At 40.9% G+C, this 136,612-nt stretch overlaps 19 protein-coding genes and 1 long non-coding RNA gene across 29 annotated transcripts in view; 9 read left to right on the forward strand and 11 right to left on the reverse strand.

The window, feature by feature from the left end:
* The first annotated feature begins 11,187 nt into the window (after window positions 1-11,187).
* LOC128254438 (uncharacterized) lies at window positions 11,188-43,227 on the forward strand. Of its 4 annotated transcripts, XM_052983551.1 has the most exons (10): window positions 11,190-11,899; window positions 22,892-23,036; window positions 28,939-29,096; window positions 36,084-36,156; window positions 36,705-36,872; window positions 37,010-37,208; window positions 37,487-37,800; window positions 38,918-39,002; window positions 39,728-40,084; window positions 42,496-43,227. In XM_052983551.1, the coding sequence occupies exons 2-10, from the start codon at window positions 22,920-22,922 to the stop codon at window positions 42,603-42,605; spliced, it is 1,581 nt and encodes a 526-aa protein (XP_052839511.1). In that variant the 5' UTR covers window positions 11,190-11,899; window positions 22,892-22,919; the 3' UTR covers window positions 42,606-43,227. The 4 variants fall into 4 exon arrangements, with proteins under 4 accessions (XP_052839508.1, XP_052839509.1, XP_052839510.1 ...); XM_052983548.1 differs by lacking the exon at window positions 42,496-43,227 and having other exon boundaries at window positions 11,188-11,899; window positions 22,894-23,036; window positions 39,728-42,487; XM_052983549.1 differs by lacking the exon at window positions 42,496-43,227 and having other exon boundaries at window positions 11,188-11,883; window positions 39,728-42,487.
* Window positions 42,983-46,281, reverse strand: LOC128254452 (proteasome inhibitor PI31 subunit). The gene is made up of 5 exons (XM_052983576.1): window positions 46,201-46,281; window positions 44,793-44,857; window positions 44,529-44,738; window positions 44,081-44,469; window positions 42,983-43,576 (listed from the first exon to the last, which is right to left on the reverse strand). The coding sequence occupies exons 3-5, from the start codon at window positions 44,694-44,696 to the stop codon at window positions 43,324-43,326; spliced, it is 810 nt and encodes a 269-aa protein (XP_052839536.1). The 5' UTR covers window positions 44,697-44,738; window positions 44,793-44,857; window positions 46,201-46,281; the 3' UTR covers window positions 42,983-43,323.
* A 567-nt stretch (window positions 46,282-46,848) lies between these two features.
* On the forward strand, window positions 46,849-55,836 carry LOC128254436 (xin actin-binding repeat-containing protein 2). 2 transcript variants are annotated; one of them, XM_052983547.1, is made up of 5 exons: window positions 46,849-47,322; window positions 47,390-47,858; window positions 48,806-50,118; window positions 51,143-52,114; window positions 52,179-52,878. In XM_052983547.1, the coding sequence occupies exons 1-5, from the start codon at window positions 47,238-47,240 to the stop codon at window positions 52,724-52,726; spliced, it is 3,387 nt and encodes a 1,128-aa protein (XP_052839507.1). In that variant the 5' UTR covers window positions 46,849-47,237; the 3' UTR covers window positions 52,727-52,878. The 2 variants fall into 2 exon arrangements, with proteins under 2 accessions (XP_052839507.1, XP_052839506.1); XM_052983546.1 differs by lacking the exons at window positions 51,143-52,114; window positions 52,179-52,878 and adding an exon at window positions 53,040-55,836 and having other exon boundaries at window positions 46,852-47,322.
* On the reverse strand, window positions 55,797-57,254 carry LOC128254446 (beta-1,3-galactosyltransferase 1). Its single transcript, XM_052983573.1, has 2 exons — window positions 57,028-57,254; window positions 55,797-56,965 (listed from the first exon to the last, which is right to left on the reverse strand). Exons 1-2 carry the CDS (start codon window positions 57,167-57,169, stop codon window positions 55,863-55,865), a joined length of 1,245 nt encoding a protein of 414 aa, XP_052839533.1. The 5' UTR covers window positions 57,170-57,254; the 3' UTR covers window positions 55,797-55,862.
* Window positions 57,255-57,749: 495 nt separating this feature from the next.
* LOC128253841 (beta-1,3-galactosyltransferase 1) lies at window positions 57,750-59,527 on the reverse strand. The gene is made up of 2 exons (XM_052982525.1): window positions 58,937-59,527; window positions 57,750-58,876 (listed from the first exon to the last, which is right to left on the reverse strand). The coding sequence occupies exons 1-2, from the start codon at window positions 59,103-59,105 to the stop codon at window positions 57,768-57,770; spliced, it is 1,278 nt and encodes a 425-aa protein (XP_052838485.1). The 5' UTR covers window positions 59,106-59,527; the 3' UTR covers window positions 57,750-57,767.
* A 141-nt stretch (window positions 59,528-59,668) lies between these two features.
* On the reverse strand, window positions 59,669-61,630 carry LOC128253840 (beta-1,3-galactosyltransferase 1). Its single transcript, XM_052982524.1, has 2 exons — window positions 61,177-61,630; window positions 59,669-61,105 (listed from the first exon to the last, which is right to left on the reverse strand). Exons 1-2 carry the CDS (start codon window positions 61,448-61,450, stop codon window positions 59,994-59,996), a joined length of 1,386 nt encoding a protein of 461 aa, XP_052838484.1. The 5' UTR covers window positions 61,451-61,630; the 3' UTR covers window positions 59,669-59,993.
* Window positions 61,631-61,950: 320 nt separating this feature from the next.
* Window positions 61,951-64,553, reverse strand: LOC128253842 (ribonucleoside-diphosphate reductase subunit M2). Its single transcript, XM_052982526.1, has 3 exons — window positions 64,319-64,553; window positions 63,909-64,157; window positions 61,951-63,131 (listed from the first exon to the last, which is right to left on the reverse strand). Exons 1-3 carry the CDS (start codon window positions 64,367-64,369, stop codon window positions 62,250-62,252), a joined length of 1,182 nt encoding a protein of 393 aa, XP_052838486.1. The 5' UTR covers window positions 64,370-64,553; the 3' UTR covers window positions 61,951-62,249.
* A 715-nt stretch (window positions 64,554-65,268) lies between these two features.
* LOC128254121 (RNA-binding protein 48) lies at window positions 65,269-65,970 on the forward strand. Its single transcript, XM_052982952.1, has 3 exons — window positions 65,269-65,440; window positions 65,498-65,642; window positions 65,694-65,970. Exons 1-3 carry the CDS (start codon window positions 65,348-65,350, stop codon window positions 65,945-65,947), a joined length of 492 nt encoding a protein of 163 aa, XP_052838912.1. The 5' UTR covers window positions 65,269-65,347; the 3' UTR covers window positions 65,948-65,970.
* On the reverse strand, window positions 65,948-68,110 carry LOC128254120 (presenilins-associated rhomboid-like protein, mitochondrial). 2 transcript variants are annotated; one of them, XM_052982950.1, is made up of 6 exons: window positions 67,948-68,110; window positions 67,687-67,882; window positions 67,330-67,624; window positions 66,510-66,730; window positions 66,255-66,454; window positions 65,948-66,196 (listed from the first exon to the last, which is right to left on the reverse strand). In XM_052982950.1, the coding sequence occupies exons 1-6, from the start codon at window positions 67,992-67,994 to the stop codon at window positions 66,106-66,108; spliced, it is 1,050 nt and encodes a 349-aa protein (XP_052838910.1). In that variant the 5' UTR covers window positions 67,995-68,110; the 3' UTR covers window positions 65,948-66,105. The 2 variants fall into 2 exon arrangements, with proteins under 2 accessions (XP_052838910.1, XP_052838911.1); XM_052982951.1 differs by having other exon boundaries at window positions 67,944-68,098.
* A 544-nt stretch (window positions 68,111-68,654) lies between these two features.
* Window positions 68,655-71,961, forward strand: LOC128254083 (glycerol kinase). The gene is made up of 4 exons (XM_052982896.1): window positions 68,655-68,891; window positions 68,949-69,077; window positions 69,137-70,502; window positions 70,656-71,961. Exons 1-4 carry the CDS (start codon window positions 68,814-68,816, stop codon window positions 70,871-70,873), a joined length of 1,791 nt encoding a protein of 596 aa, XP_052838856.1. The 5' UTR covers window positions 68,655-68,813; the 3' UTR covers window positions 70,874-71,961.
* An 11,163-nt stretch (window positions 71,962-83,124) lies between these two features.
* Window positions 83,125-105,073, reverse strand: LOC128253990 (tyrosine-protein kinase-like otk). The gene is made up of 7 exons (XM_052982746.1): window positions 104,045-105,073; window positions 98,462-98,596; window positions 98,210-98,371; window positions 87,839-88,731; window positions 85,009-86,447; window positions 84,361-84,697; window positions 83,125-83,770 (listed from the first exon to the last, which is right to left on the reverse strand). The coding sequence occupies exons 1-7, from the start codon at window positions 104,094-104,096 to the stop codon at window positions 83,678-83,680; spliced, it is 3,111 nt and encodes a 1,036-aa protein (XP_052838706.1). The 5' UTR covers window positions 104,097-105,073; the 3' UTR covers window positions 83,125-83,677.
* Window positions 105,074-109,106: 4,033 nt separating this feature from the next.
* On the reverse strand, window positions 109,107-111,849 carry LOC128254226 (tyrosine-protein kinase-like otk). The gene is given in 4 exon segments (XM_052983123.1): window positions 109,107-110,127; window positions 110,799-110,881; window positions 110,884-111,291; window positions 111,367-111,849. Coding segments are annotated over 4 exon segments (1,302 nt in total). The 5' UTR covers window positions 111,437-111,849; the 3' UTR covers window positions 109,107-109,386.
* Window positions 111,850-112,576: 727 nt separating this feature from the next.
* On the reverse strand, window positions 112,577-114,785 carry LOC128254228 (metallophosphoesterase 1). Of its 4 annotated transcripts, none has more exons than XM_052983125.1 (6): window positions 114,610-114,785; window positions 114,292-114,547; window positions 114,108-114,223; window positions 113,788-114,050; window positions 113,111-113,618; window positions 112,577-113,047 (listed from the first exon to the last, which is right to left on the reverse strand). In XM_052983125.1, exons 2-6 carry the CDS (start codon window positions 114,315-114,317, stop codon window positions 112,860-112,862), a joined length of 1,101 nt encoding a protein of 366 aa, XP_052839085.1. In that variant the 5' UTR covers window positions 114,318-114,547; window positions 114,610-114,785; the 3' UTR covers window positions 112,577-112,859. The 4 variants fall into 4 exon arrangements, with proteins under 4 accessions (XP_052839085.1, XP_052839086.1, XP_052839089.1 ...); XM_052983126.1 differs by having other exon boundaries at window positions 114,108-114,217; window positions 114,610-114,784; XM_052983129.1 differs by having other exon boundaries at window positions 113,111-113,591; window positions 114,108-114,217; window positions 114,610-114,783.
* Window positions 114,786-115,052: 267 nt separating this feature from the next.
* On the forward strand, window positions 115,053-120,800 carry LOC128254224 (sister chromatid cohesion protein PDS5 homolog A). The gene is made up of 14 exons (XM_052983120.1): window positions 115,053-115,319; window positions 115,612-115,722; window positions 115,785-116,170; window positions 116,238-116,445; window positions 116,504-116,672; window positions 116,739-117,480; window positions 117,539-117,802; window positions 117,862-117,955; window positions 118,025-118,870; window positions 118,935-119,071; window positions 119,133-119,212; window positions 119,272-119,537; window positions 119,610-119,900; window positions 119,960-120,800. The coding sequence occupies exons 2-14, from the start codon at window positions 115,642-115,644 to the stop codon at window positions 120,050-120,052; spliced, it is 3,657 nt and encodes a 1,218-aa protein (XP_052839080.1). The 5' UTR covers window positions 115,053-115,319; window positions 115,612-115,641; the 3' UTR covers window positions 120,053-120,800.
* Window positions 120,801-121,158: 358 nt separating this feature from the next.
* Window positions 121,159-123,435, forward strand: LOC128254231 (uncharacterized). Its single transcript, XM_052983132.1, has 3 exons — window positions 121,159-121,649; window positions 122,662-122,884; window positions 122,948-123,435. The coding sequence occupies exons 1-3, from the start codon at window positions 121,346-121,348 to the stop codon at window positions 123,048-123,050; spliced, it is 630 nt and encodes a 209-aa protein (XP_052839092.1). The 5' UTR covers window positions 121,159-121,345; the 3' UTR covers window positions 123,051-123,435.
* Window positions 123,400-124,592, reverse strand: LOC128254233 (uncharacterized). The gene is made up of 4 exons (XM_052983136.1): window positions 124,457-124,592; window positions 123,980-124,399; window positions 123,617-123,745; window positions 123,400-123,559 (listed from the first exon to the last, which is right to left on the reverse strand). The coding sequence occupies exons 1-4, from the start codon at window positions 124,467-124,469 to the stop codon at window positions 123,405-123,407; spliced, it is 717 nt and encodes a 238-aa protein (XP_052839096.1). The 5' UTR covers window positions 124,470-124,592; the 3' UTR covers window positions 123,400-123,404.
* On the forward strand, window positions 124,584-126,132 carry LOC128254227 (GTP-binding protein 128up). Its single transcript, XM_052983124.1, has 4 exons — window positions 124,584-124,753; window positions 124,885-125,005; window positions 125,059-125,899; window positions 125,957-126,132. Exons 1-4 carry the CDS (start codon window positions 124,712-124,714, stop codon window positions 126,057-126,059), a joined length of 1,107 nt encoding a protein of 368 aa, XP_052839084.1. The 5' UTR covers window positions 124,584-124,711; the 3' UTR covers window positions 126,060-126,132.
* A 278-nt stretch (window positions 126,133-126,410) lies between these two features.
* Window positions 126,411-131,691, forward strand: LOC128254225 (DNA-directed RNA polymerase III subunit RPC2). 2 transcript variants are annotated; one of them, XM_052983122.1, is made up of 3 exons: window positions 126,411-127,381; window positions 127,438-130,011; window positions 131,438-131,691. In XM_052983122.1, the coding sequence occupies exons 1-2, from the start codon at window positions 126,499-126,501 to the stop codon at window positions 129,966-129,968; spliced, it is 3,414 nt and encodes a 1,137-aa protein (XP_052839082.1). In that variant the 5' UTR covers window positions 126,411-126,498; the 3' UTR covers window positions 129,969-130,011; window positions 131,438-131,691. The 2 variants fall into 2 exon arrangements, with proteins under 2 accessions (XP_052839082.1, XP_052839081.1); XM_052983121.1 differs by lacking the exon at window positions 131,438-131,691 and having other exon boundaries at window positions 127,438-131,012.
* Window positions 131,225-131,821, reverse strand: LOC128254234 (uncharacterized). Its single transcript, XR_008267529.1, has 3 exons — window positions 131,685-131,821; window positions 131,401-131,551; window positions 131,225-131,326 (listed from the first exon to the last, which is right to left on the reverse strand). It is a non-coding gene; the product is annotated as an uncharacterized LOC128254234 (long non-coding RNA).
* Window positions 131,822-132,463: 642 nt separating this feature from the next.
* Window positions 132,464-136,612, forward strand: part of LOC128254229 (DNA fragmentation factor subunit alpha) — a 5,962-nt gene continuing 1,813 nt past the window's right edge. Inside the window, exons 1-3 of the mRNA XM_052983130.1 lie at window positions 132,464-132,765; window positions 135,840-136,055; window positions 136,522-136,612. The exon at window positions 136,522-136,612 is cut by the window's right edge and continues 181 nt beyond it. Of these exons, the coding sequence (XP_052839090.1) occupies window positions 132,721-132,765; window positions 135,840-136,055; window positions 136,522-136,612 (352 nt within the window). The 5' untranslated portion in view covers window positions 132,464-132,720. The remainder of the gene's footprint in view (window positions 132,766-135,839; window positions 136,056-136,521) is intronic.

Consider the following 136,612-nt stretch of genomic DNA (forward strand, 5'->3'; position numbering starts at 1 on the left):
GCTTTAAAGTATTATTATTAATTCAATACTAAACAATATAGCCACTATATTTTTTTGTTTCATTCCTATGTCGAAGAGCCTAAAACTGTACATTAAGGTCTTATTTTAAACCACATGAGTTTTATTTTGATACTTTTGTGGTAATAATTTAATACTCATCTTATTAAAGAATTTTTCATACCCAATAGTTTAAAATAAAATATTCAAGTAAACAACAAGCCTCCTTTAAAGCCAAATTTGTATTTAAAATTAAAAATAATCATTTAATAAGAGTTTGCAAGTAAGATTTAAGAGTTTTGTAATTTTGTGTAGTTTTAAGGAAATTGTTCAAAAAACACGATAGCTAATTGTTAAATTTATAAATTTAATTGCATTTAATTTGGGCCAATTAATTTGCACTAACCCGAAAAAGAAAAAGCATTTGAATTGAACTTATATTTCTTAGCTTACCTTAAATTAGGCACCGCCCAAAACTATGCAACGTTAAATGCCCAACCGATCCAAAAACAGTTAATTTTGAATGCAGCAATTAAGAAAAATTTACACACAAACTGTGCAGCTGAAGAGAGCCAAAGCTCAGGTAGCCACTAAATGGTGTGCGATTTAGAGAGTCGAAGAGTCAGAAATCGTGGGTACCAAGAGAGCTTTGGCTTTATGATCAAAGCTTAAGTTCCCGTTGACGCTCTAGTCTAGTAAAACTTCACTTTGCAGCTTGTTTTACCTGTTTGGGTTTTCTGCTTTGGGCCTTAACATTATCGATTTGATATTAATTTGTTCGTTTTTTTCGCCTTTTAATACGCTATTTTATGTTTGCTATTTTGCAATGCACATGCCAGCGGCGGAGACAACGAAACCGAGACCAAGTTGGCCAAGAATTTACATGCGGTGTAATTTCGCCCGGCTAATCGCTAATTAAATGCCAAAACAAAGGCGAGTGCAGCGATTAATTGCCGCCCCGAGTTTAAAGATTATAGCGTTGTCGCTGCCACCAAGATATGCAGATTGTAGTCCGCCGATTATGCATCGCTGGCTGGGGTTTCAGCACCGATTGATATGCCTTGAACTTAGCCACAGCTATGGTTTATGGGGCTTCGAGCCAGTTCCACTCGAAGGTTTGCACCTTATTTTTATTTAATCGTCTGTTTTGTTTTGAGATTTTATGATAAAACGGTTCAACATTTTTCTTAGAAATATTCGCTTTTTAATGAATTTGGATTAAAATTTTTATTTCCACAAATGTTTGCTTTGAAAATTTGTTATACTCTTGTTATTTTACTTCCTTAATTTTTTGTTGATACTCTAAATTTAATTATTTGCAACAAACTTTAACATTTGTAATTTTCCTTAGAAGTGATTTTATTTAAATAGGAATTATTTCCTCATAAAATTGTATTTATTTCTTCAACTGTTTTATGATGATGGCTTACTCTTAATTAAAAATTCACATATTGTATTGATATTAATATATTGTATTTTATTATGTCTTCATATAAAATTACTTATAATATTAGATCAATTAACAAAGACCTTTAAACCTATTAAAACTAAGCAAATTAGCCTTAACTTAGGATGTCGATATATTGTTTAATTAAATGATAAATAAAGTAACAATGTTTAATTCAAGTTATTTTAAATGCTTTTATATTTTGAAGTTAATTTGTAACTTTCCGTTTTCAATTACAATCTTTCACTTTAGATTAAATGTATAACATGCAGGTTTCACTTCTTTATATCAGCTTACAATTAGAAGGAACTAGTTCCATTACCGCATCGAGTATCCAGCTCGAATGCAGCTTGATCGCCGTCAAATCCGGTGGACAGGGGTTGACATGGGCTGACAGATCGACGGGGCACCAGCGATTGTGTTGTGACTCGCTGGCCACATCCAATTGACGTCCATTGATGATGGCAGGTCATGATGATGACGATGATGATGATGTTGGAGACAGCCCACGCTTATTGTTGCCTTTAATCTCCATCCCCTCAAGAAATTACCGGTAGCTGAATGCATCTGAAACTGGCCACGTCGGTGGCTTTATATGAATCTGACATTAGCGGGCGATTAATCAAGCCGGAAAGGTACAATGAAATTCCTGGGAAGTTCCCCAGGACTCAGACTCTCTCGGCCAAAAGAGATTCCGATGCCAAGGTCATCCCTGCGGTGATTTATGAGCCAAGTGACACATGCAAACTGGTTTCCACCTCCCCGACACTGCAGGTTCGCCGCAATCTCATATCTTTACTCTTCATTTGGCTTTCGGTTTCGACGGCGACCCGTTTATCGGCATTAATTAAACTTGTATACACGGACTTGATAAATTCCAAATAGCAACTAGCTAATCAACCATTTATCTTCATTAGGACCCTGGACTGAGGCCATGTGCATCCAAAACAAATGGCGAAGCGTGCTGCAAGTCGATCTAATTAGTTAATTTGCTCGCTCAACAAAACAAAAGACTTAGGCAGCGAACTTGCTCCAAAAACAAAAGACTTAGACAGCGAACTTGTCCGACGGAGATGGGGCCAAAAATGCAAATATGTGATCACTCTTTTTTAATCCGTAGCATCCATCAAGCTGTGTGAAATGAACACATCAATGGCCATTTTGGGCCGATCTCTGATGAGCCGGCCTGAAAGTCACACAGAGCGAACAAAATAAGAAAAATAAAAAAACCTTGAACCGGACGGCATAAATTTGTCGGGGCTGCGAACGCATTTCTATGCGGCAAATTTTCACATGCCACGATTACGCAATCCCCCTACATAAATTAGGTGACTATTTAGCTCAGATCTAAGCAAACCCGTCCGGTCCAAGCCTAATCAGAGCCGAAATCAAGCGTGGCAAATTGGAGCAGACACAAGTGCCGATCGATCGCTGTTAACCAGCCACCAGTTACCAAGTTGCCAAGTAACCAGTAACCACTAAAAAGACAGCCAAACCGCCAAGACAGCAGTTAGCTTTTAGAAGCGAAAGCAAAAGTTTATTTTTTTTTTTTTTTGATTTTAGGCAGGCAGGCACCGCCGATGAAACCGCAGGAAGGTGCGGGGTAGGGCAAAATAAAACCGCCAGCTGCCGGACAACTTTTGCACATGCTTTTTGTGTCTCTTTAAAGGGGGCTATAATTGCGCAAAAATAACTGAACAAGGCGATCGCCAGCACATTATATAGACCAGTCAGCCAGCCAGCCAGTCCCGCTCTTGCTAAAACGAACTGGACGCAACCGAACCCCCGATCAACAATCAATTCAATTCGCCATAACCATTTCTGGGGGCCACACAATAGAGTGGAGCCCCAAAAAAAAGAAAAATAGTTTAAAGAGCACGCTTATGAGGATCGATATTGGAAATACACTTGCCTATTAATAAGTCCTAAAAAGCCTTTGGATTCTGTAGGCAACTTTTATTGGTTATCAATAATCACTAAATATTTGCCATTCACCCTTTAAAGGTTTTTAATTCTTGGTGGACTATGTAAATAGTAAACTAGTTATTAGCCATTTAAGTGGTCAAGATTAATTTAAGTACCTTTATGACCAATTATTGTCTATTTAATTATATCAGTAAAGAGTTAAGTGACATAAATATTGGATTGAATTTGTATTATGTATTTATATTCATTACAATCATTATTAAATATATTAGAAGTGTTTTTAGCTAACATTTTAAAAGTCTTCGGTTATATTTAGTTTAAATTAATATCCGTCTTTAATTGTTTTTATATTCTTTTGAAGTTGATTCCATTTAAAGTGGTCGTTTAATATTTGAAGATCCATAATTACCTATTTAATGGCTTAAAAATGTAATCTGAAAATTTAAATACCCAATGCAAGGGCATACAAAAGAGTTTCCGAGTTGATTAAACAAAATTGTTTGACTTTGGGGCTTTGAACCGCCGGTTCACTGGGGTCAGCGGGTTAAATTCGATATAAATTGATTGTCCGAGGAGGCGGAAAGTCGACACTAAGGTCATCCATAACCATGTGGATTTACTTTCTAATTACTGGCGAACTGATAAACTGGCGCAGTTACGATTTGGCAGTTTTTGCGGCTGGCTAATTTACGGCACGTCCAAAGTGCCCGAAAATAAGTCGGGGCAGCTGCCCAGCTCAGCCAAACAGCCAACTCAATTTCAAATTAAATTTGTATTCAAATAGACCGCAGACTGCAGACTGCAGACGGCTGCCGTTTGGTGCTACAAAGGTGCTGGCGAGGTGCTGGCGTGGTGCTATTTCTGCTGCTCAGCCACTCAACTGGGCAATGACAAGCAAATTAACCGCAACTGCTGCCACCGCCACCGCCACCGCCTGCCGCTCGATGTTGCACCATCGCACTCCGTCGGACAATCAGCAAACTGTCGGCTCCCACTGCTTACCGATCCCCCAATTTCAAGCCCATTCCGCATCTCCATCCCAGTCGCAGTCCCAATCCCCTAAGCTTCTGGTGCCCCGCTGCTACGATTTGCCGGCTAACTACTTCTCGCGCCCAACCCAACTTCTGATCGCTGCTGTGGCATATAATTTTCCACACTAACCTTGAGCAAAAAGAAAAATACATGGCTGCTAAGAAACAGCTTCAAATGAATATATCAGCACTTGGCTGGTCTTTTTGTATTCGGATTAGTTTGTGTAAATGTATCACAAGTGGCTGTACAGTGGAGCCTGAAATAGTAGACAGCTGATTAGATTATAAGGTCTACTTGGTATTTGGTTTCACAAAAAAATGCCACAATTCTACTAGTTCAGTTCCTTATCAAAATTTATTTTCTAAAATAAATAATACAAAAAAAATTAACTAAATCAAAATCAGTTGCTTTTCCTCCTAAATTTTGAATACAAAATTATTGTTCAGAAAATGTAACTTCATTTTCAAGCCCGTTTATACAAAACCATTAAACTAAAATCATTATTTTGCTGCATAAACTGATTAAGTGAGAGCCACACTTTGCAACCGCTTTCATATGCCAACTTGTTTTTTTTACAAAAAAAAAACAAGCATGAAATATTCTTTTTGAGGGTACTTAAATCAATCGAAGGCTAGAATAATGAGAGCCTCCTTGAACATAAATATTCAATCGAGTTCGGACTGTAATTACATCGATAAAACTTCAATTACCGCCCCTTCTGCTTTGCTCCATTCACCTGCTGGTACATCTAATGAGTTTCTTTTCCAGCTCGCAATTGGCGCTGCATAATTATTATTAAAAGCCATATTTGGTCGATTATGGGCAAATTAATTGGCTTCGAAATTGGAGCGCGAACTGCAGCTGCAGTTGGCCATTGTCCGTTTGGTATTGTATTTATATTTCTTGTGGCCTACGTGGCACCCGCACAAATGTTAAATTCCAATAACAATTTGTAGAGTAGCCAGTTTTTTTATTTTTTTTTTGGGTTTTTTCTTGTGGCGAGTGCCCGAGTTATTTCCCCCCCTGGATTTCGTAATGGCCACGGCCGAGAGTCGCCTTTCACTACAAGCAGGCAACAAAAGGCAGCAGCCGACTCATTTGGGCCGTAATTTATTTGTATATGCCATAGAAATTAGTTCACCCCAGAAAAAGGCCAAGTAATTCACGCCCACTGCCAAAATGTAAGTGCCAGCACTTGACTCTCGGGTTGGGGGTCTCAGATCCCCCTTTCCCTTTCCCTTCCCTTTCCCCTGTTCCCCCAAAAATTGTGCAACAATTAGTGCAGCCGCAACGAGAAACTGCAGGTGAAAGGCTGTTGGCCAAAATCAATTCGGCTCACATTCCATTCGCTCTGAAAAACAAATCCTGGCTTAAAAGCACGCGCTATGGAGCTATACAATACTCACCCGGCAAATATTGCGGCTTAAATCTATTGAATATCACTTAACAAGGCGCAGCTGTCAGCGGTTACCATAATGAATTGTTCACGGCACATTGTCTCAAATTACATGATATCATTCCCCAAACGCAGTTCCACAAAATCCCACAACCCACAGCCCACAGCCGCTGCACGTGACACAGCTTAGATCAGATAGTGCTATAATAATGTACTGTACATATGGAGATCTATCCACCGCTTATAGGGTCAAACCATTGCTGTTTCTGTTTTCGGCTGCCTTGTCCAAAAATCAGTAGTCGCGAACCAGGAACTGAAGTCGTTAGATTATCGTGCACACACATTTTCGGTTAACCAGTAGCCAGAGATCTGGAGATCGGTTGTGACTGGGCAAAAGTCATGGGGAAGTGGACAATCAAATTTGTGACATTAAAATGGTTGCATGACTATAATGCCAAGGCTTTGAAAACACATCTGGACTGCTTTTCTGTTTAAAGTCACGGAGTGATCTTCAAATTCTTCATGTAAGCCAAGGCATTGAATAGACAACTGGGATGTTATATTGGTCAAAGTCTTGGTACGATATAATACATTCTTTGGCTTAAATGACACAAATGCTTGAAAAGCAGATGAAAACCTAAGATTAGGGCAAAATGAAACATCAATTAAAGTCACGAAAGCAAAGAAAGTATTTCTGCAATCAGAGAAATAATTAAACGTTAAGTGAGCAGGTAGAAACAGAAAAGAAACTGAAATAAACAGCGATTTACAGGCAAACGACAACTTTTAAGTGAAGAAAGTGAAACTTACAAAAATTTCTTTTAAGGAAAAAATAAATACAATTAAATTTATATATTGTTTTAATAAGTACAACTTTTTGCTAGTATACATAAATAAATATTTAAATTTATGTACATAAGGGTTGTATTTTGACTTTTAACAAAACAAATGGATTATTCGTTAAAAAAATTTAAAAATATATATATTTAAACTTATTTTGAAATAGAAAGCATTTCTTAATGCACATAAATAAATATATAAGCTAAAGAAATCTTTAAGAAATTTATTTAAATTTATTGTTTATTACTATATTTCTATACACAATTGAAATTTATTAAAATGTATCTTTTCTTATTACGTTTTGTAATAATTTAATTTTTAAAGAAGTTTAACTTAAAAAAAACAATGAAAGCTTTCTATCGCAGACTTTAATCAGCTTATAAATTTGGCTTATAATTAGAGGTGCTTAATTATGCGACTCTCTAAACAAAGAGATGTGTTTTTTATCACGCAAAAAATTCTCTTAAGCCTCTTAGTCAGACCATCTATGTTTGTTTGTTGCCCCAAGTGGCACTTACTTGTCAAAGGTCGCGGCAAGCGAAAGTGACTTTGTGCGTCCCCTGTTTTCAGGTTTTCTGTGTGTTTCTTTTATGGCCTTTTTTTGCAGTTGGCCAAACCCGTTTCCTGCGGTTGCGGCATGCCACAAGCAGGCTGAAATCAGAAATCAGCTGCACCGGGAGAAAGAAAGGGAAAAACTGACCTACATCCTCCATCGACGGCAACTCCCAGTTCCAGGTTGCGCAATCCCCGCGAGCAGTCATAAAAAGGCACTCAGAGCTAACCTTCGCACTGGAGTTTCTGTCGGCGGGAGAGCCAATGAGCCAATGAACCAAATGACATGGGGCACAAAATAGCGCACAATCATTTCGTTAAATGATTTAATTAAGCTAAACAGTTGAACAACATTTGTCCAATCCCCGAAACCCATTCCACAATTGCGACCATAGCAAGCCATTCGCTTTGATTCGGCACTCGAGGCTTTTCAAGTGTGTGACACATTGGCGTCAAGTTCATAATTCACAATTTATATTACTCCGATTCCGGACAAAAGGCGACCAAGTGGCGCTGATCGGGCGACATTGATTGCGATGATCTGGAGCCGAGGGACTTATGGCCGTAAAAGAACTCCACGGTCGATTCAATCGCAGATCTTGGCCCAATCGATTCTGCAGAGCTGGTCTATTCCATGGCTTCCATTGCGGAGTGTTTCCGTTTTGTTTCTCAAGTTTTTTGTTTGTTTTGCTCTAAAGAATAAAGGAATTTTTTGCCAATTGAATGATTATGCCAAGCCGGGCTTGAATGGCCAGTGAATGAGTCAACAATTGCTGGGGCGTGTGTTTTCTAAAGACCAAGGGGATACCCCTTTTCCACATGTTGCCCTAACAATGGCTCTTTTATTACTCCCTATTGAAAACTTAGAATTATAATTTCTTGGTTCTCGACGACAAAGATATTTTACTTTGAAAGCACTTTTATTTAGAACAGAATTTGTATGTCAACATAACAAACAACGAATTGAGTTTTGAAAAGTTTTCATGGCCCGCTTTAAATATGGTATTTCCGTATTAATTATTTTGTGGTATGTGCTTTATTATTTGATTTTTTTTAAGGCGGGTACAATTCTCATCAGCTTTATATATACACTAAAGTTGATTTAACAAAGAAAACATTAAAATTTACAACTGTCTTTTAATTAAAGCAACGTCATTAATAACACATATATTTTTTGCACTTCTTATTTTGCAATATACAACATTGAAAAAAAAAAAAAAACCAAATCTGCAAACAAATATTTGATGTCTGTATTGATTCAATCTGTAACTTATTTTCGAGTCAATTCAGGTTCTTTAAATAATCTAATACTTTAACAAAAATATTTTAATGATTGTGCTTGAATGTATAGTACAAAACATTTAAATACTGCCTTTGTGTGAGCTCTCAAACACCAGCGATTATTTTGCCCTGCAGTTATACATGCTGTTTGTTTGCATTTTTTTGTTTGGCTCTTCCCCATGACTTTGTGTTCCGAATCTTCATTTGCCACTAGTTGGACTTGAACTTTGTGCGTGTGTTTTGGTTTTCTCATCGTTTTGTTTACGAGTTTTCGACTTCGAGCCGCTTGTTTGTCAAGGCTCTGGCTTAGCCCAGTAAATAATAACTAATAACGAGTGTGACTACAGTGGGGCCCAAGCGGGTATGTCGCGGCACCCCCATATGGAGCGAGAAATTACAAAAATGTTGACCCCAAGGCGTTTTATTTCGGGGCTTGCAAATTGGCAACGCTCAATTGGAGGCCCAAACAATTTTTAATTACCCGAGGTGCGGCCATTTGAACTTGACTTTAATTGGCTCTCAATAAAATAATAACGATAACAGCACCTGTGGGTTCTCTCCCATATTTTTTCGACTGTCTTTCACTTTGGTCTTTCACTTTTCATTAACGCGACCAATTGATTTTGGGCGGTGTGTGCGGAATGTTATGTAACCGCGACATGCCACAATTTCCGATGCCAGAGTTGTCCCATGGCAATTGAATATGGATTACCAAAGTGTAACAAGTGCAAAAGAGCTCGCGGGCTGCATATTAAGATGTATGAAATGAACAATAACGAGGGAAACTACTTCGCAGGCATTAACAGCCAATGCATAACGACAGGTACGCCCCCACTTTGCAGTTTCATCAGCTTTTATGATGCCATCCGCATGACTTCTCCTGAAAATGCTCATAATTTGATAATGGCGTCAATTAAACTTGATTGCTGGCCGAATCTCTATGTTGGCCCCCATTGTTGTTGGCCGTAATTAGCACCCAAGCGAAATGTTTATACGCCAGTAGTCAAAACTTCTTATTGCTTCGCTGTGCAAACGGTGTCATTAGCTGGGAATGAGTTATGCGAACCGAAATGTTTTTCTTTTTTTTTTTGCCTTTTTGACACGAAATGAAGTCATATTTGCTTAGACAAATTAAATGGCAAACTCTTGTGCGCTTCTTATCGATAAACAAACACAAGAAGATGAAGCAGCTCGCAGTCGAATCAAAACAAAAGACTTAGGCAACGAACTTCGGTTTGCGTCGACATGAATTTATAATTTTACGCGCTGCGGATTTCTAGACAGCATTCCCAGCATTGTTGCTGGGGCCGTCGTCCATCATCATCAGCAGCTTCGCGATCTTCATTTCGGGATACACTTGCAGGCCATAATTTAAACACGATTTTGAGGCAATAAACAAGGAATTAGTGGTCATATAAAGTTTTTAAACCGTCTTTTGCTTATTATAATTTAAAGCTGTTCAGTACACTGCTTGCTTGATTTATTCAAATTAGTTCTTTGTGTTATAAACTGTCATAAAATGGGTTAAAAAATAAAGATTAATGTCTTATACTTTACTCCCCAATTTACTTGTACAAATGTGTTTAATTAATAGTTTTATCGTTGCAAAGCCAAAGAAAATTAAAAAAATATTTAAACCGAACCGATAAATTTTGTAGTTTTTAAACTTACATGCCTTTAAGAATTCTAGACATTATTAAAACCGTACGTGACTACGACTGTATAACTCTAAAAGCAAAAACTCATAAATAATCTTACTTTTTAATAAAGTTCTATATAAAATTTAATGTTCAACTAATTAATGTCAAGTAAATGGTAAAATTTATTATATTCATTTGTTATGTTTGTTAAAATTTAATGAAAGAATTTAGTTTAATAATAATTGCATTTACCATAAATAATAAAGTTTAAAGATTATACAAAATATCAATCATCAAAAACAGACCTGTTTTCTTGCATTTACAGACCAATCCATTTCAATGTGATGGAACTGGTGCATTTGCCTCGTGTCACATTTGGTTGCGCCTTATGATTTTGCAATTTAATTGGTGCCCGCAAAACGGGTTGAGCAAAAGACTCGGCCAACTCAGACAAGTTCTTGGCTCATGCACTTGTTGCAGCGCTGTTATTTATATAATGCAGATTTTTAATTGCCTGTCACATAAATTCCAGAGAACTGCGGGCGTAGTAAGACCGCAGGTAGTTTGACATTTCGATTGACCTTCAAAAAGCCATTAGAATAAACAGCGCATCGCCCATAAAAAATACATAAAAAATCCAGAACCGTTAGGCCTGCCAAAAAAATTTCGGCTAAAAAGCTTTTAAGTAACCAAATGATAAATAAAAATAAATTAATTTTTGGAGAGAAAATAAAACCAAAAGACATATATGCTGATGATGTAATTAAGGCGTAGAAAGCAGAGAGATGAGATTGATGGTCACCAATTATGGCTGGGAATTTAAGAAAAAATGCAGCTATAAAGAGCTGTTTAAGAGAGCATGCTCTTCGGTTAACTTCAAGAAACTCTTACCAAAAAGCTCTGGCCAAGCTTTGGACACACTAAATGCTATTAAGCCAACTTAGCCATGAAGCGACAAGGTAAGAAAAAACAGGTAAAAGAAATACCGAAGCGAGCGGCAACGTAACCGAACTTACGGTACGAAAAGGTAAGGTAAGGCCGCCAGGTAAGCTCGACTCTGCCGCCGCGAAAGCCCAGCTCTGCCTTCAATTCTTCAGTCGAGTCGCGAAAGTCGTCGAGTGCGTTTGGTTCGCTGGCTCGTCGGCAGTCCAGCTAAAAAGCAAAAAAACAGCAAATCCAAGCCACTAAAAAATTTTTAAAGGAAAAAAAAAGAAAACAAAACAACAAACTGGGAAAGAGAAAGAAGCTGAACAAACAAACAGAAGATCATCATCATCGTTTCACGATTTTTTGTGCGCGCAGTCTTCGCCGTTATGCAATTGAAGTGCGTTCATAAAATGCCGAGATAGCAACAATTTCGATTTAATTAATTTTGTCTGGGTAAATTAGAAATTTGTTCGCGCGAGTTTAAAAGACGCATAAAATACCGCTCGATGTCCAAAATTAAATGCCAAATTAAATATTAAAATTTATGGCAAACTCGTTTAGCACAGCAACAACAAAAAGTGAAATTAATAAAGTGAAAAGCAAGCAGCAATTGAAGCCAAGCCAAGGCAATTACAAAATCAATATAATCAATAATAGAAAATCATTGTTGCAGCATTAAAAAGTACGTAAAGAAATAACAACAGTTAGGGGCAAACACTTTTCCTCGTCGTCGCTCTGCGAATACGTAATCATTGGGAAAATATCAGCAATTTTGCAACAGTTTCGACACAACAACAACAACAACAGCAGCAGCAGCAACACCAACGACTGCAGCAAAAACAAAAGTAATTGAGCAGAAAGGTGAGTTGGGGAGGCCAAGAGACACGCATGCAAAGCAGGAAAAAAGCAAGAAAAAAGCAAGAAAAAAGCATGGAAAAATCAAGAGAAACCCTAGCCCTAGCACCTGTTGCCTTCCTGGAAAAAGATATAAGAAAAAGAAACCCTCAGCTTCCATTCATAATCGCACCTTTTTTTCTCTAACTGTTTTGCCTTTGCACTGGACTTCCTGCTTACGCGCTTTTTGTTTGTTGTTTGTTGTTTGTTTTACTTTTTCTGTTTGCTACTCTCCTCCAGTTTCAGTTTCATTTTCATTTAAATGCGAACAGAAAACGCAACTTTAACTACAAGCCGCTCTCAAGGTTGACAACAACGCTCTTTGTAGCTGTGCCTTTTGGTTTCTTGCTCGGATTGCGTATTCACATTTGAATATTATACAATTTTGGGCAGTTTCGGTTTCGTAAATAGTTCCTTTTTTGCCATCAATTCAAACGATTAGTGCTGAATTAGCAGCACAATGTCAAGTTAATTTGAGTTCAGCAACTCTTTCTGCCTCTCAATCGTCATCTTTCTGGCTCTTTTCGCTGTTATATGAACACTGAGAAAATTCTAGTTTAGTTGCCCCTGTTTTGTCGTAAAAATAATAAGAATATAACAAGTGTTATTTGATCTTATTATATTTTATATATAATAACAATTTAAATATATTAACACATCCCTCGAAATAAACATTAATAAATTTAAAATTCAACAATATGCCTAACAAATTTTGTTGACCTTTCAGCAATTATTTAATAATTTATGTCACTTAAAACAAGTACATTTCAACACTTTTATTTGGATGCCATGAGCTATAAATTAGCACTGTCAAAATATATATTTGTAAGTTAAAATATTAGGTTTCAATTAATTTTAAAACACGTTGCGTGCTTTGAAGGCTAAATTTGATGATTTGCTTTTGGGATAAGACTTTATAAAGGTCTAGTTTTGGTTTCCTAGATTGTTTTTGACTTAAAAGCGATTTTTCTCAGTTCACATATGGCCCTGACTGAGACAGATGGATGAGATTCAGACTGCCAACACGCCTTCGAAAACAAATGCATTTAACAACGAAACGAGGCGGCCCGAAAAAAAGCTGAAATTAAAATGTGCAGTAGGTGTTGCCATTCCGAATCCAATTCCGATTCCGATTGCGATTGCGACAATTGCCCTGAACCGAAACTTGCCCATATATATATATATATATATATATATATATATATAGTATAGTATGGTATATATATCCCAGAGAAGAGTCTGATGAAGAGTACAAGGGGCAAAGAAAGGAAGTCGATGTCGGCATGAGTTTGCAGTTTCATTGGGCTTTGGTTTCAGCCTCGTCGACGCCACTCCATCGAATCCAAATCCAACTTCTCAGCCCCATCATCTTTGCAGCGGTTTGTGGGAGTCAATTAGTGGGCAAAATTTAAATACTATACAACAAGGAGGGGGGAAAACTGCATGGCACCCAATTATGCATCCATAAATGTAAACAATCGTCGAAAAGACCCTGTAAAGTGCGGTTCTTCTTCTGCTGAATCAAGTACCAAGCACCAAGCACCAAGCAATAAGAATTGCTGAAATCCGGCTGGGCAAAAGTTCAGCAGAACCTGCAGACAATAACGTGGCCGAAAGAGTTAATGGGAAATGTCAGTCAGTCGGCAGACAACGTTGACTTCATTTACATTTTACCAAAACAACAAATGAGTCTGCACCAAGACCCCCGCCCTCCCAAAGCAAAAGGGGGAAAAAAAGGTCGCGCAATAAATTTGGTTTTGTAACTCTCTACCTTTTAGACGAAAACTATTTTCGATTTGGCCAAATTCCAGGAGAATTTGCATTTGACCGCTTAACCGTTCTTTCACTCTCTTTGTGCTTCTGGCCATTTCTTTTCACGCTGCGCGCATATTTCATGAGCTGTCGATGGTTTGTGTCTATTTAGGTTTATTGGCAGCCATTCCCCCGCCAAATGGGCACCGTTCATTAGCGGAAAAATGGGTTAATCTCATTCAGTGGACTCCCATACAGTTGCGGTCAAAATAATGGCACTGAGAACTAGCGATATTTTTTATTTTATTAAGTGCCTAACGATTTGGGTATCTAACTATTATTTAACAAGCAATAAGTGGCAATATACTCTAAGTAATGAACTCCTAATAACTCCATTGTCTCATTAAAGCTCAATAAATATTATATTCAATTAATGTACACGTAATGAAGATTTTTTATTTACCATTGATTTTTAATTTCTTTTTTGTGAGATATAATATCTTAGCTTTATTAGTGACTTGTATTTACCCACTATTGTTTGTGGCAATATAATCTGGGTAATGAACTCGTAATTGTTTTGTCTTCTTATTGAGTATACATCTTATGAATATTCCTTATTGGTTTGTAACATCTTATTTGTAAGATACAATATCTTTACTTTCACTACTAAAACCCTTTAAAGTCCCAATAGAAATGCATTTTTGAGTGCGTGCATTCATAGATTAGAAGGCTAATTAGAGCTCTGATGATGTGGCGCCATCAAGGTGTGAAACAGACATTAAGTCTGATAGTGGGGCACGTGTTGTTGGTTGTCGGCGATTAGCCAGATATAAAGATACAAGCGGATAGATATTTATTGAGGCTGGGATGATGGCCTTTAACGCCTCGCCGCCAGACAAAGGCATCTTTATTAAAACATTATTTCGCCTGCTATTGTTGGGTCGGCGTATAAATTGCATTTTAAATACAATTTTTTCTGTTTTTGTTGTGGGCAGAGCTACCAATAGCTGACTCAATCAGCCGAACAAAGCGCTTCAACACAAATATTATGATCTTTCTGATTGTTACGCGCCAACTTCCGCTGCCCCGCTTCATGATCATCATCATTATCATTATGATCCGTAGCCGTACGAACTGAGAAAGTGAAAACTTGGACGATTTTTTGATTGCAAACATTTGATAAGCACTAAACGAAGGAAAGAGTGAGAGAAATTTTGTCATCTATTGAGCCAACTAATGGTGTTCAACGTAACACTAGTGCAGAGGGAAAAACATGAATAATAAAAAAATATTGTGGTACAATGTGTTTTTTTAAAACTTTATATATTTTATGGCAATCGATGACTTAAAAAATGTTGGACGTTTTTTAAAATATTCTCTTTTTTCATTTCATTTTTTATTAATTAGAACAAGTTTTTTTACGCTATTGATGATTCAAAAATTGTTTGCCAAAACGTTTTAAAAATATTCTGTCTAATCATTTCCTTTCTTATTAACTAGAACGGGTTTTTTTAAACAAGAAAATATATCAATGTATCATTCTTAAAATTCGTTTTGGTTTTTTGGCGAATTTCCGGTTTGAAACCGGAGGTTGCAAGTACTTTTTCTTGGTGTAAATCGTATCTACCTCTCTCTGTATATATATTTCTTTTCACCGACTGCTAAAAGAAAAAGTTTCGGTTTCAGTTTCGTTTACAGTTTTGGTTTCGGTTTCAAACTCAGTCGGTTGTGGAAAATTTAGTGCAACGGCGCTGTCATAGCTTCGCTTCAAATTGCTTCGTTTACCCAGCTCCCCAGACTATACCCGTCTCTTTCGCTTGGACGCTGCCCCTCTCTTTCGCTCCTCCTGGGAGCGTTTTGGAGCAGTTGAAGCGTGCAGGCGAAAACGAAAGCAGAAGTTGCAGTCGCCTGGCGTCTTCTTTTTTTTTCCCGTGCTGTTCATTTGCTGAAATTCGTGTTTTTATTTTGTGTTTTTCTGCTTTTCACTCTAGTTGAAGTTGTAGCCTGTTTTTTGTTTTTGCTCTTTTTGGCCAGCAAATTGTTGCACGGACCTCGCTTTTGGTCAGGGCAACTTGGAACGTAACGCAGAAATGCGGAAAAAATTCACTTCAATTTAATGAAAGTGTCAACTCGTTTTTCGTGGGGCTTTTCGTTAATCAAAGGCAAAACAAATCTGTGAGATTGGAAATGAATTTGTGGCAAAAACAGCGGGAAATTCCACTTTTTGTCTATTTCATATAGAGTCTTAACCATTTTAGTGACTGGTTTATAGTTATAATATTTCAGTTTATTTATGGAGTTGTAAATAATCAAAACCAAACAAATTTGTGATGCTGAAATTAAAACATCAGGAAAACTAGTTTCTGCTTTATTTTTTGTATGGTTTTCCAATAAATTTAGCGAAAACCAATAAAAGATATTACAAATATTATTATGTTACAACAATATAATCAATTCATAGAGCATTTAAAATCAAGCTTAGTTTATGAATTTTTAATTATCTAAATAAAACTTTCATCTTCCTTTTAAAAAAAAAAATATTGTTTTTATACCAAAATGTAAGCATCTTTTTTTTACGCTATTAATACGTGGTACATTCGATTTTAGCTTTTTCTACTTCTGGGCATTTTCATTTTAACATAAAATACAAAAAAGTTATGTTTAAATCATGTAATTTTTTTTTGCTTCATTTATAGGCTTTTTTCGTAATCCTTTTGTTTTGTTTTATATTGATGGTTTATTACTATTTGGTGTACCTCTGTTGCTCTACAATTTCCTTGGTTTCGGTTTTCCATGTTAACTCAAATCATTTGATTTAATGCCCCAAGAGGTTTCTAAAAGGTGTCAAGCAATTGATAAATTTGAATTTTGAAAGTGCTGCATCGGCGGTCGCTGCATTAGCAACGAAAATCAATCAAAAAGCTAGGCTAAGAGACATTCGAAGATCTTCAAAAATTGAAATGTTAATTTCTGGGGCTTTTCGTCTCCATCCATCTATCCATCTATCTGTGCATCTATCTATCCATCCGCCAGATTCGTTCGTTTGTCTTGTGGTATTGCGCAAAGCGCTGACAGTTACATGACTTTGAAAAGTATCTTATAGATGCGCACACAAATATTCATTTATACAGATATGATTTAACATATTTTGGGGCTTAATAATTGCTGGAATGGTGAGCTCCGAACGCCAGATGTGCGTGATGGGAAATACGAGTGTTATTTGCGAAATCAAAATGCACAACCTGTCGGTATCGGTTGGTATGGGTTTTTTTTTTTTGTTTTTATATATATATTTTACCAGTTACTGTTACTGTTACCGTTGATGAGGCCATGATGCGCCGCTGATGCGCTCAGGTGTTAAATGCCTGGCAGCCAGCTAGTTCCGCAATACGATTCGATGTTAAATGCTTCGGATTTCGCATTATTAGCTTCCCGATGTGAGCAATTTTGCATAATTTGCACCGCGCACTGCCGCACATAATGAAAACCTTAACCCCAAACGAGGAACTGAACCATGGCAAATGCGAATGCGACTGCGAATAAGACTACTACTACACGCCACTTTCACGCTATGCAAATTGAATCATTTGCAGACAATGCCGACCGCAGACAAGTGTTAAGAAAATATGATCGGCAACGGCACCCCACACTAGTTTTATTATATCGTTTCAAGGGTTCAAGTTTTTGGTGGGCGGCAAAGGGAAAGTCACAGGAACTCAAAGTAAGGAAGGAAAGTCACAAACTCAATACCAAAAATAACTTACAAATCTTCTCTTATGGTTACAAAAAAATATAACTTGAAAAGAAAAACATTTTATAATAGGCAATAATTTGACCATTTTTGGCATCAAGATACAAATTACAAAGCATCAACAAAATACAAAATTATTCCGTAATTAGTTTCACAACAAAAAGAAAATAGTATATTTCTTTGTATGGATATCCAATTGAAAATAACAATAATGGAAATGAGGTAAATAAATGTCATGTTTCCGAAAGATAAATTGACAAAAACCACTAAAAATCTAAAATGTTTATAACAACAATTTCGGTTAAGGATACAAAATCTGTTTACTACCGCATTATTCACACCTTTAAATTAGGCAACCAGTTAAGCTGATACGTTCCAACAAATCGACAAATTTGTCTATCGACCTGCAAACATTTTCAATACAGAATTAAACGGATTACGAGACCATGTTGAGATCTTCTCAGCACGCCCATTATTTCAACAACACTATAAACACTGGCCGGCTCTTTCTTTTCTCTCCTTTCCACAAGTCAATGACTGCTTAATATAATTTGGCCACAAATCAATAGCCACATGTATCGTCTCCCTTTGCCTATTTTGTTTTATTTTCGGGAACATTTCGCTTGACCCCTGTGAAAGCAATTTCGTTATGGGCTGTTCTGATCTTTTCGGCCAATCAATCATGTGGCCATCCAGCATTCTTGGCTCACATATCTTCTTCGCGGCTGCGAAAGTATCGAATGTTTCTCCGACATCCCATTTTTCGACGCTTCATTAGGTCTACAGGCAACTTTCATGTGGTCTCTGGTTACATAATGAATCCATTAGGGGTGCCAAAAATACTTTCTAGCCAAAATGCGCGGGCAAAAAGCAAATAAAAACGAACTGATCTCAGGTTTGACCTTAGCATTTTGCCGGACAGCAGAGTTTGGCAAATGAGTTGGCTTAAATGTATGCCTCCCCACAGCGGAAAGCTGTTTATATTCCGATGATTTTCAGCTAACAAGACACCTCTAATCTTTGCCATCTCGTGACGCACTCAAACAATGCAATCTCTTGGTGGCGGGTAAACGAACTGCAAGCTATTTGCACTCCTCAGACGTCGACGGCTGGGGCACAGTGAAGCACGTCTGCTAACGACCTCTTGACTAGGCACAGTGATACCCCCACTCCACTTCAGGTTTGAGGTGCAATTGCATTAGAATCATTCATTTACATTCACCGATTCGTATTAATATGCAACTAGTGTTGTCAGCGCGATTGTCATCATCAAAATTCTTTATTGATTGCCTATAGTCGACACGACTCGTCGCTCTTTCCACTCGTAAAACTACAATAATTCATGACGTTGACTTTCATTCATAAAGTGTCTGGTAGTTGAATATGCAGCGAATGTTGTCATTAAATTATGCATAGTATATAGTCACACCCCGAGGCGGAGGAAAGTTCTGTAGAAAGTTAAGAGAAACGGGTTTTCCGCTTGTCAATCATAAACTTTGAAGCTCATCGTTATTGTGCTATATGAGGTAGGAAATTCCAAGAAGAAATTCTCACATAAAAAGAAATGTTAAATGTTACTTTAGCATGGCTAAAATTATGCTTTAGCTACAGCTATAATGAAAATGAATTTCGTGGAAGTATTTGTGCTGCCAATAATCAATATATATATATATGCCTTAAAACATTCAATATATATATATATAAGACATATACATATATATATATATTTATATATATATATATATTATATGTATATATATTTCTAAGCGAAATAAAAAATTATAAATTATTTTTAAATTCTATTACCCCACAAATTTTGTGTTATTTTGTCTTACCTCAAAACATTCTCTTATCTACTAGACATTTACCTATTTTTAACCTACATGAAAAATACAATATATATACCCACCATCTATGAGAAACAACGACTTAAGTCATATGGCGTCATCTTTCAGAATAATCCCATGTGGGCAGCGTCAATGTCAGCTGTTAGAAAAAAAAAACAACTCAAAAAAGAAGCCACCTTTGTTGTGGGAATTTAAAAATCTAATAGAGTTAAGAAATGACAGCAGCATAATGAATAAACTCTTTAATAAGTAAACAAACCAATTTGTAATTTTCGACACATTTTTTCCAAACCAATATTTGCACCAAAAATTATTGTACATTTTGCTTTCGATTCCGTTTCGCCGGGCAGAGTTATTGAACCCATCGGAAAATGTCTGCTTATAGTATAATTTAATATCATTTCGTTGGACAATTGTGAAAGTTCAACGAATTTGAAATTTAAATCCGAGTTCGATTGGTGTGGCTTGAACTTGGATGATGATACGGCAGATTGCAGTGAATTAAGAAATAATCGTCAATTGGCATTATTTAAATGATTTTAAATAGCTGTTGTTGTGTTTTTTTTGAAGCCTTAGCTGATGTGTTTTTTTTTGTGAAAGTTGCTGCACATTTTTGCGTGTACAAATGAAAAATTTATTATTTTCAAGCGAAAAGTGAATGCTGATGGCTGAAAAATTGCCAGCCAAATGGACGCACACATTTTCCCAATTCCTGAGCTTCAAGATTCGTAACTGTAAAAGATCAGGGAAATTATCATGCAGCCAAATCAGCAAAGTCAACACGCACACAGAGTTGGATACAAAAAAAAAAATGGGAAGAGAAATGAAATGCAAGGCTGTGATGACTTTATTTTATGGCATCAAGTGGCATCCACAGTTGTTCTGTTTACAAAAGTCCAGTAACGAAAACAGGCTATCCGCTAAAAAGGCTGTGAGTGTGCAGGATATTCGAGCACCACTTGGCCACCACTCAACTCCACTTTACGCCACGCCGCCAGCTGCAGCTTGTGGGCCGTTAATTGTCCATCGTATTCCATACTTTATATGTATGGGGTAGGAAGAAAAAGAAACTTTCTGATATGTCAGCGTTATTTGGCCAGAATTGTTCCGAGAACACAGGCAGATGCCGTTTAAGTGTTTTAATTTGACGTGCCCCACAAAGAATGCGGGGAAATTAAAGCTGCTTTTTGCCGATGCCTCTTCTTTTTTTTTTTGGATAATTGATTAAAAGCATATTTGTGTAATAATGGAGATTTTATATGGTTTTGAATATAAAATACGAAAATGTTGAGTTTATTGATGTGTATCATAAATTGATTATTTACTTATCTCTAAAGAAAAAAAACTTAATTTGTCCAATAAAAAAGATATAGAAATATAGACTTAAATACATATTTTGAATATATTGCTATAATATTTTAAAGAAAATTTATTGTATCAAGCTTTTCTTAGTTTTCTTGACTATTTTATATAAGTGATCATTTTGACAAATAACCTTATTATTTATTTGACTTTTGCTGCCTTAAACATTCAACATTCTGTCTTTTGCCACCTAAAATTGTTTTAATCCTCCATTTTATCCTTTATTAAATGGCACCAAAAACCGAATCGTAGACAAGCATATCCGTGTGGATCATCCAGTAAATCTCCTCGCCCATAAATGACACTTAGAATGCAATTCACGTAATTACTCGAGACGAGAGCCAAACTAGAACACGTCTGTTTTGTACGTGCTGAGCCTGAGGAACTTTTGTGTCCGACTATATGGTACATATGTTCTATATACTCGTACACCGATTTCTGATTTCTGGGTTTTCGTTTTTGTGCCGCAGACACAGTGGCCCTTTGTTGACCATAAATAACAATACTTTGGGGCCGAGTGTGTGCACAAAAGAAAATGCAGCTCAATAAAGCGGCAACAAATGGCACTGAGACACCGGCGAGACTTGTACAATTTAACGGCTTTTGTTGCATAAATCGGGCTGCAACTGCAACAGCGACAAGATTTGTTATGCGATTGCAATCTATACATAGCCGGCAAAAAATGGCGTCAATCGTTGACAATATGGTCGGTAGAGCTAGAGAGCTTGAGCTAGAGTCAAGATTGTGCAAAAGGCGATGAATATTTATGGGCAACCCTTGCAGCATCCGAACTGTCGGTTCGGCAAAAGCCGTCGATCACTCGATCACACAGTTTCTGCAAAAAGAAAGCCAACAAAAAAAAACAAAGCACACACATCACAATTATAGACACTAATAACAAAGACAGCTAAATATATGACAACAGGTTAGCGAACCTCGCCGATTTGCATGCCCCCTTCGCAAGACAGAGAGAGAGAGAGAGATGGGGAGTGTTTCGAAGAAAGAGAGGGCACTTTCTTGCCGCTACACGCTTCGCAAAACCCCGAAGCCCCAAGCCCCCATAGATGTTTATTATGCAATGAACGTTTTCCATCAACTTGACAAACAGAGCCCTGAAAAAACAAAAGACTTCAATCGAAATACTCTAACAGCTGAGGGTAAGCAAGTTAAATATTTGTTTAAACTTTTACGTTGATGGAAAAAAAAAAGGTGTTAAAAAATAACCAAGATTTTCTTTAGATTTTTAAATTTAAATTACAATTTTCTTAATGTTCGCTTTATGAACTAACAAGATTTTGTTTGATTTGCTTAATTTAATAATTATTTCATTAAAATTTATTAAATAAAAAAAAAGCCCTTTAAGCCATATTTGGCCTTAGGTTTTCTATAAATTTGCGATAGAATAAGATGTTTAGAGACATCAATTTATTTCACAATTAGAAATAGCTTTAATAAAATTTTTTACAGCACAAATAAATGCTAAAAAATATTCAAAAGTCGTAGAAAACCAGTTACATTTACAAAATCGATTTTATAATGTACTTAGAGGTTTTAAAAATATAAAGTACTTTAAAGGGCATTTGCCATTTTACCATTGAACAATTATTTTTCCCTTAAGCTCACAGGTGATTTCTACTTTATTTACTTTTATTGTGGCTGTTGTCAACGTGCCTTGGATGGTATCTCACCTGCTCTGTCTGATTCACAGACCCCAAATCGCAGTTGGGATCTCAATTCCGAATCTGCGATGCGTAGCTCGCACAACATGATCGTCATAACAAGCTATTTCAATAAAAATTGCATGTTTTACACATAAATTCTTGGGCTCGAAAGAAACATTAGCTTGGGAACATAGAAACGGAGAGCAGAATGGCGGGAAAAAACAGGAAGGCAAATTGCATTGGTATTGTGGATATTTCGGGGCATGCTCTCTGCATGCGGGATGACTTGTAAAAAGGGAGTCCAGGTCATAAACAATATGTATATCCCGGTCCCAGGTACGTTGAACTCTACCTGAGGGATGCCAAAATTCTGTTTGCTAAGAGTCAAACTTTTGTTTTGTTTTGTTTGGCTTTTTTGTGCGAACTGTCAGCGTAAAATGAGGAAATTTTGATGTGTTTGCCTTTTTTATGTACCGTTATGCGGCGGCCTTCCTTATGATCTCCCTGGCCATATTATGTATTTGGTTTATGGCTTATAACGCGAATATTCACACAACCCTTTACGACTTTATTTCAATCTTTGCAGAGGACAGAGACCCCAGAAGTCACACAAGATGGTGTCGCGTCGAAAAATTCTATCACGTTCACGCGACGATCTTAATCTCGACCAGACATTCACCCAACAGGAGGAGGAAGAGGATATCTGGTTCCAGAAGGATAAACTATACAAGGTAAGTCAAAATTATTTAAAGTTTGTGGCTCACTTGTCCAACAAAAAGCAATAGAACAAAAAATTTAACCAACACATGATATCTAACATTATTGATATATATAAGAAACTTCATTGTTATATTATTATAGGACTTTTCAGTTAACAAAATACGTTTCGAATATTTTTGTGTTTTAATTGTGCATTTGAGAAAGTTTTAAAGTTGTGTAATCTTTAATATTTAGATTTCCAATCTTATAACTTATAATTTAGCAAATTACCCTAAAGAGATTTCCGAGTGAACTCCAAAAAAGATCTACTAAGATCGAGGAGTAGCGTGGAGAACTGGCCGTGGCCCATCGACCAAGTCGACTTCCGCTTAACTTGGACAGTCGGCTTCTATGATTTGTGGCTATTTTCCTGTCGCTCATTCTCAACACGTGCGCTAAACGCGGAGTCGAGTCCACCGCATTGAGGTCACCAATGAGACGCACTAACGCCGACATTTTGGTTTCTGTTTTTCCGTTTAATTTCATTGTTTTTTCTTCTTTTTTTTCGTTGGCTTAGGTTTCTGGTGTTTGTTGTATTGACCAATTGCATTAATTACCGTTAGGCCATCATCGCATTGCGTTGTGCATTTTTAATTTGCCTACGAGCCAAGGCAGTAAAGCAGTTGTTGAGTCGGCCAAAAGCGTACTGCAAATGGCCAACGGCTAAAAAAAAAACCAAAAAAAAACAGCAGTAAGCCATAAAAACGACGTAGGTAACCCTAATGTTTGGACAAGCCCAGCACGAGCCCGCCGATCGGTTTTCATTCGCCCATCTTCGATTACGATATATTATGTTTTTGGGGCCGTTTCTCTTTATAACGTACTATACTAGTACATATATATGCGCGTTGTTTATGTGTGGGATTTCCATTGACGAAGCTGTTGTTAACTGCTAAACCTTTTGGCTATTTATCAAGGAGTGTTAGTTGGCCCAACAGTACAAGCAATAGAAGTGTGTGTGGGCCTTTTTATGGCCAAATATAATGCAAGTTAGCTGCGTTTGAGCTCTTTTAACTGTGGTTTTAGGGTAATTTCAACCTTTGAACCCTGCGAAGCGCTTAGCATTTATGGGTATGGTCTTAAACGCTATCGGGTATTGTTTCGCAAGCCAGAAACTACCAAAACAGTAAAGTAAATTGGAAAAGCCTTCAGCTAAAATCCATGAACATGTAAAAAGTTTATAAGATCAATATAAATAACATGCTTTAAAAATAATGCTTTTTTAATTTATAATTGCATAAGCTTTGTAATAAACCTAAGACGTTTGTTGTTTTCAAAATTTATAGAGCTTCATAAAAAAAGATGAAGGTGGTTGTAAGATGTATTATCCATAAGTTCTCTTACTTACTTAATATATTTTTTATATTTTATTTAGGTTGTGAAAGCATTTTAAGGTTTTTATGTTTTTAATTCCGGCTATAGCCCTATGACCATTTTAGCCTTATTTTTGGCCATTAGCCCGCTGGTCGCGTACCTCTATTGACTTTTTCGGTTCACTTTTGGCAGGCGGTGCTGCCCACACACACAACTGGGTTAACGTTAACTGCAATTCATTCGGCAGCAACACCCTAAGAAAGAAAAAGGCATCAAAACGCTTGGCCATTAAATTGATGTTTTATTTCTAATGGAGATTTGCATAAATTTCGTTTACATCAGCGATTCAGCGAGTCAGCGAGTCAGCGATTCAGAGATTCAGGGGACCAAAAGCCTCACCCAAAGTGAAAAGCGTGCAGCAGTCGCTGGATTTGTGTATATCTGTGTGTATTTGTCTTTTTCCGTCTATGGGTATGTTGCAATTAGCGTGAGCGTGGCATCTATATAATTCCGTTTAGTCTGGCCCCACACAAAGGCGTCCACAAAAACTGTATTTCCCATGATGGAAACGGCCGCAAATGATGTCTGAATTTTCCTTTTGTCGTCGAGGGTTGTTAGTTTGTTTTTGGCCCTTTTGATTCGACTTGACTGGCTGCTCGGGGCGCCTATTGAGCAATTTCGGTTGCTCTGGCTGCCGTTGCGCTATTTTCAATATTGTTTACAAATTTATTATCTGGGAACGGAGCAGCAGCAGTGGCAAAAACAAAAACGAAACAAAAATTGACTTGAAAACAAAAGACTTAGGCAACGAACTTGCATGCATCGAACCAGAATTCTAGCGTAAGAAAAGGAAACACAAAACGACAAAGACTTTTCGCAGTCGTTTTCGTGAAAATGAAAGTTTTTCTAGTTGATCTGCAGAGTTTTCGCTTTTTTTTTCTTCTTGTTTTCCACTTCCATGCGCAGGCATTTCCATTGCATTTTCCTTTGTTTTCCTTTTCGTCGGGATTTTGTTGTCTGGCGACGGCTGTTTTGGCACCCGTTCACCTGGTTTCGGCCTCGCTTTTGGCCCGGCCCGAGCAACAGGATTTTGGTGTTGGCGCAAAATAAGCTAAGTAAGCTGGAAAAACCACTAAAACGAGACAGACACACAGCACATATCATGTGGGCTGGCTTTTAAGCCCAAAAATTATACGACAAATTCAATGGAAATTTCTGTTGCGTTTGCCACTTCATCAACGTCGCAGGATCAATTGAGTTTCCTGCTCGTTGCTTGATTGATTTACCAGATGGCGGAAGAGCTGCTCTGGGCTATTATTAACATATGTCAGCCTCAAATTTGCATAAATTATACATCTACATTTTCGCCATTCGACTGAGCCCAGTGATCAGCCGAAAAGCAAATTGAAAATGAACATATCAATGAACTTTGGACACCAACTAGTGCCTGTGCAACCTGTCACAAGATGAATTTATCAAGACCGTAATAATTTGCGGTGATTGTATCTATTGACCTGGCAGACACAAAGAGATTCGCCGACGTTGCCGTTGCCGCCGCCGTCGGATACCAAATAAAAATCATTTTATTAAATGTCAACTCGGAGCGTTGCGAGCATCTGTTGCTTCCTTTGCAAGTCGTGACTGCAAAAGTTCAACAGCATTTTACACGAAAAAGTGCAACCAGCACTGGAGATTCTTCGCCGTCTCATCTTCTTAGTGGTTGGTGCTTGGTGCACGTGTTGCAAGCTATGCTTAACCCACTGAGGGTCCATTACGGATCTTGCAACAGAATAAATGGACTTTAATTGCGCCCACAAAAATGCGGTTTGTCGCCGCCTGACGTCACTCACACACACATCTCGTCTGGCCAAAATTGAAAAAAATTTGTATATTTCATGTTTCTGATTTAATGTTGTTCGTATGCTAATGCTAATCGAAACCCGTTCCGTTCCGAAACTCGTTCAAAGCGAACTAATTTAATGCACAAATCAGATTACGTATACGCCGGGGAGAACACGCGCTTGTTGTGTGGTGTGGTGTATGGACTTTTGCTGTTGCTGCAGCCGCTTCTGTGTTGCAACTCGAGGGACTAATTAAAATTCAGCCACCCAAAAAAACAACAAAATCAACCACTTGGTGAACTTCGGCATTTTGAGGTCGTCTCCTCTGCACGGCCTAGAAATATGAGAAACAACTACAGGTTGTAACCAGTTTTTAACTCTCGAGCAACTCGAGCCTACAAGATTCTTTTTTTTTTTGCCAAGTGAAACCTGAAGTGAATCTGCCCAAAGAATCCGACATCCGAATCTGAAAACGAATCCAACGAAATGAAAACAAAAGTGCTTCCAAACTCCCATCCCAGCAGACTCTCGATCTCGCGGGCCGAGTGCGCAAACGCAAAGCATCTGAAAAGGTTAACAAGTTTTACTACATGATTTATTTGCATTTTTAATGTGTGTGCCAGCCGCTGAATGAGCTGAGCTGAGCTTGCCTAGACGAGTTTTGGCCAAATTGTAGAATTGTGGCCAAAGCCAAGCCAAGCCAGCATTTGATGTTTGCTGGTTGCTCACTTTTTGTTGCTCATATTTTTCATATTTCACTTTTATTATAACCCCAAAAAAGTGGCTCAAATTGTGGGCATGTTGGTTACTGGGCTAATGGCTTTGTTTATGACGTTCTTTGTTCGGGTTAATTGAGCCAGCCAGGTACGAAGGGAAAACAGACCAGCTGTTGAGTCTTTGGGGTTTTCTTTGAATGTGCAATGCATTTATGAAAACAAATAAAGTTGACTTAATAAATAGAAACCATGAAAATTAAGCATCTGAAGTTTGAAAGCTTATAAATGGTTTTAAAAAACTGTTTATGTCGAGGTAACTATTATTATTTCTTTTATTATTTTAAACTTAGAGAGTTATGTTGCGATAAATGGGTTATCGTTCAAAATATATAATTAAAAGTAATCACTTAAGATAAATACCCATTTATTTAAGGTAAAGCCATTAAAAATGGTTATATATTTGCAATAAAATTGTTGCCTGTTGATCTACTTTTTCTCTGCATTTAAAGCTACCTGCAACTATTTCTTGATACGCTGATCTAGTAATCGATTAATAGCCCTGGAATTCAGTAACAGAAATCGTATATGTTTTATACTAGTCCACTTTATGTGCAAGCCGGTTTATATAAAGCAGAAATGTTAAATATTTTCAGAGTGCACTTAGGCATGACGCAAGTCGAGAGCAGAGCAGTGCAAACCTCCCAGGCAAAGCTGCAATCAAAAGCCTTGCAGCACTTCAAATATCTATGCATATACGTATATTGTTAGATATAAAAAAGACTTCAAGCAGAGCAACACAAATGCTCAGGCTGCAAAAGCAATGGCAAAGGCAAAGGCAACACCACCGACAGCAACGATATCGTTGTCTATAATTTTATATGTCTCACTGCACCACGAACCGAGCCGAAAACCCCTGAAAACGCCACAGAAAAACCCGGGGTCTGGTCTTTTCTCGTCTGGCTGTGTTCGTGTCAGCATTTGCTCCGATTTGATTTTAACTTTTATTTAACAAACTGCAAAACAACACACAAACGCAAACACAGACTGACGCTTGTAATGGCAGCCAGGCAACAAAAAGCCAACACAAATAAGTAAAAGTAAAATGAGTGAAAAAAAATAAAAAACAAAAAACTTAAAACGCAAGCGCCCAACAAGGCCGTTCACTTTGGCACAAACACTCAAGCACGATGGAAAGTGAAAATTGCTAGCATTAGCCGCAGTCGCAGTCTTTATGTTTTTCATTCGTTTTTTTTTTTTCCAGATGCCCCAAAACAAGTTCCGAATCTTTTAGGATCATATCGATTGATTTTCGGCGAATTTTTCCCCTATTTCGTTGGCTTGCAGTATAATGGGTTTTGAAAGGATCGTTAAGTTTGTTGGGTAACTAAAATGATAGGATCAGGGTTCCTTATTACTCCAATTAAAACCATGCACTCTTATTAATTGTGCTTAATTTGTGCAGCTCTTGCATTTTGTTACTTTGAAAATGTCATAAACTGGTTGCCCCTTTGCTTTTTATTTCGGTTTACTTTTATTGACTTTAGCTTGTAGATAATTAACATTAACTACAAATTAAGAATATTTAAGATTGAACCATTTGGTTATTGCATAAATTGCTTAGTCAATTTGGTAGTAAAGTTATAGTATTCTGTTGACTGGTTACTATTTATACAGGCATCAATCTGCTCTACACATTTTTAACTGATACGATTTTTACACATTATTATTTAATTTATTTTGTATGACTATAAAAGCATATCTGCAATGTAAGCAATATTTATATCTTAAACACCTTTATCTCGTGGGAAATTAGTTTTATTTAGAAAACGCAATTTTAAAACGTGCAAAATCTGAATTTTTGAAAATACAATACAATAACTACAACCGAAGGTGCCAGTCAATAATGGTTTTTATTTGACTTAAAGACAAGATACAACTCTTTGTTTTTTTGATTGACTTAACATCAATCATCTCTTTATTTACACCCATTTTGTACCTTTCAGGAACACATTCAGGAAGTGCTGGACAAATGGACCCAAATCGACGACGAGATCTGGGCCAAAGTGATCGTCTTCGAGCGTAATCGTCGCGTGGCCAAGGCATACGCACGTGCCCCGGTGCTGACCATTAATGGATCCGACGATGGCTTCGACGGCATGAGGTGAGTAGTGTTTATACAGTTGTCTACTAGCATACCATCCCTTCACCCTCCATAATTAACGGTCATCGCAAAGCGAAGGCAGTTAAATAAACAGAGGGACCGAGGCGAAAAAAAGCCCAGCAAAACACATTAAACATGGGCAAACAATGCCTTTGAACTTTGCTAAAAACAAAACAAAATGAGACACAAAAAAACATAAATATTAATGTCAGTTGGGGCATGAGCACTAGCAAAATAATGTGCCCTTGACCCACTGGCAAAGAAAATACCCAGCAGGAGCTGCTCTTCGGCGTATTTCTCCCAATGCGAATTGAAAACTCAATGGGGTATCGTCAAATTGATGGACAGTTTGCTGTGAGCAAAATTATCATTGGCTTAGCCGATAAATGGAGGCTACTTTAACTCAAGTGCTTATATAATTATGTGTTTAATTATCTTGTATTAGTTGGTGATTGATTTTTAATTTATATCATAGAGGTTTATAAAAAAATAAAAAAAGATTTTTACAAAATGATTTTGTATTAAGAAATGTTGTTTTTTTCAGTTAAACAAAATTTTAATCCAAAGTGTAATATATAGTAAACTTCTAAACTTTTCTAAACAGATATCAATAATTAAATTTAAATAAATAATTTTTGGCGAACATTTTTAATAAGTTTTTAATAATGCACTCCAAGTGCTTAAATCTATATTCAGAAAAAAAAAGTTATTCTTAATTCTTAGAAAAATAAATTTGAAATTTAATAATGTAAAAAATTAAAAGGTTAATAGTTTCAACAATTTTTCAATCAAATTTCATGTATTTTTATTTAACTTAATAGATTCTCAGATTCTTCGAACCGATTTCAAAGTCTTTTGTTATATCCAAAACGTACCTGTAATTTTCCCTGACAAGTGTATCGCCAACTTCGATGCGAAAGGCTGTAACCTTCAGCTGGCTGTCTTGGTTTTTTCGCTGTAATAATAAACGCCTGCTGATGTGCTCTCGAATGGGCAATGAATGAAACGCCCATCAAATTGATGGGCATGCCATTAAAATTTAATTCCCCCGATGAACTTCACTACGCAAGAGTTGTAAGTGATGAAGAACCTTCGGCCGGGGGCATTGCAAAACGCTGACCTTAGTGGAAACAATTTGTAGCATGTGAAAAGCTACAGGCTGAACAAGAAAAAAAAAAAAAAGAACCAAAAAGCGAGTGAAAATGCTTTAATAATTGCGCTTATTTCTATGAAATGAGCGATTTCCGTTTTGGCAAAGCAATTTGAGTCAAGAATTCGGCTTGTCTTATTTTTGTTAGTTTTTTTTTTCTTTTTTTTTGGAGGTCTCTTGAGCGGTTCTTGGTATTTTTGGGTGGCTGCAATTGCAGCGAGTGCCTAATTAACATATTCCGCCTCAAAAATATTGCTGTTGCGTGCCAGAAATTGCCAAATGCCAAGTACTTTACGCCCAATTGCTATGGCAATTTGCTAGATTCAAAATGTCAAGAAGTATCTTTTATTCCAGTTGAACAAAAAAAGAAAAGGATTCAATGGATCTATGCATAATGCATTAGGCTAAGTACATGTGCCGATTATTCAGTGCAAATATTGAAATCCACGGCCACAAGGAGATGGCCAAAAAAGGGCATCAAGTGCAGTGCAGATCGTGTGGCAGCGGCTTCCTTTGTAAATGGCCGCAAATAAAGTTGCTGCCAGCCAAATGTCAACAGCGAAAACACAAATAAATTGCCAGCAGGCCGAAGACAATGAAGATGGAGAGGAAAACAAATGAAATTGAAAATAATAACGAAAGTCATTCATTCAATTCGTTTTCATTCGTGACGAGGTCATCACAGATTGGCCATGCAAATTGCTCTTGTCATGGCAAGTCTTTCTCTGCAATTTTTCCCTCTATCGCCCCCCTTTTTCCCTCAAAATGTTTGGTTTCTTCGACTACTTGTTTATGTCAACTGGGGGTTAAATACAGCATCGGAAAAAAGAGAAGAAAAATACGGAAAAAGTGCCTTTGCATGCCGAGAGTGTCAAGTTAATCAATTGCCAATTGCCGCCGACTTCAAACATGCACACCAAAGGAAAGATAATTTATGGCCATGTTGTTGCCCCTTGTTTATGAGTCTGAGTGTGGTCCAAAGACCCTTGTACTTGTCACTGCCATTGTCTTTTTGTCTTTGGGCTGCCTGTTTTTTTTTTTGTTTTTCTATTTTTATTTTCCTTTTTTTTATCGCCGTCTAGGGCCAGCAGCTTGTTTGTTTAATTAGCCGCTGTCAGCGCTTGTTAGCCGCTGCTATCTTTCGGGCTAACCGAATTGCATTTGAATGTGCCAACTGCCAAAGCGGAGACATCAGCGCATACGTGCATACTGAATGCCATTTCACACGCAATGCTTTTCATTGGAAATCTGGCCAGTATGCAAATATATGGAGCTGCAGCAGCGATGTGAACTATGATAGGTGTTTATATATACACATAAAGTATGTGTGGCTGTAACAATAACTATAAATTTGAGAACCACCACTTAAAGCTTTGTTGTTTAAATTAATTTTTATAGCCTGCACTTTTTATTTTATGCATACCTATAACATTTGAATAATGAAAATACAATTAAACTAAATACAAATGTATTTAAGTTCTGTTAAGTTAATTTTATGATATATTTTAATAGTTAAATAATTAAATTCTAACTCCCTTGTCATCTCCTTAGTTATCAGCCAGCTAAATAAACAACATTTACAATCTCATAACTATTACTTCAGCTGACATTTTATTTATTTTATTTTAAAATTAAATGTTATTTTAAGATCTGTATATTTTACCCTTCTGCTGTTTTGTATTTTACATTAGCTTAGTAAAGTAATTTAAATTCATGAGCCATCGCTGAGATTGAAGTTTATTCAGAGTCAGAGCATTTAAGCATCGGTTTAGTTGAGTGTGCAAACTCCCATTTTTGTGGGTTGCATGCATAGACAAATTTCCATTTGTGGAGTCTGCTGCCAGCTGCTGCATGTAAATTAATTAATTAGACTGACGCTGATGTTGCTGGCGTGAATGTGGCTAGTTGCTGGTTGCTGGTGTGGGCGCAACACTCAAAAGGAGGACCACACGCATACATTTTGTACAGCCGGCTGCGATCAATGATCTTCAAGACACACTGGGTTTCAACAATCGCGATTAATTAGTGGCCAATCCCTGGGCACTTATTGTGGTCCGGCAATTATACCCCCTCAATTCACTTTAAACTCCAAGATCAGTTGAAATGGCGCCAATATACATTCTGCAGTTTATGACAGTTTGCGAAACACTTCGTTGCGTGGGCGTGGGCCAATCGAATTTGCATGTGGCTGGGAACAAATGAAATGGAAATCAAATAATAAAATCAAGCTGTGCTCCGATTGCAACACACAATATGGGGGTATGCACGGTGTTTATTTTTACTTTTTAGCATGTTTCGTGCGGAAAAAACTAAGGCAAGGGGCGCGCCAAGGTTGAGATTTGCGAGAGCCGCCTTTGGCCAGACAAAAGACATTTATTTTCTATTTTTTTTGTTCGAGAGGGGTATTGCTGAGTAACCGCAGTAGTTGCAAAAGCAACACTGTCATTGTTGCTGCCACCGCTGCACACGTGCCACATTTGTTAGGGCAAGAACAATAGTTAAATTACTACGGCCTTCGGGTCGCAATTTAAGGTGCGACCCCAAAAACTGGAGCGGGAAATGCTTTGGCTGTAACTGTGGCTGTGGCTGTGGCTGAACAAACGCTGCCTATAATTAGCCATAATCTAATTAAAGGCAAATCAAGCAAAACTAGTTCGCCTGATCAGGGTTCGTTTCCTAAGTCTTTCGTTTGGCGACTTTTACTTAAAGCATATAAACCGAACACATACATGGCCACATGTAGCATTTATATATATACATATAAATATATATCGTATATCGCATATATATCGGTATCTTTGCTATGGTATTTTTAACTGAACCGGTTGGACATTGTTTTTGCCCACTGGCCGCAGGTCAAAAGTTGCTCCCAACCACCGTTCGAAACCAGTTGCCGTTAACTGCAACTTTTTTACGGTTGCAACGATGCTTGGCGATGGCGATGGTCTGGTTGTTTTGGATGTGGAAGTGGCTTCCTCGAAGAAGCCACTTAGCTGGTTCGTCCTCGCAAGTGCAGCCTGACCCACTGCACACGTTTAACTTGAACTCCAAAATCGCAGCGGTTTCCAGTTTTTTGCAGAGCAAGTTGGTCTGGTCGTTGGTCGATGGTTCGACTCTCGCTTTCAGCTGGGCCTTTCGTATTTCCAGCACATTTAGGCGTGTCAATTCGAGTCCAGTCCTGAGACCAGACGACCTTGCAACCAATCTACGTATGTACTTGCTATATAGATATCGTACATAAGTGCGATAATGCCTGGGCCACGACGAAGTGAATGTCCACAAGACATGCTACGAATAAGTATGTATTAAACTGTCAGTGGGTTGGGCTGCTGGTTTTTGAATTTAGCTTAATGGCCCAACACGTATTCTATCGTACAGTAGGACTTCTTTAATATAAGATGTTCTGCATCGGTTTCCTTTGTGAAAAATAGTGGTATACAAGAGAAAAGTATTAGGTTTAAACTATGAGAAAATGTTTGAGCAAATCCGGTAAATGATTACTATTTTTATGTTGAGCTAAATAAAAAAGACAAGATAGCATAGTATAATTTAAATTAAATTGATCGAAAAGGTGCCTAAGCCAATTATTAATTTTTAATTCTTATATTTTTGAAAAATCTGTGTTGAAAATTATATAATTATGTCCAAATACTTTTTTCTTTGTATATGAACTAAAACCAAACCGGATGTGAGACTACCTATACAACATTTTAAATTAAAAAAGGATTCTGAATTAAAAATAAAACTAATTATGTTGAAAATTAAAAATGCGATAGCTTTATTTGTACTATTTGAGCACAGTCATAAAATTCTAAATACTTAAGTTGTATGATTAAGATAATATAGAACATTATACGTAGCCAAGTTGAACTGTACTTCTTACACCCATCTGCTCCCAGCTGTTGGCATTCAGGTTTAATAACATTTCGCTTTTGATGGCTCGAATTTAACGAAGCATTTACCGAACAAAGAACTGCAAATCCGCTTTCGGCAGCCAGGCGTTCAACCTTGAGGGGCACACATCGCATTGGAGCAAAAGTGGCAGCAGCAGCACCACACCACAGCCCGTCCATGTCGATTTCATTTCATGGAAAACTTTGACACACATTTCAACGGTTTTTACAAGCATTTAGCCAATAAATCAGCTCCGCCGAGCGGCAGACGTTACGCGCAGAACTAAGGCACATGGCCAAATGCCAAAGTGATGCTAACGGCGATTGTTGCCAGTTGCAAGTTGCTGGTGCTGCTGGTGTTGCTGGTGCTGCCGTTGTTGCTGTTGTTCTTGTTCTTGGCTGCTGTTGCGCTTTGCTGCACTGGCAGCGCTTCATTATCCAAATTAACATAAAACATAATAGTGACAGAGCGGCATCAGGTGAAGAATCTCCATCGGCAGGAGCAACACCATCACCATCACCAACTCCGTCTCCAGCTCCATCTCCATCCACTTCCACTGCCAACGGCAACCCAGCAGCATCATCATCATCATCGTCTTCATCTTCATCTTCATCTTCAGCTTCAGCCTCTTGCCGTGGCCTTTTATTTTTATGCAAACGACAATTACAATTAGCTTGGCTTCATTGTCTTTTGGCTCTGCGGCTTCCTCTTGCCGCTTCTTGTTAGCATTTTAGCCGACATTTTCGGCGACCTTAGAGCGGCAAAGGAAAGACCAAAAAATCAAAAATGAAAAAAAAACGAACATTCATCATTCAGTTAAGGCTGAGCTGCAGTTTCTGTGGATTGGTTAGGCCCAACTATGGTTAGCCAGATTTACTATAAGCTTAGGAAATAAACCCTTTTTTGGTAAACTCAAACTTAAATCACTAGTTAACAAATTAGAAACCACGGAATGTTAACGTAAAATATTCAAGAAATTACTATGTTAAATAGGGAATAATTTGAACAAATTTTATTTGACCTTTGGGCCTTACATTTTTTACATAACCATAATTATAATATCGAACTTCAACTAAAACAGAACAAAGAAAAATACATTAATTATATTTTTATATTCAGGAGTTCAAATAATTATAATAAGAAAAACTAAAATAATTTTTATGGAACTCTTTTATAATTTATAAGCTTAAAGATAAATATAATTCAATATTAATCAAATTGATATATTTCTTATGCCAAGCTATATTGTTTTAAATTTGTTAATTTTATTAAATTTGAATTTAAGCCCATTTGAATATTCTATAAATAACATTTAAATTGAAAACGAATTGAATTAAATTATAAAATTGAATTTTATACAATACCAGGAGTAATATTTTTACTATTTATTATTCTTGTCCCCGCAAATCCTAGAGTATTTTATCAACTAGTCAAAGTCTAGCCTGCTAATGACTCAGCCATTGGGTTTAAACAATTAAGACAAAAAATTAAGGCCTTGGCGCCGAAATATGACATGTTTACTTAATAAATTTGGGGCTGCAGCTGCCACACTGCCGCAGCATGTGGTATAAATCACTGTCAGTGCGCATTTGAGCCAGTCGATTGAACAGTTCTCTTGGGCTTAAAAGCCAAAACTTAAAACGCAAAAATCCATGGCCCAAGCGCCGAAATCCCAGACCCATGTTTTGTCAAACGTTTAGTATAACAAAATGCGGCACACGGGCCAAGAAACCCAATGTGACTCACCCATTTGCGAGGCAGCAACCTCGATTCCGATTCCAGAAAGTGAATGGCGCCAAGTGGCAAATCATTTTGGCAACATTTTCGTGGGCCTGCTGCTTTATCGATTTTAAATGCGGCAGCTGATTGATTTGCAATTAATAAAACGCTCATTATTACACTCTCTAACGATTGCCCAACACATTGTCTACCTTCGTTTGCAGAATTGGGCTTTGCGGCTTCGACAATCCGATGAGGGATCAGAAGACCGACGAGATGAAGCGCGTCATCGGACAGGTAAGTTTCCAATTTATGGCACACTCAAAGCGACAACGTTTTAATTAGCTTGGACAATAAACCCCGAAAATTGACGAGAAATCTCCATTAGCGGGGTAGATGGCGTGCAGATTATGGGCTTTTTTAAAGCTTTTCTCTAATGCGAAAAGTAATTTAAATTATCTTATGTTGTATGCGAAACACTCTATTTTAAATTGATATTTTGTGTACCATTGAATCAATTGATTTTAATTTAATGAATCGTTAAAAAAAATCTTAAGATATTTGCTTAGATATCTTTTAATTATCTTGCTTAACTTCAAAAAAAATTGACCAAAGAAAAAAAAACATATTTTTTAAACATTTAAAGAAAAAGTCAAATAAGAAGAACAAATATATAGCAAAGAAAAACAAATATATATGGGTTTTCTTTATTATAAAAATTAAAATTTAAACACATTGATTTTTAATATTAGCATTACATCTTATTTTAATGATCTTACTTAAAATTAATGTCTTAAAATTAGGCCTTTATAATTTTGTTATATATATTTTTGTTCAATTTTCAGGGTGTTAAAATCAAAATGGACGATGCTGGTAATATACTGATCCGGCGTTACGCCAAGAGCAATGTCTATGTGAAGAGCACAGCCAGCAGTCCCAACGAGGAGACCTCCATCGGTGCCGAGATCTTAAAGCTGCCCAATCAGGCGCTCGAATCCGAAAAAATAGTCAAGGTGAGTGGGACTTACATGGTTGCAGTTGCAGTTGCTGTTTCTGTTTCTGTGCCGTTTACCATTTTATCGCGATATGTATCCCACATTCAAATGCACTCCAAATGCTAATAAGCGTTGCATTGTTCTTTCGCCGCCAGCTCTTCGACATGAAGAAGTTCCAGTCGAATGTGAATCGCGAATTGCGACGCGCCTATCCGGATCGCCGGCGCTTGGAGACGCAGTGCCTCTCCGCGGTGGCGTTTGTCAAGTCGGAGAACGACGTCTTGGAGTGCCCCATCTGGGTGCTCATCGTCAATGTGGTGGCCATGGACATGCTGAAGAGCAAACTGCCGCCAGGTGAGTTGAACGTAGCTATGCCATATACTATTTAGGCTTTGGAACTCTTTAAACGTAATATACATCGGAGAACCACAAAAATCCATTGGGCGGAGTGTATTCTTTAGGAAAACATCCATTGAACTTTCGGATTAAAAATATATTCTTGCCTTCTTTTAAACACCTTTATAATTGATTTCAAAACTTCAGTTTTTTCAAACTCGACAATTTTGTTTTTTATGCAAAATATATATATACTTAACAAATATTCTATATTTATTTATATTCTTCCTAAACAGTGCAACGCCCCATTGTGGACATCAAGAACCGCCCGCGTATTCCGATTCCCGACGAGGATCCCTACAGCGTCGCTGGCAATGGAAGCGGTGGTAGCTCCGGCAGTTCCGGATTCGGCAGTGGCCACCAGGCGCAACTGCATCCACAGCAGCAGCAGCAGCTGGGCAAGCACCTCAATGGCAACGGAGGAGGACATGTGGCCGCCACCCGGGAACAGTTGCTGCTCCAGACGCAACAATTGGCGCACAAGCGCAGCGAGAAGCCTCCTAAACTACCGCCCAGGGACAATATCTATTCGCACGATCTGATTCCAAAGGTAAGAGAAATATTATAGAATTGTCATAAAAAACCAAAACCATTTCTATTTAGATATTATTTAAATAAAATGCTTATTGGACCATTTTTTATTTATTTAACAATTTTAAATGTTTTTGTTTTGTTAATGGAAGTGTTTTTAATTTATATACATATAGAGATTTTTTAACTGCATACAAAATTCAACTAGTACATAGTACAAAGATTTACTATAATGTTATCAAAAACATAAAAATTAACAGAAACGATAATAATTAAATATATATTTTTTAAAATACTTAATACTTAATATATTTATCAAAATGTGAGTAAACTAATTTCTAATTATTTGCTATAAAAACATAACATAGAATTATTCACAAGATAAAAACTTTAGATAAATTACAAATTATTTTCAAATGGGATACACAATAGTATTAATAACAAATTGACTCCACCACATATAGTTTTGAGCTTTGAGCATGTGGTATGTATATTTTATGGACTGCTGGGGAGCAAGCCAAGTGTGGGGGATTGCCCAAGTGCAGTTCATTTGCTGGCAAGGTGTCGGAACAAATTTGGCAGCGCTAAAACACGAGTAAGACAAGCCACGCCGGCGCAGAAGAAGTGTGGCAATGGCTTACAACCTGTTGGGTTGAGTTACTTTACATTACTTTATTTTACCTATGGGTGCTCCGTGCAGCTAGTTGGCTAGTTAGTTTGCCTGCCCATGCTTGGTCACATGCGCAATGCGGTCACTTGCAAAATTCAGAAATGGGTCTCCCTCCGTGGAAGATTTCGCCGTTGGGCCTCACTGAGCCGTTGGCATTGCATTGCATTGCATTGCATTCAATAATATTCGAATTTCAGCAGCGACCGGTCCGCAAATAACTGCAAACGAATCGCGTGTAATTAATATGCGCGGAATGCCGCTGGATTGCTTTGCTTTGCTTTGCAGCTCGATTGCCAATTGGGCCCAACGACCGAGTCAGTGCCTCTTATTTTTGAAGAACTGGGGGGTCCGATGTGCCAAACTGGTGGGCACACCTTGCGCAACGGCAGTTGGCCAGTGGAAAATTATGATCGAAAATGCCACTACTTTCCTTCTAATTCCGCTTTGCATCTTTCACTCATTTCAGCCGGATTACGATGACATTGATTTGGAAACTCGCATCAAACTGTCGCGTGGCAAATCGGACAAGGGCAAAGATAACAAGAAATATGGTAAGATCAAGATCACACAATTTACACAACGGTGTCTCGGAAATCTCTTTGACCCAAATACATGCTAAGTAGGAATTTATGGGGCATCGCCATCTCTTTGGAACACTTTTAAATCTCACACTTTTGTTAAGTCATTGAGAGAACGTATGGTATAACAATGCTGCAGATGAAATCCAATAGAATTTTAATTTTTAAGATATGCCAAATAACTTAGATTTAGAGTTAGTTGGCCCAAATAACATAATTTAATTTAAATAAATTTTTATTTTGCAATCTGAAACAATTTAGCAACAATGTTTTTTACAATTTTAGTTTAAAATTAATTCTTACTAATTATCTTTTACTATTTTCCTTACATACTAACTTACTACCACTTAAGTATAAATTTTAATACCACCCTTTTATATAAAAGATATTGGTGCAAAAAAAAAATATAATTAATATGCAAGTAATTTTAAATTAAGTCTATGGCCTTGCGCAATGGTCTCAAATTACTCATACGGCACGTAAGCCAAGTTTGCGAACATTTTATATGAAATTTTTAAGTGTACTTAAACATTTTTTGCCCACTGTACACTGTACTGTTCTTTTGTGTTGGGAAAATCGGAACAGAACATCATTTGAAAATAAATATAATTTTTAAATGTTGTATATATATTAATTAACATACTTAAAAACATACGCATTTTTGATATTCCCTGCCAATAATAATATTTCTTCCCCAGATGACCCCTACTACTGCGGCCTACGGGCCCGAGTGCCGAACTTTGTGAAGTCGGGCAAGCCAATCTCCGGCCAGGTGGCCAAGGATCAGCGGGACGGGAATGCCAACAATATCGGCATGGGCAATGGCAACGGCAACGGTGGCATCAGCACGCTCAGCCAGAAGAAGACTTCGATGATCCACAACCACCTGGGGGGCATGCATCCGCACCACATCCAGCAGCAGCAGCAGCAGCAGCAGCAGCTGATGGCCGCGGCGGCGGCTGCGCATGCGCATGCGGCACAGCACCACCACAATGCGGGCCACCAGCAGCAGCACCACCAGATCTGGCAGACTCGCAGCTATGAGAGCGGCATAGGTATTTATAAACAGGGTGGGCAAAGCACCGCCACCAACGCCCACCACCACCACCAACCAACACACAAATCGCACGCACTGCAAATGCAAATGCATCAGCAACTGCAACTGCAACATCAACAACAACATCAACTACAACAACAACAACAACAACTACTACAACAACAACCACAGTCACTGCCAACGGACCTAACAGCAATTACTGCAACAGCAACCACTGCAACAAGCAAGACACAAAGCACAGCTAACAAAGCACGTAGCCACCAGCCACATCCGCACTCGTATCCGCACGCACATCCGCACCACAGACACCACCACCGGCATGGTCACCACTGCGAAAGGCACGCCCACCTGCAGCAGCTGCAGCAGCAGCAGCAACAACACTCTGCACCGCAGCAACAACACTCTGTGCCGCAGCAACCGTACTACGACAATCTTGAGGATTCAGTGGGTCGCCAGGTGAAGCGTCGCCTGTCCACCCGTCGTTCTGCTCCGGAGGACAGCTCCTCCTGCAACTGCGTGAGCTGCTATGCGCTGGCTCCGCTCTGCGGAGCAGTGCCGCCGCCACGTCCGCAAAGGAGCTTGAGTCAGCAGCAATTGCGGCGACACCAGCGACTGAGTGGCAGTCAACTGGAGCCCGAAACCCGGCCGGGAGTGGTCAAGTGGTGCAGCGAGAGCGATGTGTCAGTGCTGGAGCTGGAGCCAATGGCAAACGAACGATATGACGACTGTTACGAGTACGACGACTTCGACATGGAATTCGACCTGGACGATGACCTGGGCTTGACCGAGAATATACGACGACGCAAGGGACCGGAGACGGTGGACATGTACGTGGACCGGTCGCATCTCCGCCAGCTGCAGACGCCGGCCGTGCTGCGGACCAAGTCACAGTCCACCGAGAGCTTCTTCGAGCAGCCCAACGAGGAGGGCTCGCTGTACATGTACGGCGGCAGGAAGCGGATCGCGGTGAAGGCGGCGCCGTCGGCGGCCAACATCTATGACCGCGTGCGCGGCTCCATCGATTCCACGGGCAGGGGACGCAGTGTGGCAGGACCGAGTAGGGCCCAGGGGCAGGGGCAGAGTGGACGCAAGCCACAGCTGCCAGCGCCCAAATGGCGAGGCGGCAGGCAGGCTCAAAACGCTGACAAAAGGCAAAGATATGACAATGCCACCAATAGCAACAGCAACAGCAACAGCAACTGCAACAGCAGCAACAACAACAGCCAGCACAAAAGACAGCTAACGAACGCCAAGCAAGACAATGACGACATGTTGAAAAACAAAAATTATTTCAATAGTAAAAACAAAAGTATAGCAACAGCAGCAGCAACAGTAACAGCAGCGAAAGCGACAGCAACATCAGCCAGCACAGCAGCAACATCTGGAGGTGGAGCGGGAACGGGAGCGGGAACGGGAACGGGAGCAACAGGAGTTGCTGGTGGAAAAGCCAGAGGAGGAGCAGGCGGCGGTCCAACAATGTCGCCAACATTGGGCACTGGCCCGGCGGCAGCCACGAACAATACCCCGGTCAATGGACCAACTCATCCTCCTGCTGCCAACGGACGAACCGGGCGCAGTGCCAGCCGCCTTGACATCAGCGACATGGAGTCCATTTATGGCTACCTGAAGCCCCGCAAGCCGCGCAGCCTCAGCCTGAAGAAAATCCAAATACTCGACTACTGAATCGGACACCTGAATTTGTATGGGGTTGCTCTAAATCGAAACGAGGTTATATGGCTATGGCCCAGACATCCCATCGATATTAGTTATGGTTTTTTGTTGGCTTACCCCTTTTTTGGGTCGAAGGAACTGGGTGCTGTACATACTATACCCAGAAAATGGTTACCTCTTTTACCCGGTGAACTGAACCACTAAACTGTACGATATACCTACTAACTTAGCACCTTGGACTCCTTGGACAGTCACGAAACGCAATTGTACATACACAAACTACAAGTGGGTTGATTTGTATAAGAAAGTAGTTAAATGTCTAAGGAGTGGGGAGTAATCTTAAACGAAAATCATGTCTTCCTCTTGAACATATTTTAAATCATTATAGTTAAAATTCTTACAGAAAAACTGTATATTTGCTATATCATTTAAAAGACTCATTACATTTTGGACACTTTATAAAAAAATGTATTACAATGCTCAAGCATCAAAATATTTTATTTAAATTCCCACGGAATAACTGTATATTTTTTATATATTAACTCTTGAAAAGAAAAATGCTCAAGAATTCGCGTATATAATAATTACACTGTAAACTTTTGCCAAAGATTACTTTACACCCTGCTTAGGTCGACACTACTGAAATCAAACCACTCCACCAGTCATATTCTCATTCATTATACCAAAAATATATCCCCGCACCCAGTGTGTAACACTCAATCTCTGTGCTTCTTGTAGATTCGGAGCTTGTTGAATCACCTTACAATCACATCTACGGACGCCATTTACCGCTGCCAACGCGCGGCTACGTGCCCACACCACGCATGTTCATCGGGGAATGGGACTGAGCCGAGATCACACCGCACTTGGGCGGGCTTTTAGCCGGACTTTGAGCGGCCAAGGCACAAAACACACCACTTTCGCACATCCCGGCGGGAGGGAACGCTGCCCGTGCAGAGCTAATTTAAGTCAACCGGCTGCACACAGCTTCAAATATTATTTACATTATATTAATTTAGCAAAATATTATGGTAAAATAATATTAGGCTAGGCATAAGCAAAAAAAACAAAAAAAAACAGCAACCATTCTAATATTTAGTGGTACGACAATGAATATTTCGCGCTTTTCCCCTAGCAGTTTTGAGATTACGCACTCGAGACAATTTTGTTTACCCTGTTGTACGAGTTGAATGAATAGCCATTACATTACGAGTTCAGTTAGGTCTTAAGTTTTTGTAAATTTTTCTTGGCCAGCCGACGAACCAACAACAGGCCTGTTCGGGTATTTACTTTCACAGATCATGTTTATCTCTGAGATCAACGATTTCAAACTGCAGAAAATCGATGGTGTGGTGAAGACTCGAACAGGCCTGCTTATTTCTAAATGGTCGGACAGGCTGCTTTTTATTTTATATCGAAATATTCTGTATTGTGTATGAAAATTAATAAAATTATCTTTCAAAAAATTAACTCAATTTCGTTCTGCTGAATCGAAAACAATGTTTCCTCCGTTTATAATTACAAACTAAAGATTTTTGGGCGTTGCGTCATGAGCACTCCTGGTAATCACATGTAGTAATCGGGGTCCCAGTTTGGGGGTCGCATGTGATCCGGGTTGGGTCCACCACCCTGACCAGGCCTATTCGGATTGATGGGGCCGAAGGGATCGAAGCGTGGCAAAGGTCCGGGTCCCATATTCGGGTGTGATGGAAAGGTAAACAGGTTGCCAGGACCACCGCGTCCCAGCGGATCCAGGTCCCCGCGTCCGATGTCCGGAAAGCCAAAAGGGCGCGGCTCGAAGCCACCTGGGATGAAGGATCTAAAGGACGAATGTGACTTTTGATAAGCTTAGCAAGATGCTTTGAGGAGAAGCTAACAATAAAAACAATCCTACACTTAATAGTAGTTCTCTTTGACTGGCTTTATAAAAAAAAATTTAGTTCTTGTACATAAGTAATCTTTAAAATACGGAGTTCCGGTCTATCATTACCGTCTGCTCATATACATTAAACCTTATCAATTTTAATTTATAGTTTAGCTGTCTTATTTTCTGAAAGTAATTTACGTAATTTGGCAGGTCACCAAAAAAACAGGATTTTCTTTTTGTGAGTTAACTTAGATTAGCCCCTATCATATTCAATCCCAACTGAGCAAGTCTGTTAAAGTTTGTATAATTTATATTATAGATTTTAGCTAGAGATTTCAGTTAAAAAAAAATAAGGATCTTGTCCCAAACAAACTTCATAAATAAACTTCTTAACCATACCTATACGAGCAACAGAGCAAATTTAACTTAGAAATAAAAGGAAATTAAATGCCTTACCCGCCACGTCTGGGTTCACCAATGCGCAGGGGATCCGATCCGCTGGGACGTGTTGAGGTGGTCGTCTGGGTGGTCACCTCGCGCGAGTTGCCCGTGAAGACTGGATCCAGCAGCTCCTTGCGATAGCGATCGACAATCTCCGAGGCGCTTGGCATCAAGGTAGAAATGCCTCCTTTGACGGCGGCCACCAGGGTCTCCGGCTCCACGCAGATGTTGGACACCTTCTTGGTGTTGATGTCCATTAGGTTGATCAGCAGGGCGTCCTCGGTGATGTGGCCCAGCAGCAGGTAGAGCATCTTGTCGTGCACATAGCGCAGCGAGTACTTGGTGTCGTCATCGTTCCAGTTATCCGGCAGCAGTTCACTGCCCTCCTCTTCCGGCAGGGTTTTCTACGGAAGATCCAGATGATTCCGGGTATACATATACATTTCACCAGAATTCTACTCACATCATCGCCAATGCCCACGCAGCGAAAGTTGTAGTGCTTGGTCAGCAGAAAGTGGACCAGGGCAATCAGCAGATCCGACTTCTTGTCCACATCCGACTGGACCGTCTTGTAGAGCAGATCCCAGCCGTAGAAGAAGTCGCCCGTCTTGGCAGCCGACGCACTCTCCATGGCGCCCACTCGAATCCTTTACAATTTCTGGACAGGATCAAGCTAAACGGAACGGAACGCTCTAAGTTATGCTTAGGTGGAATTAAATGTGCTTACGTTTGCTAGTTCGTTCGTTCAGATGTTATTTCCTAGAGTTCCTCTGTTGTCAGTACTTTGGATCCCTGCAAGCATATATGAAAATATTTATATTTTCACAATAAAAAGAAAGCACGAGAATAAGTTTGTTTTGGTGCAATGTTTTTGTTTTCGTTGTTAGTGCATCTAGGGATGGGCAATCTTGGCGATAGCTTTCTATGCGATATTATGACAAGATAACGTGACTGTTCCCCATGTTGTGACTTGCTGTAATTAAAAATATTTAATAAATTATAAAAATTCTTACAAAAGCAAGTTGGGTCATTAAAAATTTTACAAGAGCCGGATACTTTAAAAAATTAATCACTTACTTTTCATTATTTGACAATATAGTTATTTAAAAATGTGTAATCCGATTTTAACATATAGACTTCAATTACTTTGCAAGTTATACCACCTAAAAGAAACATATTATAACCTGATGCCCTGTTGTGTGCACCCAACGTAGGAGAATCTTTTAAAAAACGTGAACACTACAACTTGTTTCTTAAACTTTTTTTTTTTTAATTTTATATAAAAACCTTTTTCTGTTCAGGAAAGACTTTGTTTCATCACTTTCAAACCGCAGTTTGCGCCCAGAAATTCAATAAAGAAAATCCAAAAACTTGTTACATTATACTGCTATCGATAACATGGAAGAGTTGCCTACCAAATGTAAAAAAGGTAAGGTATTTGTGCTCGGTGCACAGTTGAAAAGTCGGACTGCTAAATCAGATGAAGACATTACAAAACTAGGTACTTCAAGTCACAAAGCTTTTATAAGCTACACATTGTATAAAATGAACCAGTGGTTCGTACAACCACTCATGTTTCAAATATATATATACATTTAGTCCGGAAAATGAATTAATAGCTAAAATATAGATTAACATATGTTAACCAATAATAATCGATATATTATATAAAATATCGATAGGTTTGTATCGATAGTTTTGTTTGCTAATTTAGTAAAATATTACAAATGGATAAATTTAAATAAAGCACTAGGTAATAAAATACCTAAGTAAAATCGTCGATATGATCTATCGTTGATGTTTTCCATGGTAATTGCTTACATCATCGTCGGTATAAATTATAATTATTATGTTAAAGATCTTTAAAAGCACAAGTATTGAAAAAAATATAACTTTTTATATATAGAATCGAACTTACAGAAGCAGATGTCCACGTGGAAATGAAATAAATTCACCAATACGCGAGAGTCTGTGGTCTATATTATCACCGAATGAATCTTATAGGAGAAAAATTAATGCCTCTTATGCGTGTGTTTTTTCGAGGAAATTATTCAAGTTATATTTATAGAATTCTACATACGGGGAGTCCCCTAAATACATTCTAGGTATGAAATTCATTTCATTTTTTTACTTACCTGACTTAATAATTTCAATGTTGCTCTGAGTTAAATTTGCCGGTTCTAAACACTTGTTAATAATTTGTTGAGTCATGTTTTAATTATTTATGCAATAGTGGAAGTTGTCGATACATTTTTTACGGTCACACTAAAGCCGATATTTGAACTAGTTCATTTTGCCAAATACGAAATTATCTGTATTGTTACTAGTGCTGGGCCATTTAAAATATACTTACACAATTTGTTATTGTTTCATTGATAAGAAAAATGTTCTTTTTTTTAGATTTTATTAAAACATAATTTTGATGGAGGTGTGTTCTCTTTCTCGATGGGCTCGTTTTATTATGGACTGGCCATAGGTGCGAAAGAGACAACCAGTTGTTACAGGGTTGTCAGGCCTTGCAAAGATTTAACAAATTTTATGTATTTTAAACTTGAAAACTTATTAAATCACCTTAAATACTTAGAAATTTGTCTCATTTAAAATATTTCTTTTGGTGATTGTTTTTTTAAATTTCTTAATGTTTTGAATGAAAGATCATTGTTTTTGTGTGTTATTATGAGATAATTAGCGATCATCCAACGAATAAATTCCCCATGATACTATAGGATCTAGTTTCAAACAGATTTCACTCCAAAACCAGATATAGAGTATCGTTCGAAACATGTTATATACACTTCGTACAGCCGACTTCGGCTCAGAAACGAAGGGGCAGCCATATTGAATTTGCGTCCGAATGGCTGGTGGTCATTCTCGTGTGAAAATTCTTTTCACTCACATTTTGGCTGGTAGAATCAAACATTTTTCCGAATATAAGTCAACATATAGCAAAAATTTGCCGGTTGTGCCGCTAGCTAATAAAAATATAAACACGCGCCAGTTGCACATCGTTTGTTGTTGTTGTTGGCAAACAATAAAAGTGTGTGATTAGCGCGCCGCTTCTTTTTTTTTTTTGCGGCGGCAACTATTGTGTATTTGTTGGGCATTTATTGCGAATATTGGCTGCGAATCTTGGTGATTCCCAGTCCCAGGAGCAGTAGATAGATCAGCAATCATGAGCAGCAGTACTCCGGGCAGCGAAGGTGCCCTGGCGACGCCTTCGCCATCGCCGCTGGCCAAAATGGATGTGGATTTTACTGGTGAGTGCTGGGTGCATCGACCATGTGGCAGACGGATGAGTAACCTGTGCATCCCCATCCTCCCCAGGTTCCAAATACGAGATGCACGCCACGCTGTCAGATGAGGAACGCCGGTTCTACCTGAAGATGTACCCCAATGTGGATCTGGTCAACCAGCGGAAGGTGCACTGCACCGTGTGCAAACTGCACCTGGGCACGGCACCCGGCTTCGAGAACAGCATCAAAATGCATCCCATCCTGCGGGTGACGCACTGCGTCAAGTGCCACGACTTCTACAACAGCGGCGAGTTCTCCAAGGGCGAGGACGGCTCAGAGCTCTACTGCCGCTGGTGCGGCCAGGGCGGCGAGGTCTACTGCTGCTCCACCTGCCCCTACGTCTTCTGCAAGTCCTGCATCGTGAAGAACCTCTCCAAGGGCGTCATCGTGGACATCGAGCAGAACGAGCACTGGAACTGCTTCAGCTGCACCTCCAAGATCCTCTGGCCACTGCGTGCCCAGCACTGGGCGCTGGTCAACTACCTCCAGACGCAAAAGAGGTGTGTTCCCCGTAGTGATAGTCCTGATCCTTATTTTAGTAATTAAATTATGGCTAAACTTGATAAAGCGCATGTCTTGTTTCTTAGCATCTTCTTTAACTTTTGTTCTCTTATGGATTTTTAACTCATTGTATACAATTTTTAAATTTTAAGACTTCCAAATGGTAGCCGCAAATCAAAGTTTACTATACCTAGAGGCCCATTGGCACACCCATACCTTATATAATGTGATTTAAAGTACAAATTAACTGAATCATTCTCTAATTAAGTTAAATATGTTCGCCAAAATCAAGTGGCTATATTAAAATGATATAAACAGAGTTATAAAATCAAGTGGTAAGACTAATGGTAGCCATAAATCTTATTTTACAATATCTAGAGGCCTTTTAGCAGACCATTACCAAAATTATGATAAAAAATTGAAATTAACTAAATAGTTTTTTAATCAAATTTAATACTGTCACTAGCTTTTAATTTTACATATAATTTTAATATGTATCACAGAAAATATAAGTTTAAAATCTACTAGTTTCAGTCTCTACAACAATAGTTTTAAGTCCATTTAGAATTTTACCAAAAACTCATACTGCATGTTTTGTATTTAAAAAAAAAGAAAAAGCATTGTAGAAATACTATATTTTACTTTTTTTTACCATTTAATTGATGCGAGACTCATTTCTCTGGGGCATGAAATTCTACAAACAGAATGCTATTTAAATCATTTTTGTAGTTACATAAATAGAAACATAGTACTTAGTAGCAAGAATCTTGCTTTCAACTTTTATACTGTAACTTAACCATTACCCTTCTTTGTTATTATTACAACAGTATGCTTTTTAAATCATTTTTGTAGTAACATTTAGTTATAGTTATAGTTACATAGTACATATATACTTACAAAGTAGCAAGAATCTTAACTTAACCATTACCCTTCTTCGTTGTTATAGAGCCCTCCAGAGTTTGCAGCTGCCCGAGTCAGAGATGCGCCGCCAATTGTTCAAGGACAGCAGCAACTGCTGCCGCCTGGCCAAGTCCAAGGCCAGCAGCCTGTCCGACTCCATGGAGAGCCTGGAGTCGAATGTGTCCAGGCGCAGCCAAGGCAGCGCTGCCGGCTCGACCAAACGAGCATCCCTGCAGAAGGCCGTTCCTTCGGCTCCGCCGGCCAAACGGCCGAAATCCTCGAATGACGAGGTGGTCTGCACACCGGATCTACTGAGTATGCTGGAACCGGACTGCCAGCTCTCTGTGACCCCCAAGCCGGCTAGTCGTCAGTCGGTGCCAGCGGCCAGTGTCACAACTACAACTCCCAGGATTGTGACCGTCCAGCAGAACTACCAACCCTCTCCAAGTTCCAGCAGCAACAGCAGCACCAGCAATGGAGGTGGCCCCACCACGATGGTTACGCCGCGGAGCAGCCTGCCGCCGCCGCTGGTGCTGAGTGGATCGGGGATTCGCTACCGCCAAAATGCCCCGGGCACATCCTCAAATGTGGTGCGGCGCACCGTGGTGCCCAACTCGGTGAAGACGCCCGGTCCGGTCTTCCACACCATCAGCGGATTCCGGGTGGACTTGAACAGTGCTGCACAACAGGATTCCTACCGCCTGCCCAACGGTCGATTGATTCAGGTGAAGCGCCAGTTGCCGCAAGCCAACCAACCGTCGCCACCGCCTCCTCCGCCGCCCATGGCCCTTCCTCCCCAGGCCGCCGGTGTGGTCATCCGGCCCAGGCCGCCGCTTGCCGCCAACAGGCCAGCGCTGCACATCAGCACCTATGGCAGCAACATGGGCATCTACAATCCGCAGACCAACCAGCAGCAGCGGGCTCCACATGTGCGTGTGGCGAACGCAAGTCAAGTGCCGCCCCCAACACTTCAAGGCCCAGCGCCAAGTGCCAATGGAGGCCAGACCCTCATGATTACCCCAGTACCGCCGCCACCGCCGAAGGTTCCGACGCTGGTGCGGCACAACTTCCCCAACACACCGATGGGCACGGCGCGTGCCCAGCTGCAGGAGCAGATCTTCAGCGCCATGGACATCTGCACCCATCTCACCGGCAAAGTGGTCTCGCTCACCCACTCCAACGCCTACAACCAGGTGCGCAACTACATGGAGCTCAAGGAGCTGTACATCCACATGTCCTATCTGATGACCTACGCCATCGGGCGGTTCAAGAACCTGCAGGAGAAGTGTCTGGTGGACATGCGGGAGAAGGGTTTCAAGAACGACGCCAACAGTCTGGAGAACGGCCAGTTGGCTGCCGGTGAGTTGGAATATTTATATTCTTTGCTAGCTATAAGGCAATATTCCACCAGGAATAAGGGTTAAGCACATGCATATGACAGAATCTCTTTATTAAAGAGGGTTTTTTATTGAATCTTATGAAGAATATTCATATGTTTTTCATTAGCATCGACATAGCCTTGTCCGTCTATTTGTCCGTATGTCTGTTTTTACGCAGCTCTATAGATTAAACTTTCCCAAAAGTCTTTATTTATTTATTCTTTATCATATGGCTTCCACAGAAACAATCAATTGTATGAAAACAAATTATAAATTTCTTGTTTTTAAATATTTTTAAATTTGCCCTTCAGATTTTGATAGCTCACTATTTTAGAATTTCGGTTTTATTTTTTTTTTTCAAACGGAAAATTATATCATATTGCTGCCACATAAATCGATATTGCTTTTCAACATATATGTTACACATGCTACCTTTAGATAATCTTAACATTTTAGAATTTTGTAACGTTTTATAATTACAAAATAGGAATTTTCTAAGTTTTCAATGACTAAACTTATTTTTTAGTTTATTACATTTTAAACTTGCTACAAAATCCTAAATCTTAAAATCTCTTTTTCGTATTTAACAAAAAATCACTTGGTAGAATTAAGTTAGTTGATGTATATTTATTTTAGTTATAAGATGGCACTGTGACACCATTGATGGGTGGCCAGAGTATCCCTTTTCCTGTCTTTGGTGCGTATTTTCGACACATGGATGGGCGTTGGCATTTGATTTCCGGTTTTCGTTTCGCGCGTGTGTTTTTTATTTCGTTTTGATCGGATGAATAGTGATTCCGATGATTTGATGAGCATGTAAGTATGCTGTTTTTATGAAAAACTCTGCGAGTTCCATTTCATTGGCTGCGATGATGATGAGGAGGTTTTGGTTTAGCTTGGTCCATGTGTTTGCAAAATACCATCCAGAACAGGCAATGGAATAGAACCCAGCAGCAGTTTTTTCCCTCGAGGCTGACACTTTGAATCCCTTTCGCTATTTGCAGCCGTGGACTACGTTTGCTATGGCCAGCTGGATGACGTGGATCTCTTCAACACGGGCTGCAATAGCTTCCACAACCAGGTGTACGAGTATCGAAAGAGTCTGCATGCCAATTTGAAGGATGGCGAGGATTGCGACCCACTGCCTCCGCTGATGGCGCTGGGAGTTCGAGCCGAAGGGGATCCCATCGATGAGCCGGAGGAGCAGGAAATCGATGCAGAGCAGCAGCAGCAGCAGCAGCAGGAGGAGGAAGCCGGAAACGAAAAGGATAAGGAAGTGGAGGACTTCGACTACGATGAGCCGGACGATTTGGATGACGACTTGGACGACGATGACCTGGACAACGAGGAGTGCGGTGAACTGGGCACCGAGGAGAGCATGAATCGCAACGAACAGGCTCACGCCTACGATCGCAAGTTGACGCGCCTCCTGCGCGAGTATCCATCGTTGTGGTGCACCCGTCATCCGGACTACGGCAAAAAGGAGGTGACCAACAAGCAGTGGCGTGTGATTGCCTCTCACTTTCCGCGCGGCGACGACATCAAGCTGCGCTGGAAGAACGTCCGCAAGCGTTATGTGCGGATAGAAAGACGCCTGAAGCAGGGAAAGCGCTTCAAGGGCTACTTCGACAAGGCCACCAACTATCTGGAGAACAGGGATCGGCCGAGGAGCGAGTGGCTGGCTGTGGACTGCGGCGAGGATGATGGCGATGGCTTCGAGCGCAAGCACCTGGACGTCATCGAGAACACCATTGAAAACAAGGCGCCCAAAATGATCGCAATGGGAAAACTGAAACCAAAAGTTGGCACTCGAGTGCCAGTGCGTCCACTAGAGGTGCGTGCCATTGACCAGCGCATCATTACCTTTGCCAAAAGTCATCCGGTGCTGTGGCGCAAGTCCGCCGATCCCGAATTCAACAGTATTGACGAGCAGACCCGGAAGTCTCTGTGGCAGAACTTCTGGAAGTCAGCGCCCAGTGAGTTTGCCTTTGGTTTCTATATTTAATAGAAATGCTAATACCTATTTTCCTACACTTCCAGATTATGCCTATGAGTATTTGGTGGAGCGGTGGCAGCAAATGTACGAGATGTACAAGTCCTTTCGACTCAAGAGTATTAAAGACAAGGGCATCTTTGCGAATCTGGAGCTAAAGTACTCCAAGTACTTGGCCAGCTTGTATTTCCTGTACAAGATCGATGAGCAGGACTTGCGGGATGAGTTTGAGCCACTGCAGGATTGTGTGCCAAACGGAGCAGACTCCTCGGGAAAGCTAAAAGACATGCCCGACGACAAGCAGTTCTCGCAGCAACTGGTCCTGGCCATGCGTGCCTATCCCACGCTGTGGAATCCACGCCATGTGGACTACGGAGATGTGGCAGCCAGGGAGCGACTCTGGCCGGAGGTGGCCAGGCGATTGCCCCGGTTTAAGCGGGATGCCCAGGCCTGCAAGCGGCGCTGGCAGATGGCCAAGTTCGCCTACGAGTGCTACTGCCGCGAGATGGAGCGAAATCCGCGGGTCAACGAGCGGAAACTACAGAAGCTGCGCTCCAACTTTCCACTCGAGGAGATGCGATTCCTCAATATTTAGACATTATTACATTCCAGTAATTTACTAGCCTAAGCATAAGATTTTTGTACTTTGAGAGTATAGTTTAAGCTTAAATAAGACGGATTTGCCAAACTTTGCCAGGAGCCATACTTACAAATATAAATTAATTCTTGATCTTTACAAGCTTTTGTGATTAATTTAGTTATTTAAGGGGTTTCATATTATATAAATTATGTAATAAATTTAGTTATTTTATGGGTTTAATGTATAAAGCATTTAAATTATATAAACATTTATTGAAATATAAATTTTAAATCATTCAGTTGAACTAATCACCCCGTTTATTTTTTAGAAAAACAAGCCAGCGATGACGAGGATAATGAAATTGAGATTGTGGAGCCAAAAACGGACACCATTACCATTGATTCGGACAACGAGGATGATACGCCGTCGACCTCAACGCAACAACCTCAGCAGGAGGCTATCATGAAGATAACTTCCGTGACATCGGCGGCACCGAAAAGGGAGCTTCCGCAAAAGGAGAACCAGGTGGACATCGATGTGGCCGCCTTCAGCTCCACGATATTGGCCAGTCTGCTGGAAGTGGAGATCAACGATGGCGCCAACGAACCCAAGTCCGTTTCGCCGGGCCAAAAGAAGCAGCCGCGGAAGAAGACAACCAATAAACCAAATCCGGCACTTTTGCAGCTGGAACGCCAGCGCATGGAGGAGTTCAAGAAGTGTGATGCCAAGCTAAAAATGAAGGCTGTGGTCAAGTTGAGGCGGGCCGAGGACCAGTTCGAGGTGGCGCGAAAATGGGTGGAGGACTGCAGGAAACGGGAGCAGAAGTTGGCCGCCGAGAAGAAGGGTTCGAGTGTGGAAAAGGATGGGCAAAGCGAGGAGCCAGATTCAGCTAAGGAACAAACCGAGGAAAAACTCAAAAACAAGGAAAAAATCGGAGAAATATTAAAGGCGGCAATAAAAGCAAAAATAGGAGAGAAAGATAAGAAAACTGCCGAAGAAAAAGAAGCTCAAGAAAAAAATGTTAAAGAAAAAGAAAATAAGTTAGCGAAAGAAAAAACAGAAAAGGAAAAATTAGCAAAAGAAAAAAAATTGAAGGAAAAATTAGCCTCCAAAGAAATAGAAAAGAAAAAAATATCTGAAGAAGAAAGGGTAAAACAAGACGAAAAGATAAAGACAAAAATTGCCGACAAAGAAAAGGAATTAACAAAGGAAAACATTGTAAAGGAAGTAAAGCAGGACAAATCTAAAAAGGTATCAAAAAAAGATGAAGAATCCGATTCCAAAAAAGTATCGGAAAAGAAAAAGGCTGATGATTCTACAGAAATGGAAGCAGAGTCCGAAATAGTTTCGGAAACGGAACAGTCTGATCCGAAAGAATTGGACGGGGATTCCGAAAAAGTAGCAGAAAACGAACCGAGTGATGAAACCGAAATGGAAGTCGAATCCACAATAGTTTCAGACAAAGAAATGGTTAATCAGAATGAAAAGAAAAACAAACCAGAAACCATTACAAATAAAAATAATATTAATCAGAAAACTATTTCAGATAAAAAAGATACAAAACCAAGTGAAGAAACAGCTACAATGGGAAAGGATAAAAATAAGATTCTCGAAGAAGAAGCTTCTGAGACAAGCAAAGTGGAAAAGAATTCTGGGAAAGAACACAAATCAGAAGTATCAGATAAAAAAGATACAAAACCAAGTGAAAAAACAGGTACAATCGATAAGGATAAAAAGAAGATTCTCAAAGAAAAGCATTCTAAGACAGAAACAAGTAAAGTAGAAAAGAATTCAGAGAAAGAAAACGAAACAGAACAACTCACAGAAAATATAGAGATGACAGAAGAAGCGAAAAAGGATGCCCTTAAAGATTTAGAAAAAGATTCTATTGAAGGTACCCAATCAGAGGTGGAAGATATCCTAGGGGAAGAAAAAACTCTGGAGAGTGAACTGGTAGACCCAGCCATTTCGAACTTAGACGAAGTCATGGACACTTGCAACGAAAACGAAGAGCCTTCCGCAGCGGAACTCATTGAAAGCATGGACGTCACTGAACTGGACGAAACGCCCAAAGAACTGCTAGATTGCGCCATAGACGAGGTCATTGCCATGGATGGCATTGAACTAAGTGCAGCCACTGAGGAGCTGATGAAGGCTTTGGACAGTCCCAGCGTCCTGGTTTCTGAGAACGCCAATGAAGATGAGACTGATTTGGATGCCAACGATCTAATTGAAAATCTGCCTCTCGAAACCACGCAGCCACCAGAGATTCTCTTGAAAGACGATGAAAGCGAGACATCCGGTAGATCTGACCCGCCGACTAAGACTGATGAAAGTGAGTCACCTTTGGCTGGCTCAGCTGAAAATGGTGACCCCGCAATCGAAGCCAGTGAGTGCCCAGTCGATGCCGCACAAGATGAGCCCGCTACGGCGCAGATTGTTGGCTAGTTTGTGGTGATCTTTTGAGGTCCCGCCGACGAGCAAACATAGCACTGGACCTCAAAACCCTCCATTTAAGATTTCTACTAGAAAAGAGCAAAACATTTACACAAAGAGTTTCATGTAAATACTTAACAGTTGCTTATGATTTGAACTCTCTAAAAAGTGATTCATATTTCTGTATATCTTCTTCTGTTTTAGGAATGTCTTATTTTGGATATACACTTGTACAAACTAATTTCAAGCAATTTCCTTAAGGAATCAATATTCTTTTGAATATTAAACAAGCGCAAAGCTCAGCTATGTTCTTAGGTAGCAGCAGCCTCAGATAAGATTAATTTGTACACAAAGTTACAAAAATAAAAATCTGAAAAACTATTTGTAGCAATTATGAACATTTGTAAACCTTCCCATAGAATTTAGGATTAGGTATTGCATTTCACAATGCATTGTTATGTTTCCGGACCGCTTAAAAAGCCTCTTAACCCACGCAATTCATCCAGAAATTCGAGGGGAAATGAATATTATGTAAGCTTCTCTCAATGTTCACTCATAATTGTGTAACCAGAATACATGAAGTACGCCAGTCGATTGCAAGTAAACTAGCACTTAAGTTATTAATTGATATTAATATAAATGTGTATTTTTAAGCTATCTTATGACGAATAAAAAAATCTAAAAAGTTAGCATAAAACTTTAGTGGTAATCAGTTTTAACAGTGAGATTTCCTCGTTATCTGCCTTTTGATAGAGTGTTTAGCTGGCGGTAGACATTTAATGTTGTAGTTTGATACAAAATTCCAGGCCTCCAACATTTGATTGCCAGGCACCGGATGCAGTGAAATGGTTCCCTTGAAGATGCACAGTGGCTTCCAGTGGACATAATTGAAGAGTGGGTGATGGCGCCGCTGGATTCCCGCCTTCTCGGCACAGATGCCAGTGACGAAGACGTCCTCCAGATGCACAAGCGATGTGGTCAGGGATTCCTCGTACAGCCGCAGCACCACGTCCATGGAGAGCAGATAGCCAGTACCGGAGAGATACTTTGGGTACTGCAACCCCTCGAACATGTATTTTGGCACATACCACGGACTCCTCACATCGCTCTCGACCAACATGTTGCAGAACTTGTGGCCATACATCACTCCTTTGCTGGCATTGAAACGATTCCATGGCGACCTCACTTTGTAGGTGGTCTGAAAGTGATAGTCCATTGTATCTCTATAAAGAGGGATTGTACCGCCTAGCAGAAAGTGCAGCAGATTGGGCACATTTATGAAGCTATCATCGTCGCATTTGAGGAGAAAGGCGGCGGTACTCGAGCAACTTCGACTGATGTGCTTCAGAGCCATCACCGATTTAAGCGTAAGGTTGTGGTAACTGTCCACAAAGTTCTCCTGAATCATATCGTTGTAGTGGTTCGCCTCTCTAGTTAGCTTTTCAATCAGCCGCTGGGACTCGATCTTGGCTCGTCCCACAATGAATACAACCTGCACCTTGGCGGTCAGCGATTTGCCGACACCACTCAGATACTCGGCGTACAACTCCACCCGATTTGGCATTATAGGCAGATATATTCCCTCAAGGTGACCGTGAAGTTTGTCAAATTCCTTATAGTTAAACTCCCTGGTATTTCCCCAGGTTTCCCGAATAATCTGCCTATGGGCAAAGTGCTCCAGGCTGGAGCAAACGGCTATGACCAGGAAGCTTTTGCTTTGGCAGAAATTTTGGGGCACTATTAGTGCAGTGTTTTTCTTCTGGTCCAGATAATCACCAACTTTCAGGGGCTTTTCGCGTTTAAAATCGGGCAAATGAGCTGTCGATAAAATATACATATTATTAAGAAATACGTTTTCAATTTTATTTCATTTTTTTTACTCTGTCTATCGTGGTCCTTTATGTATTTCATGATGAGAAACAGCCCACAAATGAAAGCAAGGATTAATTTATACCAGCGAAGTCGCCATATCCTTGGCAGTAGGATACAGAATTTCCGTAGGAGCCTCGTGAGTTTTATCATAATATAAGTTGTTGCTGGCTTAAAATAAAATAAACAAAGGTGACAGATTTGAAAAATAGCACTGGGATTTTCGAAAATTTTTTTTTTTGAAATTTTTGAAAATATTTTATATCCTTGCAGAAATATTAAAAAAGAGATTTCAAACTTTTGCAATCGTATTCTTGTATATGTACGCATATCAAGTTTAAAAACGGTTCAAATCGGTCGTATATATGCTAAACTTCGATGTTTTTTTGGCCCTAAATGTTTTTTTTTATCATATTTGATAAATATCGGTTGACTATACTGACCAACGACTTGGTCATGGTATTCATAAAATTTTTCAAATCGAATTCAAAAAAACCCTAGGAACAAAATCCTAGGAACAATCGGGTAAAATTTAATAATTTTTTTAAGAAATTTACGTTTTATCGCTTCGGCTCCATCCCTTGGCATTAAATATTCGGATTGCCGAGGGTATTATAACCAGTTTTTAATCAGGGAAAGCCTCATTTCATAGGATAGCTAGATATATATTTTGGTTGATCCAAAAAAAGAAGTTCTTAAATGTACATTAAATATTCAATGGTATATTCTTGGAATTAAAAATAGAGATAATCTAACACCGTTGCATCTCGGGCAAATGCCACTGAAAGTTTTTTTTTGGCGGAGGACATTTGCTGCTGTAGTTGGTGACCAGGTGCCAGGCGTCCCACATGATCCAGTCCTTGGCGCGGTGCGTGGTGAAGCTTCCCTTGAGGGCGCACTGCTCGTCGCACTGAAACGGATACATGGACCTGAAGAGCGGGTGATTGGTCCGCCTGATGCCAGCCTTCTCCGCACACAGTCCAGTGACGAACAGGTCCTCCAAGTGCACCATCTTCGTGCCCAAAGAGGCCTTGTAGAGGCGCGGCACCACATCGATGGACAGCAAGTAGCCGGATCCGCACAAATACTGTGGATACACTCCGCCCCGGAACATATAAGATGGCATATACCATTTGTTGAACTTATTGGCTATTGGTGGCACATTGCAGTACTGGCGTCCGTACATCACCTCCTTCCGGGCCGTCAAACGGTTCCTTGATGAGGTCACCCGATAGGTGTTGAGATAGTGGTAATTTGCGGTGACCTCGTTCAGCGGAATAGTTCCACCCAGCAGAAAGTGCAGCAAATTGGGCACATTTACAAAGGTGTCGTCGTCGCATTTGAAGACGAACGCTGTCGTGTTCACACAATTCTGGCTGATGTGTTTTAGAGCCATTATGGCCTTAATGGTGAGGTTATTGTAGGTGTCCATGAAGTTCTCTTGGATCACGTCATTATACTCTTCCGCCTCGTTGGCAACCGCTTCGTTTTCCTGCAGGGAAGCCAAGTTTCTGCGGCCGAGAAAGAAAACAATTCGAATGGAGGCCTCCAAGGAGTCACCCTTGCCGCTTAGATACTCCGAATACAGCTTCAGACGCTCTGGCAGGACGTCCAGGTATTTGCCCTTGAGGTGACCATGAAGCTTTACAAAGGACGAGTAGTTGAACTCGGTGGAGTTGCCCCAGAGTTTGCGGATGGTCCGTCGCCGTTCAAAGTGATGCACATAGGAGCAGACTGCGATGGTCAGGAGGGCCTTACTCCGGCAAAACTGTCGCGGGGCTACAAGCGCTGTATCCTGAGTCGGGTCCAAGTAATCGGCTATACTCCTGGGCGTTTCACGGCCCCAACCCGGCAGCGAAGCTGTAAAAAGAGAGTAATTAGAATAGAAATATAAAAAATTAAAAATACTGTAAACTTTACCATTCCGTTTCCTTGGATCCTGGAAACAAAATATCCTATAGACCAGATAAAAAACAAGCAGGATAGCCGTGATATCTGTATACCTTCTTAACAGCAGCCGCCTAATTCTTGGCAGTTGTACTCGTAGTCGTTGAAACAGCTTAAGCTTTCTAAAAATCGTGAAACGCATTTTTTCAAGTTGAAAAAACCATAAGTTGACCGTTTTCGAAAAGGCAATACAAAAAATTCGTTAAACATTTGGTGTCTTTTTGAAATTTATTCAGTTTTTTGTTGAAGTAATTCATTTTGAACAGCGCCTTATTATATATATGTATGAAAAATAAATAAATACTTACTATTCTAGCTAAAATCTATTTGATTGATTATTTTCTAAAGTCCTGGGAAGCAAATATTTAAGATATATATGAAATCTCGCTTGTGCATTATTTTTAACATTGATATGGAGATTGGGGGTGCCATACATTGACATATTCCAAGATCTTTTACGTACATAGTTTAACGCTGAATGAGTTTTGTCCATATTTCTCTTTTAAAAAAAGAATGGTCTAGAAATTAGTAGGAATACTATAAGCTTTTTAAGCTAACAAAAAATGTATAAATTTTAAACTGTTAAACTCTAAATTTTATGTAAAAGCAACGACGCCTTTCTGTTTATCTTGAAAAGAATTTAAAAAAAAAATAACACAAAGCAAAAATAATATTTTAAAAGTTTTAAATTTGTTCGTTTAAACAAAGTCAAATGCCAACAATAATTTATCAAAGCAACAATGCTATTATTCAAGTTGAATTTTTTTACAAGAAACTAAATTTCGATAAAGTGCGGTCGACGTCGTTGCTTCATAAACAATATGTGCGGTCATAATTCATTTTTGCCAGGCAATCATGTCAACTGATTACTGCGTTTAACCGAATCGTTATCTTATCCGCAGCATGTTGTAATATTAGGAACTAAAAGTCAAACATCTCTACCGAAGCAAGATAACTCTATAGTTTGGGGCTCACCAGAGAACCGGAGCCATGGAAAGATATGGTGGATACAGGGACCTACCCTGGAATCCTAACAGATGGGCCGCTTGCGGAGTCGCATTTGGCTAAAGAAGCGCCCCGGTGCCGGGCACTTGATGGAGTAGTCGGCCACATGGTTCCAGGCATCCGCCATGCTGTCGTCCTTCATCCGGTGCTGCGTGATGGTGCCCTTAAAGGCGCATAGCTGCTTGGAGTGGGCAAAGCTGAAGAGCGGGTGATGATGCCGACTGATCCTGGCCCTTTGCGCACACAACCCCGTGATGTACACATCCTCCAGGTAGACCAGTGAGGTATTGAGCGAGGCCTCAAACAGCCGCTGCACCACATCGATGGACATTAGGTAGCCAGCTCCGGACAGATACTTAGGATACGCCTCTGGCTTGAACATGTACGAGGGCATGTACCACTTGCTGTTCACATCGTTCACTGGCACCACATTGCAGAACTGGTGGCCATAAAGCACCTCACTGCTGGCAATCAACCGATTGTGTGCTGCAGTCACCATGTAGTTGGACCGATCATGGTATTCCAGGGTGTCGTTGTACAACGGTATAGTGCCTCCGAGCAGAAAGTGCAGCAGGTTGGGCACATTCACAAAGGTATCGTCGTCGCACTTGAGGAAGAAGGCGGAGCTATTGGAGCAACTCTTGCTAATGTGCTTCATGGCCATCACGGACTTCAGCGTTAGGTTGTTGTAGCTGTCCACAAAGTTCTCCTGAATGATGTCGTTGTACTGCTCCGCCTCGCTGTGAATGCGCGTCAGCGTTTCGTTGCCCGCCAGCTCGTCATCCCGCTGCCTTCCCACGATGAAGACAATGCGCACCGAGACAATCATTGAGTCACCCTCGCCGTGCAGGTAATCTCCGTACAGCTTCAGACGCTCCGGCAAAGGCGGCAGGTATTGTCCCTTGAGGTGACCGTGGAGCTTCACAAAGGCCGGATAGTTGAACTCGGTGGTGTTTCCCCAGGTCTCGCGAATGGTCTGTCTCTGAATGAAGTTATCTAATCCAGTGCAGACGGCGATTACCAGGAAGGTCTTGCTCTTGCAGAAATCCCTTGGAACAATGAGAGCCGTATTGTGACCATGCTGCAGGTAGTCATCAATGCTGCGTGTGGTTTCCAGAGTCCAATCGGGTAGGCCAGCTTAGGAAAACAAACAATGAATTGGGTTGAAACACACACATTTGTATATATACATATACGATTAAACCCACCACTACGGTTGTGCACATCCAAGTAGATGAGTGGCAGGTAGACCAGGAGCAGCACAAAGACGATGCAGGCACTCAGCGTGTAGCATCCCAGCCGTCTCAGCATCCTGGGCAGCGGCATGCGCGTGCGGCGCTGCATCTTCCGCAGCTTGAGTTTGGTGCGGACTGAGGTCTCCTCTTCGGATCCCGAGGCAGCTGCTCCCGAGCTGGCAGAACTGTCCGCCGCCAGTAGAGAACACTGCTCCTCGTCGCTTTCCGGATTCCGTGTGTTGATCATTTGGCTGTTGATGCGCTAATCTACGCTGGTTCTTTGTCCGCATTTCACTGGATGGTTTTCATTTTTTCAGCCTTTGGGCTGATAAGGGTATCGGAACAGCTTTCCACACCCAGTGATTCACCTTTAAATGCTTTTGCAACTGCTCAGATAATACAATAATTAACCCTATTGAGATTTTTAAAATAATTTTGTTTGTCAGCTGATTAGAAAAGTGCCTGGTGACTATCGATACCGATAGTTGCCCATCACTAGCCACAAGTGATTTGGATTTAAAATAACAGTTAGAAACTCTTGGACAAGCATTATTGCTTCACTTTAATATCACAATTAAATGTATAAGCTTTACTGCTACAACTATTACTTTAAAACAATTTGTAGACCTTTTTTTTACATTTTTAAAATATATTTTGAAAATGAACATAAATTGGTGAATAAAAACCGCAGTTAGGGCTGCAAGTTTTCCAGCTCTTTAAATAATTCATAAAATAAAAACACCCTCATTCTTGGTAGTGCTTAATAATTGTCTAGTTATAATTTGTATTTAAGATGATGTATGTACAATGAATTCGAAAAAGTACGCTCCTAGTCAAAAGTGTGTCAAAAATTCCAGGATTTGAGCGCTTTTTGTTAAGGTTCAATAAATGATTTTGAATGAGCTGAAAAGTCAGTGATTGTTCTTAGCCTAGGTAAAATTAAAACGGACTACACATAAACTCCGTCAGATTAAAATATATAAGATGTGTGAGAAGCCAGCCCTTAAGCGATTGAAGATTGTGACAATGATGACCTGGGTCCAGCCCTAGAAATCGGCGTCCAGGGTGAACACGTTGTCCAGGCGGTTGGTGGCCACGCCCATGCGCTGGTACTCGCCCACCTTCTTCTCGAAGAAGTTGGTCTTGCCGTCCAGCGAGATCATCTCCATGAAGTTGAACGGGTTCTTGGTGTTGTAGATCTTTCCAACGCCCAACTCCACCAGCAAGCGATCCGCCACAAACTCAATGTACTGGGACATCAGGTCGCAGTTCATGCCGATGAGGTTCACGGGCAGGGCGTCTGTGAGGAACTCCTGCTCAATGAGCACCGCATCGCGGATGATCTCGATGATGCGCTCGCGTCTGGGTCGCTGCACCAGATGCTGGAACATCAGCACGGCGAAGTCACAGTGCAATCCCTCGTCGCGGGAGATCAGCTCGTTGGAGAACGTCAGTCCCGGCATCAGACCGCGCTTCTTCAACCAGAAAATGGAGGCAAAGCTGCCGCTGAAGAAGATGCCCTCCACGGCGGCAAATGCTATGATGCGCTCCCCGAAATTGGCCGACTTGGAGGAGATCCAGGACAGGGCCCAGTCGGCCTTGCGCTTCACCGCCGGCATCGTCTCAATGGCGTTGAACAGATACTCCCGCTGGTGCGGATCCCGGATGTAAGTGTCGATCAGCACGCTGTACATCTCCGAGTGCACATTCTCCATGGCGATCTGGAAGCCGTAGAAGCAGCGGGCCTCCGTGATCTGCACCTCCTGGCTGAACCGCTCAACCAGGTTCTCGTTGACGATGCCATCGGAGGCGGCAAAGAAGGCCAGCACGTGCGAGATGAAGTGACGCTCGTCGTCCTTGAGGCGGTGCCAGTCGGTCAGGTCCTTGGACAGATCCACCTCCTCCACGGTCCAGAAAGAGGCCTCAGCCTAAGAACAGAAAAGAACGAATATTGTGAAATTGATAATTCAAACTCTTTCGGTTAAGCTTTATTTTAGAGAATGGTTTAAGCTAATGAAAAGAAAGTTTGAAAATTTCATAATTACTAGCCATGAAATAACTTAAGTGTCTTAAATGATTTTAGTTTAGTGTTTGAATAAATAAATAATAAAGCAGTATAAAACAAGGTGGTGAAATCATAAAGTAAACTGAACCTACTTGGAATAGAACTAAAACCAATTAATGGTAAATGACTACATACATATATAAAAAAGCTTGTGTTTGTGTAACTCAATAAAATTGTAAGAATAGCCGGGAATTGTAAGCCCTTATAAGTACATATCATTACTATAATCTTTTTTCCGGTTTATAGTTGCATGTTAGTAAGGCAAACCACGAATTTAATTTTGATAAATTAGCTTATGGAAATTTTTGAATCGTCTAACAAAAAATAATTAAAGCTAACGTAGATTTCCTCATGGTTTTTATAGTATGTACATGTGTATGCACTCATTATCTCTGACACATTTTCCCGCCAAAAACTTAAGCGTATGTTGACATTAGGTAAACCATGATGCAGTGAATCATGGGAAGGGGAAGGGTTGGGGGTTGTTGGCTGTGGTTATCATTAAGTTTGATTCATGCAATCGACTACGTGACCGGCTTTTGGCGCGCTTTATCTCCAAATGCCCGCCCTTCCATAGTTTTTGCCGCCTAAAAATTGGATTTTCACCACCAACACATAGGGAAGCCTTGGGTATACACACCTTTTTGTACATCTGCCAGATGTCGTGGTACTGGATGGGAAAGATGACAAAGCGACGGGGATTTTCCCGCAGCAGGGGTTCCAGCGAGGGATCGAAGGGAGTCACAGACTTCTCGATCATGGAATTGGCCGATTTTCCGACTCCGTTCTCCGTGGAGGACTCCTTGGACACCTGGCCATTTGCCTCGTGGCCAATGGACATTTTGCGAACGTTGCTGGCGCTCTCCGTCAGAATTTTCTTGCTGGGGCTCTGTTAGCAGGGAAAAACGAAGAAAACATTAATAACTAATTCGCTGCGTAGTACTATTTCCCCTGGGAATCGACACACACACACACACACATGTAAATTGATCGCGGTGTTACGTCTATGTATAGCTGTGAACTTTCAGTCTTATTTCGCGTGTCAATTACCTTGAGCGAGAACTTCTCCATGTTGTCCGCAATGTTTTCCTTGGACGCCATTTGAGTTTGGAGGGTTGTTTGTGTTTGGATTAGTCTTTATGCGTTGCTTGTCTTCTGTAGAAGTGTCTCCAATGAAATTCACTGGGAAGGTGGTGTATCTTTAGCGTAGAGTTCGAAATTTCAGTGGCAAATGATCTGAGAAATGCTGCTGCAGAGGTTTTTATGCCGGGCGGCAAACCGTTTCGATTTACCGCCATTTTTGGTGATGGGAAAAACACGTGTGGGAAATTTCAGGGTTGTCAAATGCTACATGTATCGTTTAAACTCTGTACAGTAACAACGCAAAAGAACAGTTTTAAAATCTACGGATAACAACTAATCAAAACAAAATGAATAATAAAAGTATATATAATTAATTAAAAAAAAAGTAGTCTCCCTTTCATGTGATTTTTTTTAATTCATTAATTTAATTAATTTTTTATTACCATTTGGCTTTTAAGTATTCTAGATACCTTTGTTCAGAAATGGCTAATAAAAAACTAAACGATTTTAAAATTATTTATCAGTGAGAATGTATGAAACTTTTATGATAAGTTTTTGGTCTCGAAATCATTTCCCACTAGCGTTACATATATCAGACTTGACTTGATTATTGTTGTTATTATTATTATTGTTTTCTTATTAACTAATCATAACTAATTTTTTAAGGCATGACAACCCTACATTATTCCAGAAATTAGCACATGAAAAACATTATTTATTTTGGCTACTTTGTAAGAATAATTTCCATATTATATTGTGTGTTTTTTTTTAAATCTACATCAGCTTTTTTTGACGTAGTGGGCTACACTGTCTGGAAGAAAATTTAGGAAATGCAACAGGTGCCTTGGAGTGGATTCCATTCCAACCCTTTATGTTATTAACAGAGTAATAACATAACTGTTTGTTGTTATCGATATGCGATTAATATATGTTGTTTTGCCGGCTAAAATATTAGTAAACAAATAAGGAAAACTTGTGGTTTCTTGTGATTAAATAATGGAAGCCTCATCTTCGGCACACCACAAACGTCTGGAATACTGCGCTACAAGACTGCCATATCGTCAGGGTAGAGAATTAAAGGCTGTTAAGGTGGGTCTTTATTAATGTCATTAAAGTAATTTTAAATATTTCCTATCCTCCTTTTAGGTTTACACAGTGGCCAGTGAATCCCGGCACTTGCTGATCTTTGGCGTGCCCAAAATAAACCTCCAAACTAATCTCAAAACTAAACTACAGGGTTTTGGAAAACTGCAATCTTGCATCTGCATAACGTCAGAGATGGCTTCAAAAAGTAAGTTAAGTTCTGGCAAGTATCTCAGGTTTAACTTTGGACCAATTCTAGTGGAGCTGGAAGCATTTACGGATGTGTTTGCCGTGAAATTTGAACGACTGGAGGTGGCTAGAAGGGCTAAAAAGGTGCTCGATGCCCGCCAGTTCTACGGGGGGATCTTGCATATATCCTATGCTCCAGAGCGGGAATCCATTGAAGAACTCCGGGATAAAATGCTCCAACGCAGACAAGAGGTGGCCCTTCGCATACGGCGGAACCAGAGGGACGAACCTCCGGTGCCGAAAAAGAGCCGTGAAGCCAAATGATTACACGATGTTAACGCTTTATTCAACTTAACTCATTGCAATGAACTTCTAAGGCAGAACGATGTCAGTATTATCGTCACATTCAGAGTGCTAGTAGCTACCACTCCGAAACCCCAACTCCTCGTCCGTTCACTTGGCCAATCCCGCATACTCCAGTACTATTTCTGCTTCGTTCGTCGCAGGTCGTGGTAGTAATTCAGCAGGCCAATGCGCTTCGCCCAAATCTGTGCTCCATATGTGGCCCAAAAGCTGTGGATTACACGAGGATTAGCAAAGGAAACAGGAAAGGGTAGAACCCCCAACTTACATGCCAAACATAGCGCCGCCTAAATGCGCCGCATGATCAAAGAACTTCCAGCCCAGCACAACGCCGGCAAAGTCGATGCCCATGAGCACCTTGATGCCAGCTCCGGCTGAAAATGTCAACGCAGGCAGGAACAGAATGCTAAGCTGGGTATCCGGATACTGGGTGCACACATAGGCCAATAGTGTCATAATGGCTCCCGACTAAAAAGCAACTGTTAGTTTACATTTACTAAATTTGCTTATGGGGTTTTCTTACCGCACCCAGGGACATCCCCGCCTGACTCGTGCCCGCTTTGTAGAGCACGCTCATCAGGCTGGAGAAGACGCCCGCGCTGAGGTAGACCGCCAGAAACTGCTCTTTGCCCAGCGAAAGGACCGCCGCGTTGGCAAAGCTGTGCATCACGTACATATTGGCGAATATGTGCATGGCCGAGTAGTGGCTGAAGGTGGACAGGAACATAGGCCAGCAGACGACTCCTGCGGAAAGAGAATCAAAGTAGGTTGATCGGAAAGCTAGGTTGGAGCTTAACTTAATCATAAATAAATGTCAATTCATTTTTTGTAAGTAAATTCAAAGTTAAAGTTATTACAAAACCTTGGCAACACAATTTATTCCATATTGTTATGTAAAGAATTTGATGCATTTTTGCAAGCAAGTTCGATAATTTAATTTATAGGGTTATATATACCTCCCATTTTAAATAAATATAAAACAAAATTATACTATTGAAAAAATGATTTAAAGATAGTTTACGTATACCCTAATCAATGTTGCGCAAAAATGCAATCGGTTTGATTTACAAATATCAGCCCAAATAAGTTGCACTAGTTTATCTTATGAATTAAGACAATATAAATAAGCGATATTATGCGTAGTTTGATGAACTAAGCTACAATTCTAAAGCTAATTGAAAAACTTAAAATACAAATTAAAAATAGGTATTTTAAACGTAATACATTGGTTTATATAAAGGTTTCTGACAACCGCAACTCGGAATACTACCAATAAATAGGTTACTATTTACTTCTTTTCTGACACTATGGTGTTCTGTTCACCTTTCGATTTCAACACTTACGCGCCGCAGGATTGGAGGTGAAGTAGGTCATCATGGTGGATCTCAGGGCGGGCACGCGCCACATGGCGAAGGCCAACATATTGCAGAAAAAGATGGGGGCGAACATCTTGTCGCCGGGCGTCAGTGAGTCCCATTGCCGCCGCATGTCCTGCTTCAGCTGTGTCCAGTAGTCCCGATCCGCTAGGGAACGGCTCTGCCACCAGCCGAATCTCGCCTGGCGCGCCTTCTCCAGGATGAGACTGCGTGTGTTCTCGTACTCCAGGATGGTGGCTCCCGCAAAGCAGCCCACCGTAAACTAAAGGAGGCAATTTAACAAATAAAGTCCCAGTTTAAATCCTGTCCACTATAAAATCTTACTGCTCCCGTGAAGGCCACCGCCTTGATCACATTGTTCATCGGCACGGTGGTGTTTTGCTCCGCCGCCAGAGGTTCTCCGGTCGCGGGCTTCAAATTGCTGCTCTGCTTCCGGTTGCTGTGGAACTGCCGCCAAGATCGGGCCGCCGGGTGCCCGGAGTTTATCCGCAGGATCGGCACATTGGCATGACATCTGTGGCTGCAAGTTTATGTTGGGTTTGTGTTACTCCGGTTACGGAACTCCCATGCCGCCCGCTTACTTACGCCACCTGGGGCAGCCAACTCCGGCAGAGCGCTCGACTCATGAGCATCGTAGTACGGATCTGGGCCAATTTAGCATGAAATAAACGAAATTTGTTTCTATTTTGCTTCGTGGAGAAGGGCCCGGAAAATTTTACGTGTGGCCAGAGTGTGAAAAGCCAAAAAAGGTTAAGTTATAGGGTACTTATTATAGGTGCGACTATCTATCAGTTAATAAATTATTCGGCACCACCAAATTAAAAATATTAAAAAGATTTTATTCGTTTTTGACAAATTTTTTTATTAATTATTTATTTTACGTACACTTGTTTTTATACCAGAGTTCAATATTTTGTAAACATATATTTCTGTTTTTTTTTTTAGATTAATTATTACAGTGAAAGGAGGGATCATTTCAACAGACTTTTCTCTAGATAGGTTGCGAGTTAGCCAGAAACAATGTACATGTAATATAACTTATTTTATATAAGTTTTGGTAAATTGAGTTTATTTCTTGTTGTAAACTTATTAAATACAAAACACATATTAATTGCATTCGTTTATTAAGTCCGTTGTAAATTAGTTATTCGTAATTTAAAGAAATACTTTCTTATGTGTTATGTGTTTTTGTTATTTTATTTAATTTTTTAGTTTAAAAGACAGAAATTTAAAAAAGTCATCGTATTTGAACTAGAAATCCAACGTTACCCTGACGCCCGTGATGCAATAGTTTACCAGTGGTATTTTAAACTTAGCCGCACACGGTCACACTGCCCACTGACAATATTGGCGTTCCAAAATAAAACAACAACAAAACACGGCTTGTTTTCCACGGCTCGCGAGCTTAAACACCAAACAGCACGTGTCCGCGGCCACCGTGGACGCAAAAGATGTCCAACGGGCGCTACGGAAGATTCGGAGCACTCATCGGCGTCGCCTGCGTGAGCAGCACCCACTGCCGCTTTCTGGTGCGAAGGTCCAAAAGCCGAAAAACGCCCGCGCTGACTCAGATTCTATTTCCATAGATTTACTCAACCAAAAATGCAGAGGTTCTGGCCTACCATGAGCTCAAGCTGCGCCAGATTGTCCACCAGTCCGGGTGGATGGAGTACGACCCGGCGGAGATATGGAAGAACACGCAGGAGTGCATTGAGGTGGCCTATCTTCAGGTTATATCATCATCCGGCAACTAATCAGCAGCGTACTTTTGCAGGTCGCCTACAAGAACCTGGTTATACTAGAGATCAATCCGCATGATATCATCGCCATGGGAATCGTAAATCAGCGGGGCACTGCGGTGCTGTGGAACAAGCAGACGGGTCAGCCGCTGCACAATGCCATCGGCTGGTCCGATTGCAGGAGCACCCCGATCCTGAGGAACCTGCTCCACAATGTCCGCCACAATGTGGACTACGTGCGCTACCGCAGTGGCCTGCCCCTGAGCAGCTGCTTCAGTGCCCTCAAGATTCGCTGGCTGATGGACCACGTCCCCTCCGTTGCCACTGCCATTGAGGAGGGCAAGGTCCTTTTCGGCACCCTCGACTCCTGGCTGCTGTGGAACCTCACGGGCGGCGTGGAGACGGGAGTGCACTCTACGGATCTCACCAATGCCCACTACACCTCCCTCATGAACCTGTCCACGCAGCAGTGGGACCCCAAGCTGTGCCAGTTCTTCAAACTGCCCATGGACATACTGCCACGCATACGTTCCAATTCCGAGATATTCGGCTATGTGCTGGAGGGTCCGCTCCTGGGCCTTCCCATTGCGGGCATGATGGGCGAGCAGCCGGCCAGTTTGCTGGGCCAACTCTGCGTGAAGGCTGGGCAGAACGTGTGCACCCTGGACGACAGCTGCTTTGTGCTGCTCAACACGGCCAAGGAGAAACTGGACTCGGCCAACGGACTGATCACGGGCATAGCGCACAAGCTGGGCGACAAGGTGGCCACCAACTACACGCTCGAGGGAGCCATCTCCAATGCGGGATCCACGGTGACCTGGCTGCGGGAGAAGCTACAGATCAACACTGAGATAAATTCCAACGACAATGTGGTGGAGTCCCTCAACACATTCATCGGCGAGAACTCGATGATCTCCTCCTCCTGTTCGTCCTCCATGCTGAATGCCGAGTGTGGACTGGCGGCCAAGCGGTCGGAGGTCACGTTCGTTCCGGCCTTTCATGGGTTGTATGCTCCCTACTGGCGGCACGATGCCAGGGGCATTATCTTGGGACTCACCAGCCAGACCACGGCGGAGAACATTACGCAAGCGGCTTACGAAGCCACTGGCTTCCAGATCTTCGAGGTTCTGGAGGCCTTCAAGCGGGACACGCCCAACTGGGACCGCTCCACCATGCAGCCTGTGCTCACGTTTGGCGGCGATTACGCCGAGAACTCGCATCTGGTGCAGTTCATAGCGGACATAATTGGCTACATGCTGGAGCGGCCGCAGACCACATCGCCAGCTGGCTTGGGCGTCATGATAGCCGCGGGCGTGACCATGAAAGTGGTATCCCTGCAGTACGCCGTGAAAATGTACGCCCCGCCCACGGATGTCTTCTCGCCCACCACCACAAGGAATCGTAAGTAGAAAGGCTGGAAAACTAATTGCCTAGGAAACAATGTAAACTGTAAATAACATTATAAGCTACAACTTATTAATATCTATAGTATTTACTTAAAACATTATTAGTTTATTTATTGTAAAAACTAAAAATATGTTATTCCCTTTTCAGGTCGCGAGCTGCTCTACAGGCGCTGGGATTATGCGGTTAAGAGATGCCTGCATTGGAACAACTACGAGACCTACGAGGCAGATGTCGAGCTGTTCGCCCAAAGAGAACTTGATCCCAATTTACCAGTTCGACGTTCTATACCCGGTAGTCTGTTCCTGACCACGTCCTTTGCCCTGATCCTGCTGGCTAACTATCTGAAGAACAATCCCATGCTATAGTTTCCAGTCGAGTTAGGGAACCGGCGCAGTTCAATCTAGTCAACTGAACACGTTCAAGAGTGTGCATTAAAATTTATTGTTTAGTTTAGCATGTAATCTTATCTAGTTGCTTTGATATGTATATACAATCCTTTATAGTTTTTTGCCCGCGTTGTAGATCAAAATATTTGTGATTCACCTATATACACCACCATAGATATACAAGTTTCTTCTATAAGCTCATTATGTTCCTCCTATGTTGAACATTCAGTTTAAGCTGTGCGTATTTATTTCGAAACCCAAAGACAATTGTTAAAGCTGTTGCGAGATGAGCACAAAAGTCGACATCATCCTTCATGCGTTATGGAAAGTTGTAACTGAGTAAACCAAGAGAACGTGAAAGCAAACTGTTGAGATTGTGTTTTACAAGTGGAAAAAGCGGAGCACAAGTGGCCAGTGTTTGCCAGCTGAAATCCATTTGCCAGTTAATTAGCTGGCTGGTGCTCCTCCACGAGGAGTAGCATTCATCACCTGCCCCCGGCTGCAGCTCACCACATTGAATGCAGCTTAAGTTATTGCGCTTATTGTTGACACGCGAATTGTTGAAGGAGCAGCAGCTGTGCCCGTGCATTCCGGCCTGCAGCCAATGTGCACTTGAACGCGCCTGCCCCGGAACTGGAGGAGGATGGATGATGGAGCAGGCCACTGGAGGAGCACCCTTGGCTGTTGTTGTCTCTGCTCTGCCCTCCACTTCGTTGTCGTCCAGCCAAGGGAGTCGAGCAGGCGAGGCACTCTTTCAAATGAGTTTTTATGCGCGAGCGTTTGCCAAATGCCCTACGGAAAAACGAGTGAGGCTAATTATTTGCCATTGCGAGCTGTGGATAAAGTTTAATGGCATGATGGCTAATTATTTTGTTAAGAAAACTCATGCATACTATTATTTGCGTTAGCAGAAAATAAAGCAGGGATTAAACCTTCACCTATAAATAGAGGGCACACTACATCGAAATATATTTACTATTATTTACCTAGCAAATGTTTATGTAATCTCTATATGTTGTGAAGCAATAGTAGTCAACAAATAAACCTCTAAAGTTAAATGATTGAAATTATTTTTGCTTTGCTTTTACTTAGACAATTTTGTTATATTTTCTTAATATTTTTTGTATGTACGTGTTACACAGTTACTTCCTTAATAGAATGTCAATACTGGATATTAATTGAAATACTGTTACAGTAATATGTAATGTAATATAAACTGCCTTTATAAAGCAAGTATTATTAATATTTAAATGTATTATCTGGTGAAAAACATTCAAATTCAAAATATACTCAATAAAATTGATGGATTTTAATGGTTTACTTTCCAGGGGACTTTTAAGGTAGCTAGCCCATTAAAAATAAAATGTACTTACTCTGATAAATCATGTATCTCAATAAGCCATCTAAAATTCTGGTTAACAAACGCAGCTCATTTGATTGTCGGTTATGGCCAACCTTGAATCTCAGTCTGCAGAATTGGTTTGCATTTGAAGACAAAAAGCGTCGACGGAGCGCAGTAAAATGTGAAATTTGTGCAAACAGTGAGACAGTTTCCCCTTCGCAGGGGAGGGAGGCGTAGGCAGGGGGCGTGGCAGTCACCCAAGACGCAAGTAAACTTTGCACGTAGTCAATTTAAATAAATTAACACGCTGTTGTGTGAGTGTGTGGGTGGGATAGATAAGGATAAGGCAAGGGGGTGGCTCCTTCCGATAGCCAGGATACAAATGGGTTGTAGTAGCAGTGTCCCACTGTGCTGCAATATGCCAAAATGCGAAGCATTTGACATGCCCACGTAGCCAGGACGTTATTCCTGGTCAGGAGGGGGAACCCTCGGAGTACTCGGTACTCGGTATCAATGTCCTCGTCCTCGTCCTCGTCCGTCATGGCAGGGTGGGTTTCCATTGCCCCTTTTTATCCGCCGTTTCGGGTGCAATGCTCCTGGGTGGGTGTGCTTTTCGGCTGTGGCTGTTTTGTGCGACTGCCACAACGCATAAATCTTCAACTTTATGGCATCAATAAATGTCGGGGCGAAGTAATGATTTCGTCAAGTTCGCTGCCATTGTGTGCAGTTGCCCAAGCTGAGAAATCCTCCCCTCGTCGTTTGTTGCACTCATTGGGGGTGGAATCGCGCTGCGAGGGATCTATGTAACTGGGTAGATCCTTGATGGCACCAATCAAGCTTCGAAGCTTAAGCCGGCTCCACACAGAAAAAAAAAAAACATTTGTGCCTCCATTATTGATATTTTCTATATTGCTTAGTAAGCCTACAGGAACTTGATAAAATTTAATTTTTAGAAAGGAGTATACAGTATACAGAATATACAGTGTAATAAATAACAAAAGCCGTGAAGTAATTTGAACATTTTGTTGATCACTTTTGTAGTATTTAATTAAAAATAACTAAAAATACATCCTCACAAGTCACATATTTTTAATTGCTAAATGTTTAAACCAACTTCTTAAAATTTTGTTTTAAAACAAATTTAAGAAAGCAGTCGTACTATAATAAAATTAAATTTGTATATTTTTAAGGAAATTTAGTTTTTAATATTATTTAAAAAAAACCTATTGAGGTAAACATTTTGTTTTGTAAAACCCTGAATTTATAGTGTATTTGTTATTTTTTGTTTGCCCTGTACGGGTTCGTTCACCTCCCAAACCAAAAAAATAATTGTGGGCGTGTTGACGCCCCCACAAAAGGAGCTAGCTGAAAGCAACTGAAAGGCTTCACACATTGGGCGCACAATTTATTTATTGGCCGGAGCCCATCTGCATACGCGCCCGGAGAAGTAAGGAGCTCGAGGAGCTCATTGAATGTCCTGGCAGCAGGCTGCCTTATCTGCTCCGGAGTTGGAAACGGAGCTCCCTGCCACTGACACAAAGTTTTTACGCACTTTTTTTACGAGCAAGAGCTGAAACGAACCCACACCCACCCAGCGAAAACCTAAAAACCCCGCTCCTCGCATGGCAGGCCGTCATAAAAATGTCGTAAATTCGCCGAAGCGAAAGTTTTCCAGCGGAGAACTGGGCTCAGAGCCCGGTTGTTCGGTGCCATCGTAAAAACCTTAATTAATTTTCTAATCAACATTTTGCCTGCATGTAAATCGTCTGATTTTCCGAGTCCATTTCGAGCCCGCTTATGTGTAGCATAATGCCACAACGCTCCGCCCCCACAACGATATGGCGAAATGCTACAATTTCAGTACGTTCAGTACCAGAGCTAAAGTTGGTAAGTTGGTAAGCCTTCAGCTCCATTAGCTGGCCGGGCTGCTCGGTTAAGTCAGCTGCGATATGTCAAAGTAAACGGCTATAAAGTCCACAACTACAGGGGGTGGGCGGGGCTACCAAACTGGCGCCAGTAGTCAAAAGTTGCGTGCTCTGCGTTTGGATGATTCTGGGCATTGTTTTGGTGGTGTTTACCCAGTTTGTTAGTAGCCTCTTGTTTTGCTAGTTTGTGGAAAGCAAAAAAATCATTTAAATAGCATAGCATCGAAACGCGAATTCTTTAGCATAAACCGTTTTAATTTGTACATGGAACATTTGAAAAATAAAAGTTGAAAAGTATCAGTTGGAAAGAAAGTATCAGTTAGTGATTTTTCATTAAAAATAAAAAAATAATACTGATATTTGTCCGTCATATTCGTGCATATAGAATTTAAATTTTGGGGTCAGGCTAAAGCTGCGGGCCTCCTGCCTTGATGTACAACATGCTCTTTGCCTGCATCTTGGCAAATGGGCTGGCTATATATTGATAAGTATTTATAATTATAGATTATTTTCTTAAGATATTTTAGGTAAATGGCACGATTTAACTCTTTCTTTCCTGGCAAAAAAGGTTCCGGCTCATATTTTCTGGGCTCGGGGCAATCATCGCCATGTCGACCGGCAATGGGAATGGTAACCAGGTCACCCGCCTTAAAGTCAAAGATCTTGGTGACATCCGCATCAGTGAAGGTGTAGGCCTTGGAACAAACACGATCTATGGAGGAGGAGAGGGTCCACTTACTCAGAGTCTCCGAGATTACCATGCCCATGTAGTTCAAATAAACAAAGTAACAGTCAATAATATCTTTAATTTTTTTTCCTAAGGTAGCCCGAGTTTATAGCCTGTTTTGGTTTATTTTTCCCAAAGAGTTTAATAAAAAAAAGGTATGCATTTTATAAAAGCCATGTATAAAATCTGATATTATATTCATTAATCAGAGTAAATTAGACAAATATATTGAAAATAACAAACCGTTTGATAAGAAACTGCAAGCCACTGTGGATTAAATATAACTAAGCAACCATATTTATCTTAACCATATTTATCTTAAGTTATGAATATAATGTAATTTAATTAATTTGTTGTCAGAAAATTTATCTATCTGATTGTTTGATGTCTTTAGAAAAAATCAATATAATATTATATCAAAATATGATGTGCAGACATCAAGTGAGAGATTAGTAAGGATAAGTTTCTGGGGGAGAATCGTCGAATTACCCCCAGCCCTTTGCCTAATATCACTCATTCGCCCCGTCAGCAGAAGCAGCTGTAGTCGCAGAAGCAGGACTGCCCTTGCCAATTAAGTGCGGAATTTCGGTTTATTTTTCTTGTGCAGAACTGCATGGCACAGCGCAAATTAATTTAAATATTTAAAGAGTTTAATTATTTTTTAACTGCCCAACAAGGACAGGCGCAGACAGGGAGGTTCAAAAGGAGCAGGAGGAGTAGGAGGAGCAGGAGCCAAGTGCTATGATCCGGGGCCATAACTGCATGGGAAACCTGCGAGGACGACGACAACGGGGAAACAGCCAAGCGTAAACTTAACTGACAAGTGGAGACTTAACTTCCCATAACAAATTGCATTCCAATTGCATGTCGGGAACGCACATATAGTACACACCCCCTGGATTTGTCCACCTCCTGGAGGCCGTGGGGCATAAGCAAACACACACACACACACACACACGGAGTCGCATTCACTCACTGTTCTCGTGACTCTCCAGTTTCACCTGCTCCTGCTCTTGCTCCTGCAGGACCTTCTCGTCGTCATCGTCATTTCTGTTAATTTAAATTGCTTTAAAAAAAAAACGCACCTGAATGGGGCAAAATGAGAACAGAAACGAGTTCCATTCAGGCCAAATGGCAACAGGAGCAGCTCCTGGCAGGCAGTTTCCTCCTGGCGACTCTCGAGTTGCCAGCGCACAGATGCCATGCACGAAATAATCCTAAAGGGTGTGAAAAAGTATGAATGCAGCCAAGAATGTGCACACCAAATGTGGAGTGGGTGGTTGGTGGTTGGTTGGTCTGATGGCTGACTGTGGAGAACGCGAGAAATGAGCTGGCTCGCTGTGAAAGGAAAACAAAATTATGCAACTTGAAAATGGGCGACAGACAGACAGACGCATATACAATCCCTGCTCCTTGGCTGCTCCCCAGTTGCCATCTCAGATGCAGTGTTCTGTTTTTGTTGCATGAGTGAAGGCTGCTCCGGATCCCAGATTCAACTCATACTTCACTTTTTTGCCTTCTCTGTGGTTTGGTGCACCACTTGCCCACGAGAGCGTCTCGTCAAATGCACTGAAAAATAATAACTATGGGATCAGAACCTATTTTTGATATAAAAAAATTAATTTAAAAAAAAAGGTTTACAATTACCAGATAGAATGGTAAACCCTCTTATTAAAAACCATATTTATGGAATATAAAATATTTACCAATATAAAAAATAACTTTGTTTTTGGCTATAAATAATTATATATAATATTTTTTAATTTTTTAGGTTGTAAGGTAGCTCTATTTTTCTAGAGAAAAACTAATTTGTGAATTTCCCTCTTTATTTGGTTCTTAGAGCTCTTTGAAATGTAAACTATTTACTTTCCAGGTATTGAAAAAACCGCCTTATTTATTCCGCCCAACTGAAATAAAGTAATTCTTTAATTTTCAATCAATAAATACATTTTAGATTTAAAATTTTCGATTTAAAGTACGACCTTACTATCTGTAACTGTATTTTTCCAAGCCAAAACTTTTCTAAAGTTTCAGATTTTCCTCTGAGTGTATGTATAGGTTGGGTCCTTCTCTCCAGAAGTGAAATGTTTTTGGTTGCAGTTTCTACTTTGCATTCAATTAAATCCGGACTCGAAGTAATTGCCAAGTAAATACGAAGAGCAAACCAAGACGGGAGCCGACTATAAAAATGCTTGACAAGATAACTTTGCAGTGACTTCAGAGCTGGAAAATAAGGGAAAGACTGTGGAACGAGTAGCCGCATTTTTATTATTGATAAAATTTGCTAAGCGACAACTTTCTGGCAAGCAAAGTTCGTGCTGGTTGTGAGTGTCAACCCTTTGACTCCCATCGAACTCATCCTTTTAGAACAGTTCTACGAGTTTATTAAAATTCAGGACGAGCAGCAGGAGCCGCAAAAAGAAAACTCCACAGAAATTGTATTACCAAAAATATTGAAAAGGGGAGTGGAATAGAGGGGATAAATAAGAAAGTTGAGATAGGGACTTTGGAGGATGCGCCTGCCACATGTGTCGCCTTCAGGGGCCAATCGATGGCGGATTGGATGGAAAAGGCAGCTGAGCCCGCCGGCTAACGCCCACCTCCTCATCCTCATCCTTCGACTCCGATTCAGCCCCTCCAGAAATCCTGTCGCACTGCGGTTCAATTCAATGATTTGTGGCCCTGGTTGCGTCTTAATTTATCCAGCAGCTTGCTCAGCGCACACACAGAAGACAATCGCCGCCTAATGGAGTGGGTTCTGAAAGTTTTTAAAATACTTTTCAGTCGGTCCCCAAGTTTTTGGGCCAAAATAATTTGTATGCGGTGGCGAGAGTACAAGAAAAGTTTCCTGCAGCGGGGGGAATAGTTTAGAAAAGTCTTTCGTCTGGTTAAAGAAAAAAAAAGGAGGAATGGTATGGTAAGTATGACTACAAGTTAAGGCTACTTATTAAAATCTCCCCTTGGCCCATTGAGCAGTACAAGCACTTGGCATTTCTTTGAGCACATGTGAGCTTCCTTTTCACTATTTCCCTTCTTTATTTTTTTTTTTTTTGGCTAAACACTTGAGTTGCATTGTCCTTTTGTTAGATGGGTTGCTCCTTTCTCGAAAACGGGTACATACCATGGCACAAGGACTTTTCATGGCTGCCTGTTGGAATGTGTTGACATAGCGCTAAATTTTTCAGTTACTTTTGTTTGCCCTTCTGCTAGACTTTCTCCGACTTCCCCTCTGTCTGTGAGTGTGTAGTTAAAGTTTTCCACTCTCTCCTCGGCATATTTGCTAAGGGCTAAAGGGCAAAAGCCCGTTAAATGCTCAAGCCAAATATATGGGGGCGTTAGACTGTGAAAAAGGATTTGCGGCTAATCAAACAGTATGAATAAGGCAGCGTGGAGTTAGAGCCGTAAAATGTGATCTGGAATTTATCTATGGATTTCCTTAGGAAATGTGTTTTTAAAAGAAGTCAATCCTTACCCTTAACACAATAATAAAATTAACTGAAATTAATCAGATTGTTCAATACCAAATATATATAATAATTTTAGAAGTAAATGTTTAATTACAAAGTTTTCACCACTTAAGAGCAAACCAGATTGTTTAATAATAAATGTATTAAATAAGTTTAAAAGTATAGACATCAGACAAAATTTTAAGGGCATCTAACAGGTATAAAAATGGTAAACAAGGATATAAATCATCTCAGTAATTTAATTTTAAAACAAAATTTTTGGCAAAGTACTAGCAAATATATAATATATTGTGGTAGGTCTCTTATGTTATTAGTGATCCTTCAAACCCTAATCTAGTAATGACCTTGACTTTGTTTATAAGTTTTTTAAATGACATTTTTCTAGGGATTATCTTTACTTATCGTAGATATTCGCTTTCCCTTCCCAAGCCCCGTCAGATTGCCCATTTCACAGTTTGCAGTTACCCAACGTCCCATTACCTGTTTTATATGCTTATTCCCCCACTTATCTCGTTCAACTTAAATGCCCCGTGGAAAAGCAAAACTTTGTCTTCAGTTTTCCTTGTGATTTTCCGCCTCTATCTCTAAACAACCAAATTCCCCCAACCCCACAATCCACTTTCAAGCCGTGTCTCAGCCCAGTAACCTTGCTCATTTACCGCTAATTCCCACAATGCTGCAATCTCGTTTTGGCCAAAAAAAAAAAACAAAAAAAACAAGAGGAGTCGGAGCTAATGCCGCCTAACCGTTATGGCCATAAAAAGGAGATTCCGAAACTTAACGCAAAGCGACTCAATAAGCGATGAGGAGCATCATCACCTGAGCAACAGCAACTCTTTCCCCTAAAAAGTGGAGCATCAGCCGCCAAATCCCCCAATGGACTGCTGACTTCGACTCCGACTCCATTGAGGCGTAAGACTCTCGCCCGAACTCCATTCCATGCCATTCCATTCCAAATCAACTGCATTCCTAAGCCCTGTCAGGCATTTTATGGCCAACACGAAAGCTAAACTTTTGCCGAGGGACTCGTAACCCCACACGGGACTCACATTTGCCCTTGTCCCTTGCCTCGGTTCTCCGGTTCTCTGGGCTTTTACCCGGGTTTTCCCCGGGTTTCCCCCTTCGCTTCGCTCCGCTCGTAAAATTTTATGCGTTTTTTGCGCCCTACGACGCTTGGCGTTGAAAATGAAAATTGTTACTCCACAACAAGCCAGCTCCCGACTACGGATCCGTCTCAAACTCCGGCTGTTTTGTTTTCCGTATCCCATGGCATTCAAGCCAAGTCGAGTGTCGTGTCGCCTGACGTGGCCAGACGTGGCCAGGGGGTGGCACTTTGTTTTGGCCTAGAGATGAAAGTTTAGGCGGTTGACAATCCATCGAAAAAAAACCACATCTCCGGAAGAATATAACAGGTCTTAAAAAAACACGTTTTTTAAGGACTGTAGACAGATTAAAAACGTCAAGACTTCAAAGTGTCTGTAGGGATATATGAGATTTTATGGTCAACACTTTAAATATTCATTAAACATTAACTAAATTAATTGAATTCTCTTAAATTATACAATTAAAAACCAAAATATACCTATAATAAGGTGGAAAATAAATATAAATAAAATAAATATATAACATAAATTGTATTCTGTATAAACAGGTCAATAAAAACCAATAAAGTACCAAAAGAACTATATTTCTTTCGGAATTAAGTATTAATTTAATGACATGGTAAAATGTTAAATTCGAGCTGTACAGTTTTTAAACACTTAATTATTAAGCTTATTAATATAGTGTTCGGCCTTGAAAACTATTCACTTTATAAAAAAGGCTTGCCAAAATAAATGTTACTTTCAAACGAAATAAATTTAGGTTTCAAAAATATCCTTTTTCATTGTCATCTCTACTCGTCCTTTGCATTGTTTTTCTTGCTGCTTGCTTTTTATGACTTTGGGGTATTTATTACACTGAAAGGAAGGAGCAAGGCTACAGCCTGATGTTTCATTTCTGTCGTTTCGCTGGCTCTGTCTGTCTCTTACTTTCCCCGCATTTCTCCTTCCCTTTCCCACGACTTGTGCGTTAATGAGTCAACACAAAAGGCTCAGCTGTTTGTTTAATGCATGTTCCACCCCTTTTAGACACCCCTTCAGGTGGTTGGGTGGTTTGGTTGTGTAGTGGGTGGTTGGGTGGTTGGGTGGTTGCTGTTTCAATGTCGCCTTTGTCACGCTGCTGTTTGTCCAAATATAGCAAAGTGTTGGCCCGACTTTAAGGGCTCCCATCTCACAGATTGACACGAGCAAATCACTCTCAAACGAAAATAGCAGGTCGACTTACCCTCGTTTATCCCTAATTAGTTTGCCCTCATCGGATTGACCTTTTCGTACAAAACTTGTGTTAGGTCTCAGCATGTAATGGTTTTGCCATATTAGTTAAATTGTGAGACAACCTTTATTTTAAATATTGGTTCAGAAATAAAGTTATAACGAATGTCGCTCTAAGGTTTTGTTTAAATGAAAGTTTTATGCTTAAAAATATCTTTAGCAAATGAAGGCAATATTTTGGCACCCTGCATTTTAAGTTAATCAATTTGTGACATTTTCTCGAATAATTATTTTTTAAAACGCAAGCCAAAGATATGCAACTTAAACTAAATTTAGCATTATGTTTTAAACCATTTATTTGCTGTCATTATATCAGTTTGCCAGTACTGATGGTTACATTTCCGTCGATTGAAAGTTATATTAAATTTAAGAATTTAAAATAATAATTTGGTTTTTAAATCAAGGCTGCAATGTGACTAGCGATATGGCTACTACATGGATCTCTCCCTAAATGAGAGAGACAAGGAGACAAATGAAATCATAACCAATCTTGAGTGCCGGGTTTTCTTTGAATTTCGAGATTGTGTGCCACCCTTTTACTCGTACAAAACTTCTTAATAACCAGTACCTAGATTTTCAAGACACGTTAAAGTTACAACATTTCCGTGTGAGCTTGAATTAATCAGGTAAGTGGGTGGCTTCCTCGCAATTGGTGTCTTCCCTTGGCTGAGTTGTCTCACATTCAGCATGCCCCAAAAACACAATTCAAAAGTTTCCCTCTCACTAATTGTGCAGAAATTTCGCTAATGAAAATGCCATAAAAAGTTGAGAAAATCCATAAAATTCTGCAACACACGCAGCCATACGATTGCCATAGAGATGACTGCGTTATAAACGAGTCTGCGATGTGCTTCAATTATGTGCCAGGATGCCAGGAAGCCAGAAAGCCAGGAAGTCGTGGGGTTCCCCTTTTGCCGCGGCGAAAACTTTTGCCTTGTGATGAATGCGAAAATATGTTTTCGGGGACTCCATAATGAGGCAACTCGGCAGCGAGTTGCAACATCAATCTGCTGGCTTTCACTGGAGTCACTTGATGGTTTTTGCCGCTGGGCCTGTAAACAGTGGGCTAAAATTTTAATGCGTAATTTATTTGTGTGTGTCAGACCTGGCCAGCGGTGCGTATGCGTAATGTAATGTGCAATTTATGCGCGCGCTCAGGTAAAAGGCATAACAAAGTGGTGTAGGTCATTCCACCGTTGGCCCATGCGGCGTATGAGTAATGCACATTTTACGCCTGAATGGCCAAAGCCATTTTTACTCCCTCCCTGCCATCATAGGTACGTACACATTTGTGTTTTCTCTATTTATTCCCTTTCTGCCAGTGGCCCGTATAAAATATTAATAAATTGAAAGCCATATGAAATCGCATTTTTATGTTTTGCTCCTGCCGAGCTTAGGCTTTTGTTGTACAGCTGTCGTTCCATTACAAACATTGCAAATATTGCGCATACGCCATGTGCGGCAATTCGAATATTTTATTTTAGGCACATTTACCAGCTGCAAATGCAGTTGAGCCTTTGAGTTACACAAGCAAAGTGGAGATGTGGTTCGCTAATGCCTTTTTCAGTTATCAAAGTGGAGTTTCAATTTTAAAAAGTTCTTGTAACTTTAGAATAAAAAAATCTTATTAAATTTCTTGTAGGTTGTATACTAAATGCACAGAGAGTATCAAATATTCTGCCTTTCCCACTCCGACATATCCCTTATACTCTTCCTATTTTTTTCTTGCCTGCCACACTTCCTGCTACCAACTGTTCAATCAGCCTTTTTTCGGCTGGCATTTGATATTCATGACAGGCAGATATTTGTACGTGCCAGGAAAAGCTAAGCAGCCCATCCACTAGCCTAGCAAAATGGCAACTCATTGTGTAACGGTGTTGTTTTTGCTGCTGATTCAAATGCAAATATAGCCTGGATTTTGGTCCTGGCCAAAAGTTTTCGCACGAGGAAACTTTTTGGCTACGTAGGCGCTGGAACTTCCGGACGAGGCAAAAACCAGGGGGAAAGAGGCGACTTTAAGCCCCAATAAGCTGGGGCAACTTTACGGTTTATTGCCATGTTTGTTTGTCAATCGTTTTGGGAAAAGATGTGGAGGCAAGACGATGCGGGCCCAGGCCCAATCCGCCATTCAATAGGCGCTCATTTTTCAAATCAAGTGAAGTGTGAATGAGCCAAGTCCGCTTGGGCCCGAAGGACCCTCAACAAATTTGCCACGCCAAATGAAATGCCTATAAAAAATAGAAGTCCAACGAGGGTTTTTTCGCTACTCCCCAATTGAAATAATGCCGAGACTTTGAATTTTTGCTTTTCGGTTAAATTTATTTATTCGGGTTTATTTAAATGTTTTGTAAACATGCATCAAAGCTTAAATGGCTAGTCATAAATTTGTTTCGGCTGGTTTTCTTTTTCGTTTTCTTTTTTCCTTATGCATATAAATATATAACTAGACGTATGATAAAATATGTGGGTGTATTTTACTCAATGCTAAACTTAAATTTGGCTTAGTTTTTCAATGTTTGAAAGCATTGAAATCGCTCGTTGTTTGTGTGATGCATATGTTTGTGTATTTATACGTACTAGTTTAGCTTAGAAGTCGATTATAAAATGCTGATGATGAAGGTTAAAATGCTCTAATCCTAGAAATGCTTCAACTGGTTTAAATGCAAATTTGTGGCAGTTTTTATGTACATTTTAGCTGCACACTTGTGTGTATGCAGCACCACGCAAATACTATTCTCGAAGATATCCCCATTCCAATACATCTATATAGTGTATATATCGTGTGTTTGTACAGTTACTGTTAAAATTTAGCCATCGGTCTGTGTGTATGCTAAGTACGCATGTTGAACAGGCGTCGAACTTAAGCCTACGTTAGCGGTGACAATACTCGGGCAGACACTAAGAACAATACTACTAATTACTTTTTGGCATATGCTCCATCAGTCTGGCCTCACTTCTCGGCACTCTGCATGGCCTTGCTGAGGGCAGCCCCCAGTTGGCTGAACGAGGGTCGCTCCTTGGGATTGGACACCCAGCAGGACAGCTGAAATTGCGTAAAAACATGGGCAAATTAGTTTTCATGTCTTTGTAAGGTCAGGGTCTAAAACAGTAATAGCTTATAAGTACTAAATCATAATGTAATAATGCCTAACTAAAATATATTAAATTTGTAAGCCCTAAATTTTTATTATGAACTCTAACTTACCTATATTAAAAAGCTAGTCAATAGAATAAGCTAAGGCGCACACCATAACAATATGGTATACTGATAAAAAAATTGAATAGAAAAAATAAATTTCTGACTATTGAATTGCATAGTTTATAATATATATTTCTTAAAATATTTCAATTTATGTTGAAAATACTAGATTTTAAATAGTTATATTTAATTTGAATGCATTTTATTTAATTTTAATATGGTTTACATATTAAATAAACTTTTAGGTATTTAAATCCGTTCCGAAAAGAGTCAAAAATTAAATGGATGAAAATTAAAGCGAAAAATGTTTAATTTGAGTACAAAACATTTAAATTTACTTAGTTTTCCTGACAAAATGATAATGTTTGCTTTTTATAGTCTTAACAAATCTGTTATTAATTTTATTTTAATGATTAAGACATCAAAATTCTTACCAAAATTTCCCGGAGGCAGTCAGGGGTCGCATCGGCCACCGACCATTCTAAAGATCCTGCCTGCGATCGCTGCACCACCTGCTCGTTGGTCAGTTCCTCGTGGGGAAGCTTTGTGGCCTGATTAAAGAGCTCCCACACCACCACTCCGTAGGCGAAGATGTCGCTCTTGGTGGTGTACTCATCCTCCTGGATGCACTCGGGTGCCAGCCAGCGAATCGGGAGCAGCGTGTTCCGGTGCTTGTGGTACTCGCGGCTGTACTTGTCCTTGCAGAGAGCCGGATAGGAGACCTTTACTATAAATTCACTGGAGATCACGCAGTTCCGAGTGGCCAGATCCCTGAAGAGTTAACAAAAAAATAAATAAGATTTAAGAAATTATTGGTTAAAGTATTAGGGGGGTGCCAAAAGAAATCCTTTGGGTTTCTAAAATCATTTAGTAAGGTGCTCAAAAGTATGCAGCAATATATTTTGAATTCAAAAGTACTTCGAACTCAGTACATAAAATGTGGTTCATTGCATAATTTTAGGCAGATTTATAAGTTATTTCAAGACCATAGCGATGTATGTAGCACTTTCAATTGGTAACATTATATTTTTTTTCAGAAATATTCAACTGTTCCATTATACAAATTCAAGAAATGATCTTACCTATGGGTGAACCGAGCTCTGTAGATGGCGTCCATTCCTCGGGCAATTTGGTAGGCCACGGCCAAAACCTGGCTGGTGGTCAGTGGCGGCGGCGAGGAGCTTCCGGCGGTGGCAGTGTTAACTTTTCCGGCGGTGGCCAGCAGGAACTGCTTGAGATCGCCCCAATCGGTATACTCCAGCACCATGTAGTGTGGATCCTTTTCGCGACACAGGCCAAATAGACGTACAACCCCCTTGTGCGAAAGGCCACGCAAGAGATCCAACTGTCGTCGAAACTCCTGGCAGGCCTGCTCATCCTTCACTTTGTTGAGGGCCTTGACCAGGACCAGCTGCTCGAGACCCGACTGATCCTGTTGCTCCTGCTGCTCCTCCTTGATCTCCTCGATGTCATCCATGGAGGTCTTGGAGCGTCGCTTCTCGTTTAGGGTACTCAGTGTGGTGCTGCCACTTCCACTTCCGCCACTGCCATTTTCGCTATTACTGTGCTGCTTTTCCGTGTCCGCATCCTTATCCGTGGGTGAGCCACTGGTCACCAGAGTGGCCTTCAATTTCCCCACAAACACATCCCCGAACTCGCCGCGTCCAATCTGAATGAGTTCACTGAGTCCAGATCTTGGCAAGGCCAACTGTTCGTAAATGTGGGCGGATTTCTTGGAGGCCCTCGACTGCTGGCTGCAGGCTGTGTCATCGGACTTCTGGGCATCCCCGCTGGACTTGGACCTGGACTTGCTGTGGCCATTGTGCTGCTTGGAGAGGCAGGGCTCCTGCTCCGAGCCCTTGCCATTTGTAGCGGCATCCGGCTGATCCGCGCCAGCCTCCTTGGTGCTCAGTTCGTTCAGGCGGGCTTTTCTGGCCTGACGACGATAGCGACACCAGAGCATTAGACCCACCACCAGAACAATGTAGGCCAGGGCCACGGTCATGGTGATCAGAACGGCTCGGGTGACCAGGAAGCCATCGCCGCCGGACTCCTCGGGGGCAAAACCATCGCCTGTTGTCTTCACCACCAACTGGACATCCTCCCGCTTGAGGCCTGCACTGTTGCCAATGGTGCAACCATAGCTGCCCTCATCCTCCACCTGCACATTCCGAATCTCCAGGGTGCCATTCTCCAGGAACCTGAATCTCTCCCGATCCGTATTGTTCTCGCTCAGATACTTGAGATCCTTGTCCCACTGAATCGTCGGTTTGGGGTCACCAATCGCCTGGCAGTGCATCACCACGGTGCCCTGCTCAGAGGTCTCAATCGGACCCACCGGCGGCACACTGAACTTGGGCGTGACCACCACATTTATGGCCACCGTGGCGTTGATCTGACCTTGGGTATTACTGGCATAACAAGTGTAGTTGCCACGATGTTCGGAGTTTACGTTCCTAAATATAAGTGTTCCATTGGCATCAACTTCTACTTGGTCGGGTAACGAAGTGTTTACACCATCCTGCACAGAAAAAATAAAGATTTTAATAAAAAAAAACATTTAGTTTGTCTTCAGGCTAAAACTATTTGAATGTCGTTAAACCTAAAAATATATAAAATCACTGAAGTCTCTAAGTCTAAAAATCCTAAAAGTATGCAGTAAAATATTTTGAGCCCGAAATTCCGTGTAATTCGTTCCGAAAGACGAAGTTTTTTTTTTACCTTTCTAATTCTTTTTTAAATTGTAGAGTTTTCTGTGGCATCCCCTTTCGTAATAAAAAGATAGTGTAACTTTAAAGGATAATTTCAAATAACTAGAGAGCTTTCCGTATTGGATTATCAAAGATACATATATGCAAATTAAAAATTCAATTTTTTAAATATCCAATTAAAAACCAATACTTTTTGCTTGGTGTCTGTGAGGTATAGAAGCAGACAGCTGACCATTACCAACCAATTTGCCAACGTGTGCCATGCGTTTTCATCAAATATTCAGAAAAACAACCAAAACAGGGCACACAACACTTTGAACAGGTTTGAGCCAGGTTTGTTTTTCGCCCAAATGAAAAACTTCTTTTGAAAGGGTTCGATTTCCTTTTTTTTCGACCCGTTCCCAAATGGACAAACAGTTGCCGAAATTGGTTGGCCATGGCAAACAGCTGGCAACACAAAACGCTCAATGGCAGGCGCATAGAGTGGGTTTCATGGAGTGGTGGAGTGGTACCGAAGAAGGGTGCTTAGGCCAGATAGACTCAATAGAGTTTTGCATATGAAACGGTTTGTTTGGAAGGAAAAGTTTGCCCAGCGGCGCGTTGCGCGTTTTTCAATTTGTCAATGACATGTGGCCATCACTGGAATGGAGTGGGCCCAAACGTGGTGGCAGTGTCTAACATTCCCATTCGAGAGCTGTCAAAATGAAGACCGAAGTGCCTTGGCTACAACTGAATAAACGGATGTCAATCGTTTTTGTTTCGGCTAACGCTGTCGACAAATTGACAGGTTTTATGATTGCAGCTAAGAGTTATGTTTACCTAAGAGATATAATATCTAGTATTAATAGTTTCTAAAATTAACTTTAAATAAATAAAGACCTTTGGCATAAATTGTAAAAGTTTTACAGGAAGAATTTTTTTTAAACTGATTTTTCAGATATAAGGTTGGGGTACATATAATATCAAAATTAGTAAGTATAACAATTGTTTTATTCCTATGTAACCTGCTTATTTTTAAATCCAAATGTTTATTTAATTATATTAATAGTTTATATATTATGTTAATAATGGTTTGGTATGGAAAGAGGGTTAACACATAGTATATATACAAAATGTATCCTTCTTGTTATTTTTTTGAATTGCTCCTAAAATATTACCAAAGTTTACCATTTAAACCCCCAAAATGCCAATGATTACTCACCCTCATCCATTGCACCTGTGGCGCTGGAGTACCCTGAGCCTTGCAGTGCACCTTGGCCACCACTGCATCCAGCTCCAGGTTCTTGGAGGTGGGTTGTGGCACAAACTTCAGTTGTTCGATGACCTCCAGTACTCCAGGCGACGAGTTAATCGGGGCATGAGCCTCCAGTTGCAGCTGGCATTGGTACTGGCCCGCATCGCTGGCTATAATGCTGGCAAAGCTCAGGGTTCCGTTCTGCTTGTGGAGTACTAGACGACCATCTTCCCGGAGCAGGGCATCCTTGCCAGAATCGGAGGAAGAGTGCCCGGGTATGGGCACCGAACCACCAAGTTCCACTTGCCGCAGCAGCTTGCCATCCTTTCGCCAGCGAAGTTGAATGCGTTGGTTTTGCAGCTCGTCGGGGAGTTCATAGAGGCAGGTCAGGGCAGTGGGCTCACCCTCCTTGATGACCACCTGGCTGCTGGGTCCCTGAACAATGCGCAGATCCTCCGGAGCCGGGGGCAGTGACTCCAAGCCACCAGATCCGCCACGCTTGCCGCGGCACAGGAATGTCTGCTTGTCCCAGGACTCCAGCAACTTTTGATTCTTCCGCCTGGGAAGTCTGGGCAGGCACTTCACATTCGACTGATAGACGTAGCCCTGCTTGCTCATCACCCGACCAGCCGCATTGGAGGCGGTACAGCGGTACAGGCCATCGTCGGCGGGTCCCGGCTGACGGACAATCAGGCGGTGCTGATCCAGCTGGACGTTCTTCCAACTGCTCAACTTGGCGCTGTTGCGATACCATTCGATTCGAAGCGGTTCCGAATCCCCGGAGGCTCCCTCCACGTGGCACTTCAGCAGCAGCTCGTTGCGATTGCTGCCCAGCAACTGCACACTGGCCGATTCCAGATCTGAAGAGAGAAATGTGAAAGTTTTGATGTAAGTGCATTGTCATAATATACAAAAATTATACTTTTCAAGTTTTTATCACTCGAAGTAGTTTTATTGGCAATCCATTCCTAGTAAAAAATTTAATTTCATTGTTATTGCTTAAAATCGCTGTACTAAAAATGACTATATCTGTAATAATATGGTATAAATTTTTTATTATTGGTTTATATTAAGAGAAGAGTCGAAAATAAAATAAAACTTTTAAAGTTATTTATAAATAAAAAAGAAATAGGCAATATAACTTTAATAAAGCTGCAATTAATTATATTATTATAATTCCAAGCCATGTTAATGATAAGTCATGGTTTGAGTTATGAAAGTTCGACTGATGTTTAAAATTTGTTCATATATTAAATTGCGGTAAGCTTAATTGTTGTTTTGCTACGATTTACATTGCAACTAAAAATAGGATATTAACAGAAAACATATGCAGTCTTTTAGTTTCTTGATGTTGAAAGTTAAATCCCCATTCTTTAAATTCCTTTTGAATTTATAACTAATTTAAGTCTTTGCAATTTTCAAGAGTAGATATAAGAAAACAAGAAGTATAAATATGTATGTCTAATAAGTTGTGTCAACATCTAAGGCTTCTACTGACACAAAACATGCTTATAAATTATACATTTATTTAAAACGAATGTAATAATTTTCTTAAATTTAAGTTAAAGTTTTAAATTCATTTTGAAGGAATATAATATAAATATAATCTTCAGGCTAATGAAATATTTGTTCTCTGTGTAAAAGGCGGAGCAGATGCGAAGATGTGAGCAGCGAAATGAGTGTGGGCTATAAACTAATTGAATTAATGCAGTAGTTCGGTCAGCGGGATTCGGAATGCCCCTGCATGATATTGATCAGCCCCAGCCCCAGTCCCAGTCCCAGTGAAACCGAATAGGCTGGCATTCCATAAATATGCATAATATATCCGGAAGATACATTTAGCCTTAATGCGTTTTCTTGGCTCTGCGAATTCGCTTCGCCCGTTTCTTCTTTCTGATTTTCAGCTTTTTTGCTTTTCTGCATTTCTGCTTTCTGGTTATACATATTTCCCTTTGCAAGTACGGGTATTTCGCGCGGCATTAAGTGCATTTTATCGTCAGTTCAGCGCCGAACACGACGCTGCAATCTTTGTCTTTATCGGCGAAGCCTGGCAGCCCATTTAAGGTGCCGAGGAAGCATAAATTGAACTGTCAGTCAGGGGAAGACCACGAGCAGGACCCCAACCACAAACCCTACTAGCCACTACCACCACCTTACTGCTGCCCATATGTAAATGCTCACATGCCCCCCCGATTTTCCGGGCCCACGGGCTTTTCCACTTCTTGGCCAGACGGAACGGAATGGAACGGTACTTGCCAACAATTGCCGCATGAGAAAAGAGTTTTTGTGGCGGAAAAGAAAAGCGCATAAAAAAGTGGGGAAAATGCAAAGGAAACTGCAGTGCAAAAGAAGAATGTGCTGCTCTCTAAACTCTGTGCCGTGGCATAGGGTTTAATTTATGTTTTAGTGGCAGCCGGAGGCGCAAGGGGCGTGGCCGGTCATGTTGCAGACACGCTAGCATTCACATTCGCTGCACAGGAAAAAAAAAGTTATTTCATAAATTCAACAGTACCTCATCAATATAAAATTTGTAAAACATGTTTTCAATGGTCAAAATAGCAATAGGTTGGACTATAAGAAAATTCTTAAATATTGGTTCTTTTTATTGTCAAAAAGGATTTTCTAAATATGTTCTTAACTTACCTCTAATTATACTACAGTAAAGCAGATGTGTTCTAAAAGTATACCTAATGTTTATAATAAATTGGAATGTGTAAAGAAAATTTCTTGAATAACGAAAGCTATTAGTTCATTATATCAATATTAATCAGTAAATCATGACAAATTAATCATTTATTTAAATAGTAAACTATTGTTTCGTGCTTTACGTAGTTGCAATACTTTTTGGAAACGGAAATCTTTTCCAGTGTGTGGCTTTTGTAATACCGGACTTCCCTCATATCTTCTGGCTGCAATCGTGTATCTGCAGCCCATTGTGTCGATGTGAATGAGATACTTTTGTATCTCGAGTGATAATTGTCGGATGCCGGGAGATGTTTCGCCTCAAATGTTCTAATTTGAATTCCCCACCAAATAATTTATTCAAATTGTTTTTTGTCAGATTCGTTATTTGCATGGGTATATGTTTTTTGTGTATGTACCAGAGTAAGCGCCCCAGCCTTCGGAGATGGTGCCATAATTTTCATAAAACATTTTTTATCTGCGGCCCGAAGGAGCAAACTAGGCAATGGTTGATGTATGTTTTATGGATATTTTCCCTCACTTTGCCTATCTGAATGTTTGCCAGGTCTGTTGGGCTGCGGTTTGCTGGCCGCGTTAGAGAAATTTACATATGCACATAAATCTTGTTTGGGCACCGACTTTGTTTGCGTCTCGCGGAGTCAGTGAACAAAAAATGCCTCTAAATATTTGTAGACACTTATTTGGTGGCAGGCAGAGGAAAAACAGAACCGAACAGAACAGCCCAAGACCGACAGCAACAACTCAATAAACAGAGCCGTGTCTTCGTCTCCGTTGGGGAAGTGTCAAAAGTTTTGAAATGTGTTTGTATATTTGTATATTTGTATATTTGCTCTTCTTGGGGCACGTCCACGTCCATCAGCTCAACGACGACGATGGATACGATACCTTCGCTGGTTCGGTTGTTCGGTTGGCCTGTGGCACAAACTTTTGGTATATGTTACGACTAAAATGACAGTAGAGTGAACTAATTGGCACTTAGACGGCCTGCGAGCGAAAGTATCTAATGGATGGCCAAACATCTGGGGGGAATTGAGCAGCAGGTAAAGTGTGCAGTCGATTCAACTCGGCTAAATGCGGACACAACTCGTATCTTGAGGGGTAAGCACAAAAGTATCTGATGGACAAGCATTCTGGAAATGTTGAAATTTTGTTTATGGGCATTGTAATTGATCATAAAATGGGTTAGGTATTTACTACATATTGCTGAAGGATGAAGTATACAAACGCATTTCTAAACATTTAAATTGAAATCGTCTAGGTTAAAATAACATAAAATGCTCTTTAATAAGATAAGCTCTTTACTATTAAGAGTTTACCTTATCAGTAACATTTAAATTTATTATTCGATTGGTGGTTAGTTAAAAAGCTTTATAAGTAAGTTAAATATGTTTTTCTTTTTTTAATTACTTAATCTTGTGTTTAATAACAACAAAAACAGTTTTTTTGTTTATTATTTGTATCTTTATCTAACACTAGCTTAGTCAGCAAAATAAAATTAAAGGCATTAACATCATAGGTAATAATTTGAATAATTTCATTTAGTTAATTTAGAAAAACACATTCTTAAAAAAATGTTTTTGCTTCCTCTGATAGAGAGATACAATCTAGAGTACCTTGAACATAAAGACACATATAGCGTTTGTTTGAAAGGGTCTTTCGTGTTACCTCGCATAAATCTTGATCTTTTCGACTACTCATTTTGTGATTTCTGTGTGATCTCAGGAGCTACAACATTCCAAAGACCATGTTGGCTAACTATGCACTAGGCAGAGGTTGGCAGGTAGGAAAAACGTGGCCTAACTGTAACTGAAATTACGAGCCAGCCGCGTCTCGCTAATTAACGAGCGTCTCATTAGGCTGATGTATGCATCGTCAGAAGCTGCAGATCTTTTGACACCTCTGGCATAATGGGCTATGTACCTGAGGGGGAGGGCGTGGGAGTGGCACCGACGAATTTTGGAGTCAGGGGCGGGGTCGGAAGGCGGCCATCATTCACACGTTGAACGTGTGCAAGACGAGGTAAACACACTGGGCAACTACAGCTGGGAACGTGAAAAATAAAACGAAGAAGTAAACCAACACGACTCCGAAACAAAATAAATTTGTTAGACTTTTTCGCTGGCTGGAGCATAAACCACAATCGCTGTAAACAATTGAAGGAATGCCGAGCGGTGGTGTGAGTGCAAGTGGGACCGGGACGCATAATAAAAAAGCGTAGAAAAAATAGAGACGCCTTGGGTAAACAAAGTGGAAGTAAATGTCGAAAGGCGGGCAGAATTATAGATATCGGAATTGACAGTTCCCCGGGGAGTTGGAGAGCAGATCGTTGTTATCGGGTCTTGAAAGGAGAACCTCCTTTTTTGGTACCCCATTCCAAACTCAATGCCCCAAAGGCGGAATAAGTGTGCCGACTGCGACTTATTTCGTCAACTGGTGAGCCCGCTTCTCCAAGACCCGCGATAAGATAACTCTTTTTTTTTTTTTTTCCTTTTTATGAGCTGCACTGTGCTGCATTCGTTTTTATCGCTTTTATCGCTTTTATGAAAATATAATTAATTGATAATCAAAAATAGATTATTCGGCTGTGCAGGCAGAGTTGTGAGTCGAACTCGTCGAGTGGAAATGTTTTCAGCGCTGTCATAAAGCCAAGTGGCCTATGTCCACTGAAAGATGGAAATGGGAGACCATAGAAGTGGCTGAGCTTCTGAAGTGGCCGGCAGTAATTGTAAACGTTAATGGACTTATGCAGCCCTTCCGTGTTTCCAATTGGACACTGGCCAGCAGCACTCCACTCCATTTCACTTCAATTGGTTGTGGCACAAAGCGGCTTACAAGTTATTGACCCATTTCACAAATTGGCGCACATGCAAGGGGCAGTATATCAAAATTGTGGGCAGATAATCTCACTCAACAAATGAACTATTTGCCAGATCATTTTGCCTCAGATACAAATCGATGAGTGCTTTTCATCAACGGATGATTTCAGATGTTGGTATCAATGAATTTCAGATTTTCCCATTTCCTTCAGTTTTCCAATTTCAGTGGCCATTTGTCCGTTCCATTTATGGAAAATTTATGACAACATTCGTTGGCTGCGCTTCCCCAGTGCGTTATCATGGAATCTTTAATTAAAGTTGGCCAGTCGCTGTCTCAGCACCCCCCAAACGAATTTCAAATTAAAACGTTAAACATTCGATTATCGCACATTGTCTGCGTTTGGTTCTCTGGATTTTTGCCTGCCAGTGGCTTTTAGAAAGGGGATTTAAGCTCCACTGACCTTTAACCCCTGGCAAGGGCATGAACCCCCTTTCGTGGGGATTCCCTGAACTACGCTCCTGTTGCTGCTGCCATCTAACGCTTTCCCCAAAAGTTGCTAATGATCAACTCGTGTAAGAGCAGAGGAAAGCTAAAAGTAAAATAAATGTCAAAAAAGAAAATAAACGAAAATCCTAGAGTTGGAAAAAGAGTACTCGCCAGAGATGCACAGGAAAAATATCTGTATAGAGATTTCGGATTTACTTGGTTTCAAAATGCATAGAAAAAATATTTCTATGTAAGTTTCGGATTTACTTTAATAAATAATTAAATTTATTAAAAATATATGTTATGGGATCCTTTGTTATAAAACATGTGTGTTATTTTGTGCCTGGTAAGCTGAGTACAGATTTATTAATTTATATTTCAGCAGCTACTTTAAAATAGAAAATATTATTTTTTACGCTGTGTAATGAAATATAGGGACAGAGAAAGGTCGCAGGATAGCGCGCCAAAAAGTTGGCTACATTTTCTGTTTCCCAGCTCGTGTCTGTTTTTCTGATTTTCTGTTTTTCGGTCTGACTGTCTGGCTGTCTGTCGTCGACGTCGTCGTCGTCCCCTTTAATGTGCTCCGAGCTGGGCTCGTAAAATTTTATGCGTTTTTCCGGCATTCACAAAATGAAAATTATCCGGTTTCCCCCCTCGCGGATCCCCGGAAAAATCCCTTTCCACCCCCGTATCCGTAAAATAAAAAAAAACCCAACTTGCCAACTGCAGTCAACTTGAACTTGTGTCTAGAGCACAGATACAACAGCGGCTAAAGTCTATATGTGATGGGGGTGCCTGGTGCCTGGTTTGTCAATTTGGGGGTTGCTTTTCGTCCTGCCATCCCCCTCGTCCTTCGTCCTTGGTGTGTCTTTGCATTTTGTTTGGTTTTTATGACTTTGCTGGCTGTTGGGTTGCCATTGTTGCTGCTGATGTTGCTGCTGCCATTTCTCATTTTATGTTTATGTTTCGTGTTAATGTTGCATTTCATTTCCCCCCTGTAAAAGTACATTTCAGCATACAAACACTCTGCTTTTAGCCACCAGCTTCGCTCAGCTGTTCAATGGTTAGTCTGGGTATCCTGGTTCCTCAGTCCTGAGTCCTGAGAGTCCAACAACCCCTTTCGCTGAGCAAATGTTTGGAATGTCCTTCCCCACCTCGTCTCGTCCTTTCAGAAGCCAGTCGCAGTCGTAGTCGTCGTCGTCGTCGTCTGGTTTTCGGTCTGGCACTGCTCCTTTTTCTACTTGTTTTGGCCCTGGCTTGATTCTGGGTCCTGGTTTTATTGCCGTTTCGTTGTCTGTTTAATTTCTTCGCTGTCTGCTTAATTCCTTGTAGTCATCGGTTAGTTTGCAGGCACTGTCAGCATTTGTCTTCTCCTTTTTATGATCCTTTGAAAAGGGGTTCGCACGACTTGGTCGTTGAGATTGCAGGCGTCTTAAAGACTTGATTTTATGTACATTTCTTGGAAAGTTCTTGCTTTTAATTAACTATTTTATCATCATTCAAATATTGCTTTTTTCAAATAACTATTTAAAATGTTTAACCATCCATATTTCTATATATGCAATATTGTGATTGTGTTTATGTTTTTCAATTAAATTGAATTTAATAGTTATGGGCTCTAAACCGATTATTATGATTAAAATAATATATTCTTTATCCTTTATATTCATTTTAAAGTCCATTAATTTTTCTATTTCTCCTTCCATATTTTAACTGCTCTTAAGGGTACAACAGACATTTCTTCTTCCATTTCCACTGCCTTTCTGTCATTTATTTTCCATCGTAAATTTGTAAAAAACGTTGCCAACAAAAATGTCACTTTTCACGCGCTTAATTGAACACTTATTTGCAAAGGAAAATGAAAAAGAGAAAATTCCCGGCTGAGACAATGCAGCCGGGAGACAATAGCCTTGGCTCCTGAATAAAAACGTTTACGAACCCCAAACTTCAGACGAACGACACCATCCGCCATCCTTGGCTACATGCATATTTTAATAGTTTTTGTCTGCTGCTCAAGAATTATGAGATTGATGCAAGCTGGGCAGGGGGTTGTAATCACATAACCCACTTAGCTTCAGCTGGCGCCAAGATGCATACACATACCGACCGTCTTCCCAGATATTCCATGCCCTCTCCACGAACTTTCAACAGCAGCTGCTTTTTTTGGAGGGAGCTGCGGCAATTAAAATCAACTCCCCAAACTACAAATTAATTAGTTAATTAATTAGCTAAAAACACTTGAGATGAGGCCGGGTGTATAAATAGCAGAGCATTGCTGTTGGGTGGCTTTGATCAGAACTCGGATGCCGTGGAAGCGCTGACAGGCCAGCTACAGATACAAATGCAGATGCAGATGCAGATAGCAGCCACCAGATCAGATATATCTTCTATATAGCAAGAAGTTCCCCAAACACATGCACTCCAGATTGTGCATAAAGACCCGCGTTTTGTTTACATCAAATGGAAGAGGGAGGGGGGAGGAAGGGAAGGCGGGGCGGTAGATTGGGGATCGCTGCCGAGCTGTTTGTTAAATTTATGCATTTTTCTGCTTAAAGGCAAATGCAACTAAATGAACATCAATCACGTGACGCCGCTGCCTCAACAAGAGGCCAAGAACTGCAACTGCACTTGCTGCTTGAAGGGAATCACCAATGTACTGAAAAAATATTTTTCTTATATATCTATAGATTACTGCAATAATTTACAAATTTGGAGTTTCAAGAGAATAAATATATCAAAATTGCTTAGTGTCCAAAAGCATTTAGAAAAACAAAGTAATGTAAGAAATATATTATATTACTATTAATATATTATAACACGTTTTGTAAGAATTATTTTGTATTTATATCAAATGTTTAGACATTTGTTAACTAATCAAATGGTATGGTTCAAAAATTTCTCTAAACTAGACTGAATAAGAAGATTAATTTTGTGTGTTCAGTAATGACAAAAGAATGATTCATCTACATTTTTTAAAAAAGAATAAATGAATCTTGAACTGCAGTAATATAATATAAAATGTAAAAATGTATTGTTAATGACAAATATATCACAAATAGGACAATTATTTTTGTAATTTGAAAAGAGAATATTGTGGGTCTATCCCAAGCATTAACTTTTATTTAAAAAGAATTGAACTATACGAAATATTCTTTTCTTAATATTCTGAAGATTATTTTAGTTGATCCATTGTTATTAAAAATTGAAGAATATATTTTTTTTTCTGTGAGCTTTTCTTCAGCTGTGTCTTCTTCTTCACGCTCCGGTGCATGGGACTGCATTCTGTGCACTGCACTGCACTTCCTGTAGTTCTGGGCAGAGGCGGCGGCGGGGTGGAGGGGCAGGGGCAGGGGCAGGGGGGCCTGGAAAGGGGCGGCACTAAATGGGGTTCGGCTAGCATGGGATCTGACGCATGTACATCAAAACTTTCGGTTTTTATCTTTCATCGGTCGGTTGTGCTGTGTTTCGTCCGCTTGGGTTGTGTTTTTATGCCTCTTTACCTTTTCTTGTTGTCTTGTGGTTTGCCCAGAACTAAAAGGGGGTTTGGCAGGGGGGGGGCGGAAGGCCAAGGGGAGTCGGGGAAGGAATGCCATTAAATGCAGCATTAATCAAATGAATTTGCCCTATGCCTAGCAATTACACGCAGAGAAATCAGAGGTAGCTAAGTGAGTGCATAAATAAAAATCCAAGGCCGTGGGTACTTAACAATATTCTAGGGAATAAAGAAAACTTTCTTACTTTTAGGGTAAACAAAAGTATGGGTACAGAAACTTTAAGTTTTTGAACGGATATTACGACAAAAGGTATTAATATATTCCGAATATCTTACTTAGTTACAGAGACATCATATTTTAACATTTTCAGTTATAAAACAGACCTTTTTCCATTATTGCATATTTATTATTATTATGTTTTCCAAAACGTATTTATATATATATCACACATTTATTTTTAAATGGCTATTTTTTTATGCAAGTTATAAGACATTTCTAAAGTTCTCAAAGAGTTTGTATATTTATGCAGTCTTAAAAATAATTTATATGGGATACCTTTTATCTAATTTTAAAGTTTTTAAAGGAGTAATAGCGAACCCTGCTTATTTGACAAATCGTAAGGAATTCAAATATGAGACAATATGGAAATTGAAGTTTTTCCTAGTGTCCTCGGTTATTTTGCATACAATAGAATTGCGCTTTGTTAATTTACCCAAGCAAACTCAGATTTGCTGTCGCCCTTAACCATCAGTCAATTTGCTTATTGCGTACAATTGTAGGACTGCGACTGAATGTGGGATTGGAGTTTGGAGATCGGGGATTGGGAATAACTACTCACATATCACGCTCAATTTGGCGGGCGGAGACGCCTCCCTGGCGCCGCTGGCCAAATTTGTCGCGATGCAAACATAGTCGCCAACATCCTCGATTCGCTGCACCGCCTCGATATGCAAATTGGAGCCGATTTGATAGACACGCTTGTCATACACAATCCGATGACCTGGAATATAATGGTTGGCAAGAAACACGAATGCTTAATGCATGTCCATGGTATATGTAAATCAGGGCTCATGCTCATGCCCATGCTCACCATTATGCAACCAGTCGTACTGCAGTTCGCTGTAGTTATCCGTGGATTCGCACTCGAATTCGATGGATTCATTCTCCACCACCGACTGACTTTGTGGCAATCGCAGGAAACGCGATGAGACGGCCAAAACGGGAGCTGTAAAAATAAGTACAAAAAATTAGCAAAATGTTAACCCCTTAAAGTTAATCATTACACTGATTACAGGGTAAAGTTGCAGCTTTGAAATTCTACAGCCTAAGCTCATCACAATTATCCCTTTTCGAAACAATTTCGTATAATTAACTACAAAATTGCATTATACATAATTACGTTTAATTAAAGTGGTTTAAACAAATTAAATGCGCTTAAGCTGCTTAAATTACAGTGTTTAACGCAAATGTAATTTTGTTAAGCGCTTTGCAAGGATACAAGCACAAAAACACCAGAAACAAAATACAAAAAAAAGGGAGGGGAAAAATAAAAGAGGCCCTCTGACACATAAAATACCCTTATTTATTTATAAATAATTATTTTTCTTTCTCTTAAAAACTTCAAGAGTCAAAACTGTTTAAAGGAATTACTTAAAATAAGTGCAATAGTGAGGAAATTATTACTTTTATGATCTAAAAAACAAAACTCATGCCTGAAAAGAGTGTTACAAAACCGCATTGCAAAAGTCGCAACATCATTGTCCACCAAAGTTGCGTGTGCTTAAACAAAATTACAATATGTGTATGAAAAATAAAATAAACAAAAACGATCCCAGAGTTTTGTGCCAACATAATTAAAAGCCCGGAGCGAAGGCGTCCATAAAAAGCGGGCAAAAAATAACCGTATTCAGAGAGGAAATATGTTTTTATTCATTTAATTTGTTCATTTCTCTTTTTGTTTTTGTGAATGCAATTTGGTTATTATATTAAATCAACAGCCGCAAAATGCAATTTGCGGCATTCAAAATGCAATTCAATGAATGCATTTTAATGACGATTACCTAATGAGCTGGCAGGAAATTCAGGTAACCGATTCCAAAAGACTTTATCCTATTAAGGCTGTTTAAATAAGACCACAAGTGGCGCCATTGGGGGCTAAGAAGTCAAGTATCCAAGATCCAAGATTGTTCCCAACCGCAACTCGAAACGAAAAGCAATTCGAAAGCAATTATTTTTGATTATACGAGTGGGGAACCGGGAACAAGAACTACAAAACGGCCACCATTATATTTGGCCACTAATTGGAGCAATTTGAGACAACACCTCAGATTGTGGGGTTCCTTTGGGCCAGAGACCACGACACGGAATCAATAAGCGGGCCAGCCAGAACAACATCATTACAGGGACTTCGGGGGAGGGGTTTCGGCTTCACATGGCTTTCATATGCCAGTCACATATGCCGCTGACGTGTTATGATACAAGGCAGCGAAACGAAGGCCCCACCAAAAAGGCAGTTGGGCAGGCAATGCGTCTGGATACTGGATACTCTCTCCTAACAAGGCCTTTCCCCTTTTTCGATTTCCCCTCACCACCCCCTGAATCGATTTAATTTGCCGTGCGGAAAACGAGTTCGCGATGGGGGAACAAAGTCAGTTACTGGGCGTCGATTAAAGAAATATGCGTCCCGCTCTTCAGTTCGTTGATTGCACCAAGCCCAGTCGATGCCGATGTGGGCACGAAAATGCGTGAGGGCTGGGGAAAATGATGAGGGGTCAGTGGAGGAGCAAGTGGAGGAGGCAGTGGAGCACTACTGGCGGAGCAGGAGCAGTAAACTGAAAAAGTGTTGATGCTGCAAACATCAGCGACAGAACCACGGAGCAGCGGGCAGTCCCGGTCCCAACTGCCCATCTCGATCTGTCTGTAAATATACACTGAGCGGCAAAAAGTTGGCCATAAAAAAGCCAGCAGTTAATGACTGAAGGTCTAGGACCTTGGAATTTACATAATTTAAAATTGTAACTATGGAATTTTTTCTATAACTTTGATTTTGATGACTATTTCAATAAAGTGTACTCAAAAGATTTAGTTTTGTTTATAAAATGTTTACTTCATTCCTAAAGTTTTAGAAACAAAGATTACTAGGTTCATTGATTAAATATTTTATTAATTGTTTTAAGTAAGGCTTAAAGAAGAGAAATTTTCTTAGAGACCAATCTTTGTCTTTAACTAAACTATATAGTTTTATAGATAAATGCCTGTCTCTTCTCATAGGAATGATTTATAAAAAATATTGCAACCAACAAATGTATACTAATACAAGACAAACAAACTATAGTGTTTACAAACTAAACGACTTTAGATTCTGGAATTTCAGATCTTACAAAGATATTATTTCGGTTAGATAATTTTATGGATGAAAACAAATTTCTGAGTTACTTCTTGTGGCCCTCGGAATTATAAAAAACTGAATATAGTTTTTTAAAAAATATTTCCACAAAAACTTGCTATTTATAATGTTTCTAGTGCCTAAAAGAATTTAAAAAAAAAACCTATTGCCTATTTAAAGAGATTTCCTTCAGTGCATTACCCATTTCTTCCCCTCACCCTCTTCGGCTGTGTGTGTGTGTGTGTGATAATTAGTTCGTTTGTTTGGCTCGAATAACCGAAATCAGCAAGTCAGCAGCAGACAGCAGGCAGCATTACGAGTACCAACTGCTGCGGCCTCCTGCTCATCAGCATCTTAAGATGCCACGCAGATACGAATACGTTTCCAACTTCGACTGCCACAAATTGTGCGGCAACATTTGTCGATTAGGCACAATGAATGCGAAATATTGTTGTAATAATCAGGCAACCCACTGTGGCAGCCACTTGAACTTGCCCCATGGGTGGCGTTTTGATTTGATTCCGTGTGCTTTGTGGGGTTGCGGGTGAATGGGAAAAGAAATGCGAAGCTAGAACTGAACTGTCACTCTGGAATGTGCGGCATTTGTCTGGGAAAAGCGTTGCCGGAAAACTGCAAGTCAACTGCCAGACAGGCACTGAATGAAAAGTGGAAATGTGTCTGACAATTACCCGTCAAATGTTTGATATAGGGTTTTCTCCATGGACTGAAAGGAGCCCGAGATGGACTGAATTCTTTGATGGAGTTGGAATTCAATTTAAAGGTTACAGCAAGGCTAATCACTCACAGGGATTATTCAGGCATTCTTTTCTTTCAATATCGCTTGAACTTCTCTCGACCGTTTGCTTTGTAGTTAAAACCCAATTTGGAGATGAATAGTAAGTCTTAAACAATTCAAATGTTATTGTTCTTTGAAAGAAATCACCGTCATTCTTATTCAGGCTCAAGAGAATTCTATAAGATAACAATAACGTAAATATGTTGCTGATCGATATTTTTACATCTTACTTAGTGTTATCAAAATTTAAGAAATTATATATAGAAATAATATTTTCCTGTAGTAAATTAAGTTATAAATCTATCTGTAATATTCTCTATAAAGTTAAATCTTTTTTTGCATTTTAATAATTACTTTTTAGTTGAATTGTTAGAAGAAAATTAACATCAATGTTAAATAGATTAACATACAAATAAACTTAATTTTGATTGACAAACTTTTACAAATTATATTTATATGAAATAGAAAGCACTACATAATCGAACCACTGGAGATTCTAAGGTTAAAATTCATAAATAAAGGAACCGTAAGTCAGGACACTTAAACTGCGTTTTTTGTTATAGTATTTGAATTCCGCCTGTATTGCCATGAATTCTAGGCAAATGCCAGACTAGTTCATACAATTTGCAAGAGTATTCTCCGGAGAACTTTCGACTGGAGGTCTTTAAGGTTGCCGAAGGACGCAGACAGGCGGAAGAGGACGATGACGAGGATGAGGATGAGGATGAGGCAGAGGTGGGTTGCCAAAGGTTGGTGAAGGGGAGTTTTGTAGTTGCCACAGCTGCCCTTAATGTGGGATGCGATGTTCTTGCTTTTGCTTTTGCTTTTGCCGCTGGCCTGCCTGGCATGTTGCATGCAGCATTTTGCATTTGCTTGAATAACAAATTATGACTGCCACACAAAAGGAACTCGCACACACACACACACACACACACACACACCACACACACTGACAGCCACATTATTTGCCATACAAATAATGGACCTCTGTGTAGCGTTGCACAGATTTTGAAATATGCGAATCCGAATGCGAATCCGAATCCCAGTCCCAGTCGCAATCCCCCGCTCCTTTGCTGTCTGCCGGCTGGCTTTTGTTATCGGCTGTTTGCCTTTGTGCTACTTAACAGTCAGCAGTTTTCAGTTCATAGTCCTGTCTCACACACACACACACATGCGTATTTAAGGACCTCCGTTTGCATAATAGTGTGTCCCTCTTGAGACCAGAGTTCCCGATCCCCCACACCCAGGCTCGATCCTTATCCCACTCGTAATCCTTGCTGTAAACTATATTTGATTAGCCGAAATTTCGGCGTCGCATGTCTCACTTCAAGTGGTTATCCTGATCCTTGGCAGTCCTTTTATTTCAAGTGTGTGTTTGCCGGCACTGAGAGAAAATGCTTCAATTTGTGGCATAATTAACAGGAGAGATCTTTGGTTCTTAGTCTCAAATGATTGCCTTGCTTTTTAATCGAGAACCCAATATATTTTTTACTATAGATTTATATATTATTATATAAATAGTATATCATGAAATATTATCGGCCAAAAGCCAAAGTAGCTATGGCTGCTATTCCTCGCTGTGGCCTTAGTTTGTAAGTTAAAGCTTATATTTAGTAAATAACTAACTAAAACCATTCCATGCTCTTCATTAAATTAAGTCTCTTTTACTGACTGTCTTTATAACAAATTAACAGATTAGACTTGTTACTTCTTTTTTGTTGCTTGATTTTAAGTTTTAAGAAAAAGTTAGAAATTTTAAAACCAATAAAATATAGCTAGCATCTTAGATGTATATATTTCATAAGCTTTAAGTCATGTTTAGTATTGAATAGCCAGTGTTATTTTACAAACATCTGGAATATATAATGATATCCTTAGATCCTTAGTTTTTCCCCTGTGTGTGTTCCCCACATTATTTGCTTTTCTTTTCTGGCATTTGATGTTTGCCTAAAGGACTTCATTTTGAACGTGTCCAGCGTGTCCTTACCACTGAGTCTCAACATTTTCCAAACGGTTTCCTCTCCCGCTGGCTTCGTTCTCCTATTCCAAATTAGTTCTGCCGGCTCGGTGGCTCCTGGCTGACTTCTAATTGAGTCATTTTGCACGCCGCCTGCCTTTCAAATTCAATTGCCAGAGACAAAGGCTCCTCGGGATTATGGTTTTTCTTTCTGGCACACAAAAAATAGCCCTCGAAGAATAAGGTAATAAGTGCAGTTCCTTTTGACTACGAAAGCCTTGGGGTTAATAGAGTCCACATTATGGGTGGTCTGCCATTCAAGACGGAATGGCAAATATTCAAGGCAATACAAATGTTGTGATTCCTTTGAAGTTGGCTAGACGATCCAGTTGCAAAAGCAATTTCGAAATGCCGACATCAAAACAAGCAAATAAAAGCGAAAGGCAAACCGTAACCCCTTAAGCAAATGTTTCCATCTAGTCAACTAGGAGTTAAAAAAAGGAAACCATTCACTTAACCCATATAATCCACTTACCCATCATCAAAGCAATGGCCAAGCCGTATATTGAGATCATCCTGGCAGCCATTTACGTATATATCCTGGCCACTTCAACACCTTCGCTCTCAATTAGCGACACAAAAATGTGAACGAAGACCGGCACACCCGCGTATCGGATATAGAGTCGTATCGGAATCGAAATCGCAGTTTTATTTGGCTGGCAATCCGTTGAATACACTCGCACATCCACCAGAGAGTCACTGTAAGTGCCGGCCACTCGAAAATGCACTCAACGCATTTGTAAATATTCAATATTTGGATGCCGCAGACAACGACAACGACGACGACTGCCCTTTTTCAGAGGTTTTTCTAGGGGTTTTCAGGGGTTAACCCGGGGGGGGGGGGGCTTAACTAGGGTGGTGGTGGACTGACGTCCAGGGCGGTTTTTTTTATGTTTACTCTGGACACTCAAATTAAATTGCTATTTACATAGTTGGGAACGCATGAAATGCATTTATCACCGAACACACAGATACGCCACTTGCTGTTTGTTACTTTTATTTTCCGTCAACGTTGGTTTATGTTTCGTGGTTGTGTTGCGTTGCGTTTGCTTTTTTATCAGCGAACAGATTGACAAGCGACGGATACCGACAAAGGTATCTAGATACAGATACACAAAATGCAATGAAACGCTCGAGCTCGAAGACCGCGGCACAAGGAACTTGGGTTCAATTACCCAAGAGAACGCGAGCGCAACAAATCAACTTAATTTGTATCTTGAAGATGCAAGAGCCATTCTGCATCAGCTGCATCCTTGGCATCATCATCATCATCATCATCACCGTAGTCGCAATCGCATCCCGAACCGGCTTTTGGTGGGTGATTTTTTGTGGTCGGGGGAAACTCGGAATAACTCAGTACGAATACAGATCGAACGGAAGGAACGGAGCGGAATATTATATCTAATCGAATCGAACAGAACCGAACTGCACGCGCTCGAAGTCTGTTTATTACTGAGCGCTGCCGGCTGTTCGAAGTTGTTGGTGGGAACCGGCTTTTCGTGCTCTCCATGGACAAAATACTGGGTGCAGATGGGGCTCTCTCGCTGGAGGATTTTACGCACTTGTGACCAGTATTTTATGCTGCCCGGTATTTATGGCAGTGTTGCCGAGCTGAAAGCAGAATTTGCTGCGCGGCAATGTTCAAAATTCGAAGTGCAATCTTACTAAGTAATTTACATAGTAAGCTAATATTTTTAATAATTGGTTGGTTAGTGTTTACGAAGAAGGTCCTAAAATTAATAAAGATTTTTGTGAAGAAGAATACAGGTTTTGTTTTATTAATAATTGTCAGTCAGATGCACTATCTATTTAAGATTTTCAGTAAGAAATTTATTTAAATTTGGTGTATTGTAATATTTTAAAGTTCACCTAATTTTTAAAAGGATTCAAAACTAGTTAAATAATACGCTTGGCTTGTACTATGAACCTGTGATTACCAAATAAAAATCAATACTAGAATTTATTATAAAATTTGTATTAATTATTAGGTATCTTGTCAAATTATTATAAAAAAAATTTAAAAGGATTTAGAGCTTTATGAAATAAGAGGAAACACCAACCGTAATTGCATATTATTAAGAGATTGCAAAATTGTAGTATATTTAATCATTTTCACTGACTGAACCTGAATCTCTTCATTAATTTAATTGATTAAATCCCCCTGAAACAGAAATTCAGCAATGCAATATTAAGCTATCAGTTGTCGGCAATCAGACCAGAGTCACTATGCAAACCGCCCGCTGTCTCATCAACTGCCGTTTCCCCCGATTTTAAATCCAAACAATAATGCGTCTTAATGACCAAACCAAGAATCGGCTAAAATATGGGGTGGTCTAGCGGCCTGAGAGGAAATACATTCGTGGCTTGCTGTTTTACGAGCAGAAGTACGCGCGTGGCTTGGGAAAACTGCAAGGGGCTTCCACTACCAATTTTCTGCACTCAAACAAATTTCCAGCTGAAAAATAATAATAATTAATTAACAATAATTAATTAATTATTGAGTTTAAAACGAATAAATTTTAAATATAAAATATGAGTGCAATGTTTTAATATAATTTTTTCCTACCTAAAAAAGACAGAAAAAACATTTTTTTTTATTCGTTATCAATTTTGATTTGTTTGAATTTATATCCTTATTATTGTCTATCTTTGATTTTAAAATGAAGTCCTGGATTTTAATCATTAAAATCTCATGCATAATAAACTACCATTTTTTGTTATTGAACTTTAAGAATTAGTTGAGAATTTGTATTTATGGGTCTATTTATGTCTGTGATCCTTAGATCAAATTGAAATTGAATATAATTTAAGATCATTTTTTTCCCGTGCATCTAAGACAGTCTACGGCTACTGTGCGATTATGAGCGAGTGGCTGTGTGTGTGTTTTTCGTTTTATAGTTTTCCGCTTGTTTTTTTTACGAGGCCTTTCAACCCTGCACAATGGAAAAGCAACCCAAGAGCCACAAAAACAATTGCAGCAGATCCTTGGGCCGGCGTTGACTGACACCCAACAGTCGTAAACTGCCGTTGCCATTTGTATAAACTATATATCCGAGAGAGGGGTGGTGCCCCCCTCCACCTTTCTCCCCCTTGAGTCCCCGCCCCTGATTAACAGCCCCGGCCCTTTGTGATTATATCTGCGTGGAAATGCGTGTGTGCGGTTATCAAATGTTGGCCATGCCCAGAAGGGCAGAAATTAAGGAAAGGGACCATCCAAAGTTGGACCTCCATTGCGCTTTTCCATATCCCATATCCCATATCCCATTTCCCATTTTCCATTTCCCAATGCCCGCTGACTCTGGACGAACGACAGTTATTGATGTCATAAAGTTGGAGATTTATGCCATGCTCTGCCTGAATATAGGGCTTATGTTTTGTTATATCTGTTGTTTCATTTTTGGTTCTTTTTTTGTGCCCTCCCAGATTTTGGGGTGTAAACGATCGGACGAACCAAAGCTGCAAATGGTGTGTTAATAATATTGTGTTCCAGTTGGTATTCCAAGAGGGTTGTGAAAGGGTAATATGTTAATTGGATAATTCAAAGTTATTTTTTTTTAGCTGGCTTAAGAAGCCACAGCTTAATTAACTATTATAAACTATATAATTGTGATTAAAGTTATTGAGATTCACAACTATAAACTGAAGTAAGTACATTTTAAAACAGTCCTTAGAGAAGCTTCTATTTGGCTTTACAAAATCGTAACTTTTGAACGAATTTCTTGACAATCCCTTTCATCTTTTAGGTCCCTTCAGCTAACCATTTAGCTTCCATCCATACTTGTTTAAGTTATTATTTCGAACTGCTTACCGTAACTCAACGCCTCACAACCGTATAATTTTATGGAGCATCTCAAAGTTGCAACGAATTCCGGCTAGAATCGAAATCCGAATGCTCCGCTAGCAAACATCAAACATTTGAAGGCATTAAAATAAATTTTAGTAACGCGGCCTTTGCGTAGACTAAACAAAATAAACATTATATGCAGCGTTTGAAGGTGTTTTTGGGCAGAGCCACAAGTCAGAGGCCCCGTGCGCACTTGCTATAAACAAATAAGGCGAAAAAGTACCCAAAAATGGAGGGAAAATCGAAGAGGAGGGAAAACATCAGCGGAAGGGCCCCCAACAACAAGTTTTTAATGCATGTCGATGTCGTCGTCGCCGCCGCAGATCAAAGGCAAATCGTATATACACATATATATATATATATATATATATATAGTGTTGCGAGAGAGGTTGGGGTGCTGCATAGGATACCATTCGAATGGGTTGGATTGCTGGATTGGTGGAAATGCAGGCAGGGGTGGTCGTTTAATTGCACTTGCCGCTTACTTTTTTATCTGCTTGCCTGCCATGGAGTAACCTGCGCATGTGTAGTCGCCTTTGGATATTACCATTGCCTATGGCTTTGCCTTTGATGTGCGCTGTTTATTCGAGCTCTATAAAAAACCATAAAATATGCATAAAACACATAGGCAATTGCGATTGAAGCCCTGAACAGGCATGAATATGGCACATGGAAATGGAAATGGAAATGAAGCGATTAAGTGCAGACGCTGGCAATTGGAAAGAAATTGTCGTCGGCAATTGCGTTGAATTCACTTGATGATGGCCGGAGTAGATGACTTATGTTGACACAGGAGGGTGATTCTGGACCTTCAAAAGGGGAATTACATGACAGTACCTGTGTAATGAAATAATCAGAACAAAAAGTGAAAGTTATATTGACATTTCAATACATTTAATATGCCCAATTGATTTAGAATTTAAATGATTTTCTATTTCTTTGAAATTATTTGATATTTCTTAAAAATGAGTTTGTCCTATTACATCAAGATATATAAATCTTATCACAGCTATTGGTTCGTAATTAAAACATTTCTATGAATTTTTTATAAAAGTAATCAATCTCAATCTCAACACTTATTTTTAAGATACAGCATATTTAAAGAAATCGTAATCTTCTTAATTTCATGAATTTCTTGCCTTGCTAATAATTAATTAAAAAATTCTACGAATTGATAATAAAATAAGCTTTCGAAATGCAATTTATTACCTTCTTTGAATTTATAATAAAAGAAGTTCATGTTTTAAAATCTTAATTAATACATACTTAGAAAACTGGAAAACTAAACAAAATTTATATAAAATTAAACTAAACTCAGCACGGTTTTTTTAAGATAAAATAAAATATATATATCACAATTCGATGAACTTCTTTTCTAGGACCTCAAGCTTAAATCTAGATATTTTCATTGTATTATTTAATGAAAAAGCAACCCTCCAACTCTCCACAAAGAAATGCCAGAATGTCGAGCTAGTTTACGACCTTTTATCGGGGGTTGGGTTTTCCTGCTGCAGCAGCGGAGTTTTTCGTCATCCGATGCGTGCTGCTTTCGTCATAAAAAGCGCATAAAAAGCTGTTGAACACTCATCCGGGTTCCATGGGCTTTACGGCCGTGCCAAGTGGGCTACGAATTTACGATGGTGGAGCGAAGGAATTTTACGAGGTCCCCACAACGCTTGTTCCGCCGCAAAAAAAAATAAGAAAAACGATTGCGCTATAAAATGGGGCTCTATGAGAGCCATAAAATATTTATTCTACTAAAAAATAACTGTACATGGGATATATATACACACAGACACACACATGCATAAATACATATAGTAAATATAAACTAGATAAATATAAATACAAATAGATTTCTGGCGATTTCACAAGTTCCTTTTTTTGATTCTCAACAACAAAAGGGAGTAACACTTCGAGGAGCATGTGACCGAGATCATGGAAAGTGGCTGAGAAGTGGGCACTTGCACTCCTCACACAATATCATCGGCCACCTGGGACTCCTGCTCCAGGATCACACTCTCCCTCAGTTTGCTCTTCAGAGTCTTGCTGGAATTGACGTCCGTCAGGCAGGGCTCGTTCTCCGGATGATCCTGGTGATCCTGGCCATCGGTGGGCCCGTTGGCATGGCCGCCGTCCTCCAACTGGACCTTGCCCAGGTGACGACGGTAGCGGTACCAAACCTTCAGGCCCAGCACCAGCACAAAGTACAGGAAGGCCAGGCAAATGATCACGATGATGATCCTGGTCACAATCGAATTGGAGGCGGATTTGCTGGACCTCACCACCAGCAGGACATCTTCCCGCTTCAGTCCCGCACTGCTGCCAATGGTGCAGCCATAGCGACCCTCATCCTCCGGCCGAACATTCCGTATCTCCAGTGTGCCATTCTCCATCAGCAGAAAGCGTTCCGCATCCGTGTTGTTCTCGTTCAAATAGGTGAGATCCTTGTCCCACTGAATCGTCGGCTTGGGCTCTCCAACCGCCTGGCAGTGGATCACTGCTGTTCCAGCTTCGGCCACCTCAATGGGTCCCTCGGGCGGAACACTGAACTTGGGCGCCACCACCACATTGATGGACACGGTGGCACTGATCTGACCCTGGCTGTTGGAGGCGATGCAGGTGTACTGACCCCTCTGCTCATTGCTGACCTGGCTGAAGATCAGTGTGCCATTCTGGTCGGTCACATTGGCGGGCAGCGGCAGTTGGGTTTCCTAGAAGGATAAGAAGTAGGAGTTAAATGGATGTTACTTATGGCACAGTAAGTTGTGGTTTATACTATCCTAAAAAAAACAGATGTCGATTAAAATTTAAATGTTTTTCAACCGCAGATTTTTATATTTGAACATTGAAAATATTATTGCTTAAAAAATTTAAGGACAAGAAGTAAGGGTTAAATGGAAAGTACGATGTGGATTATTATAAGCTAAGAAAAGTATAGAATTCATTTCAGAATTTATGGTTTCTTAAAATTACTATTGTTTAATTGGTTTGAATATTTGAATTAAATTTCTTTTAGAAGTCAAATGCAACTATAATATACCCTGTTGATATAAACTAAATTGCCAGAGATGTATGTATTTGCAAACGGAAAATATTATTGGTTAAAATATTCCAGTTATGCATTTCAATTCGTTCACCTAAAATTTATATTTACAATTTCTTTTTTCCAGAAAAATGTTTATAACAAAAGAAACATTTTGATTTCTTAAACATTGGCTCTTTTGAAACAAAATAAATATTTTGTGACTGAAATGTCCTTTTGAATGTCCTTATTATTTTTTATAATCAGGTAATAAAATATATATTTTAAGGACTTGCTCTTTAAGGAGCAGATATTTAAAATTTGATTGCTTATCTAGTTGATTATCTAAAGTTTACTCACCCTCATCCATTTGACTTGTGGCGGTGGTGTTCCCTGTGCCTTGCAGTGCACTTTACTTAGAGAACCCAACTCCAAGTTTTTGAGGTGGGCTGTGGCACGAACTTAAGTTGTTCTATGACCACGAGGACTCCGGAAATGGAACTGGCTGCCGGGGATCCCTCGATGAGCAACTGGCACTGATACTGACCGGCATCGCTGGCCAGAACACTGTTGAATTGCAGCGCACCACTGTCCCTGTTCAAGGTCACTCGCGAATCCTCGCGCAACATGGTCTCCAGCTGGGGTTCGCTGGTGGTGCTGCTCATCCTGCCCAGCTCCACTTGACGGAGTGTTTTGTTGTCCTTCCGCCAGCGCAGAATGACGCTGCTGCTCTGCAGATACCCATCAGGCAGTTGGTAGTCGCAGGGAAGTTGCAAAGGACTCTGTTCCTTGATGGTTATCGAGGATTGGGGTCCTCTCGCGATGCTCACATCCTCCAAAGACAGGGGCGCGGCTGAGGAAGGGTCGGATATGGGACGAGTTATGAAAGCGGAACAAAAAGATGAGTCAGTCAGGCAATTCAACTCACCGTAAGAGCACAAGATCAGACAGCAGAATCCCAGGCCGCAGCTCAACAATCGTCTTCCGTTCAGCCCCATTTCGAGCCGAAGAACGAAGAATTCTTTTGATTTCACTTCGTACTTCCTTCGCTTCTTTCGCACAAAACCGGTGTGTGTGCTCTTCTTTTCTGCTTGTTTAATTGCCGATTTTTGAAGGAATTCCGTTTGCCTTCGTCGTCGCGGCTTGTATATCTCTGCCTTTGCCTTTGCCTTTGCACCACTTATTTTGTTTGCCTCACTTCATTTCATTTATTCCGGCCGGAGTGGAGAGCATTTGCTTTATGGTTATTTTTATGTTACGCACACGCGTCACGCTTTATTATCCTGCCGCAGACGCACAGCCCGGGGATCTTTCGAGCGATTTGGGTTCCAGTTCGAGGAAAGATGGAATCGCTATCGCTGTCTGGAGGGCACAACCTTCCGCGTTCGGTTTCGGAACTCAACTGACGACGCCGCATCGGGCTAATTTAACGCTGCCAGCCGGCGCACGGTTCGCACATGCGCCCTCAATTGTACCCAGTATTACCCGGTATTTTCACACGGGTGCAGGGAGAAACTCTGCTACTACCATAACGTCCACTGAGCTACTACCTTTTCAAATGAGTAAGATGGTAAAGTAGTAGTGTAAATTATAAGCCAATTTGGCAGAGTAAAATTCACCTATCAATCTATAAGTAATATGACGTACGGTATTAAATAAAATAGTATATTTCAGATATAGTATATTTCACTAAACTCTGCTGGATTTTATTACCACTACATCCACTGAGCTACTACCTTTTCAAATAAGTAAGATGGTAAAATAGTAGTGTAGATGATAAGCCAATTTGACAGAGTAAAATGTATCCATCAAACCACAAGGTTTATGAGGTGAGGTTTTAATAAAAAAAAGTATATCTTTCAGATATAGTTTACTTCACTAACATTTGTGTGTCCATAATTGGCAATTCACATTCTTGAGTAAGTCTAAAGCTGCTTCAATATTTGAATTTTAATTATTTATACAATATATTTTATTTAAACATTCTGTAAATAAAAACAATCCGTAAACAAACAAACAGACAACAAAATAAGAAAATTTATACTTGAATTTTAAATTTTAGAAAACTTATTCTCATAATGAGAAATAACATACCCAAAATTAGAGGTGTAGCACTCTAAAATATACGGATCTGTGACTTGAAATGTTTTAATAATTTTAATTTAAAGCTGAAATTTAAACAAAAGTTATGTGGAGGACATGGATTACATTTATTTTCTAATTCAAAATTAATATTAGCAAAGTTTGGACAAGGAAATTTACAATCAATTTCTATAAACAAATGCTAATCAATACTATTCGAATACAGCCTACTTATCTATGAAAAAAATTATATAAATTTCAATCTCGTTCTGAGCAGTATATACGAGCAACTCTTGAGAATCTTAGGCTTATTGTCCGTGAGGAAAGGGGAAATGCCGTCTAAAATTGAGGTATGGTCGAGACACGATTGTACAGCGTCTGTCTTTTGGCCACGCGGAAAGGACAGCGGGTCATCATCTTGAAGACGACGGCACCGCAGACGACGAACAGTCCCCAGAATACGTATGTGAAAAGCAGGATAAAACGATTCGGCTGCCACAGAACCGTGTAGCTTAGGTTGTAGTTTTCTAAAATCAAGATGAGGGTCAAGTTGAGCCGGGGACAGGTTGTAAAACCATTGCAAAACTCACCCAACACCGCATAGCCTATGCCAATCTTAGACTTTCCCATGCGATACGAGGATGTGGGCACCATGATCTCCAAATAGCTGTGCTCCTGCTCCTTCAGGGCCTTCAGATCAAAGTGCCTCACGGCGTTTTCATAGAAGTTGATCACCTTGGTGGAGGGGTAAATAAATATTCTCGATTCGTGCCAGTGGCCCGAGAAAATGATATGTGGATCCAAGTCACTGATGATGGCCCTCAGCAAGGGTCCACCGCCAATGAGCAGCGGGGCATGCGAGACGCCAATCCGAAGCCGATCGGCATTGTTATCCCTATCCGGATTGGTAAAGTCCAGCAGCATGCGGTTGATCTTGAAGAAGCGCAAGTGATTGTCATAGTCAAAGAGATCTTCGCTCATGAATTCGTTCTCGAAGCGCCTTTGGTTTGAGTTGGATATGTAGTCGCCATTCTCGCCGCCAATATCATTGTCACCCGGCACATGGACGCGCTGAAAAAAGGCAGAGATCATCCGAAACTATTAGGTTTTAAGGGGTTATTGTTCATTAACATACCTGTGTTAAACTAAGTGCTAACTATTTTAAATAGATAGAAAACTGTAGTATGTAATTATCTTTAAGATAATATTTCAATAGTATAAGAAGTAATCTTAAGGATCCTTACACATAATTATAGGGAACTCTTACCTTTTTGAACTTTTTGTTCTGATAGATTCGCCTGAATCGCTGCACATACTGCTTGTATTCCTGGGCCGTGGCTATATTGCCCTCGTCCAGCAGATCGCCCAGGAAAATGATGATGTGGGGCTGCGTGAAGGCCAGAGCTCGCTCGAAGGTCTTGGCCAGATATCTATCCGAATCGTATCTGGCCAAGGGACTGTGCGAGGATCGATCATAAGAGTTTCCCAGGATCTGGGGATCGGCGATGAGCAGCAGGCGGGTGCAATTATCTAGTTGGGAAAGCCGGTAAGTGGGTGTTCCTTTTTAGAAACTGGGTTACAACTTACCTAGTTTGCAATCGATTGGCTGCCAACTAGACTGTGCTATGTAGTACACTATGAACTCGTTAAAGAAGACCAGCAGCAACGTCAGAGCCACAAAGCCGCGGCACACTAATCTGTTTCTTTCGGGGATTACAATTGGTTGGATTAATTGGTTGGGTTTATTGGGATGAAGGCTTTTTCGACCCACCTATTAACTACGCGCAAGGAAGCCATAATCCCGGCTATGCCACATTGGTTTGGATTGCTTGATTAATACTTTCGGTTGTATGCTGCCAAATGCAAGTGCCTTACATCGCGTCTATATGCATACGGTCTATATTTAAATCTGCACTGCCCATGCAATATTTACGCAAGTCTGCTCATCTTTTGGGGAATGTGGAGCTGCTGCAACGGACGGCGGTCAACTGGCCAGAACCACCGCATCACCGATTTCAGGGCATACGCTTAATTGGATTAGAAAACAAAGCATGGAGGGCCGTAACAAACAGCGTGTTTCGCCTTTTACCTTTCTCCTCTGTCGTTTTGGCCATGCGCGCCATCGGCTTTTGAAAGCGGGAAATTCCGTTACAGCTTTTGCCGGCTGCAGGTGCCAGTAATTGTGCAATTATCTTTATCTAATGTTTGCTCTTCCTGCATTAATCGCGGAAGTGTGGCAACGCCACAGCTGTTTGCCAAGCACAACAAACAAATCTAGAGATGGGCGCGCGACAGAATCCTGCAAGACTTAGGTAGCGAAAGGCACGAGTCCGAGTTGTTAAATCTTTAATAACTGTATTTAAGCTATGTGTTAAGTTTTCTTGATTTAGTACCAAATTTAGAGCTGAAATATTTTAGCTTATTCATAATTAAACAAAGTTAAAAACAATAAATAAAATTGTAACGAACATATTCTGAAAACAGCTGAAATGCAATCGAGAAATAATCGCAAATAAATCTGGCCACACTTCCGCGCAACATCTGGCAACGCTCCGTGCGTGGATTAATGGCGTGCCACTCCACATAAACGCTCCTCAGTTTTACCAATTTTAACAACATACATTTTAACAACATACGCGCCGCAAAACAACGCCAACGGGCGAAAATGTGTAAATAGCTTGTCACCGCGATTCCTTCCACAGTGCAGCAATTTCCAGGAGCGTGCGTTTGGAGCGCAGATCGAGAGCAGCGGTTCGCAAAATTGCCAAAATTTGTGCCGCCGCCTGCCCGTAGTGTAAAGTAAGATTGCAAATGCCAAAAACTGCGTCGTTCACTTGCCGAAAACATTGAGAAACGGCAGAGCAAACAGTTTTAATTTTGGAGCTTTGTATTTTGTTGTTTGTGAAGCAAAATAACTGCAATATTCGCCAGTGTGCGGCTGCAAGTGTGTGTGCGTGTGTGTGGGGCTGCGTGCGTGACTGTGTGCGTGATGCCACCCTCCGATTTTCCAATGTTATTTTGAGGGTCGCGTACATTAGTTGTTGTTATTACGCGCATTGATGCACCTGCCACTGAATCCTTGGAATACTAGCTTGCAGGTAGCTTTTTTTGGCCGGTGAGGATGACGGACATAGTGTACCCCACTGGATGTCGGCCGCTGGTCGAGGATTTGGGCACGGATGAGCTGATACGTCGCCTCAAGGTGAGTTATTCTAAGCCCCGCTCTTTAAAAACCTTTTAACTATGGATAAATCTCTTGGCCAGACCCTCGCCAATGTACTGCAGACCATGGACCAGGACGACAATCTCTACCAGCAGTACATTCCCTTGGCACTCCACCTACTGGACGACTTCTTTATGCAGCACAGTTCCCGCGATGTCCAGCTCTTAATCGCTTGCTGCGTGGCAGATGTCCTGCGCGTTTATGCGCCCGAGGCGCCCTACAAAGAGCAAGATCAAATCAAAACTATATTTAAGTTTTTCATCAAGCAACTGCATGGACTGAAGGATCCCCGTGATCCCTCCTTCAAGCGTTATTTCTATCTGCTGGAGAATCTGGCCTTTGTCAAGTCGTTTAACATGTGCTTCGAGCTGGAGGACTGCCAGGAGATCTTCCAGGAGCTATTTAGCACCATCTTCAAGATTGTCAAGTGAGCTGAGCTTGTCCTGAAGCATAAAACACTTTTAAAAATAATCAAATGATTGATATCTTTGCAGCGACCAGCACAGCGTCAAGGTTACTAACTTTTTTCTAGACGTGCTGAGTCCGTTAATCACAGAAGCAGATAATCTTTCGGTGGAATTGTTGGACCTCATACTGATCAACATTGTGGAGCCGTACAAATCTAACAACAAGTTTGCCTGCCAACTAACCGAACAACTGCTCACCAAAACAGGCGATGCTCTGGAGTCCACCATCAAAATGGTAATAGTTGGTTTGCCTGTGGTTCCCCAGTCTGTTAAAACAAATCTCTGATCAATAGTTCTTCAATCGTGCTTTGGTAATGGATAAACCAAACACTAAACTGTCCATTACAAACAAAATCTACGATATCATCTATGAGCTTAACCGCATCAATGCGGACCTGCTGTGCTCAGTGCTGCCCCAACTGGAGAACAAACTGCTGTCCACAGACGATTCTGAAAGACTAAGTGAGCAATTTAGCAGCATTTTGCTTTATTCACTTATAAGTAAACACATTAATTACGTTTCCACAGAGGCCACCACTCTCCTGGCCCGCATGTTCTCCGAAAAGGACTCACAGCTGTCGAAGAAGTACCAGAACCTGCTGAAAATCTTCTTCGGACGCTTCTGCGACATCACCGAGCCAGTTCGCATCAAGTGCGTCCAGTCGTCCATGCACTTCCTGCTCAACCACCCGATCCTTCAAGCGGACATCACCGAGAAGTTGCGGCTAAGGAACCACGATCTGGACGAGGTTGTTCGCCACGAAGTGGTGATGGCCATTGTGGAGACTGCCAAGCGTGACTTTAGTCTGGTGCTTGAGGCGCCCGAACTCCTGGAGATCGTGCGCGAGCGGACGCTGGACAAGAAGTACAAGATTCGCAGGGACGCGATGAACGGTCTGGCCTACATTTACAAGCGAGCGATCTGCGAACCCAACGACTTGAGTACCGGACTCAAAGTGCGTGTGGACTGGATCAAGAACAAGATACTGCACGGCTACTACAAAGTGGGCTTGGAGGATCGGCTGCTCGTGGAACGCCTGCTCATCACCTGTCTGGTGCCCTACAAACTGGCTCCCGAGGAGCGCATGAAGAAGCTGTACCATCTGCTGGGCGATTTGGATGCCAACGCCACCAAGGCATTCGTGGAGCTGCAGAAGAACCAAATGAAGACCCGCAACACGGTCAGCGATTGGATCAAACTGCACCACTCCAAGGAGTTTACGCCGCGTGTGCTCAGCCAGCTGAGCGCTAAACAGGCAAACATAGCCAAGTGCGTTTCGTAAGAGTCGCTGGCTAAGGGAATAGTAACTAATGCCGTGCCTTTGCAGATTGCTGCCAGATCCCCTGAAAGCGGCCGAGTACCTCACCCAGTTTAGCAACAACCTGCGCAAGGATGCCCAGCTACTGCGCTGCATCAACATTGTCCTGAAGCGAGACGTAAGCTGCCGGGAGTGCGCCGATACGATGGGAGTTCTGCTGAAAAAGCTGGGCGCCCACGTCCACTCGAATCTGTACTACAACACCGTCAAGATGCTGATTGAACGCGTGGCCTCGGTGATGGTCGACAAAGAATCCGTTGGCGTGCTTATTGGGTAAGCCGACTTGCAGGCTACCCTTATCTCAGGCTAAGTCCTCTTATCTTCCTGTTCAGACTCATTGAGCAGTGCATTGAAGGAGGTCCCATGTGCGAGGAGATTGGCATCTCGCCACAGGAAGCGGGCGAGCGCGGACTCAAGCTGTTAAGCGTGAGTTTTTTGATAAAAAAAATGCAAGATAAGGAAGTCCATGTGTTTAAGTTCGCCCTTTACTTGCAGATGCTTTCCTACGTCTTCTCGGCTCACTTTTTCACCGACACTTCGCTGCGTCATTTGATTTCCCTGCTGAGCTACGAGCAAGATTATGTTGCTCCGCTGGTCCTGAAGACTCTCACTCATCTGGGACGGTATCAGCCACTGATCGACGACACCACTCCAGCCATTCTCGAAGAGCTGGCTCCGGTTTGCAAGGATTTTGCGCTAATCGGCACGCCAAAGCAGGCGAAGCATGCGGTGCGTTGTATTTTTGTGAACAGTCAATCGTCCACAGCCACTGATGGAGCAGCGGGTGGAGCCGGGAGCGCTTCCACCACTACCCAGACTGTGCATCCTATTTTCAACGAGATCATCGAGACGCTGCGCCTGAAACTGACGCCAAACTGCGAGCACCAGCGTACGAAGATCGTTACCCTGGGTCACATTGCGTACAACATGCCGCAAGCCTTTCTCACGCCCATTAAGAACATGATTGCGCGTCGGATTGTCAAGGAGCTGCTCATTCAGGAGGTGCCGGCGCAGCGGGACTACGATCTGCCCGAGGAGAGCGACTGGTGTGCCCAAGAGGAGCTGCCGCCGGACACGTTGTGCAAGCTGGACGCGCTGAAGGCCATGGCCCGCTGGTTGCTGGGCCTGCGCACCGATGAGCACGCCGCTCAGAAGACATTCCGCATGCTGGCCGCGTTCGTCAACCAGCGGGGCGACCTCCTCGGCCAGAACCGCCTTTGCGGTGCCGAGAAGTCCTGGCTGCGTCTGGGGGCTGCCTGCGCCATGCTCAAGGTCTGCGAGCAGAAGGGCGTGGGCGATCAGTACAGTGCCGAGCAGTATTTACAGCTCTCCCAGCTGATGGTATGTAGAAACACTTTACTTTTGCTTAACGATAAATGCCTACGTGAAATGGGAATTCCCTTAGGTGGATCCGGTTCCCGAGGTTCGGGAAATCTTTGCTCGCAAACTGCACAAGGGATTGGGCAGAAGTCTGCCGAGGAATTGCCTGCCCCTGGACTTTATGGGCTTGTATGTGCTGGCTGGTCTGGAGACTGACAGAAAGTGAGTTTTTTAGTTGGCCAGCGAAAGCTCTTGAATAAGTAACGATAAACTATTTCAACAGATTACAAGACCTTGTCCGTCACTATACGGAAACGGATGTAAACAAGCGTCGGGAATATCTCAAGACTGTGGCCATGACATGTAAGCAATAACCCACTTATTTTATTTTCTATCTTAACAATCCTAAAATTGTATTGCAGCTCCCGACAGCTCAACGGAGTCACAATCACTGCACATTCTACCTGACTATATGCTGGCCTTCGCCATCCCCGTGCTGGTCCACGATCCCCGCTTCACGAATCACGAGGACTACGTCCAGCTGCGCAAAATGGAGAAGTGCCTGCGCTTCGTGCTGGAGCCCCTCATGGCCAAACGGGAATCGTTTGTCCACAGCTTCTACAAGCAGCTGCTGCAGCTGATAAAGCACCGCGAGTTCAGTCAGGGCTCGGACAAGCGCGACAACTATGTATGCCTCTAAATCGTTAGCCTGTTTGGCCCCCTCTAAACGTATATATATATGTATTTTTTCGGTTATCAGAAAATGTGGGCGCTCTGCGATCTCGCCATGTACATTATCGACTCAAAATTCAGCCCATTTGATGCCAACACGAGCACATTCTCCATGCCGCTGGCCCTGCCAGAAATGTATTATAAGCAGCCTGCCGCTGCGAATTTCCAAAACAACGAGGTCTATATACCGCTGGACGTGTATACGTTGGGAGTCAAGTCCACGAGTAAACCCGCCACGACGGCCATGACAACGTCGCGAGCGGCAGCAGCTTCAAAGAGACCGGCGGAACCATCGATCCTGGATGATGACAATCCGCAGGTGAGTGGGAGATTGAAAATATGTTAATCAGAAGCTTATTGGTATTAAATCGATTTCAGGAAAACAACCTGTTCGACAATATACGAGCGGCTGACACCACAGAGCCAATGGCCAAAAGAACGCGTGCGGGAGCCTCTTCAGCCAAATCATAAGGGCTGTAGGAGCAGCATGAAGCTGGATCGATCGCATACTTGTTAGTTTAGTTACGGTTAGTCTAGGCGCCTAAGTTAACTAAATATTTAAGACGTAGGGGAACTACAATAGCTGTTAAACCGACACTACCTAATACCTACACCACGCTGATCATACTTAAACCCCCAAAATTCGGATTGTTCAATTTTGCATCCCGGTTGTACCATATTCAATTTGTGAGATAGACCAAAAACACAAAGCTCAGATAATGTGTCGTATAATCTGTTAAACACTTCAATGTAAAAGTAATTATTTATCAGTTTTTAGATGTTTTACACTGTTTTTTTTTTAAGGTGTCCTATTCTTTTATTTTTTAACCCTTAGTTGTAGACCTCAATGAATATCGAATAATTTAAGGAAAGTATATCGCGCATTAGTTGAAGTACGGAGTAAAGAAATGAAAACGTAAACAGAGCCTTATTAAGAAATTAAAATAAACTTTTCTATGATCGCAGTTAACTTTTAGTTAATATAAAAATACATCATTCATAACACATAAACATACCGCATTAGAATCGACAAGAATGCATTGAAAATGCATTGAAAAAGAAAACTTATAATGTTGTACGGATTGGATCGAAAACAAAACAAAGATAAAGATAAAATGAATACACACACATTTAACATTAAAAAATGTACATTTAACTATTATTACTGTTTTTCAATTACAAATAAACATATGATTATTATTTAAATGTTTCAAATTAATTATACATTTCTATTTCTGGGGAAGAATAAAATATCTACATGAAATTTAAAACTTTTTAAAAGTTATAATTTGGTAAATAATGCTTGCAATTATTATTATTTCTTTAATTGTGTTTTATATTGCTGTTGGATATATGGAGATGAAATCATGTTTTTGGTTAAAAAAATATTTATAAAATGCTTTGCAGAAAGTTGGGAAATAAATCGAACAAATCGAATTTTTTCCTAAAAAAAGTGATTTGGTTGAATTACAAAAGCATGACCAAGCGCTATAGTAAGGGTTAAAGAATATGTATCGAACTATCGATAAGCAACTTTCGATAGTTCATGGTGCAACGAATGTATCTTTTCCCACCACTATTTCCAATTGCATTTTCGGCGTTGTTTTTCTTGTGGGGGTGTGACGTATTATGTTGTTGTTTTTGTAGTTTTGTAAAGTAAATCAACAATTGTTTTCAATAATACAAAGTGAATAGTGCTGCCGGGGGGCCATTTAAACAAAGAAGTCCATTTCAAAACAAAACTTTGACCGGCAAATCAACAAAATGCAGGTGGAAACAAACGCTAATGGCTGTGACGTCACGGTTCGCGAGCAGCAGAAAAGCAACAAAACCAATGGGATTTTCTCGACGGCAGTCAGAAGCTCAAAAACCGGAGAACAGAACGCACGGATATATACCTCCACGCCGAAGACCTCCCATCATCCAAAACTTCAGCAGTACGTGGGCGTGCCGAAACCCACGGAAAAGGGGCGAGTGGGTGTGGCAACCGCCTTCGATCCGCTGATCAAAAAAGTGGCCCTTCTCTTTGGCATTCTCATCATTGGCTACAAAAGCGTCATTTTAACCAGTAAGTGGGTTAAGTTGTGGGTCCTATTGGATTTCTATTTATTTATATACCCCCTGCAATACGCGGGGGTGGGTAATTCAAGGTTGCAATTGTCGGCGATGACGACGTCTTCGCTCGTTTTGTTTATATTTGTTTTTCGTTTATAAATAGTTAAAGTTCGTGTGATCTCATAGCTGGTGGTGTTTATTCTCTGTTCCCCCTGCAATAACCACCCAAATAGCGAATAAGTCTATATAGAGAACGTTAGATTGTTTGTTGCGCATTTAGCCTCATTTGCATACGTTTTATACCTGAAATATACAGGCTAGAGAGTGATTAGTTGCTTCATCTTTTGAGCAGAGAGTGATTAGTTAGTTAATTGTTTGCCCTATGGTGATTAAGTATTTCTCTTTGTTGGGCTTAACGGTATTTAGTACTAGGGTTTTCGTCACGCGACACATACATAAATACATACAAGTAAGGCGGTACCGCTAGAAAGACCAGGAAAATAACGAATTTTACAATTCTGACGATTCAGCAATCTAGCCGTGAATTTGCTGCAGGTTATGCATTAGGGTGGCTCAAAAACACCAATTATAAATGTAACAACAAAGTTCACTTTTATTTCCAAAACATTAAAAAGTCAAAGATTAAGAATGTTTATACGAGCATTTTTCACTTGCTAACTTTTTTTTAAGTTTTATAGTCATTTTTCTAATGTTAATTTTGTTTTTTTGTTAAATAATTAATTTGTAATTCGTTTTAGAAAATTATCTATTGCAAAATTAGTTTAGTTTACAAGCTATTGCAGTTCTATATGTGTTTATATTTATATTTTTGACACATTACTAACTCATCGGACAAAATGCTTAGATCTACTCATAGATAACATTTCTAGTTAGTAAATTCGACCCACCCTATTTATAAACCTTATTTTTTTGACGTGTTTATCGGGCCAAGACTGATAACACGGAAATCAATAGAACGACCCTCAAACTGAGATACTAACGAGTTCTCTGTGTTCTCTTTGCAGTGCCGTACATCAGTGGCGATTCCATCCAGGTGCTGAGCTACCAGGTGCAGAGTCGGTGGAACGAGACCTTGGTGTGGGCCACCAGTCACCAGCTGGGCTCCCGGCTGAGCCCCCTTCTGTGTGGGCTCTTGGTGGCCGCATTCGCTTACGGAATTGTGTACTTGGACAGCGCGGTGCCCGGCGTCAATCCGCCCTCGCCCTTCTCGCCGCGTTCCAAGAAGCGGTAAGCTTCCGAGGTCTGACCTTTTATTATTAAATACTCATATTGTCTTTTCTTAATTTGCAGTTTCCGTGAGGAGAAGACCGCCTCGCTGCACTTGGGCTATTTGTGTGCCCTCTTCTGCGGATTTCTGGTCACGGTCTTCATGTACTTTGATTTGTACTCGTAAAACCTCTTCCTTCCATTTAGACAAATAAGCTCACCAGTATTAGAATTCAGTCGCCTACTTTGGAATTTGTATTTATTGTAGTCCTCGTAACTGTGCAATGCTCCTGGAGAGAATCGTGAAGGGGTATTTTGAAGCTAACTTAGTTCCTAGGTACATTAACTTTAAGTTACTTACTTACACTCTATAAATTATTCAAGTTATCAAAACTATAAAAGTACAAAATGGAACATTTCGCTGTAGATTTTAGGCTAGACCAGAGGAGTTTACATATTTATACCGTTTAGAGAAAATATTATCGCCTGGCCTAACAATCACGAGAAAACTGTATATGGAAATACCTTACTGAAATATAAGTTACTTATGCACATTGTTTTGCATCAGAATATACGTTGTCACATTTTCTATGCGCATAAATTGTTTCTGCCAGTCGATATCGCTTACCTGGGCGATCTTGAACGTTTGCAAGCGGTTGTCGCCAATAAATTGGCCCACGAGATGAACAAAGCAGCCTGTTAATGGGTCAGAGATGGATTTAAATATTGGATCAAACAATCTTTTTACCTTACCTGGGTTCCACGATTTTAAATCACTTTCAAAGTCATGGTAGATACCCTGCAGAATGGGTCCCGAATTTTCGTTTCGCACAAGCAGAGTATGCTCTCCTCGTTTGCCTTCAATAATGCGCAGAAGTTTACCTGAAATTTTATTAATTGTAATCGAAATTATTAAATTTAAAAATCGTAGCTAAATAATTATATAATAATAAGTCTTGTAGCTTAAATTATATGGTATGATTTTAAGAATTAAGCTCAGGCAGAAAAAATATTTGTTAAATAAATCCTAAAAACTAAAGGTGAAGCTTGTTTTTTTAAATCTTTGTAAATAGTGTTGTTGAAAAAAAAACTATAAATTAACATAGTCAAACCCACCGTATACATTCCAAATGGCATTTATATCGGGATAGGTTTTATGAGTCTTAAGACAAAAATCGACCCGACCAACCAAGCTAATTAAATTTCGACCTGGCTTGGACATTGGACAACTTGGCAACCCTTTTGGTTCTTCCTTTTTGGCGTTGAGCTCGCAACTGGACTTTTGCAGGGTTTTCGGAGCTGGAACGTAGACAAATTCCTGCTTTGGCCGCATTTTAGGCATTTCCTCGACAAAACCATCGTACTTCAATTTATTGTCCTTCTGGCAGACACTTAATTTGGTTTGTCGCAATTGGCTGTTATTTTTGCGAACAAGTTGAGCGGCCGTTGGAAAGCTGAGATTCAATTGGGAGGCATTGTTGGCCAGTTGATTCTTGAACTTGGCCTGGCTGTTGACCAGAGGGGTTCGAGGTTTGCCTGGTGTGAGATATACATTTGTTAATTATTTAAAAATACTTTATTTCTTTATATTACCTTTGGCGAACATTTTGGCGCTAACGGTTCTGTTCCAATCAAAGTGACCGTTGCCACTCCTTTTAAATAATACAATTAAATACCAACAACTAATTATACTAACCAAATGCAGTGTTGGTCAATGCTTGCCTGTTTTTCTTTCCTTTCGCACACTGTCGCCTGCTGTCCACGCGAGAGTTTTATATTTTTATTTTTACATGCCTATTTGTTGATTTTTTGGGCTTTTAGTGGACCGCGTTTAACTGCCAGCCAGCCATGAGCACAATTTTGGAGAAAATCTCGGCCATCGAGTCGGAGGTGAGTGGGTTCATAGAGCACCAGTCGATTGTATTGAAACTAACCTGTCTTGCCTCCACCTTCCCCCGCGGATTCCCCCTGGATTCCTCTTAATTCCCCGGGTTTTTTCTTGGATAATATCGGTTTTCTAGATGGCCCGCACCCAGAAGAACAAGGCCACCTCTGCGCATTTGGGTTTACTTAAGGCGAAGCTGGCCAAGCTGCGACGCGAGCTGATTTCCCCGAAAGGAGGCGGCGGCGGAACCGGCGAAGGTGGGTTCTTTACCCTAATTAATATCAAATCACTAACAAATCAATAATTCCAGCTGGTTTTGAGGTTGCCAAGACCGGAGATGCCCGAGTGGGTTTCGTGGGCTTTCCCTCCGTGGGTAAGTCCACATTACTCTCCAACTTGGCAGGCGTTTACTCCGAGGTGGCGGCCTATGAGTTCACAACTTTGACCACTGTGCCGGGATGCATTAAGTACAAGGGCGCCAAGATCCAGCTCCTCGATCTGCCCGGAATCATTGAGGGCGCCAAGGATGGCAAGGGTCGTGGTCGTCAGGTGATAGCCGTGGCGCGCACCTGTAACCTCATCTTCATGGTTCTGGATTGCCTGAAACCGCTGGGTCACAAAAAGTTACTCGAGCACGAGTTGGAGGGCTTTGGCATCCGGCTGAACAAGAAGCCGCCAAATATCTACTACAAGCGGAAGGACAAGGGCGGCATCAATCTGAACAGCATGGTTGCCCAATCCGAATTGGATTCGGATCTGGTGAAGACCATTCTGTCCGAGTACAAGATACACAATGCGGATATTACGCTGCGATACGATGCCACCAGCGACGATCTGATCGACGTGATCGAGGGCAACCGCATATACATACCCTGCATCTATCTGCTGAACAAGATCGATCAGATCTCAATCGAGGAGCTGGACGTCATCTACAAGATCCCGCACTGCGTGCCCATTTCGGCGCACCACCACTGGAACTTTGACGATCTGCTGGAGCTGATGTGGGAGTACCTGCGACTGCAGCGCATCTACACCAAGCCCAAGGGCCAGCTGCCCGACTACAATTCACCCGTGGTGCTGCACAATGAGCGCACCAGCATCGAGGACTTTTGCAACAAGCTGCATCGCTCCATCGCCAAGGAGTTTAAATAGTGAGTGCGGTTTGCTATCCAATTAACACGATATATGACATTTTTATCCCCTTTTAGTGCGCTGGTTTGGGGCTCATCCGTGAAGCATCAGCCGCAGAAAGTGGGCATCGAACACGTTCTCAACGACGAGGATGTTGTCCAGATTGTGAAAAAGGTCTAGACTCTGTGCAACGATTACACTTTAATAATTTGATGGCATTTTTATTGAAAAATAAAAACGAATGTGCTTTAAATCTGTTCTCTTCTGTATGATTTTAGTTGAAGAAAAGTTTTGCTCTAAAATATTTGAAATACAATATTTTTAGACAAAGAAACTAACCAATTCTTTAAAGCAGTCACAACCTGAATGAGTTTGACTTATTTTGAGAGAATCAATTATTTTATTGATAATAACAGGATATTTAAAAATTTGAAGGTTTTAAAATATATATTTTAAATATTCCCGCCATCAAGTTCACAAAAAACAGCTAGATTTGGCGGGAATTTAAAGCTACACTGTTAGCACTGTCAGTCCTGAATTCGCTTACCAACACTGAACTAGAGTGCACGCTGTTTTGTTTGGATTTGGATTTGCTTTAAGTAATTACTAAACAATAGGAATGGTGGAGCTGAAGATGGGCGATCACAATGTGGAGGCCACCGCCTGGGAGCCCGGCGACAGCAAGGACTGGTCGATGCCTATCAAGCCGCTGGCGGAGAAGTGGAAGCTGGTGCCGGCATTCCTGCAGGTGAAGGGTTTGGTGAAGCAGCACATCGACTCCTTCAACCACTTCATCAACGTGGACATCAAGAAGATCGTGAAGGCCAACGAGCTGGTCACGAGTGGAGCGGATCCGCTGTTCTACCTGAAGTACCTGGACGTGCGGGTGGGCAAGCCGGACATTGACGAGGGTTTCAACATCACCAAGGCGACCACGCCGCACGAATGCCGCCTGCGGGACACTACGTACTCCGCTCCCATCACCGTGGACATCGAGTACACGCGGGGCACGCAGCGCATCAAGCGGAACAACCTGCTCATCGGCCGGATGCCCCTCATGCTGCGCTGCTCCAATTGCGCCTTAACCGGGAAATCCGAGTTTGAGCTATCCAAACTGAACGAGTGTCCCCTAGATCCCGGTGGCTACTTTGTGGTCCGCGGCCAGGAGAAAGTCATTCTGATCCAGGAGCAGCTATCCTGGAACAAAATGCTCACCGAGGACTTCAACGGGGTGGTACAGTGCCAGGTCACCTCCTCCACGCACGAAAAGAAGTCTCGCACTCTGGTGCTGAGCAAGCATGGAAAGTACTACCTGAAACACAACTCCATGACGGACGACATACCCATTGTGGTGATCTTCAAGGCCCTGGGCGTGGTCTCCGACCAGGAAATCCAGTCGCTTATTGGCATAGACAGCAAGTCGCAGAACAGGTTTGGCGCCTCCCTGCTGGATGCCTTTAATCTCAAGGTCTTCACGCAGCAAAGGGCCTTGGAGTATATGGGTAAGTTTCTCTGCCGTACTTCATAAAATCCTTTTCCCAACACCTCCTTCATTTAGGCTCCAAGCTGGTGGTCAAGCGCTTTCAAAGTGCCACCACAAAGACGCCTTCGGAAGAGGCGCGCGAGCTGCTGTTGACCACCATACTGGCTCACGTGCCTGTGGACAACTTCAACTTCCAGATGAAGGCCATTTATGTGTCCATGATGGTGCGTCGCGTCATGGCCGCCGAGCTGGACAAAACCCTCTTCGACGATCGCGACTACTATGGCAACAAACGATTGGAGCTGGCTGGTTCCTTGCTCTCCATGATGTTCGAGGATCTGTTCAAGCGCATGAACTGGGAGCTGAAGACCATTGCCGACAAGAATATACCCAAGGTGAAGGCGGCCCAGTTCGATGTGGTGAAGCACATGAGGGCGGCGCAAATCACCGCGGGATTGGAGTCCGCCATAAGTTCTGGAAACTGGACCATCAAGCGATTTAAGATGGAAAGAGCTGGTGTGACGCAGGTGCTGTCCCGCCTGAGTTATATATCCGCCCTGGGCATGATGACCCGTGTGAACTCGCAGTTTGAGAAGACGCGCAAGGTGTCCGGTCCGCGTTCATTGCAGCCCAGTCAGTGGGGCATGCTGTGTCCCTCGGACACGCCCGAAGGCGAGGCTTGTGGTCTGGTGAAGAATCTGGCCCTCATGACGCACATTACCACCGAGGTGGAGGAGCGACCTGTAATGATTGTGGCCTTTAACGCTGGCGTGGAGGATATACGGGAAGTGAGCGGCAATCCCATCAATAATCCGAATGTCTTTCTGGTCTTCATCAATGGTAATGTCCTGGGACTCACCCTGAATCACAAGCACCTGGTGCGGAACCTTCGCTACATGCGCAGAAAGGGTCGCATGGGCAGCTACGTGTCCGTGCACACATCCTACACCCAGCGATGCATCTACATACATACGGATGGCGGCCGTTTGTGTCGACCGTACGTAATCGTGGAGAATCGTCGTCCGCTGGTGAAGCAACATCACCTGGACGAACTCAACAGGGGCATTCGCAAGTTCGACGACTTCCTCTTGGACGGACTAATCGAGTATCTGGATGTGAACGAGGAGAACGATTCGTTTATCGCCTGGAACGAAGAGCAAATCGAGGAGCGCACTACGCACCTGGAAATCGAACCCTTCACTTTGCTGGGAGTCTGTGCGGGTTTGGTGCCCTATCCGCATCACAACCAGAGTCCCAGGAACACCTACCAGTGTGCTATGGGCAAACAGGCGATGGGAATGATTGGCTACAACCAGAAGAACCGCATCGACTCGCTGATGTACAACCTGGTGTATCCGCACGCTCCCATGGTCAAATCAAAGACCATTGAGCTGACAAATTTTGACAAATTGCCGGCGGGTCAGAATGCCACGGTGGCCGTGATGAGTTACTCAGGATACGACATCGAAGATGCTCTGATCCTGAACAAGGCATCAATAGATCGTGGCTATGGACGCTGCCTGGTCTACAAGAACTCCAAGTGCACGGTGAAACGCTATGCTAATCAGACCTTCGACAGGATCATGGGTCCAGTGAAGGATGCCCTCACCAACAAGGTGATTTTCAAGCACGACGTCCTGGACACCGATGGCATTGTGGCTCCTGGCGAGCAGGTTCAGAACAAGCAGATCATGATCAACAAGGAGATGCCGGCGGTGACTTCGATGAATCCGCTGCAGGGTCAATCTCCGCAGGTTCCCTACACCGCTGTGCCGATTAGCTACAAAGGACCAGAGCCAAGCTACATTGAGCGCGTGATGGTCTCTGCCAATGCCGAGGAGGACTTCCTGATCAAGATCCTGCTGCGCCAGACGCGAATTCCCGAGATCGGGGACAAGTTCAGCTCGCGGCATGGCCAGAAAGGAGTGACCGGTTTGATTGTTGAACAGGAGGACATGCCCTTCAATGACTATGGCATCTGCCCGGATATGATTATGAACCCCCATGGTTTCCCCTCTCGCATGACGGTGGGCAAAACCCTAGAGCTGCTCGGCGGCAAGGCTGGCCTGTTGGAGGGCAAGTTCCACTATGGCACAGCCTTTGGGGGCTCCAAGGTGGAGGACATCCAGGCGGAGCTGGAACGGCATGGCTTCAACTACGTGGGCAAGGACTTCTTCTACTCGGGCATTACTGGATCGCCGTTGGAGGCGTACATCTACTCGGGACCCGTGTACTACCAGAAGCTGAAGCACATGGTGCAGGACAAGATGCACGCCCGTGCCCGCGGACCCAAGGCGGTGCTCACCCGCCAGCCAACGCAGGGCAGGAGTCGCGAGGGCGGATTGCGACTGGGCGAAATGGAGCGGGACTGCCTCATCTCCTACGGCGCCAGCATGCTGATCATGGAGCGTCTGATGATCTCCTCGGATGCCTTTGAAGTGGATGTCTGCCGGACCTGCGGCAGGCTGGCCTACTGCTCCTGGTGTCATTTCTGCCAGTCGTCGGCCCATGTCTCCAAGATATCCATGCCGTATGCCTGCAAATTGCTCTTCCAGGAGCTAACCAGCATGAATGTGGTGCCCAAGATGATTTTGGAGAACTATTAATGAGATTGTTTTGCCTGAAACCGAATAAAATGTTTGTTTTTATGTAAGTTCTTTAAAAGTTTATTGCCATTCAACTTGGTTCCATCCACAATTTGCTGAAATATTTCGGTTCAACGCAATTAAGTACGAATTCTACATATTCATAGGCAACCACTAGCAAGTCGCAAATGTCAAAGTGAAGAGGTTCAAACGAAGTCAGCGGAAGAAAATCCCTCTTAAATTTTATCGAGGTCCTGTTAACGAGGCAGCTTTTATTTTGCCGAGTTCTGTGAGCTTACAGGACTTCTAAGCTGTAACAAAAAGGACTAAGCTTCTGTTTTATCGCGCCTGTTATCCCTTTTTAAAGGCGCGCAGGATAATTAGTTGTGTCTGTTTTTGTTTGGCGACAGCTTTAGGCCTAATTTACAAAGTCTGTGCCGGCCAAAAACGATTTATAAGCACAAGCTGGCTGTTGAGCATGGCATTCGTTTATTGAATTTAACCCTTGTTAACTCTTTTGTTTTATTTTATTTAATTAATTATTGAAGAGAGAGGAAGTATGTGACAAATATAACCAGGCAATGGCTATGTTTAATCCTATCCAAAGCCTGATTAAAACCCATTCATTACCAAGTAACACAAATTAAACGACATATTGTGGAACTGCTCCTTGGCGACACATGAGGTTAAGGCGGGCAAACAATATTGCCGGGCGTTGATTTATTGGCTTCCCTCGGAATATTGCCTAGTGAATGGTGCCCCGTGAGGCAATTACCTGTCACCTGGCTTCGAGTGAAGCCTCAACCCAGATTCCGTCCGCTGTGTCAACGTCTCCGTGGTCAATGCACTGCGTTGCATGCACGTGACCTGCGAACTGTTGGCTGCAGCCACCCACCCACACGAGCCAATGTCCTTGTGCGTCCTTTCGAGTGACCTGTGCTTAAAATAGTCCCTCCCGTTCCTCCCCCCGCTGCTCCTTTTGTTGGATCCGTAGTCGCTGTATGCAGTGCAATGACAGCAAACGGGGCAAACTGCCAGCAGCAGAAGGAGCATCTGAGGAACCGATGGCGCGCACAAGGATGACAATTTAAGGTTGTCCCCATCTCCTCCGATCCCCCACGCTTATAAACCCACCTCCCTTCCGGGCTATTCAGTTCCGTTCTACATAGAGAAAAATATGGGAAATTTGCATATTACGCATATTAAATGTTAAAATTCTGTGATAAATAAATCGTTAGGTAAATAATAATATTTAGTAGATAGTCAGACTGTCTGGAATTTTATTTAGATTTTATAATCTGGAGGAACTGACTAATAAAAAGGGGTTTTGTAATGATATTAAAGTATATTCAATTGCTGGTTCATGTTTTAGCCTCAACCTAGAAAGGTAAACAACAAAAATATGATAACAAAATATAATTATTTGTAATAAACAAAAATAAAGTTGCCTTACCATTATAAAAACAAAACTTGTAATGATATACTTGCAGATTTTTCCCGTGCATCAACTTAGCTCAACTCAATACGGGGCCACCTTCCGGCTTCGGCTTGCCTTTCATGTATTTTGGCCATTTGTCAAAAGTCTGCTTTTTGCTCTTCTTTATCTGGACGGTTCGTTGATGTGTGCATAGCAATAGATGTATATAGATTTAAATGGGTGTTGGCCACTTGAGCAAAAAGTTAAGCGTTGTCTAACTGCTCTTTTGGGCGGCTTCCAAAAGGGGAAAGGACACTCACTGGATTGACAACACCGGATATCGTTGTGCTGACAAGACTCCACCGGATTCAATGGACCAAATAAAATCCTATGCACCTTCCGATTGAAATGGAGATTAGTGCGAGGCTTAGACCTGCACATTTTCCCATTAAAGGCCAGTAAACTTAGCAGCCAGAATTATTCTAGCAAACTCATTTGTATTTTCTAGAGCCTTGGCTACACGAAAATGTTAGCAACATAATCAGCAGAGAGGAATCTCTTTAAAGTGCTTATATCGCTCTTTTGTAAGCTACCAAATTTTATTTTGAGTTTTTTAACTTTTATTGTAAGAATAAGTCATATTCACAAAATAAAAATAAATTTTAATTAAATTATTTAATTAAGTTCAATTATTAAAAACAGGGACCATCTTTTTACGATTTTACCAAAAGAGTTTAAAAAGAACTAAGTGGTTCCTGGTTCTAACTATAGATTTACCCAAATGATTTTTTTATTAAAGGTTTTTAAGAAGAAATATTATGAAAGTATTCAAGCTTTCTACTTTTATAAAATACAATAGTAAAAATCTTTTATGTTTACTTGTAGATTTTGTATTTGTATATATTGTATTATTCTTTTATAAATTTAAATTCAAAATTATTTAATCGAACATTTAACCCATAAATAGATTTTGAATATTATCTGATAAGAGAACATTTACTTTAACATTCAACTGTTAGGATAACAGTTGGCTTACAGTAGTGGGGCATGCAATGGGGGAGCATTGGGCATTGGGGAGCTTATAAAAGCAAGTGCTCGATGGCAGCACGCTCATTTTAAAACCGGCGCTCTTCGAAAGCTCCACTGCGGAGCCGAGAAAATATATTTAATTCCCATTTCAAGTGCAGGAATTTCAAGTTTGTTTGTTTAAATTCAGAGTGCAAGTGAGACATTTCTAACAAAAAACATTCAGAAACGAAGAAAATTACCAAAACCAATGAAATGTTGAGCAACTAAGGCTGGATTCTAAGTGCATAGCTAGAGTGAATTAACAATTTAGTTGAAACAAACAAAGCCATGGAGAGTGCACCGAATTCAGGCGACTCCAAAAAGCCTTTCAAAGTGAGTTTATGTTCTGTGTAATTAAAAAATCCTAAAGGCCAACATGCAAACCAAGAGGTTTTAAGCATGCATTATTTTCCTGCCATGCCCTTTTTGGGCGTTGTTGTTTTAGCTTTTGTTGTTGCTGGCCGCGTGCTGCGTTCGTTTTTTTTTTTGTTCTTTATGGAAACTGGGTTGAACTTCAAGTTGCTCTGAGTGTAAGCAAAGAGAAATTGTCGAAGAGCGCCAAAAGCTCAAAATAAAGAGAGCAGCGAAAGCTCAGTTAATGCCCATTACTGCATACAATTTTACTTTGCAAAAACCTCTTACTTTCTTTGCATTTACTTTGTGTTGTCCCTTTTTTTTGTATTTTTCTGTCTGCTTTTATTTCTATTTGTCTGGCTTTGTTTTTTGATTTTTGATTCGAGTATTGGGAATTGTTTGCTTTTGGCATTTGTTTTACGTGTCTGCTGGGCCTTTGTTCCCCAACTAATTTGTTTATCTGCCGCTTAAACAGCACAAAGCTGTTTAAAGGATTTACAGGATTTTAAAAATACGCTTAAAGTGGATGCAGTTGATAACTCAAATAAGACCGAAAAACCACAACCTTCTTAAATAGTTTCTGAAACACGGAAATCCCATTTCTGGGAAACACATTGCTCCACTTAGCCTTAAAAATCCTATGGAATATCCATTAAAATGTTTCTGCTTATTAAACGAATTAATTCAAAAACCACCAAACAGAAATCGGCTTAAAAGCTGTCAAATGCCTCGACAGCCATGAAAATGCCATTAAAAAGGGAAAACTTTTCATCCCGACATGTCGCTGTAATTAGCCAAAAGCCACGCCTACACCCCAGCTCACGCCCACGTCCACGCCAAGCGTTTTGTTAATAATTTATTAAACAATTTACATAATGCCAGAACATAGTTGAAAAGCAATTTAAAGTTGTCGCCTAATTTCCCCAGCGACTCGAAAATCAGCGGCCTACGCCCATCAAAAATTTAAGAGTCCTGCGACTTGTGGATCCTGCTCGGTCTAAGATGCAGATGAATAGAGTCCCTGGCACGTATCCTTCGGCTTATTTTGAATGGTGGATCCAGACGACGGAGGTCGTTGCACGTGAGTGTTGTCCAGGACCCTGGGGTCCTCATGGCAAGCAGCTTGAGTGAGTCGTGATTTAAAAGCCATCATTTCGCAGCTGCTTTTCAAATCGTTTCAAATCGGTTTGGCATACAGTTGGTCGTCCACAAAACAAAATATTAGTTAAATCAGGCACCTAAAACGTATTTTACTGGTTAAATTTTTGTTTTTATGTCAAGAAGACTATAATTTTAGCTAGAAGGGCTAACCTTTTTAAATGACATTTTAACATTCCTATTAGTATGGTATTTTGTAGTATAGTGCGTTTTTAAATCGAGTATTTCTGTTTAGCATAAAAAAGTTTCTATTAAAGATTTTTGCGACATGCTAAGAAACACATCTGTTTATGACATTGATAGGACTAATCAACTGCCATGCCTTTTTATTTGATAGAGGTATAATTGTGGGGTAACAAAATAAACTGATAATTGAATTGCAACCCGCCAGCAAAAACGACAGCGCTTTCGGGGAAAATCTACTAATGCGAACAACTAAAACTTCTGACAAGTTTCCGAACAAAAACTATGCTTTTGTTTTTGATGCTACCGCGTCTCCCACTTGTCTGATGCTTCAGTAGTTCGCCAAAGTTTTCATTGTTGCAAAGTTTTTTCCGCTTCACCCCCCGTTCCACTAGAATATGATATGATTAATATTTGGCGCTGGCCAAGCACAAAAGTTTTCTGGCTTTAAGCATTCATAAGATAATTTAATGACGACCTCTGTGGTGCCTGGAGAGAATGGCAAGAAAAAGTAAGTTTCATATTCGAAATGCAAACTAGAGTGCAATTTCATTTAGTCACGGCGTTTTCAATTATTTATGAAGGACCTCAAGGAGTTGCACGTTGCCAGTCGGCGTTTCGGGGCTATAAATTCCGGGAGCAGTGCATTCATGCCGGTGGCTCCTTTAGCATCCATCTCCTGGCTCCTAGATGGCTATCTGCCCCTTTTGGCCAGGTCTAATTTATGTTTCGTTTAACCTTAGTGCTGAGGCATCATTTAACATCGCATGCAAGTTTAATAGAGCCTGGCAAAGCCTTCGTCCTTGCACACAGAGCACACAACACAGAACACAGCACTCACTTATGCCATTCGCGCAAGACCAAGAAGCGAAAAATGCTGACAGGCATAGCTTGTCACAAAAAATAGGAAAGTAAAAAGTAGAAAGTAAAGGGAATTGGAGGGAAGTACGACAAATATTTGCGTCGCAGCCGGACGAGTGCATGTCAAACTGCGCTCGAGATGGAGATACAAAAATGCAAATAGATCTCGGAATTCCCATTTGAATTATTCACAATCCAACATTGTGGGTTCTGCTTGAAGGTGACATCTCTCCCGGGGATAAATATACCAGTCCATAAATCTCAATTAGAGCAAATGGACATTTGACAGCAGGACATGACGTTGGCGCAAATATTCCGCTCATTTATTCATTGTGATTTTTCGGGGAATGGAAAACAATCTGGCTCAAATCGTAGTTGTTTATGATTTATTTAGCAAATTGTTTTGTTTTCCTTTTCTTTTTTGTATAATAGAATTTTTAAAGACTGATTTTAAAGACTGATTAATATAAATTAAGAAACCATAACAATGAAAATGTACTATTGAAAGCTGAAAAAGTATAAGTTATGAAAAGCAAGTGAAAGAATTTTGAGTTTAGTTAGTTTCGTTTCGACATTTAGATCACGTTACTTGTCCAAAAAAAAGGGTTCATCCCAAAGAAAATTTACAACTCTTACCATTTCCATTTCATTATTTTTGTGTTTTTATTTTGGGTGCCGACGATGTGAATATTTTATTAGAGACACAGTTGCTTCGCCTCTGACATTAATTTATTATTCATTTGATAAGCGGGGCCATGTGTAACAGTTACTGCTGTTACTGTTTCCGTAGTTGTAAACGTGTAATGGTTTATTATTCCCTTTCTCCGCCACGGCTCTTGTTTTACGGCCAGGTCAAGGACGTAACACGCAACATCAAGAAGGCTGTCTGCGCCTCCAGTCTGGAGGAGATTCGCAGCAAGGTGGCCGAGAAGTTCGAGAAGTGCGACCACCTGCCCACCATCCACCTGGACTCCGATGGTACGGAGATCGACGACGAGGAGTACTTCCGCACCCTTGACGAGAACACGGAACTGGTTGCCGTCTTCCCCGGCGAACACTGGATCGATGTGAGTTGCACTGGCAAAAAAATATCACTCCAATTGGATACTTTCATAACCTTTCAGTGGCTTGTTAAGTTAATAATATTAATATTTTCAATGTCCAATACTTATTAAAAGAATAATTATTTAACAGCTATATATAAAATTAATAACTTAAACATAAATACGGATATTTGTTTTTCATTTCTTAAAAAAGTTGAGTTGTTTGTATTTCAATGAAATTATTTATTATTTATTATTTATACAACTTATATATTTTGTTTGTTTTTTCTTTGTTCCGATGCTTAGTCATTGTGTAACTTTCTTTTCTCCAAGTGAAAGCCACTTAATTGGATAACTCATTTTATTTGTCCCTCCTTTAATCTGTCATAATGACTAATTGCATTATGGGATGCTGCGAAAGAGCATCGTGACCAAGGAACCGTAGCCGTAGATAGATTAAATTAAATGCCACTCTGCACTCTGTTTATAGCCCACGCACTACGTGACCATAACCACTCCGCATGGCAGTGATGTGGGAACCGGAAACGGAGATCCTGCCGCCGGAGGCGAGGGCGACACCA

Source organism: Drosophila gunungcola (genome assembly GCF_025200985.1).
Source record: "Drosophila gunungcola strain Sukarami chromosome 2R unlocalized genomic scaffold, Dgunungcola_SK_2 000004F, whole genome shotgun sequence".
In the NCBI taxonomy this organism is placed as follows: domain Eukaryota; kingdom Metazoa; phylum Arthropoda; class Insecta; order Diptera; family Drosophilidae; genus Drosophila; species Drosophila gunungcola.

Excerpts from the sequence above, each read along its gene's own strand:
- LOC128254228 (XM_052983125.1), bottom strand. The coding sequence starts at position 114,317 with ATGGCTTCCTTGCGCGTAGTTAATAG. Across the intron at positions 113,619-113,787 it reads AGAACAAAAAGTTCAAAAAG|TTTCGGATGATCTCTGCCTT; the intron begins GTAAGAGTTCCC and ends AAAACCTAATAG. Across the intron at positions 113,048-113,110 it reads CATAGGCTATGCGGTGTTGG|AAAACTACAACCTAAGCTAC; the intron begins GTGAGTTTTGCA and ends TCTTGATTTTAG.
- LOC128254436 (XM_052983546.1), top strand. The coding sequence starts at position 47,238 with ATGAGCAGCAGTACTCCGGGCAGCGAAGGTGCCCTGGCGACGCCTTCG. Across the intron at positions 47,323-47,389 it reads AATGGATGTGGATTTTACTG|GTTCCAAATACGAGATGCAC; the intron begins GTGAGTGCTGGG and ends CATCCTCCCCAG. Across the intron at positions 47,859-48,805 it reads TACCTCCAGACGCAAAAGAG|AGCCCTCCAGAGTTTGCAGC; the intron begins GTGTGTTCCCCG and ends TCGTTGTTATAG.
- LOC128254225 (XM_052983122.1), top strand. The coding sequence starts at position 126,499 with ATGGTGGAGCTGAAGATGGGCGATCACAATGTGGAGGCCACCGCCTGG. Across the intron at positions 127,382-127,437 it reads AAGGGCCTTGGAGTATATGG|GCTCCAAGCTGGTGGTCAAG; the intron begins GTAAGTTTCTCT and ends TCCTTCATTTAG.
- LOC128253842 (XM_052982526.1), bottom strand. The coding sequence starts at position 64,369 with ATGGCGTCCAAGGAAAACATTGCGGACAACATGGAGAAGTTCTCGCTC. Across the intron at positions 64,158-64,318 it reads TGGAGAAGTTCTCGCTCAAG|AGCCCCAGCAAGAAAATTCT; the intron begins GTAATTGACACG and ends CCCTGCTAACAG. Across the intron at positions 63,132-63,908 it reads TCTGGCAGATGTACAAAAAG|GCTGAGGCCTCTTTCTGGAC; the intron begins GTGTGTATACCC and ends TTCTGTTCTTAG.
- LOC128254231 (XM_052983132.1), top strand. The coding sequence starts at position 121,346 with ATGCAGGTGGAAACAAACGCTAATGGCTGTGACGTCACGGTTCGCGAG. Across the intron at positions 121,650-122,661 it reads CAAAAGCGTCATTTTAACCA|TGCCGTACATCAGTGGCGAT; the intron begins GTAAGTGGGTTA and ends TTCTCTTTGCAG. Across the intron at positions 122,885-122,947 it reads TCGCCGCGTTCCAAGAAGCG|TTTCCGTGAGGAGAAGACCG; the intron begins GTAAGCTTCCGA and ends CTTAATTTGCAG.
- LOC128254224 (XM_052983120.1), top strand. The coding sequence starts at position 115,642 with ATGACGGACATAGTGTACCCCACTGGATGTCGGCCGCTGGTCGAGGAT. Across the intron at positions 115,723-115,784 it reads AGCTGATACGTCGCCTCAAG|ACCCTCGCCAATGTACTGCA; the intron begins GTGAGTTATTCT and ends TCTCTTGGCCAG. Across the intron at positions 117,481-117,538 it reads AAACAGGCAAACATAGCCAA|ATTGCTGCCAGATCCCCTGA; the intron begins GTGCGTTTCGTA and ends GTGCCTTTGCAG.
- LOC128254227 (XM_052983124.1), top strand. The coding sequence starts at position 124,712 with ATGAGCACAATTTTGGAGAAAATCTCGGCCATCGAGTCGGAG. Across the intron at positions 125,006-125,058 it reads CGGCGGCGGAACCGGCGAAG|CTGGTTTTGAGGTTGCCAAG; the intron begins GTGGGTTCTTTA and ends CAATAATTCCAG. Across the intron at positions 125,900-125,956 it reads ATCGCCAAGGAGTTTAAATA|TGCGCTGGTTTGGGGCTCAT; the intron begins GTGAGTGCGGTT and ends ATCCCCTTTTAG.
- LOC128254452 (XM_052983576.1), bottom strand. The coding sequence starts at position 44,696 with ATGGAGAGTGCGTCGGCTGCCAAGACGGGCGACTTCTTCTACGGCTGG. Across the intron at positions 44,470-44,528 it reads GCGTGGGCATTGGCGATGAT|AAAACCCTGCCGGAAGAGGA; the intron begins GTGAGTAGAATT and ends GATCTTCCGTAG. Across the intron at positions 43,577-44,080 it reads GGTGAACCCAGACGTGGCGG|ATCCTTCATCCCAGGTGGCT; the intron begins GTAAGGCATTTA and ends TTCGTCCTTTAG.
- LOC128253841 (XM_052982525.1), bottom strand. The coding sequence starts at position 59,105 with ATGCGTTTCACGATTTTTAGAAAGCTTAAGCTGTTTCAACGACTACGA. Across the intron at positions 58,877-58,936 it reads GGATCCAAGGAAACGGAATG|CTTCGCTGCCGGGTTGGGGC; the intron begins GTAAAGTTTACA and ends CTCTTTTTACAG.
- LOC128254121 (XM_052982952.1), top strand. The coding sequence starts at position 65,348 with ATGGAAGCCTCATCTTCGGCACACCACAAACGTCTGGAATACTGCGCT. Across the intron at positions 65,441-65,497 it reads GAGAATTAAAGGCTGTTAAG|GTTTACACAGTGGCCAGTGA; the intron begins GTGGGTCTTTAT and ends TCCTCCTTTTAG. Across the intron at positions 65,643-65,693 it reads GTCAGAGATGGCTTCAAAAA|TGGAGCTGGAAGCATTTACG; the intron begins GTAAGTTAAGTT and ends GACCAATTCTAG.
- LOC128254233 (XM_052983136.1), bottom strand. Across the intron at positions 123,746-123,979 it reads TGCCATTTGGAATGTATACG|GTAAACTTCTGCGCATTATT; the intron begins GTGGGTTTGACT and ends ATAAAATTTCAG. Across the intron at positions 123,560-123,616 it reads TTTAAAATCGTGGAACCCAG|GCTGCTTTGTTCATCTCGTG; the intron begins GTAAGGTAAAAA and ends ACCCATTAACAG.
- LOC128254446 (XM_052983573.1), bottom strand. The coding sequence starts at position 57,169 with ATGATAAAACTCACGAGGCTCCTACGGAAATTCTGTATCCTACTGCCA. Across the intron at positions 56,966-57,027 it reads AAAGGACCACGATAGACAGA|CTCATTTGCCCGATTTTAAA; the intron begins GTAAAAAAAATG and ends TTTTATCGACAG.
- LOC128254120 (XM_052982950.1), bottom strand. The coding sequence starts at position 67,994 with ATGCTCATGAGTCGAGCGCTCTGCCGGAGTTGGCTGCCCCAGGTGGC. Across the intron at positions 67,883-67,947 it reads AGTTGGCTGCCCCAGGTGGC|CCACAGATGTCATGCCAATG; the intron begins GTAAGTAAGCGG and ends ATAAACTTGCAG. Across the intron at positions 66,731-67,329 it reads CACCTCCAATCCTGCGGCGC|GAGTCGTCTGCTGGCCTATG; the intron begins GTAAGTGTTGAA and ends CTCTTTCCGCAG.
- LOC128254083 (XM_052982896.1), top strand. The coding sequence starts at position 68,814 with ATGTCCAACGGGCGCTACGGAAGATTCGGAGCACTCATCGGCGTCGCC. Across the intron at positions 68,892-68,948 it reads GCACCCACTGCCGCTTTCTG|ATTTACTCAACCAAAAATGC; the intron begins GTGCGAAGGTCC and ends CTATTTCCATAG. Across the intron at positions 69,078-69,136 it reads ACACGCAGGAGTGCATTGAG|GTCGCCTACAAGAACCTGGT; the intron begins GTGGCCTATCTT and ends GTACTTTTGCAG.
- LOC128253840 (XM_052982524.1), bottom strand. The coding sequence starts at position 61,450 with ATGATCAACACACGGAATCCGGAAAGCGACGAGGAGCAGTGTTCTCTA. Across the intron at positions 61,106-61,176 it reads GGATGTGCACAACCGTAGTG|CTGGCCTACCCGATTGGACT; the intron begins GTGGGTTTAATC and ends TGTTTTCCTAAG.
- LOC128253990 (XM_052982746.1), bottom strand. The coding sequence starts at position 104,096 with ATGGCTGCCAGGATGATCTCAATATACGGCTTGGCCATTGCTTTGATG. Across the intron at positions 88,732-98,209 it reads CGCCAAATTGAGCGTGATAT|ATCTGGAATCGGCCAGTGTG; the intron begins GTGAGTAGTTAT and ends TTCTCTCTTCAG. Across the intron at positions 83,771-84,360 it reads ACTGCCTCCGGGAAATTTTG|CTGTCCTGCTGGGTGTCCAA; the intron begins GTAAGAATTTTG and ends ACGCAATTTCAG.
- LOC128254438 (XM_052983548.1), top strand. The coding sequence starts at position 22,920 with ATGGTGTCGCGTCGAAAAATTCTATCACGTTCACGCGACGATCTTAAT. Across the intron at positions 23,037-28,938 it reads AGAAGGATAAACTATACAAG|GAACACATTCAGGAAGTGCT; the intron begins GTAAGTCAAAAT and ends TGTACCTTTCAG. Across the intron at positions 36,157-36,704 it reads TGAAGCGCGTCATCGGACAG|GGTGTTAAAATCAAAATGGA; the intron begins GTAAGTTTCCAA and ends TTCAATTTTCAG.